General features: G+C 41.0%; 1 protein-coding gene across 1 annotated transcript; it reads right to left on the bottom strand.

The window, feature by feature from the left end:
• Positions 1-80,234: 80,234 nt before the first annotated feature.
• SAMD5 (sterile alpha motif domain containing 5) lies at positions 80,235-138,394 on the bottom strand. The gene is made up of 2 exons (XM_068984831.1): positions 137,930-138,394; positions 80,235-80,297 (listed from the first exon to the last, which is right to left on the bottom strand). Exons 1-2 carry the CDS (start codon positions 138,392-138,394, stop codon positions 80,235-80,237), a joined length of 528 nt encoding a protein of 175 aa, XP_068840932.1.
• Positions 138,395-144,179: the final 5,785 nt, after the last annotated feature.

The following is a 144,179-nucleotide window of genomic DNA, read 5'->3' as shown; positions in this document are numbered from 1 at the left end:
CTAAACTGAACTGAGGGTATACCTCCTATTTTATAGATAAGGAAGCTGAGGTCCAGAGAGCTGACATTTCTACCAACAAGGATATTATTTAGGGCTTTTTTCATAGCCTGTGATACATGAAATTAAATGCACCAACAACAACAATGAATAAAAATGAGAAAAGCTGGAAGCTGAAAACTTTTATCAAATCTTTAAAGCAAGAAAGTTTAAAAGAAAATGGATTCTTTAAACTAAGAAATAATTACAAGTGCCACATACATTTATGCAGTAAGCTACAATCTAGCTTGTTATTTTCCTACAAAGAAAAAGAAAACACATTGTGTGATGTGTGTATAATAACCTTGTTCTTCACTTTACAGGAAACAAAAGAGAAAGTTTTAACAAAAGGTGTAATTCATTATTTCCAGACTGTAGGAATTAAAATAGAACAATCAAACAGGACAACAAATCAAATATCTTTATGTTCTACTGTCATTGCTATAACAAAAAAAACAAGTATTCCAAGAATATGATTTTTCTTCTAAGCATCTTATAACTGAATTAAGAGGCATTTACTTTAGTAAATACATCATGAATCCAAACTCCAGTGAAACAAGCAAGAATTTTACTGCAAAACTCTAAAAGCTAAATTATCTCGTTTATAGGTAAAATGAATAGATTCTATACTGCTTGCCTCTCATCAAACACTATAAATGTAACCACACAAGTCTTGCAGTGGCATGTAGGGCAGAATACCAAAGAAAGCTTACAGCAGAGTCTGAGGCAGCTGAATGTTAATCACGTACAAAGCTCTTAAAAATTTAGGATCTGGCTCATTTAAAAACACACATTCTTTATAGACATTTTGAAATTTTATGATGAGAGTCTCGTCATCCAATCATTAAATTTTTGAGCCAAAAATTTCAAAAAGACAGAGGAAGAGAGTCAGAGTAGCATAAGGTGATAACCAAGTTGGAGAGACCAGCCCGACCTGCAGAAGCTCTGAAAGGCACCCTTCCTTCTGCCTCTTTCCTGAACACTGCCCTTTGTACTTGGTCACTTCAGTCGTGTCCAACTCTTCGCGATCCTATGGACTGTAGCTCATCAGGCTCCTCCGTCCATGGGATTCTCCAGGCAAAAATATTAGAGTGGGTTGCCAATTTTGCCCTTTACCATGTTTAAAAGGTCCATCTTCCCAACGGGGTTGATTTGCTCCATCAAACCCACTGTGAAGAGAGCTTCACAGTGGGTAGCCAACTTTGACTTCACTGTAGCCAACGAGTCGGCTCGCATCTCAGTAGAATCTCCCCCAGCAAACGGGCAGAGGACTGACTGCATCACGTGCTGCTGATGCCTGTTTTAATGGAAGGACATGGGAAAAGAAGTTCTTGAAGGAAATCTTCCAATCTTGGATCTCCAACTTTGAATCAAATATCTCCATTGCAATGTGGATGGACCTAAAGATTGTGATGCTAATTGAAGTAAGGGAGACAGAGAAGGAGAAATATCATATGACATCCCTTATATGCAGAATCTAAAAAGAAATGAGACAAATAAACTTATTTACAAAATAGAAACAGACTTAAAGAAACAACTTATGGTTGCCAGGGGGAATGTTAGGGGAAAGGATAGTTAAGGAGTTTGCGACTGACATGTACACATTGCTAGATTTAAAATAGATAACCAACAAGGAACTGGGGGCTTTTCTGGTGGCTCAGACAATAAAGAATCTGCCTGCAATGCAGGAGACCTGGGTTTGATCCCTGAGTCGGGAAGATCATCTGGAGAAGGGAATGGTAACCCATTCTTGCCTGGTGAATTCCATGGACCGAGAAGCTTGGCGGGCTACAGTCCATGGGGTAGCAAAGAGTCAGACATGACTAAGTGACTAACACTTTCACTTTCAACAAGGATCTACTGCAAAGCACAGGGAACTCTGCCCAATGTTATGTGGCAGCCTGGATGCGAGGGGAGTTTTGGGGGAGAATGGATACATATATATATGTATGGTTGAGTCCCTCTGCTGCCCACCTGAAACTATCCCAACATTTTTAATCAGCTATACTCCAATATAAAGTTAAAAGTTTTTAAAACAACAACAACAAATATTTCAGCTGCAAGAGCTGAGTGCTGAAGGGGTTATTATAGGTAGAAGGTTAAAAATCTGGATTTCTCAGATCCTGTATCCCACCCCAGTCTCAAAGCAATTCCCATCTATCATTGTCCAACTATTAGTAATGTCTCTCAGATGTTAAAGCAGGTTTACAGAGGATTAAGGAGCCTAAAGTTACTATTATGCAATTTTAAAATTTCTACAAGAGTTCAATGAATCTTCAAAGGGATATTTGAGTTGAGGAGGCAGAACAAGGGAAGCTAACATTAAATTAAAAAATGCTTAACTGCTTAGCAACGAGATAAGCATCTGAGTGATCTTCTTGAAGAAAGTCCTCAGGTCTAACTAACTTTGGAGGTCATGGCTTTGAAGCAAAAATCTGACAAAGCCAGTGACCATTTGACTTGGCACCTTTTCTAGATGCTTTTCCATTTTGCCATTAAGGAAAAGGCCTCATAACATCCTACTTCTTTTAATAAGGAAACTCCACATGGAACCTGTTTTAAATGGGATGAACAAAGCAATCCTGGTTTACTGGGCAACTATGAAGTTTGAAAATGTACCTTTCTTCGAGTCGTGAGAACATTTTAGAATTTTAACCATTTTTTAGGATTCCTCCTTGGAACTTGGCTAGGTTTTGCAGAGCTCTGCTGAATTTTACATTTATCCTCTCTTACCTCTAATCCGTTTAACTGCAATGTGTACAGTCTTAGCCTCAAATAGTAATTATTCTTCTCCCCCATCTTGACCCTCATAAAAAACTCTGAAATATCCTTGCCCTTTACAATTGGCAGCAGCAACCTTTCCTAGTAAAAATCAATCCATCAATAACTTCCTTGATTAAAAGTTGTCCTTGTTTCCATACGGTTATCAGAAATTATCTATGCTGAAGTTTTTAGGGAATGGGCAGCCAATTAAAACAGAGTGTATGTTCACATTGATGAATCTGAGTAACTATTATCTCCTGATTTTCTAAGAGTGAACATGAAAATCCTTCCAAAAAAGAAGCAAAGGAAACACGTATAAGCATGTTTTTCAATCCTTCTTAGTTAGAAAGGCAGCACCTATGAGGGAATGGAAACCTATTCTCTTCTCTCTATTCCTCCAGGCCTTCTTGCTAACAAAAGACAACTTTGTTGGCAGGGGGCTGTAGCACCCACACTTCGGTAATGGAGCCCGCTGAGATGATGAGCCATCACTCCTCAGGGGGAGCCCAGAACAGCAGCTCCATCCTTCCTGAGCAGGCTGAGCAGAGGTCTGAGCTATGCATGAAGCTTAGCAACATCTCATATTGAAAATGTCATTCCTTAATTTAAAAAAAAGAAAATGTCGTTCACACTCATAAATATATACATTAGCTACACAGAATAAAACCTGAATATCCTTACCTTGAGTATACCTTGAATATATATATATTTTCACAGATCAAATACTAGATAATGTTCAGCATTTTTAATATTACAAATCTCATTAATTGTGCTTTTGTATTTTGCTACTAATTCATATAACTAGAGTATTATACTTAGATCAGAACTGAAACCACATCAAAGTTAGAAACTCTGGCATACTGGCATGGATGCCAAGACTAAAAATTTCACAAAAGGTTAGAAACTGAATAACTTTCACTTGCCAAGTTTTTGAAATTTTCATCTTAAATAATTGACTTTATCCTGTACATTTTTAAAACCAGAATACACAGCACAATGCCTGTGCACAACATACCCAGGTCAAAGGATGTCTAGCTCTGTGCCCTAACTATTCTTTCTTACTGGGAAAAATCAGCCAGTATTTGGTCTGAAACAAATTAATCAACATATATGAAAACACAAGTCTACCAAATCATTAGCTAGTAAATGAATAGATTAATTAAATTTGAATCAAGATACATATACAGGTGACACAAATACACTTAACAGCATTGTCCCTGACTTAGAGCAGGTTACCATCTAAAATAGAAAATTTTGAACTTGACAGACTCATGAAGAATAAATTCTGCATTTAATTTATTCCAAATTAAGCCATAAAAGTACTGGCATCAAGGTTTGAGGAGCCCCACACTAGTTACCCACATGCGTTGGCCGTGGCACAGGCACGGTTACTCAGGCCACAGTTCTCAAAATGATGTCATCCACCGCAGGGCAGGCCCTGCTGGACAGAGCTGCATTTCAAACCTGGCTCAGGAGACTGATGAACATCAATACATTCTAGTCAGTCACATCTTACATTCCTAATCAGGCTTTTCAAAGGAATTCCCAAGGTAGCTGTGATTCACAGAATGGACAGAGAAAATGTAATTACGCTACTTTAAAACAAAATCAAAATGTCAAAGTATATATCTTGGCAGAAAAAAAATCTTTATGTAATTCCTTTGAAGCCTTTGGTGAGCAAAAGAAAAATTTTCAGTCGTGTAGATAAATGGACTAATATTCCTAACTGACAAATAACAAGTAGGTTACATGTGCTATAACCATCCTGTTTCTTATCAAGAGCAAAGCATTTTCAGAAATAAATGTATTTTAAAATAACATCCAAATTGGCTTTTCCTTTGCTTAATGCTATATTTTTTCTAAATATTTGGTTGAAAGACAGAGAGAGAGATTGAGAGACAGCACAGGAGCAAGCCGGTATCAATGGTAATGCTTTTCTCTGTAGTCCCACTACCATTACTAAATGTAATTGAATGTATTAGCAGGTCTCTGTAGGGATGTGATATGCTAACACACTCTAATTTTCATTAGTTTCTCAAAACTGTCAGGTGAGGAATTTAAAATATGTACATGATAGAAATTAATAATGGCTGGTACTGAACAAAAGTATTAAACTGGTTTAAATGAATTAAAAAAAGCAGAAATTGCCTATGAAAAGGAAGATGGTTAAATCACACACAGGAATGCACTCAGATGACAGTCCCCTATCCATTTTCCTGAAACAGCTGCTGTGCCAAAGAGTAAGAATGAACACATAAGTCCTCATGTCCCCATCATGGTGAACAGCCTTGGATCCCACAGTGGGGTGCTTAGAGAAGCTAAAACTGTTGATGAGATGGAGGGTTCCTTTTTCTTTTTCTAAAATGAAAAGCCATACAAGTGTCAGCTAAGACTTTTCAGTTAAACTGCACATTTTCAAGAGAACACTGCTGATTGAAAAAATAAAAAAGCCAGCTGAGATGTTCATACCTGGACATATCTGGGGAGGTATCAACAATGGCAAAAGAGCTTTCAAGTGCATGCTTTACATTCAATAGGCACATGAGGGTTTCAGTTCAGTTCAGTTCAGTTCAGTCGCTCAGTAGTGTCCAACTCTTTGTGACCCCATGAATCGCAGCATGCCAGGCCTCCCTGTCCATCACCAACTCCTGGAGTTCACCAAAACTCACGTCCATCGAGTCTGTGATGCCATCCAGCCATCTCATCCTCAGTCGTCCCCTTCTCCTCCTGCCCCTAATCCCTCCCAGCATCAGAGTCTTTTCCAATGAGTCAACTCTTCGCATGAGGTGGCCAAAGTACTGGAGTTTCAGCTTTAGCATCATTCCTTCCAAAGAATATCCAGGGCTGATCTCCTTTAGAATGGACTGGTTGGATCTCTTTGCAGTCCAAGGGACTCTCAGGAGTCTTCTCCAACTCCACAGTTCAAAAGCATCAATTCTTCGGTGCTTAGCTTTCTTCACATTCCAACTCTCACATCCATACATGACCACTGGAAAAACCATAGCCTTGACTAGACAGACCTTTGTTGGCAAAGTAATGTCTCTGCTTTTGAATATGCTCTCTAGGTTGGTCATAGTTTTTCTTCCAAGGAGTAAGAGTCTTTTAATTTCATGGCTTGCAGTCACCATCTGCAGTGATTTTGGAGCCCAAAAAAATAAAAGTCTGACACTGCTTCCCCATCTATTTCCCATGAAGTGATGGGACCGGATGCCATGATCTTTGTTTTCTGAATGTTGAGCTTTAAGCTAACTTTGTCACTCTCCATTTTCACTTTCATCAAGAGGCTTTTGAGTTCCTCTTCACTTTCTGCCATAAGGGTGGTGTCATCTGTGTATCTGAGGTGACTGATATTTCTCCCAGCAATCTTGATTCCAGCTTGTGCTTCTTCCAGCCCAGCATTTCTCATGATATACTCTGCATAGAAGTTACATATGCACGGTAACAACATACAGCCTTGACATACTCCTTTTCCTATTTGGAACCAGTCTGTTGTTCCATATCCAGTTCTAACTGTTGCTTCCTGACCTGCATATAGGTTTCTCAAGAGGCAGGTCAAGTGGTCTGGTATTCCCATCTCTTGAAGAATTTTCCAGTTTATTGTGATCCACACAGTCAAAGGCTTTGGCATAGTCAATAAAGCAGAAATAGATGTTCTTCTGGAACTCTCTTGCTTTTTCCATGATCCAGCGGATGTTGGCAATTTCATCTGTGGTTTCTCTGCCTTTTCTAAAACCAGCTTGAACATCTGGAAGTTCACGGTTCATGTATTGCTGAAGCCTGGCTTAGAGAATTTTGAACATTACTTTAGTAGTGTGTGAGATGAGTACAACTGTGCAGTAGTTTGAGCATTCTTTGGCATTGCCTTTCTTTGGGATTGGAATGAAAACTGACCTTTTCCAGTCCTGTGGCCACTGCTGAGTTTTCCAAATTTGCTGGCAACTTGAGTGCAGCACTTTCACAGCATCATCTTTCAGGATTTAAAATAGCTCCACTGGAATTCCATCACCTCCACTAGCTTTGTTCATAGTGATGTTTTCTGAGGCCCACTTGACTTCACATTCCAGGATGTCTGGCTCTACGTGAGTGATCACACCATCGTGATTATTTTGGTCATGAAGATCTTTTTTGTACAGTTCTTCTGTGTTTTCTTGCCACCTCTTCTTAATATCTACTGCTTCTGTTAGGTCCAGACCATTTCTGTCCTTTATCGAGCCCATCTTTGCATGAAATGTTCCCTTGGTGTCTCTAATATTCTTGAAGAGATCTCTAGTCTTCCCCATTCTGTTGTTTTCCTCTATTTCTTTGCATTGATCTCTGAGGAAGGCTTTCTTATCTCTTCTTGCTATTATTTGGAACTCTGCATTCAGATGCTTATATCTTTCCTTTTCTCTTTTGCTTTTCGCTTCTCTTCTTTTCACAGCTATTTGTAAGGCCTCCCCAGACAGCCATTTTGGTTTTTTGCATTTCTTTTCCATGGGGATGGTCTTGATCCCTGTCTCCTGTACAATGTCACAAACCTCAGTCCATAGCTCATCACATGAGGGTTTCAGTTCAAGTCCATCTAAATGCAGTATTTCATTCCAACCTTGAAATAACCCAAAGGACAATAGGTAGGTAATATTTTCTCCATTTTTCAGAGAGGAAGAGCTGTGGTTCAGAAGACATACATTCACCAGGGATCTGGAGCTGAAATGAGTTTACTCCTTCAATGCAAGGTTGACGGAGACCCTTAGGTGCTGAGCTGACTATGGGAGGCACTCTTCATCCAACTTAGACTCCCCCTGTTGTGGTGGAATCTCCTCTCTCTTAATATAATGAGGGCTTAGATGAAGTCGTGCTGCCTGGAGTATCTCAGCAGGTCCCAGAGAATGAAGGCTGGCCACTGTCTGGGCTTGTCTGTGCCAGGTGAGCGGTCCTCCGTGGGCTTTCCAACACCCAGATTTCAGCCTACTCCTGGCTGCTGCCACTTCTCTCTCTGCGGTCCTCACGTGGCTGGGGGATCACTTCCTGGGATGAGTGATTCTCACACACATTCTTCTATTCACCCAAGTCAACATCTTTTCTAAAAAAAATTTCCCTAAATCTTTTTTTTGCATCTGAATTAAATATAGATTTAAAATTTGTCTGTTGAGCATGTCAGAACATTAAGCAGCAGCAGGGGACTCGTGTCTTGGGAGCTGTTCATCAAGGGTTTACATCATACTGTGAATAACAGTATTTAACATCTGGTAATTTTCTGCCACATGACTGACCCTTTATGAAGATTACTTGGTGCAGAAAGGCTGGACCTTCACCCAGGTTTATCTGACTCCAGCGTCTAAATGCTTAACCACTGGGCAACATCATGCCAGGCAATGGCCACAGGAAAAAAAACTGGCAAGAAGTGACAGATGTAGGAATCCAATGACAGGTATCTTCTTTTTTATGATCCAGGCCAAGTGACATAAAAAGAACAGAATGAGATTTCATATTTCATCCCTACGGTTTCACGCAAGTACCTCAATCATATGTTGATACAAATGAACACTTGGGAGATATCTCAATTTCTCAATTCTTACTGATAGCTTTCTAATTTCTAGAATTTTGGTGAGCATGTCATCTCTGTTTACTAAAAACATGACAGTCAAACCTCACGAATTCTCTTAGTTCTTACATACATTACTTTGTATTCTCATAGTCCCCCAGCCTTTCTGGATTATTCCAATCAGTCATAATATCCTCTTCTTGGAAATTCTAGAGCATAGACTTAGCTACTTGCTTGGGCACTGACAGGCACTTTATCCTGTCTTCTAATAACGTTATGGACACATCATCTTTCCTGACTTTCCAAAGACAAGACAATAAAGACTTTACTGGATGCATCTTTATAAGCCAAACACATGCTACCCTGACTGACACAAGGTAGACAAACAAATCCGCCTTCGTTAAATCAATTACTAACTGATGAAACAAATGATTACTGTTATAATACTCAATACTGCCACAGTAAGTCAGTGTACCTAGCCGTCTCACCCTGGTTGTTTGCAACGTCAAGCGTTTAGTCTCTGGCTCTTAGATTTGCATAGTTAAGCTGATCCGGGTGGGTTTCAGGTTGAGGGTTAGCTGGAGGTGATGCCAGACAGGTCTGCTCAGGTCTGCTCCATACATATTCATTTTCGGCCCTAGTCTTGAAGGGTCAGAGGCTATTTGGGCATTCTCTTTTTGTGGTGGATGTACGGTGCATGAAAGTTCAAAGAGTGCAAGCACATTTAACGCCTCTGCTTAGGTCATGTCCCTTAACGTTCCATTGGCTGAAGCCAGTCACATGAGCCCCAATTAATGGAATGAGAAGCGCATGCCACCTGCAGGGAGAGCAGGAGGGATGTGAACATTTACTGACAAGTACCCATAACTATGAAATTATTAGTTATTATACCATAACTATGAAATCATCACCAAGTCAAAAAGGGACTGAAACAGAAATTAGACTAAAAGGTTAGGAGCTGCAACTAGAAATTACTTTAAAATAGGCATGGATATCAGAGTCCCTCAAATCTAGTTAAAAATCCTACCTCACTTTTCTCATATGTATTAATAAAACTGAGGATATTAATAGGTCCTACCTCATAGAACTGTTAAGAAGACTAATAAAATGATCCATGTAAAATATTTTAGCCTAGCATCCTAAACACCAAGCAATGGTCATTTTCAATATATTTAAATATGCATTCGATAAGCATGATACTGCAGCTGAAGGTGGTGGTGGTAACAGGGGTGACATGAGGGCAATGTCAATGATGGCAGCGGTGATGACAGTGACAAGTCACAAAAAATTTCAATTATTCATGAATGAACTAATTGCAATTTCAACAACTTCATGATATCTACAAAACTAAACAAACAAAGCAAAGCAAAATTTTGGCAGTTGTCCCTGCCCGTAAGCTGTGACGAACATTCTAAAATTTTGGCTCAACTCAAACTGCTCCTATGTGTCTACATGTGTCTCTAATTGGCTACTCCCACTCTTTGAGTCCTCTTTCCAAATCCCTCTGTGCCCCTCTAAGGAGTTTTGCCCCTCTTCTTTATATTATTATAATTTTTTTAAATTTCTTACTCATTCAATCTACAATATCAAATAATTTCTCTCATGGTCCCTTTTATATCTTTCCTTCACAACCTTTACTTTGTCAAAACTAAAAGAACAAACTCATTTCTTCCACATCTACTTCTATAGCATCAATTCAACACTACTGAATTTGCACTGTGTTCACAACCAAGATAATCACGATGGTGTGATCATTCACCTAGAGCCAGACATCCTGGAATGTGAAGTCAAGTGGGCCTTAGAAAGCATCATTACGAACAAAGCTAGTGGAGGTGATGGAATCCCAGTGGAGCTATTTCAAATCCTAAAAGATGATGCTGTGAAAGTGCTGCACTCAATATGCCAGCAAATTTGGAAAACTCAGCAGTGGCCACAGGACTGGAAAAGGTCAGTTTTCATTCCAATCCCAAAGAAAGGAAATGCCAAAGAATGCTCAAAGTACCGCATAATTGCACACATCTCACATGCTACTAAAGCAATGTTCAAAATTCTCCAAGCCAGGCTTCAGCAATACATGAACCGTGACCTTCCAGATGTTCAAGCTGGATTTAGAAAAGGCAGAGGAATCAGAGATCAAATTGCCAATATCCGCTGGATCATGGAAAAAGCAAGAGAGTTCCAGAAGAACATCTATTTCTGCTTTATTGGCTATGCCAAAGCCTTTGACTGTGTGGATCACAATAAACTGGAAAATTCTTCAAGAGATGGGAATACCAGACCACTTGACCTGCCTCTTGAGAAACCTATATGCAGGTCAGGAAGCAACAGTTAGAACTGGATATGGAACAACAGACTGGTTCCAAATAGGAAAAGGAGTACGTCAAGGCTGTATGTTGTTACCCTGCATATGTAACTTCTATGCAGAGTATATCATGAGAAATGCTGGGCTGGAAGAAGCACAAGCTGGAATCAAGATATCCGGGAGAAATATCAATCACCTCAGATATGGAGGTGACACGACCTTTATGGCAGAAAGTGAAGAGGAGAGTGACAAAGTTGGCTTAAAGCTCAACATTCAGAAAACGAAGATCATGGGCATCTGGTCCCATCACTTCAAGGGAAATAGATGGATGGGGAAACAGTGGAAACAGTGTCAGACTTTATTTTTTTGGGCTCCAAGATCACTGCAGATGGTGACTGCAGCCATGAAATTAAAAGACGCTTACTTCTTGGAAGGAACATTATGACCAACCTAGAGAGCATATTCAAAAGCAGAGACATTACTTTGCCAACAAAGGTCCATCTAGTCAAGGCTATGGTTTTGCCAGTGGTCACGTATGGATGTGAAAGTTGAACTGTGAAGAAAGCTGAGTGCCGAAGAATTGATGCTTTTGAACTGTGGTGTTGGGAGAAGACTCTGGAGAGTCCCTTGGACTGCAAGGAGATCCAACCAGTCCATTCTAAAGGATATCAGTCCTGGGTGTTCTTTGGAAGGACTGATGCTAAAGCTGAAACTCCAGTACTTTGGCCACCTCATGAGAAGAGCTGATTCACTGGAAAAGACTCTGATGTTGGGAGAGATTGAGGGCAAGTGAAGAAGGGGAAGACAGAGGATGAGATGGCTGGATGGCATCACTGACTCGATGGACGTGAGTTTTGGTGAACTCCAGGAGTTGGTGATGGACAGGGAGGCCTGGCGTGCTGCGATTCATGGGGTCGCAAAGAGTCGGACACGACTGAGCGACTAAACTGAACTGAACTGGCAGGTGTTCTATTGTATGCTGGAGAACACATAAGCCTCATAGGAGAAGAATCTGTCCTCTTAAAGTACTTGTAATCTAATTAACTGACTCAATGGACGCAAGTCTCAGTGAACTCTGGGAGTTGGTGATGGACAGGGAGGCCTGGCGTGCTGTGATTCACGGGGTTGCAAAGAGTCAGACGCGACTGAGTGACTGAACTGAACTGAAGTGAACTGAATCTAATAAAACGAGCCCAATCTTCGGTGTCTCAAGAAGATGAGAGAATGGGAAAAGGGTAAGCTCTATGCAGTGGAATATCAGTCAGCCATTAAAAAGGAATGGAGCACTGACACATGCTTCAGTGTGAATGGACCTTGTAAACATCATTTTGAATAAAGATGCCCATTATAAAAGACCATCTATTAGACCATCTAAAAGACCAGATCAATGACTCCATTTATATTAAATTTCTAGAACAGAAAAATCTCTAGAGAGAAAAAGCAGATTAACAGCTGCTGAGGGGTGGTGGTAGATGGGAGCTGAGGATAAATAAGGTGTGACTACCAACACATACAGGATTAATTTTTTAGGTGGTAAAAGTATTCTAAAATTGGCTGAGTTGTGGTTACAAAATTCTGTGAATATACCAAAAAGCATTGGATTGTATACTTTAAAGGAGTGAATGGTATGTGGATTGTATAGTATGTGGGTGACATCTCAATGATACTATTTTTAAATAAAGGGGGGAAACACAGTTCACACCAATTATTTTAAACTTCTCAAAATGAAGCAAAGGAAAGGGAAAAGAACAAGAAGAAGGAGAAGCAGCAGTACCATAACTTTTTGGAATGCTGTCAAAAAATTATCTGGAATGTTCAAATTATATGCAAATTACCAGATCAAGTTAAATGCTTTGCATAAAAGCTGTTGTGCATTGGCCTCTAGAGAAAACGATTTCCATACAGATATCAGAACTTCAGTTGGGAAAGTAGCAGTTGTCAGCTCATGGGGGTCTCCACAAAAGGCTAGACTCGTGAAAGCAGATGATGTCTCCCGTCACTCCCTACCCACTCAGCAACCGGCAAAGCTAATGCTGTCATTGGCCACTTCCCCCCGGTGACAGAAGGGATAAGAAATTGCGGCCTGAGGGTCAGGAAACCTCATAAAGAGAAGTCAGAGCAGGAGGTGCCAGCTGGAAATTTCCATATTCTCAAAGGAAAAAGAGTATAACCCTGATGAGAGTTTATCTGCAATAATTACTACAGTTTTAAAATAAAGAACTAGGCACTTTGCCCCCAAAATGCTGTATTTGGTGCATTTTGGAAGAAACGTCATTGAGCCTTAGGCATGGAGTAAGATGGTCTCTTTCAAGAAAATAACCAAAAACTAAAACTGCCTTCTATCTGTCATTTCATTCAACTGTCTGCTGCGTCGATGGGTTACACCTGAGCACTGACTCACTGACCACGCTTTGTCCTTTTTGTTTTCTAGAACCTGTGGCATAGAAATGCTTAATATGTGTTGAAAGAAGGAAGGAGGTTAAGACAGTGGCAAGGGAAGAGTGTGAAAAAGAGAAAGGAAGAATTAATATAAATGAAAGATTTTAATTAGTATAGCCTGTTAAAAATTTAAGTTATGAGGTGTAAATAGTAGAACTGATCTAATGTCCTCCATAGCCTGAACTAGGAAAGAGTATTATTTTTAAGGCTTATTATGTTTAAATGAGCATTAGCCATTGACAAATGCTTTCAAATTTTATGACTCAGGGCTGGATTAGAAGTGAGCAGTCAAGAGCAGTCTGTTGTCACAGGACCCATATCAAGCCTATTGTCTGAGTCATCCCTGATCCTTTGATGTCTTCTTCTTTAGAACAGGGGGAAACTACGCCAACTTTGTCTTAAGAAAATCAAAGGATCAGGACTCACTGAAAACTCTTCAGTGGACGGGAGTAGGTCTTGGATCTTTCAGGGCAACCACTGCTGGTGACTAGGATGGCACCCAGGATATCCCCTCCATACCCGCTCTGGGCTGTGAGAAGAGGGGACAGGGCATTCCCGATGCACCCACACAAGAACAATTCATAGGGTCAGAAAGCCAGGGATAACAGTCCACGTGAAGTAAAAGCAAGTCTGACACAGAGCAAGCATTTAACAACCATTATGACCACACTGAACCCCACAATTCAGATTGGTTCTGACAATCAGTATGGGATCACTGTGCTGTCCATTTTTAGACATTATTATTTTACTACTTTTGACTAGTAGTCATTTTAAAATGGACTGAAACCCCCAAACCTCTTCACACTTCACTGCTAAATTACATCCTGTGTCTTGTAGGCATGTGACTGGCGTTAATAACCTAAATGCGGGGCTTTTCATCTATTCCACTGAATTTCATCCTATTGGACTGCCTGTCACTCTACACCTTGAGAGCTGTTTAGACTCTGATTTTGTCATCCAATATATTAATATTTTCCCTAGCATCATATTCAGGGATTTTATCATCACAAATACCTTTATCCACCCAAGAAAATTAGAAAATGGGGAGCATGAGAAACAGACGATGAATCTCTGTGATGTTCCACTAAAGGACGTATTCCAGAATGTCCTCAAGATAGCAATGGACACTACTTGGATATGGTCATTCAACCAATTAGAACCCAACCAGAGATGTTATTCTGTAGGCCAGTGGTTTCCCATCTACCCTCTGTAGAGTATTAGGAGTTCCAGGGACTGCAGGAGAGGAGGGAGCAAAGGGTGGGAACTCTCTCATCTTCCTAAGCCAACCCTTTTTATTTTCTTTCTTTTGACAAATATCTTTTGAAATTCAGATAGCCTGTTCTGACCTCCCCTCACCAGCACTCCCTAATCCTACCATCAAAGCAAATCATCTTCCCAAGTTCAGTTGGTTCTTTTTCTCTTTTTAATCCCCCAAATATGTTTGTTTAAGGAACCCTCTTACTGGAATGACCATTAAGTTTATTATTTTTAAAATTTGGGGACACACTTGCCAAGCCATAGAATTTTAGAAATTATTAATACTATTTCAAATACTATACAATACTATTTCAATACTATACAATACTATACTATTTCAATACTATACAAATTCTTAAAAATGGTCAGTAATGGTGTAAAAATGCAATTTTCAAGTTATTTCAGTATGTTAGATTGCAAATCATTCCTACCAAAGGGTGAAAGTCATTTAAAGGAGTCAGGAGCTCTCGTATAATCTCCTTGTATTTGGAGCCTCATTCCTCTACCTAAGACTTGTAATGAGATTAAAGAAACTTCATCAACATTCAGGAATCAAACAACAAGCACATCTATCAGCATTATCAAATGGCCTACAATAATAATAATTTAATTCATGAGGAATTATACATCTTCATAGACTAAAAATATTTACTAGGCTTTCCTTCAATATTCAATAACTATTCTGAACAAATCCCAGGCACTGGGCTAAGGAGGCTGACATTATCAACCTTTCTGCACATATCAAAAATGTAGAACAATACTCGAGTGATAGGGAATATCTGTACAAAAAAAAAAGGAAATAAAACATCAGTGAAATGTGAACAGTGTCTTTAAAACTCTGGTAAAATTTCATTTTTTGCCAATGAAAATGGCAAAATAGCTTACAAGAAATAGGTTGGTTTCTTTTGAGCCAAATTTCATGTAAGTATAAGACTGGCAATACTTTCGGCTGCCATCCAAATACAAAGAAATGTTCACTACAGATTCACTAGATAGCACTGCAAAATCTAGACTGGGCATCATAAAGAACACAGGAAAAAGGAAGGATAATTATGTAAAGCCAACATTTGAATGCATTGTGTGTGGCTGGCAGACTTCTCCTGACTCACATTAATATTCACATCGGGCACTGTTTAATGATGCCATTCAGAATGGGGATATGAGCAGGAAGAGGTATAGAGGCAATCAAAAAATAATTTATTGCAAGAGAAATATTCCTCCCTTTGAAGCATCATTTTAAAAAGAGGCACTTTTTTTACCCCCTGTACCTAATTTTACTAAATAGATTCTCTTCCCTGTCAAAACCCCAAGGGTACTTTATGAGAAATATAAATTGGTATGATAAAAAAAAATCCTACACAAAATGTATATCACTCAGGTGACACACCACATGGATCCTTTAAAAAAAATCAAACTGTGTTAAACATAAGCAGGGGCCTTCGGTTAGCAATAAGGTGCTTTTGTAAATTTTTCCAGTTTACCCAGATAACTTTCAAAACCTGAAAGAAATGCTTCCGTTGCTGTCATTATACTCCAAATCTGTCCAGTATCAAAAACCCAAATTCAAATTACATCAGGAATGAGAAACCATCAGGCTTTTTCCAACACTGAATTTAAAGGTTCAAGTTTCTCCTCCTTATGTAAGTACTTCCTAAGTAGTTCTAAAGCCATTTGTACTATTAGTGAAGTGGTACAGTTCTATATTTAACTTAAAATGTTTATTTTTTGTGGAAGACCTAGAGAAAGAAAGAGGAGGAAGAGGAAGAGAAACAGAAGAATTATAACAATAAAACAACAGCAACAATACACACATATTTGAGCAGTAAATATGTGCCAGAGTAAAGTCAAGTCGCTCAGTCGTGTCCAACTCTTTGCAACCCCATGGACTGTATGTAGCCTATCAGACTCCTCCGTCCATGGGATTTTCTAGGCAAGCGTGCTGGAGTGGCTTGCCATTTCCTTCTCCAGGAGATCTTCCTGACCCAGGAATCGAACCCAGTTCTCCCGCATTGCAGGCAGACGCTTTACCGTCTGAGCCACCAGGGAAGCCCTAATTATGTGCCAGATACTTTGCTAAATGTTTTATATGTATTAATTTTTTAAGCCCCAAAGGACCTTATACTGTAGGTACTATTATTTTTCCCATTTTAGAAATCTGGAAACTGAAAGGATAAGTAATTTTCCAAGGTTGTGGAGTTTATTTAAAATGCATAAGTTAATACAAATTACAAAGGCTAAACCTGTATCTTGGGTTTCCCTGTGGCTCAGCAGGTATAGAATCTGTTTGCAATGAGGGAGACCTGGGTTCGATCCCTGAGTTTGGAAGATCCCCTGGAGAAGGGAAAGGCTACCCACTCCAGTATTCTGGCCTGGAGAATTACATGGACTGTATGGTCCATGGGGTCACTAGGAGTCGGACATGACTGAGCAACTTTCACGTCAGTTTTGCCAGGACGAGATGGCTGAGTGGTTAAGGCGATGGACTGCTGCTAATCCATTGTGCTCTGCATACGTGGCTTTGTATCCCATCCTTGTCGGCTTGCAGCTTCCACTTCCTGCCTTCAGCTTGGGCTTCCCACGTGGTGCTGGTGGTTTTTAAGAAAAAACAAAAAACAAAAAAACCAAAAAACCCAAAAACCTTCTCTTGCCAATGCAGGAGACACGGGTTCCATCAGGAAGATCCCCTGAAGGAGGGTATGGCGACCTACTCTAGTATTCTCGCCTGGAGAATTAATTTCCCTCAGCAAAGGCAACTACTTTTGGGCTTCCCCCATAGCTCAGTTGTTAAAACATCTGTCTGCAATGCAGGAGACACTGGTTCGATTCCTGGGTCTGGAAGATCCCCTGGAGAAGGGATAGGCTACCCACTCCAGTATTCTTGGGCTTTCCTGTTGGTTCAGATACTAAAGAATCTACCTGCTAATGCAGGAGACTTAAGAGACTCAGGTTGGATGCCTGCATTGGGAAGATCCCCTGGAGGAGGGCATGGAAACCTATTCCAGTATTCTTGCCTGAAGAATCCCATGGACAGAGGAGGCTGGCAGGTCAGTCCATGGGGTCACAAAGAGTCAGACAGGACTGGGTGACTAAGCACACAGCAGAGAGAGGAGCCAAAGATGACCTTGCATGGGGCAGAGCTGGGACATGAACTCTGCAGTCTGGTTCTGAGCCTGTGCTCTTAACCACTAGACCATCATGTCAACAGAGGAGTTGACATGGAGAACTGCCTGGAGAAGTAATTTCCCTCAGCAAAGGCAACTACTTTTGGGCTTCCCCCGTAGTTCAGCTGTTAAAGCATCTGCCTGCAATGCAAGAGACACTGGTTCGATCCTTGGGTTGGGAAGATCTCCTGGAGAAGGGAAAGGATACCCACTCCAGTATACTGGCCTGGAGAATTCCATGGACCTTATCATCCATGGGGTCACAAAAAGTTGGACATGACTGAGTGACTTTCACTTCAACTTCAAACCTGTATCAGTGTTAAGTAATAAGGAAGTCGGGCAATCATGGATAAAAACAGAGGCTAAGAAAAGTCCAATAACTCTTGATTGACCAGAAACCATTTCCTTTGGGGAAAAAAAAAAACTGGAAACAATTGAAATTTTTGGATAGTGCCCTTATCAGTAGGAAGATATGTGATAACAGATAAAACAATTTCAGTGCCTTAAGTAAACATAGATTTAATTTCCTTACACATAGCAAGATATCTTGAGATAGGTGGTTGCTGCTCTTAGTTTTATAATGTTAAGGCCAATGACCCTGCAAACCTTGCGGCCATTTCCTCACTGTAACAAGAGAGCTGCTGCAACACCAGCCATCATATCACATTCAAAGACGTGAACCAGGTGTTGTCAAATGAATACACCAGAAAAGCAAAAGCTTTCCCCAAATGACTCCCAGTCCCCCAAGCCAAAGATTTCCACTTAGAGCTCAAAAGACAGAACTAAGTTACACGTGTATTTTTAACAACAAACCAGGCTGAGAAATATGAACAGAATTATCATGACTGACTGGATGATTTGTGACAAGTTGTCTGGAGCTGCACACCCTGCTGCCTGGAATTAAAGTGGGGTTTTGTTAGCAAGGCTGAGATTGGATCTGGAGTTACACAGTTGGACATCTGCCTTCAGGGTCTTTATTCATATAAAGAAACTGAGAGTAAATATTTCAGACTTTGAGGGCCACATATGATCTTTGACATATATTCCTCTTTGTTTTTGTTTTCATGATCCCTACACAACTCAGCAACTAAACAAAAACAAACAAAATATTCTTAGTTCCTGAGCTATCTAAAGATCAGGTATAAGTGGGACTGTACTTTGCCTGAGGTTTCAGATAAGGATCCAGATATAAAATACAGCATTGAAGAAATTCAATTAAGTTAAGACTGTTTAGAAGCATTAACATATCCCTATATCTAAACTTTTATTTTCTCAAAGGGAATAAGACTGTAAGTTAGGAAAACCAAATTCCTAGCCTAATAAATTTATTAATAAATTAACTAATAACTGAGTGACTTAATAGCTAAATTATTTCAGTAACTCACCTAATAATTTTAACTCTTTCAACCAGACCATATTCTGCAGAGTAAGAGACCAAAAAAGCCACAAGTCCCTGCCAGCTCCAATCCTGAGTGATTCTAACCCTATGAAAGCATAAAAGATAAAAGCAGCAGCATTTATCATGATGACTAAAAGCCCAAACTGTGGGACCATACATCCATATTAACCAGAAAATATTATCAGATTGATTCTACAATCCTTGGGAGACCCTGAGCCTTTCACGGACATGGAATATTCGTATGGATATTCCCTGGTATTCACACAGACTCTCCACACATGCTCCCTCCCCCATAAAATCCACACCAATGGAATATTTGGTCTGAAATAATTTACCCATTTCTTTCAGTCTCCTAACTTGAATCTCATTCCAACTCTCCACTTCCCTACAACTCCCAGCACCACAATGTCCAACCAAGGGAGGGGTGCCCTAAACAGACAATTTTAATTTTAAAAAAGTTTAATTAAAAAAAAAACAACACAAAAATCAAGAGCTTCTTGTATTCACTCTATAATGTATCCCTGTTTTCTTTTTTTAATTTTTTAATTCAAGAGAAATGGCTTTACAGAATTTTGTTGGTTTCTACCCAAGATCAACATGAATCAGCCATAGGTATACATATGTCCCCTCTCTCTTGAACCACCCTCCCCATCCCATCCTTCTAGGTTGTTACAGAGGCCCTGTTTGAGTTCCCTGAGTCATACTACAATTTCCCCTTGGCTATCTATTTTACACATAACGTATCCCTTTAACATAAAAATGTTTTTCATGACTTCATATTAAGTAAAACCAGTGCCCCAGGCAGATAAGCCCTGGTTCCCAAGAACCCACCAAAGGACCCTGTTATTAGCATCTCCGGATCCTCAAGGACGAGGCGGAGGATGCATGCACCAAGCTAGGATCCACGTTCAGGTTCCTTGTAAGCCTAATCGGGGGTTTTTAGATTCTTCCCTCTCCTTTGATTTCAGTACTACAAAAATTCAGAAAATAAATTTAGCCAGGAAATAAACACAATAAAAAACAAATGTACATGCCCTCTGTTAAACTTCAGTCTAATTGAAATTGGCAGCTACCATTTACCAATCCTTCATTTCTCTAATGTGAGCAATCTTACTTAAGTTTAATGGCCCTTTGAGATCATGAGTCTTCAGATACACTAGGCATAATGCGGTCAGAGTTATGACGAGCAAATGCTTATTTTTCCACAACGTACACTGTTTTTAGGAAGAACTGTTACAAGGATCTGCTGAGTTATATTGTTTTTTTTTTTTTTCCGATGAAAATGTTCTCACAGGAAAACAAATCATGGAAACAGCAAAGATAATATCACATTACTCCGTCTACCCTATCCCTTCCTGTATTATCTTCAGAGGGAAAGGAGCCAGTCACCGCTTACAATGCTAATGTACTATTCTTACAGCTCAAAAGCATAGCATATATCCTAAAATATGGGCATACCATTTTTATGTCCAAGTCCTCTGGAATCAGAACAATGATTTTAACATTAAAATGGTTTGCCATAGGCGGCAAAGCTTCACCATTAAGAATCCTATTGTGTGTGAGGGGTTATTGAAAACGAATAACCAAGTAAACAGTAAGCATATAAAAACAGTACACCTATTCTGGGAGTATGGGCAGCTCACAAGGACCCCTCCTGCTTGCCCCCGGCCCCCTCTCCCCAATATCCACACACACATACAGCTGCCCTCCTTGTAAACTGTGGTCTTACCGTCCTGGGCAGTGAATTACACCAAGCCAGACCGTCTGCCCAAGAATGCAAGATTGCAGTCAAGTAACTATATTCCTTTGGGTTGGTCTCTGGAGAAGAGAGACAGGAAAAGTTTCCCGGTGCCTTTGACAATGAAGGATTCAGCTCAGTCGCTCAGTCGCATCTGACTCTTTGCCACCCCATGGACTGCAGCACACCAGGCTTCTCTGTCCATCACCAACTCCCAGAGCTTACTCAAACTCATGTCCATTGAGTCGGTGATGAGATCCAACCATCTCATCCTTTGTTGTCCCCTTCTCCTCCTGCCTTCAATCTTTCTCAGCATCAGGGTCTTTTCAAATGAGTCAGTTCTTCGCATCAGGTGGCCCAAGTATTGGAGTTTCAGCTTCAGCATCAGTTCCTTCAATGAACACTCAGGACTGATCTTTAGGATGGACTGGTTGGATCTCCTTGCAGTCCAAGGGACTCTCAAGCATCTTCTCCAACACCACAGTTCAAAAGCATCAATTCTTCAGCACTCAGCCTTCTTTATAGTCCAACTCTCACATCCATATATGACTACTGGAAAAGCCATAGCTTTGACTAGATGGACCTTTGTTATCAAAGTCATGACTCTGCTTTTAAATATGTTGTTTAGGTTGGTCATAGCTTTTCTTCCAAGGAGCAAGCATCTTTTAATTTCATGGCTGCGGCCACCATCTGCAATGACTTTGGAGCCCCCCAAAATAAAGTCTGTCACTGTTTCTATTATTTCCCCACCTGTTTGCCATGAAATGATGGGACCAGATGCCATGATCTTAGTTTTCTGAATGTAAGTTTTAAGCCAGCTTTTTCACTCTCCTCTTTCACTTTCATCAAGAGGCTCTTAAGTTCTTCTTTGCCTTCTGCATAAGGGTAGTGTCATCTGCGTATCTGAGGTTATTGATAGTTCTCCCAGCAATCTTAATTCCAGCTTGTGCTTCATTCAGCCCAGCATCCTGCAGGATGTACTCTGCATATAAGTTAAATAAGCAGGGTGACAGCAGAAAGCTTTGTTGTACTCCTTTCCCAATTTGGAACCAGTCTATTGTTCCATGTCCATTTCTAACTGTTGCTTCTTCTTTTTTTTTTTTTTTTACTTTTTTTTTTAAATTTTAAAATCTTTAATTCTTACATGTGTTCCCAAACATGCATATAGGTTTCTCAGGGGCATGTCAGGTGGTCCGGTATTCCCATCTCCACGAATTTCCCATAATTTGTTGTGATCCACAATGTCAAAGGCTTTGGCGTAGTCAATAAAGCAGAAGTAGATGTTTTTCTGGAACTCTGGTTCTTTTTCAGTGATCCAGCTGACGTTGGCAATTCAACCCTACCTTATTCCTTATATACAAAACTTCAAAACCTCCCCCAAGGACTTCTCCAGCCCATCTTCCTTTCTACCCCAAGAAACACATAAGTATCTAAGAAGCTTCGCTCTGATTATCACTCTCCACAGGCATAAACTTCACCAACAACCCGGACTTCAAAGTAAAAGTCAAGCTCAGGACCCTGGAGTGTAAGAAAGCCCTGCATGATGGCACACTGATCCATCTTTTTAGCCTCATTGGCTATTGCTACGCACACAAAAACCCAGCCATATCCACAAAGATAAAAACACAGACGAGTCTCTACTGCCTCCCTCCAACCTCGCCTCCCTTGGAACTCTCCCTCAGACCCACAATCCCGACGTCCAAATCTAACTCCTCTAAAAAAATAAAAATACAAAGTTCCTACCATTTTCCCATCAGGATACACGCAGGAAAATATAACTCTGTACAGTCCACAGAGGAAAACTGGTCTATCTCCAGGCGTTCTAGTGGGCTGAGCACAAGAGATGAGCTCACCTGTATCCTACTTGCAGCAACCAGGGGAAGAATGCTCTCTGCTTTAGGAACACGGTTTCCTTCAGGAAGTTTCTCTGGGTCGTTCTGCAAGTGTATCGCCTTCTGTAATGTACACGCACTTGGGGCATGCGATTTACACGCTCTTGCGGCCTCGAACCCACATTAGTTATTCCTGTATGTTATCTCCCCCATGGTGAACGCCCACCAGGCTCTGCCCACGATGCCTGCTCAGGTTACAGGAATGAACGTGCAAAGCAAGCACTGTGCTCTGTGGTCTTGGTTCTGAGAGCAGAGCTGAGTAGAAATTGGGCAAAATCTGTGGTCGAGGGGTCCGCCAGGAGGAAGGCTAAGGCTGGAATCTGTGAGGAGAAGAAGAGGAGGGAGTCCTGAGAAGAAAAGGGGCAGGTTAGCCACGCAGGCTGAGCTCCAAGTTGAAGGGGAGCAGACAGCAGGCTGGATAGAGGCAGGGCAGTTAGTGAAAAGGAAGGGATGAGACACACAGGGTGGCCTGGGGCCAAGGAAGAGCACGGTGCCTTGGCTCTTTCCCGCAAGGAGTACATGTGGCTTAAAGGAGGAAACACCAACACTCAATTGATTTGATGAAATAACATTATACTTCCTACAGAATCCACAACAACTGAAACAGTGATCACGTATCACCTGTCCATTAACCAGCAAAGAACTGCAGTGGAAGCTTCCCTAGTCCACTAGGACTCCACCAGACCTCTCCAGGGGGCATAAGCCTGCAGGGGCTCCTGGAACCCTAATGCCGGGGTGTCAGTCTTTTGGGTAATCACCACAAGAGGGCGCCCTCCTTTGCTAGGCAGCTTAGCTGAGACGCGAGTGGCCTCTAGACTGAGGATAGCGGTGACTATGGTCCAAACACGCCTGCAGCCAACCGCACTTAAACAGATGTCTCTAGTCACTGATACTGAGAACAGCTCCCCTGTCTGCTCTGTTCCTCAAGAATTTCTAAAGGAGGCTATTCTCCCTCATTCTTAGAAAACACAATGAAACACAACTGGTCCGATTTCCCCTCCAATTCATTTATTTAGAGACAAAAACCAGGCATCTCGTCTTGTATTAATTTGTGACTTTAGGAGTAACAAGGAGTATCTTTTCTTGAAAGTATCCTCAAGAGTAGCATACCCGCCATGCTTGTAGAGAAAATGCTTACAGAGAACTCAGGAAAGTTTCTCTCCAGATCAGGGGTTATGCTTCTTTTCTGTCAGGTTATAGGAGCTAAAGGATCCAGAGCATTTGCCTTTATACTTTGGCTTCTAGAAAGTTCAGTGATAAATGCAATGTTCAATTAAGTATTTAATTCATTTCAAGCACATGATGACTTTCTATTATTTTTAATTTTCCAATCTCATATATTTCTCTCAAATAAGAATGGGGAAGATGTTATTTTTGAATGGTTTGAAAGCATAGCTCCCATTTAACTATGTTTTTGCAAAGAATTCCAGTTTTCTAGTTAGAGGCACAATCTCCTTAAAAGATGAAGTAACTTAAGAAACATTGTCGAGCCAGGGGAATGTACCAAAGGAATACAATACTTGAAAGAGACGAATCCTATAGGCAGACTTATGTTGCTCAAATGGCTTAAACTGAAAAATGAGAAGCTCAGAAGAACAAGCTTGGACATCCAGGTACCCTGAGGGACACATCCCACATTGGCAAAGTAAGTCATTGGTTCTAAGCTTCCTCAGAAACCGAAGCTCTCCAGGCTCCCTAGAAAATGGCTTCCCCATTAAGGTCTAGGCAGAGGGTCCTCTCTGTCTCCTCATATATGGCTTTGGGAGTGGACAGTCCCCCCGAGTTTCTGACCTTACCTTGCTCTGTCTGTTCAGTTCTTGATAAAATGTAAAGCTCACTTTATTTTGACTTCTGATAGTTTAACCACTGGCTTCAAAGCCCAGCTGCCTAGTGTATGCTCCAGGCTCCCTTTAGTCCAAGCTTTCTCCCAAGCCCTTGGAACTCCCCTTCCCCATCGTTTGGTCCAAAATGCTTCCAGGTGTCCCTCCATGGAGCTCCTCGAGGACCAAGCCAGTTCTCCATCTTCAGGCCCATCAGTTTTCCTACTCTTGTTTTCCCCACAACTAGGCTTTAATGTTCTCATACTTCAGGCTGTATCTTATTGACCTGTGTGTTCCTACCACCCAGCACAGTGCAAGCACTCAAAAAACGCTGCTTTTATTTATATTTAAAGCACTTTTTAAAGTGCTTTAGATTTAAAGCACTCAACAAATGCTGATCAAATCATTTCACCTCTGTGCCTCAGCTATATCAGTTTTCTCACTTATAAAACAGAGATTATAGGGCTATTGTGAGGATTAAGTGAGCTAAAACATAAAAAAGATGTTTTAGCATATTCTAAGTATTCAATAAAAGTTAACCATTTTTATTAAGCACTCAATAAATAACCAAATTCTTAGGCATTTGATAAAGGTTTATTGAATAAATGACTGTGAATATAATGACAAAGGAATATAATGAATATAATGTCATTATCGTCCCTGGGATTGGAAGATCCCCTGGAGATGGGAAAGGCTACCCATTCCAGTATTCTGACCTGGAGAATTCCACGAACTGTATAGTCCATGGGGTCTCAGAGAGTCAGACAATGACTGAGTGACTTTCACTTTCACTTTATAGTGACAAAATCAATATTAAGAAGTACAAGACACACATGCCCAGTAGGCTTTGCCTTTTATACAATCTGTGTCAACAAATCTGTGTGGCAATCATGGGAAGTGCATGCATGCATGCTAAGTCGCTTCAGTCATGTCTGACTCTTTGCAATCCCTTGGACTATAACCTGCCAGGTTCCTCTGTCCATGGAATTCTCCAGGCAAGAATACTGGAGTGGGGAGCCATTCTCTTCTCCAAGGGATCTTCCCGACCTAGGAATCGAACCTGGGTCTCCTGCATTGCAGGCACATTCTTTACCATCTGAGCCATCAGGGAAGCCCCATGATGAGAAGTAGGTATTATTATTGTATGAGGCATGAGGCTGGAATGCCACCAGAAGTATGCACTGTATGGAAGGCAGAAGCCAAATTCCCTTTTTCCAAGGCCTGTGTGCTTTCCTAGAATCCAGGCCAGTTTGACAAGTTTTACATGTGACAGTGGAGAAAGTGACCCCCATAAGCTAATGTATCCCAGCATTTGTTTCCAGCATCTGCCGGAGCAATTTCAATTAGCTTCCAGAATAGACACTACCATGTGGCTGACACAGCAATTTCCACTGAAAGCACTATGGAGCAATTTCATTTCATAAAGCAGTCCCCACAGCTTAGATTTGAGAGCATGCCGCATTTGCGAAGATGGAAATGACATAATTATGTTCTAAGTTGAGTTTATAAGTCACAAACCAATTCCAAAGGCCAATGAATCTGAAAAGTTGCTTTTCCCAGGTATCTTTTTCAGTCCTGTGGGGCCTTGTGGCATGGCGGCCAGTGCTGTGCACACAGCCTACACAGGAGATGTTGCTTCAACTGAGATTCCTGTGTTTCTCGCTTCCTTTTCAAGACATACTATTAATTTTTCTTAATATGTTTCTGGGTCACCATAGCCTATGCAAATCTACTCTACAGGGAACAGCATCTTTACACCAGGTAAGAGTCGCTCAGAAAAAGACTGTCCACAGTATCCCTCAGATGATGAAGAGAGAAAGCCACATGACCCCAGTTATTCAAATTTACAGATGAGAAACTTGAATCCCATAGCTTCAACTTGCTAGGTCCCTCCCACTTGAATGTATTTATTAACACTGAAAACAAGGGAGAAAACCCATCTGAACCAAAGATCACTCACTCTCTTCTTATAATATATATTCTGGAATTACCATATGGCACTTGAACAGAACTGTTAAAAGCTACTGTAGTAGTAGAGTTAGTCACTGAGTCGTGTCCGACTCTTTGTGATCCTGTGGACTGTAGTCTGCCAGGCTCCTCTGTCCATGGGACTCTCTAGGCAAGAATACTGGAGTGGGTAGCCAGTAGCTGTTCCCTTCTCCAGGGGATCTTCCTGACCTGGGGATCAAACCCAGGTCTCCCGGATTGCAGGCAGATTCTTTACCATCTGAGCTACAGGGAAGCCCCCAAAGCTACTGTACGTATAGCTAATAGAGGGATCACAGTGGCCGTGGAATTCCTGGAAAAGCAGGAAAGGAGGAGTGGAGAGAAGCATTCACTGAGCACCTATCATATGCCAGACCCTGTGTTTATAGCTTGTCATGCATTCGCATCTCACGAGGCTACACATGGAGGCAGGTACTAGGAGCTGGGATTCCATTTCTCCGTAAGTCATTTAAGCAACACGTGTCTACCCAGGGATTCATCTCTTCAAATACGAATCCTTATTTTTCCATGGTACATTTCCATGGCTCAACAATGAGGTTTTCTTTTCTTTTTTTCAGCCACAAGGCATGTGAGATCTTAGCTCCCCAACCAGGGAGTGAACCCAGGGCCCCTGCCCTGGAAGCACAGAATCTTAACCACTGTACAGTAGGGAAGTCCCTCGCCAATGTTTTTTTAAATTACTTCATCCTTCAAGGACATGGGGGCTTCCCTGATGGCACAGCAAGTAAGGAACCCATCCACCAATGCAGAAGACATAAGAGATGCAGGCTCGATCCCTGGATTGGGAAGATCCCCTGGAGGAGGGCATGGCAACCCATTCCAGTATTCTTGCTGGGAAAATCCCATGGACAGAGGTGTCTGGTGGGCTACAGTCTATAAGGGTCGCGAAGAGTCAGACAAGAATGAAGCAACAAGCACACAAGGGACGTTGCAACTTTTCATAAAAACACAGTTAAATGGGAGATGTGCTTTCAAATCATTCACAAGTAACTTCTTCCTCATTCGTATTTAAAAGAAATATACAAAATTGGGAATCTAAAATGAAAAAAATAAATAGAAACTCACCATATACTTGGAATGAATTACGTACTTAAGTGAACATGCATTTATATCTGAACTTCCTAATAGCCAAGGGAAAGGGGGAAATGCATTGGGTTATTTAGTCCCCTGGGACCTTTGCAGCATTTTCTCTTACCAACATAGAAGTCAAGATTAAAGTCATGACCTCGGTCTAGAGCCGCAGAATTCCAGTGAAGAAACTGTTTATGTCTTTGGTATATTTCAAACTGTGCCTACTATAATTTATTTATTAAAAAAATACTTATGTATACACTTTCAGTTCACAAAAAATATGAAACTTTCCAGCCAATATTTTCACATCACTATGTTAAGGAAAGTATGTTTATACTGACACACACCCTAGGCATATTTCAAAGAACTAAACATTTATTAATATTTGGATTTTGCTAGTAGAGCATGCACAGCAAATTCCTCAACTATTTCTGCAGGGCGTTTATGAAAACAAGTTCACAGTCATGAATGAAATAATGGATACTTTGCTCCTCAAATAAATAAAAATAACAATTTTTTTCAATTTTACTAGTTGTTGATATAAATAAAAATGAGTACTTTTCCCCAAGTCGTAAAAAACAGGTGCCCAAATGGCATGAGACAAACATTACCAGTGATCTATTTTTAAGTTGATAAATATTTAAAGGTACTCGTTTATTAAATCTAACCTTCAAATCAGAACTATAATGTATTTGCATGGCACTAATGCAGCTTAATTTTAAATTTCAACAAGCTTCAAAAAACCAGAAATATACATTTTAAAATCAGGGTTAGTTGTCTAATAGACTTTTTGTTGGTATTTTAAATGTACAATTCTACATGTAAACTTTCTTCTACTTAGTATTTTTTAATTGCAGTATATTTCAGTTATAATGAAAAGCAAAAACCTTACATGTGCAGAATGATGAATTTTTACATACGTATGTTCCCATTTCCTCACTATCCAAATCAACACATAGCAAATTTACAACATCACAGAAAGTTTTTTAGTACTCCTTGTCCCATGGAATATTACCCTCAATTCCAGGTAATCCCTTTACAGCTTCTAAAATCAGAGATTAGTTTTGCCTGTTCTTCACCTTTATAAAGGGCTTTCCAGGTGGCCCAGTGGGTAAAAAATCCCCCTTCAATGCGTGAGACACAGAAGACACCTGGGTTGGGAAGATTCCCTGGAGGAGGGCATGGCAATCCACTCCAGTATTCTTGCCTGGAGAATCCCATGGACAGAGGAGTCTGGCAGGCTACATACAGTCCATACGGTCACCAAGAGTCAGACATAACTAAAGCGACCGAGCAGGCATGCATCCGTATAAAATGGGGTCATAAGAATGTCTCTTTTGTGTCTGGCTTTGACTCAAACAGTGTTTCCGAGATTCTGAGACCATGGGGTTGAATGTAACAGTAGTTCCTGCATTTGTATCAGCTCATCTATTTGCCCAGTAGTAAAGAATTTACCTGCCAATGCAGGAGTGCAAGAGATGGGGGTTTGATCTCTGGGTCAGGGAGATTCCTCTGGAGTCATTAATGGCAACCTACCCCAGTAGTTCTTGCCTGGAACATTCCATGGTCACAAAGAGTTGGACATGACTAAGCACACACAAACACACACACACATCTTTTTGCAGGCTGGACTCAACTCAGATGCCTCCGTTTTTGCCTAAAGCACCCTGCTGATCTTGCTGGGCTCACCCAGGGTCATCTCCTTCATCGAGCACTTCTCCATCTCCGCAGACATTAGCAGCTCTTTTTCTGATCATGTCTTTTTAAAACATATTTTAATCTGCTTCTGGGGCTTGATGCTCCCATTCTGTAGAGCAATTGCCAGGAGAAGTAAAGGAGGGAAGACCAGGTGGATAGTCACTTAGTGGATAAATATGAGCGGGCGGTACAGCTGTGGAGCGCTGATTGAGAAAAATGTGTAATTTAGGCAAAGAACTAGTCTCACATTTTCCTTCTCTCCTGCCTCTTCTGCCACCTTCCTTTCCTCTGGCCTCTCCTCCTCTTCCTCTTCTCTACTCTTTTCCTGCCCTTCTTCCTTACCCCTTCCATCTCCCCGTGTCTCTTAATTTTCTTTACTTTCTTTGCATTCAATTTTTTTTTCTTTTCTTGTGTTAGTTAATTCACTTGAAAAACATTTAATGGAGTATCAGGCTACTGAGCCCAGACAATAGGTCACATGACTAGTGGTCACTGAACAGGGTATCACGAGGAGAAAATGAGTTACTCAAGTATGCCCATGGAAGAGGAGAGCTGTTAGGAGTACAGAATAATCCCTGCGTGCGTAACCAGGGAAGCGCCCAAATATCTAACTGGCCAGGAAGGTGTTAGACCGTGACTGTGGGTTAGACTGGTCTCCCAGCGCATGGGGCTCAAAGAAGGCATTTAATAAGAGGCTCAGGGCACTCAACAGGGAAGAAAAGCTACAGGTTCACAGGGCTCCCCTGCACCGCACAGCCACTAGAGGGAGTGCAGGAGTGAGGGGGCAGGTTACAGAGCAAGTGACTCTATAAGATATCATCACAATGAACTTTCAACAAAAGCTGAGATTTCAAATGCAGTGACATCAGAAAATAAAAAGAGAGATCAGACTGAGTTCAGGCACTGGTTCAGCCCTCCACGGGATATAAGAGGAAGAAAGAAACTTAGATAACATGATGTACTTTAGTATATTTTGTAAATGAGACAATGGCCCAGAGATGACTAGTAACTTATCCAATATCACACAGCAGTTTCCTCTGTTCTCCAGTATTGTTGCTTTTTTTTTTTTTTTAAAGAGGCCAATTCTAGCATTGTGCCTACCACATTTCTTTAAAAAAGAGGCTCAGGAGTACAATTATTAGGGAAATAAATTTTACAGCAATTCAAGATATGAGGGAAGGTCAGAATAGAATAGTTATGGAAGGGGAGGTGAGGAAAGTAGTCTGAGGTCAGATTACTAAGAATTTGCACTCCAAGTAAGAAAGTGCACACTTGATCCTTGGGAAACAGTAATGAAAATAAGGATTTTTTAATGAGAGGAGATTCAAATAAAAACAATGTTTGGGGAATGCATTAGTCCAGCACTGATGCACACTGTGACAGATGGTGCTGCTTCTGTTTGGGTGGCTGGGTCACAGGATGGTACAACCTACAGCCCCTGTCACAAGCACCACACAGGTGACCACCCCATTACAGCCAGAGATGGGTCCTTGACCCAAGATCAGCCCACTTTTGTGCTGGACAGCAACTAGGTGATAGTCAAGCCAACTAAACCAACACCACCCTTGCTTTGTGGGAGTATGAACTTGAGACCTATGATGATAGATCAGTAATTGGTGGGGGCAATGGAAGCCATGACAGATAAAGGAAAACAGAATCAGAGAGAGACTTGAACTGCATCAATGGCGCCCCATTTGTTTTTTCATTATTTTCAGTTCAGTTCAGTCACTCAGTTGTGTCCAACTCTTTGCAACCCCAGGAACTGTGGCACACCAGGCTTCCCTGCCCATCACCAAATCCCAGAACCTGCTCAAACTCCTGCCCATTGACTTGGTAATGATATCCAACCATCTTATCCTCTGTCGTCCCCTTCTCCTGTCTTCAGTCTTTACAGGGTCTTTTCCAGTGAGTCAATTCTTCGATGAGGTGGCCAAAGTATTGGAGTTTCAGCTTCAGCATCAGTCCTTCCAATGAATATTCAAGACTGATTTCCTTGAGGATAGACAGGTTGGATCTCCTTGCAGTCCAAGGGACTCTCAAAAGTCTTCTCCAGCACCACAGTTCAAAAGCATCAATTCTTCTGCACTCAGCTTTCCTTACACTACAACTCTCACATCCCTACATGATTACTGGCAAAACCATATCTTTGACTAGATGGACCTTTGTTGGCAAAGTAATGTTTCTGCTTTTTAATATGCTTTACATGTTGATCATAGCTTTTCTTACAAGGAGCAAGCGTCTTTTAATTTCATGGCTGCAGTCACTATCTGCAGTGATTTTAGAGCCCCCCAAAATAAAGACACTCACTGTTTCCTTTGTTTTCCCATCTATTTGCAAGAAGTGATGGGACTGGATGCCATGATCTTCATTTTCTGAATGTTGAGTCTTAAGCCAACTTTTTCACTCTCCTCTTCGACCTTCATCAAGAAGCTCTTTAGTTCTTCTTTGCCTTCTGCCATAAGGGTGGTGTCATCTGCATATCTGAGGTTATTGATATTTCTCCTGGCAATCTTGATTCCAGCTGGTGCTTCCTCCAGCCCAGGATCTCACATGATATACTCGGCATATAAGTTAAATAAGCAGGGTGACAGGAGACAGCCCTGTTGTATTCCTTTCTCAACTTGGAACTGGTCTGTTGTTCCATGTCCAGTTCTAACTGTTGCTTCTTGACCTGCATACAGATTTCTCAGGAGGCAGGTAAGGTGGTCTGGTATTCCCATCTCTTGAAGAATTTTCCACAGTTTGTGGTGATCTACACAGTCATCTGGTCCCACATTGTCATGGGAAATAGATGGGGAAACAGTAGAAACAGTGGCAGACTTTATTTTGGGGGGCTCCAAAATCACTGCAGATGGTGACTGCAGCCATGAAATTAAAAGACACTTACTCCTTGGAAGATAAGTTATGGTGAACCTAGACAACAAATTCAAAAGCAGAGACATTACTTTGCTGACTAAGCTCCGTCTAGTCAAGGTTATGGTTTTTCCAGTGGTCATGTATGGATGTGAGAGTTGGACTGTGAAGAAAGCTGAGCACCAAAGAATTGAGGCTTTTGACCTGTGGTATTGGAGAAGACTCTTGAGAGTCCCTTGGACTGCAAGGAGATCCAACCAATCCATCCTAAAGGAGATCAGCCCTGTGTGTTCTTTGGAAGGAATGAGGCTAAAGCTGAAACTCCAATACTTTGGCCACCTCATGCGAAGAGCTGACTCATTGGAAAAGACTCTGATGCTGGGAGGGATTGGAGGCAGGAGGAGAAGGGGACAACAGAGGATGAGATGGCTGGATGGCATCACGGACTCGATGGACATGAGTCTGAGTGAACTCCAGGAGATGGTGATGGACAGGGAGGCCTGGCGTGCTGCAATTCATGGGGTCACAAAGAGCTGGACACGACTGAGTGACTGAACTGAACTGAACTGACACAGTCAAAGGCTTTGGCATAATCAATAAAGCAGAAGTAGATATTTTTCTGGAACTCTCTTGCTTTTTCAATGATCCAGCGGATGTTGGCAATTTGATCTCTGGATCCTCTGCCTTTTCTAAACCCAGCTTGAATATCTGGAAATTCACAGTTCACGAATTGTTGAAGCCTGGCTTGGAGAATTTTGAGCATTACTTTGCTAGCATGTAAGACGAGTGCAATTGTGTGGTAGTTTGAACATTCTTTAGCATTGCCTTTCTTTGGGATTGGAATGACAACTGACCTTTTCCAGTCCTGTGACACTGCTGAGGTTTCCAAATTTGCTGGCATATTGAGTGCAGCACTTTCACAGCATCATCTTTTAGGATTTGAAATAACTCAACTGGAATTCCATCACCTCCACTAACTTTGTTCATAGTGATGCTTCCTAAGGCCCAGTTGACTTTGCATTCCAGGATTTATTAAATAAGAAAGCTTACTTATTCAATAAGAACTTGAACAGGAGAGAAAATAGACATTTATTTAAAGTCTGGTGGGCTGGGGAGGCAGGAAAAGAATCAGAAATCCCAGCTGCCTTAGAGCCCTGATGACAACCATCCTTTTCCCAAACGACATTTGTATGACTGTTCCCAGAGCTCTAGGCAACTGAAGTGAGATTCCTGTCCCAGAGCCTTATAATGAGACTGTACTGCTCCAGGTGACTTCAGGGAGTCTCTGTTCCTCCTAAACAAATAATTTAAGCAGCAGAAAAGCTGAGGACTGCCTGGCTCCATTCTAGTCTTCAGAGAAGTCCATTCCTATCGTGGAACACCTCACTGAGGTCAGGGTGATTGCCCCCTCACTCACTCTGGGTGGATTTCCCTGGTGGTTCAGTGGTGAAGAATCCCCCTGCCAAGCAGGAGGCACGGGTTTGATCCTGGGTTGGGAAGATCCCCTGGAGGCAGAAATACCAACCCACTCCAGTATTCTTCCCTGGGAAATTCCATGGACAGAGGAGCCTGGCGAGCTACAGTCCATGCGGTCACAAAGAGTCGGGCATGCCCGCTGCCTGGGTACGTCTAACCAGCTTCCACTTAATCAGTCCTCAATCTCTTCTCTCACCTTCCTCACTTGCACTTTCCATCTGAGAATATCTGGTCACTCCAGAGCCAGGTCTAATTTCCTATGAAGACCTCTGACTTTTACAGACCCCCCCTGGTTCTTTCTTCCTTGTCTCCCCTCAGTAGAACACCCATCCTAGGTCATGTCCCTGGGCCCAGCCCCAAATCCTGATCAAATCTTTGTGGCATGGAGGAAAATGAAGGTCAGACCCTCCCCCAAATGACTGGTTCAGGGACCTCAGGCCATATCATAAGACTGCGACTCCAGGACAGTGTGCAAAGGTCTGATTTAAAGGACTAGTAGATGATCTGAATTTCAAAGATCATCTGGTGTTACTTTGACATGTCCAGCAAGTGTCTCACTCATGGTAAAATACTGGTAATAAGACAAATTTCAGTTCCATGCTTGAATACGATTTTGTGGGCAATTCATTGCACAACAGATGGTGGCGGGGGTTGGGGGGACTGCTGGAGAATCACATCCCCCGGGCACTGCTTACACACAACATCGCCCGGCTTGACAACTGCTCCCAGGAGTGCAGTCACAGCACGAGACCCAGCCATGTCCTGAATAAAGTCTCTGCTGAAAAGGGACATTTTTCTCCTATTTTTACTCTGATGGGGCAGATCAGCTAGGAATAATAAAAGTTGCAAAGGACTAAATGCTTCAGGTAAATTACTTCCTTCCCTCCACTGTGTGTTTATCAGCCAACCCAAATACTGTTCACATATAAACGTAAATGGAAACCTGAACACGGACAGTGTCAGATGTGTGACAAGAGGTGTGTGCCCGGCATGGAAAGTATCTCATAAGTGCGAAAATTATGTGCCTCGTTTACAGAACACAGCACAGAGTGTAATGTGGGATCTTCACGCTTTGCTGGTGGCTCTTTTCCCAACTGTTTAATGAAAGCGACAAAAGTCGCAACGAGTTGTGTTAACGTAAACGGGACTGTGAGAAAATTTAAAGCCAGGTGTATCTGAGGAAAATAAATATTTCATATGAAGCAACTGTTTTCTCTTATCTACCAAATATGTTCTCCTGTTAGGGACCTGGTAGGGATGTAAAGTAATGTCTTTTAGGGAGTGCACTACTTTGCTAGCACAAGTAGCTAGCCAAGTAGCACAAACTCAGTGGCTTAAACAACAGAGATGTAGTGTCTGATGATTCTGGAGGCTACAAGTCCAAGACCAAGGTGTTCACAGGATGGATTCTTTCTGTGGCCAGTGAGGAAAGGACCCATTCCAGCTTTTTCTCCTTGGCATGTAAATGTCCGTCTCCACGTTCACCTGGTGTCCTCCCTGTACATGTGTCTCTATCTGGATTTCTCTTTTCATAAGGGCTCCAGTCATTTTGGATCAGCGCCCACCATAACGAGCTCCTGCCAGTGCCAGAGCCACAAGAGACGTGGGTTTGATCCCTGGGTTGGGGAGATCCCCTGGAAGAGGAAATGGCAACCCACTCCAGTACTCTTGCCTGGAGAATCCCATGGACAGAGGAGTCTAGCAGGCTCCAGTCCAAGGGGTCGCAAAGAGTCAGACACTGAGCACGCACTGTTGTATTGTATTTGTATCTAATGAGCTCATTTTAACTTGATTACCTCTATAAAGACCATATCTCAAGGAAGACCACATTTAGAGGTATGAGGAGTTAAGACTTCATCAAATGAACTTTAGGGGAGACACAGTCAAACCCATATCAGGGGATTTAAAAATAACAGCTTTTCAAGGTGGTTCTTACCTACCTAATAGAGGAAAGTAAGCAGCTTTTAAAATGTAATTGGAACTTTAAACTCCACCTGAGTTTATAAAAACAATTCTAAACACTAAAATGGAGTAGAAACATGAGCTCCTCTTGCCACACATGCAACGTATAGGATAGGGGTCCCCAACCTCCAGGATCTACTGCCTGATCATCTGAGGTGGAGCTGATGGAGTAATAACAGAAATATGGTGCACAATAAATGTAACATGCTTGAATCATTCCAAAACCATCCCCCTCTGACCCCCCCTCACCCCGGCTCATGGAAAAACCGTCTTCTACAAAACCAGACCCTGGCGCCGAAAATGCTGGGGACTGCTGGAGAGAAGATCCAGTGAAGGCCACCCAGGCCTGCCTCATCTCACGCATGGCTTTTTCATTTTGTTTTGTTCTGTTTCAATAAATCCAAAGGCACTGGTATAAAACCTCAACATTTGCCAAAACAGAATGAGGAAATTGAGTAGGAAGCCAAGAAAAACAAACAAACACAGAAGATCACTTTACAGCATGTCAGAATCAAAAGAAAAAAGAAAAAGCCAGCAAACTCCCCTGACCCCATCTTCCGTGCACTTCTTGAATCCTCTCCATGGCAACCACAGCAAAGGGCCGTGCAGATTGTACTACTCAGCAAACTCACCCAGAGGATGCTGGTCCCTCTTTATACAGTTGGAAGTTCTCCCTTTTATTGAGTAGACAGGATCCTAACTCTATCTATGGAACAAACCTATCTAATTCCTTTCACATGACAGTCCCCAAGCATTATGAAGACAGGTTTTCACGCGTTCAACAAATATTTGCTGTGTACGTACTATATGGCAACACATTTCTACTCCAACTAGAGTCTAGTCTATGGTAAACAGTCTTGTGCTTCAAACATCCTTCATGGGAAATAGTTCTTTTCCCTTTACCATTCCAGCTTTTCTGCTTGAAAGAGGAATTTTTCTCCTTGTAAAGTATATTGCCCATAACCAGATAGAATCTTTATGGTTAATTTATCTTTCAGTCCTAACAGTTAATTTATTTATCATTTTGGTTCAGCTCATCACTCCATCTTGAATTACTGCATGGTAAACTTGCAAAATGTTGTGATCTAATTAGTGTAAATTCTGTTGAAGAAAACATAACGAAGTAAACGATTGCTTTTTATGGAATTTCAATAATTTTTTTTAATGCGTTAATCTGCTTTAGAAATATCCCTTCTATCCTTCACATTTTTTGTAGGTTATTTTGTTTTAAAAAAACTGGAAAAATATTTAAATTTATTTCAAATATCCTACATAATTCTTTGGTTTCCAGAATAAGACTAAAGCCACAGAGATTACTCAATTCTTCACCATCCATTCCTACCAACACATTTTATAAAATCAAAAATTAAACACAGCAACATGAGCACATTGACCTGGCACTGAATGTGACACACAGATAGCGTCAGAGAAACCCTGGATGCGAAAACGCAACCAGACCATATTTTAGTGGTCAGAGCTCTGATTGTCCACCACAAGATACAAATCAGTGGCCACAGTTCCGAGCTTCAGAAGTTCTCACAGTAAAAATTTTTGTTCTCCACTTTTAAAAATAATGATCTTACTCTCTTCACTCCAGTTATCCAATGAGGCACAGCCTAGCGTTTTCCTAACAACAGCATGTGTGGAAAGAAAGTGTTGTAGAAGACGTACTTGGGAAGCTGTCGGTAAGGCAATTACACCCGACGTGAATTCATTTGGTAAATTTGCCAGCCTTGGTTCACAAATTCCATGATGCTGAAGCTTCATTAAGTCAACGTGTCAGAGGATCAAAAGAATTCTTCCCACCAAGCTGAGCAAAGGATTCATGGTACTTGAAGGAAAGATAAGCCAATGCTAGTTCCCTCCTCAAAACCTAGAATTGAAACTGAACTCCCATCTAACACTGCTGGCACATGCTTATGTGTTTCAAAACTCCCCAAACTTGACAACTGACCTCACCCCCCTACCTTGAAAATGACATTGCAATTACATAGCACTTAATCTGACAAGGAATCTATCTCCTGGCTCCAATCTACCTGGTTGGAGGGAAAAGGATATAATTTCCTCACAATCTCATATCAACTGCAGAACACATGTGCTGTCTTTTCAAACTATATCCATCAAGAACTTCCAGGTCTTTATAGTAGGAAAAATTAAGAGTAGTATTAAAAATGAGATTTTTACCTATTACTGATCCATGTTGACCTATGGTAGAAACCAACACAATATTGTAACTATCCTTAAATTTAAACTAAATAAATTTATTAAAAATGAGATTTTTTTCACAATCTTGTCATAGCTCACTTTTGATGGTTTCATTAAATCTAAAATTCTCCAGCTGTTGGTCTTCATGTTAGAAATGAAACATTGCTTTCTACTAATATTAAGTCTATATCCTAAATTTAAAAAATATATTAAATTTAAAATTGTGTATTTTTAATCTAGCCTCTGTGGAAAATTAAGGCCGAAAACTATACACACGGCCTCATAAACTAACACAAAATTTCTTTTAGAAAAATTCCTAGAGGATATTTCCAATGAAAGTTAGATGCACACAGGAACTAAGTCTGTCATGACCAGTTTTCAATTACTGCATAAATACGGAAAAATCTAAAAAAACCCTCTATCTCCCAGAAAAGGTAGTTTTTTGTGTGTATCAAATGACTTTGCTCCATTCACAGATCTGCTAAAATGTTAATGTACCTGAAATCTTTGTGTAACAACTTAATGGAAAACTAATGGTCAGGAAATTGGGAAACCACTATTCCAGACCTGACTCCACAGAGAACTAGCTCTGTAACATAGCAAGTCACCCTCCCTCAATGGACACTGAAAAAGCTAAAGAGCTGACATCAGTGAACACGCAGGTCCTGGGGTTCTGAGAGAGGGTACCAAACGCTTATCACTCCCCTAACTCAGTCTACTTATTATTGTCAGTTTCTAACTGGAGCAAATCTGAAATACTGATTCTCTAAACTTTTTCCTTTTTTCTTTGGAGTCAGAATATTTAACATGAGACCTACCCTTTCAACAATTCTTTTAAGAGCACAGTGAAGTATTAACTCTAGTTACAATGCTGTACAGCAGTCTCTAGAATTCATGCATCCTGCATAACTGAAATTTTCTATCCCTTGATCAGCAACTGCCATTTCCCCCTCCCTCCAGCTCCAGAGTCAGCATCACGGACTCAATGGACATGAGTCTGAGCAAACTCCAGGAGATGGTAGAGGACAGGGAAGCTTGGCATGCTGCAGTCCATGGGGTCACAAAGAGTTGGGCACAACTTAGTGACTGAACAACACCAGCCCCAGAACCACCATTCTACTCGCTGCTTCTATGAGCCGGACTATTGTAGATACTTCCTGTAAGTGAAATCATGCAGTGTTTGTCTCTCTGTGGCTGGCTTATCTCATTTAGCTTCATATCCTCCAAGTTCATCTAAGTCATCACATTTTATAGGAGGTCTTTCTTCCTTAAGGTTGAACAATATTCCGTTGCAAATATAAACCTTATTTTTGTTTATCCATTCAACTGCCAATGGACATTTAAGTTGCTTCCACATCCTGGCTATTATAAATAATGCTGCAATGAGTAGGGGAGTGCAAATATTGCTTTGAGATCTTGACTTTGATTCCTGTAAACAGTATCTCTCCTTTTGTCAACATAAACCCACATTAATATCTACATAGGCCTCCACACACAAAATTATTGCACAAAGCACTAAAAACATCACACTTGCCTGGGTAATATTATATCAGTTGGCCTAAAATTATGCTGACAACAGAGTCTGTTTTATTAATACTTGGGATCTTTTCCTCCCTAATATTCAATTTAATTTCTGCTGTAATCACCTATAAATAACTTCAGTTAACATACCTTATGCAATTCCTTAGGAAGAAACATAAAATCAGTTTCTTTTTAAAAGTATGTGAATCTTGAACTTAAAGCCTTATCTTTTCATCTTTATCTTCACATGGCTTTAAAATTACAGCATGTTAATCTGCTTCATACATAGACAATGTATTTCCATTACATCCATTCTAGTAGGGGCTCATCAATTTCAAATAATGTAGCTGTTTTGACATGAGTTCTAGTGAACTGTGGGCTTTCAGGGTCCCCATATTTCCCATCCTACACCCTTTTGCTTCAGTATTCTTGACCCAATATTTTCCTATGCTATTTTTAATTACCTAACAATTTTCCTTATTCTGGAACTATACTTGTACTACTGGGGTGAGAAACTTTTGTGACTATGTTTCCACAATGATCCCTTCAGAGTAAAGACACATTCTGAAATACAATCTAATATACTACCACCATATGTAATTTTTAAAATAGATTAGTAAAGAAAAAAACTGCAGAATTTATGACATTGATTCAGCCCCACCATTCTTTTTAATCCAGAAGTTCTGTTCTGAATTCAAAATGTTATGTTGAAAATGATGAACTTTCACCACCCAAAAAAAAAAGAAAAAAAGAATGTGAGGTTTTCAGCCTGTCCAACCTCAAAGGGGAATGAAAGATGATTCATAAGTGAGAGATTTTACCAATTTTCAGGCTGTTACAGAGCTCTCAGTCTGTGCTAAGACATTTCAAAAGTGTAAAATACATTTGTTTCTTTTACAAACTATGACAGCACAAATGAAACGAGTTGCTGCAATTCGGTGTGAGCAAATTCAGGCAGCTGCTGCTGTGCTAAGGAGATTGGGGGTTATCTTCCCAGCTCTGCTGAGCCTTCAGCCCCTTCCTTAAGGATAATTGAGTGCTAATTCAAGGGAAGGAGGCAATGGACCAAGATAGTTTTCATAAAATATGAACACTCCCCAGCACACATTCCTTCTGGCAGCTGCTTCTTCATGAAAATTCTGAAATGCATAATCACATTCACAGTGAATGTGGTTAGCTCTATCAGTTCTATAGGTCAGCCAGCATACCATGATTAATCTTTTTGTACCATATGAGATGAGAATCACAGTAATATAAGACAAAAATAATGCTTTAACTGAACTATTTTTTATATCTTTGTAAGTTTTCTGACATGACTAGGATTTGGGATTGTAAGCTAAGGTCCATTTATGTTCACACAATGTGAATATGTGTTCATTCTGTGAAGGTTTGTGAAGAAAATGTCCTCAAGAGGTACCGAGGTTTTAAGTCTCTAAAACAATATTAAGCAGACACATGTACAGTGGTATTTTTTAAAAATAATAAATCACAAGTTATAGTTAAATACAAGTCTTGAACTAAAATAAACTCTTACATGAATTAGAGAAGTTGTTCCGGATATAAAAGTAACCTGATTAAACATCTGAATGAAATAGTTGCATGCAGATCAGCAGAAAAGATCTAACTGGTGGTGTTCGGTGTGTATACAATATTATTAACTCATAATCTATAAATTTTTGTGGCAGAATCCTGATGGATTTCATGATTTGCTTATTTTTGTATACTCGTTTCCTAATGAACCACTGCCAACTTGCCTGGTATGCTGCACTGATTCAGAGTAAGAAGTAGACCTCATACAAGAAGTCCCACTGGAGAAGCAAATAAACTCGGTGTCTCTCAGAGTCAGCTTGTGAGTTCCACATGAAATCTATGGAATATGAATCAATCTGATAGTCTTTCATATTATGTATGTAACACAATCATCACAGTCCAGTCCCGAACACTACAAGAAAAATCTACACCTATTTTTGAAGAGTCTGTTCAGGTGGTTAGGTCATTCTAAGCTTTAGCAGTCATCCCCATTGCTTGATGAACTAGTCACACAGTCAGGAACAGAACTGCTCTCGAGCTGTTTGATTACCTTAAGGAATTCTGATTTGGCATCTCCTCACCTCACCTCTGCCCTCATCCACAAGAATCCATAATCTGTTCTCACACTTCCCACTTTCTCCAAGTCTCCTGAAGGTGTCCTATTACCATCAGACAGAACATAGAGACCCCGTGATCGAGTCTTGACAAGCTTCATCTCGTTAGTGCCTTTTTTAATCATCCAGGGTGACAACCCATGATAAATTATGTCAAAACACAGGGCTCTAAATGAGGAGAGGGAAAGTGAGGGAAAGGAACGTACTCCAAGAATAGATGTGTTTATTCATCTAATTTTGAAATTGAAGAGAAAGAAAGATAAACCCGAGAGGGCCAGGGAGCACTTTGAGCTAGACTGGGGTTGGGGGCTGGGAGGAGAAGTGAGGAAGAATTGCAAATGAAACGCCCCAAAAGGGAAAAGATAGGGAAGCTAGCCATTTCTCAGTTCTGTTTAGTGACCTCTTTTACCTATCAAGGGATAAAGAATGTATCTGAATCCAAGAAGGAAGGAAACAAAGAAGGGAAGGAGGAGGGAAGGAAGCAAGAAAGGAAGGAAAGCAGGGAGGGAAGAAAGAAAAAAAAGTTTGGCATCTCAAACTGAGACGCTTGGTTAGTTCGTTTGCAGGAATACATTGACTCCTCTGTGAATTCCCTGAAGCAGCGCTGGAGTGAAAGCAGACGTAGCCAGAAGAGGCAGGACCAGGGAGAATCACTCCAAGAATCATTACCATCCCCTGCTACACAGGGCATCAAAAAGGGGTCCTTCCCCTACGCTCTCCTGCTCTAAAGGAGCTTCTCAAGGACCCAGAGGCTGAATAAGCAGCAGTTCTGACCACACTGCAGAGAGAGTCCTTGTCACTTTCCTTCCTCTCTCTGTTAATAGTGTGACTCTCCCTCCTAAAAATAAGAATCCAGGGGAAGACAGAAAGGGGAGGGAAAATGGGGAGAACCCTGAGCCCAGCAAAACTTTTGAGTTTAGCAGCTATTGCTCACAGGTCAGCTGCTAAACTGACCTGGGCTTTTTTGCTGGGCTCAGGGTGACCTGACCTCACAAGTCAGGCTCATCCAATAAAAATCTATGTAATGACTGAAAGAAAGGGCCCAGGATCAGTTTGATACAGCAGGATCTTTAGTTTAACCAAGCAGTCAGGCAAAGATGTTCTCTTTTCTACAAATCTCCTATGACAAGGAACTGACTGAAATATGACCTGACAAGGGGTCTGGTTCTCATTGCTTCTAATTCCAACTCAGGAAGGAAACATCTGAGCTGAACACTGACGCGTCAAAGATGTTCATGGGAAACTGTTTAGATTGGGTCTTTTTCCCCCAAAGTATTTCACGAGTCAAAATATCAGGTTTAATCTGGAAAAACTGAACAAAAAATTTAAAGTAAACGGATTTCCCCTCCAACTCTGACAAATACAATAAATGTGTTAGGTTAGAATTTATACCTTACTTCAATCATTAAAATGGAGGTGACAGATTAATTTCCATTTTCGTAATTATAGAAACCTTAGTTCATTGCAAATTTTACACTTATTTGGCAAGAAAAACTGTCTGGAACATATCACAACATGCTCAGTCTCCTTCATTGAAAAAACAAACCTGTCTTAACTCTCCTTGACTCTTTTATTGCCTTCTTTCCTACAAAGCCATGCTTCTTTCAAGAAATTTATATTTCCACCTTTGTATCCACCTCCAAACTATGACAGTTTGGCATCCGTTGCCATGACTCCATCAAGGCCACCAATGTCTTGGTCTTGCCTAATCCAAGAGACACTGAGAATTCAAAATGTGTCCCACTGCCCACTGGCTCCTTGGAACTCTCTCCTTGTCCTCTGTGACACCACCCGCTAAAGCTTTCATCCCCCTTCCTGGCTCTCCTCCCACGCCACTGATCATACCTCCTCAGTTTTCATTATTGACCCTTCTTCTGCTCTCCTTGTAAATGTCTCCATTCCCCAAAGGTCAATCAACAGTCTTTTTTTTTTTTTTTAATTTCCACACATTCCTGCTGGTGAGTTCAAATGTCCACAACCTCAACTACTTCCCATGGCATATTCTTCCCTCTGGTCCTCTTCTACACGCTCTGCACCTGGGACACATCTTCAAGACATAACTCAACACAGTGTTGGACGCAGTGGATGCACACTAAGTACCCACTGAAGAATGAATGAATGAATGCATGCGCTTGATTTACAGAACATTCTTAACTCTGCTAGGGAAACCAACAGCTGAATTTCCAAAGAGGAGCCTGGATCACATTCAATCTCGCAATAGCTCAAAGCTACCCTTGTAAAGTCACCATCATCATCACTACCCTCTGTTTAATGTATGTAGACAATGGATATTCATTGGAAGCATTGATGCTGAAGCTGAAGCTTTAATGCTCTGGCCACCTGATGTGAAGAGCTGACTCATTATTGGAAAAGACCCTGATGCTGGGAAAGACTGAAGGCAGGAGGAGAAGGGGGAGACAGAGGATGAAATGGTTGGAAGGCATCACCGACTCAATGGCTATGAGTTTGAGCAGGCTCCAGGGACTAATGAAGGACAGGAAAGCCTGGCGTGCTGCAGTCCATGGGGTCTCAGAGTTGGACACGCCTGAGTGACTAAACAACTAGACCACAGATGGATGAATGCCCAAATCCAAGTCTTTCTGGTTCTAAAACTCATGTTATTTTTTGCTAGTTTAGATGTTCCCACAAAAAGAGGGGAGAACCATCTTTCCCACCTTAAAAAGAATACTCAGACGCTTTGTCACCTCGCAGACTCCACTGCACCAGTGGATTAGGAAGGCTGCGCTAGAGAGACTGGCGTCACCCAGCCAAAGTAATATAACTCCAGGAAGGAGACAGCTACGCAGCAGGACTGGCCAAGCAGAGCTGAGGTGCTGGGCGGCCTGCAGGGGAGAGAGGTGGCCCTATTTTAGCAGCAGACAAGGAAACAGAGGCCACAGTAATTCAGCCATGCCCAGAGGAGGAAGTCATTCCTTTACGTACTAGACAGTGACTCTCTGGGGAGTCCCAGGTATTGCCCCAGAAAGGCTATTCTAGGAACCTGGAGTCAGTCATGGGTTTGGAGTTAAGACTCAGGGAAACACAGTTTGCCATGAAAAGTTTTACCTTGGAAAACAGTAGCTCTCAAAGAAGTCATGAAATTTATATGACTAGAAATATCGGTATAATTTTCTTGCTTTATTGAAATAAATAAATCATGTTTTAGAATGTGATGACTCTTCTCTTTTCAGCAGGAATGTTTAATTTTGTAAGTACACTTTCCCGTGAGGTGAGAGGAAATATATCTGAAAAGCTATTAAGATTTTATCAAACGTTATCAATTCATGACACCAAAGTATGTCTCATATGAGAGTGAGAAGGATATCCTGAAATAATTACAAATAGATTTTTGCTCACAGCAAACCCACAACAAGCTCTGTTATAAATAGTCGCCTTTTACCGTAAAGTTGAGTAAGTGAAAGGGATTAATTCATGGTCTGAACACACATCCCAGCAGTGCTCAGGGGACAGTATCTCAACAGACATCTGGACAAGCCACTGATTAATTAATAGATTAATTAATCAGACAGCTGTACTCTTAGGAGAGAATTTAATTGTTTGGATTAATAACCCCACTAATTAATCCTAAAAATCAACAACCTTACAGTTGAGAAACTGCTGATTGTCTAAAGTCCCATCTGTGTGATAAATATCCTTCTCAAGCACTTACTGGCTAACTGGACAATAGCTACCAGGATGCTCAGTGCCATGAAGGCTATTTTTCAGCTGGGTCAACATTCTTCCTCCCTCACCTCCACCATCATAACCCCACAAGTCTTTATGGCATGAAGGGGAAGTTCTCAGATGGTGCTTATTTGAAACTTGAAGCGTGTGACACCAAAATAAGGCATGCGTTTCCTAGAAAGAAGGCTCTGAATAAATTTAAAGAAAGATTGCCACGAGCTAGTATGATTGGTCTATATGACATTTTTCAAGATGAAATAGAAACAGACAGAACCTTATTCCATATCACCTATCTAACAGATAAAGCAGGCATGTACAAATGTTAATAAATGGGCATATTTGTCAACTTAGGAGGAAAAATGGTTTTGGATAGCAGCTTATTAATAACTGGGGACAGAGAAACACTTGAGCGTTTGATAACTCATTATTCAAATAGAATTTTTTTCAAGTGACATTCTTAGAGCAAAAGATAACTTCATTTCGCTGGAAAATGTATGTTTAGAGAATAGACGTTAGTCTCCAATTTTCAAGTACACATACACAGAATCAAAAATTTTGCCAAAGTAGCATTTATGGCCACAATGAAACACCAGTAGTTTAATAAACAGGCAGTCAGAAACATACTTTTAATCAATTTTTGCAAATCATATTAAGTTTCACAACTTGAGAATACTGTATAAGAAAGTTCATGGTAATGACTGTGCTGAGATAAAGACAGTCATGGACATCATGATATATTCTTTGACACAAGTAGAGGAGGTATTAAAAAAAAAACCAACGGAGAAAAAAAGACAAGTACATATCCTGGCAAAGAAGAAAACATTAATGAAGATAAAAGAAATACTGAAATAATGTGATTTTCTAGAGAAATTTTAGTTACTTTTACATAGCCTTAAGTACCTTACCTAACTGGGAACCTGGCAAACACAGCAGGGGTTCCAGCTAAATACATCATGTAAACAGGATGTATTCCAAATATATCTTCCTTAGATACCCATGCCAGCAAAATCTATGCTGCATAAGTCTATATCACATTCATCTGTGTCATAAAGATAAAATAATAATACTGAGTTTTATAAAGGACTCCTGTTATCATTATTCGGAGAAGGCAATGACACCCCACTCCAGTACTCTTGCCTGGAAAATCCCATGGATGGAGGAGCCTGGTAGGCTGCAGTCCATGGGGTCGCTAAGAGTTGGGCACGACTGAGAGACTTCACTTTCACTTTTCACTTTCATGCATTGGAGAAGGAAATGGCAACCCACTCCAGTGTTCTTGCCTGGAGAATCTCAGGGATGGAGAGCCTGGTGGGCTACCGTCTATGGGGCGACACAGAGTCGGACACAACTGAAGCGACTTAGCAGTAGCAGTAGCAGTTATTATTATTTTCCAGATAAGAACTCAGAGGCATGAAGGGTATGGATGAAATGCCTACAAATTAAAATTTAGATAAATGTTGAAAAGGGTGTGGAGAAAAAGGTTCCTTCTTACACTGTTGGTGGGAATGTAAACTGGTGCAGCCACTTTGGAGAACAGTATGGAGATTTCTCCAAAAACTAAAAATAGAGTTACCATATGATCCAAGGATCCCACTCCTGGGCATACATCAAGAGAAACACATATAACTTGAAAAGATACATGCACCCCAATACTCATTGGCTATTTACAATAGACAAGACATGGAAGCAACCTAAACGTCCATCAATAGATGAATGAATAAAGAAGATTAGTATATATACAGAATGGAATATTACTCAGCCATAAAAAAGAATGAAATAATGCCATTTTCAGCAACAAGGGTGGACCTAGAGATTATCACACTAAGTGAAGTAAGTCAGACAAAGTAAAATATCATATGCTATCACTTACATGTGAAATCTAAAAAAAGGATACAAATAAACTTATTCAAGACAGAAATAGATTTACAGACTGAGAAAATAAACTTATGGCTACCAAAGGGAAAAGAAAGGAAAGGGATTAATTACACAGGAGTTTGGGATTAAAATATATACATTATATAAAATACATAACCAAAAAGGACCCACTGTACAATACAGGGTACTACTACACACATATATATATTATTTCTTAGATTCTTCTACATATACATTATTACAAGATACTCAGTACGGTTCCCTGTGATCCATCTACGTGACCACTTACCTAGAGCCAGACATCCTGGAATGTGAAGTCAAGTGGGCCTTAGAAAGCATCACTATGAACAAAGCTAGTGGAGGTGATGGAATTCCAGTTGAGCTATTTCAAATCCTAAAAGCTGATGCTGTGAAAGTGCTGCCCTCAATATGCCAGCAAATTTGGAAAACTCAGCAGTGGCCACAGGACTGGAAAAGGTCAGTTTTCATTCTAATCCCAAAGAAAGTCAATGCCAAAGAATGTCCAAACTACCACACAATTGCACTCATCTCACACGCTAGCAAAGTAATGCTCAAAATTCTGCAAGTCAGGCTTCAACAGTATGTGAATCATGAACTTCCAGATGTTCAAGCTGGATTTAGAAAAGGCAGAGGAACCAGAGATCAAATTGCCAACATCTGAGGGGTCATTGAAAAAGCAAGAGAGTCCAGAAAAACATCTACTTCTGCTTTATTGACTACACTAAAGCCTTTGACTGTGTGGATCACCACAAACTGTGGAAAATTCTTCAAGAGATGGGAATGCCAGACCACCTTTCCTGCCTCATGAGAAATCTGTATGCAGGTCAAGAAGCAACAGTTAGAGCTGGACATGGAACAACAGACTGGTTCCAAACTGGGAAAGGAGTACATCAAGGCTGTATATTGTCACCCTGCTTATTTAACTTATATGCAGAGTACGTCATGAGAGATGCCGGGCTGGGTGAGGCACAAGCAGGAATCAAGATTGCCAGGATAAAAACCAGATGACACCACCCTTATGGCAGAAAGTGAAGAGAGGAACTAAAAAGCCTCTTGATGAAAGCGAAAGAGGAGGGTGAAAAAGCTGGCTTAAAGCTCAACATTCAGAAAACGAAGATCATGGCATTTGGTCCCATCACTTCATGGCAAATAGATGGGGAAACAATGGAAACAGTGACAGACTATTTTCTTGGGCTCCAAAATCACTGCAGATGCTGACTGCAGCCATGAAATTAAAAGATACTTGCTCCTTGAAAGAAAAGCTATTGTCAACCTAAACAGCATACTAAAAAGCAGAGATATTACTTTGCCAACAAAGGTCCGTCTAGTCAAAGCTATGGTTTTTCCAGTGGTCATGTATGGATGTGAGAGTTGGACTATAAAGAAAGTTGAGTGCCAAAGAATTGATGCTTTTGAACTGTGGTGTTGGAGAAGATGCTTGAGAGTCTCTTGGACTGCAAGGAGATCCAACCAGCCCATCCTAAAAGAAATCAGTCCTGAATATTCACTGGAAGGACTGATGTTGAAGCTGAAACTCCAATACTTTGGCCACCTGAAGTGAAGAACTAACTCATTTGAAAAGACCCTGATGCTGGGAAAGATTGAAGGTGGGAGGAGAAGGGGATGACAGAGGATGAGATGGTTGGATGGCATCACCAACTTCATGGACATGAGTTTGAGTAAGCTCCGGTGTTTGGTGATGGACAGGGAAGCCTGGCGTGCTGCAGTCCATGGCGTCGCATAGAGTTGGACACAACTGAACGACTGAACTGAACTGAAAATTAACACAACATTGTAAATCAGTACTTAAAAAACCAATAACTTTTTTTTTAAAGCAATAAAAAGCAAGAATTTTTTTTTTTTTTTAATTCAGTATTGCAATCACTGTGAGATGGGGTGGGAAGTTGGGGGGCAAGTAGCCCAGAACATCTTCACGACCAGCGAGGACAAAAAACAAGGGCATAAGGGCTGCGCTAGAGACCTGAGTTAGAATCTGAACTCTACCGACTAGCTCTTGGGAAAGTTATTCTAAGCTGCAGTACTAATTGGGAAAAATAATAGCCTCGATCTCAGAAAGCTGATGTGAGCATTAAGTTATTGATTGTGTATAAAGCTTTTTGCACCATGTTAAAACAGTAATACTTATTGTCTTCAGTATGAAAAAAAAAAAGATTTCACGGTCTGTGTAAGCACTCCTCACATAATGGGGAGTTTTGAGGGGGCTGCTCAAGGTGCAGTGGGTCTCAGAGCAGGGTCAGTTTTCAGAGTGGCATACTATGTGGTGGTAACAGGTTGAGGAAGTTCTAAGGCAGCTGATGAAAATTTTTCTACCATATAAAATGAAATTAATAGCTTTACCAAGGTTTTCTTTGTAGCTTTAGAGAAGCTACATTCTGTCCTCCATTTGCGCCTGAAGGAGGGACGTTCAACTGAGTAAATATAACAGAACTGTCACATTTTAAGGTACACACATCGACTTCTAAGGAAAGCGCGAAAGTGTCAGTCCCTCAATCATGACCCACTCTTTGTGACCCTGTGGACTGTAGCCCACCAGGCTCCTCTGTTCATGGAATTCTCCTGGCAAGAATACTGGAGTGGGGTGGGTTGTCATTTCTTCTTCAGAGGAAAACATACACACATATTACACACACATTTTAAAATCACATCGAAGTTACTTCAATTTTTCTGGAAGTCTTTGAAGATGCTTCAAGCTCTTGAATTACCCAAGGACCAATCAGGTTGAACCTCAATTTTCCTCTAATGGCCAGAATTCACAGACATGCAAGTTGGTGACAATTTCTGATTAACCGACTATTAGTAAAGACTGATCAGTTTCCTTTCCAGTAATATGTCTCAAGTGTGGATGAGCTCTGAACGCCCACCTCCTTGCTCCATACTCCTGCCTAGTATCTTTCTCCTTTCACTACTGAAAAGGATCAGCCATCATAATAACTCTCTGAAATCCATTTAATTATATACCTTAAAGTGGAAACAGCTATTTACCAATACCCATCTTTGTCACATAATGGATTAGATGAAAACTTGTAAAAATCCACTCAGTTTCAATTACCTCTGCTGCTCAGAACTTGGTATAATTAAAGTCAGTGGCATTATCTGTAAACTTCATTATAATCTCATTTTACCTTCAATCTTCCCTGCCACCAAAACCTTTTACAAGAGCTGTTAATAAAAAGGAGAAGAGACTATTACATTCTTCTCTTTCTGCTCTTACCTAACCTCTGATCAAGTCTTAACAAGCGAAGAAACGAGAGAAAGAAGAACAAGGGAGGGGCGCAAAGAAGATCAAAGTGCTCAGATAATACCAAAGGACTAATTAAGGCTGTGAAATGGAAGTGCTCATGCTTGTACTTTTCTCTTTGGCTTCTGGTGCTTTGTATTTTACCTTCACAGGAAAGAGTTTGCAGAAAGACTAAGTCGACCTCCTACAATGGATGTGTCTGCTAAGCCTCAGGACATAGAGGCGGAAAGTAAGTACAAGAGATGATCTGGGAGAAGAAAGCACAATGGAGTCTGACGTCAATGAATGAATTACTGAATCAATGCAGTTTTAATTCTTCTGAAGTTCATGCTCAAGTCATGCCAGTATCTAGGACAACCTTCTGAAAAGCACTGCATTCAGCCAACTGCGGAGAAGGAAATGGCAACCCACTACAGTATTCTTGCCTGGAGAATCCCAGGGACAGAGGAGCCTGGGGGGCTGCCGTCTGTGGGGTCGCACAGAGTCCGACACAACTGAAGCAACTTAGCATGCATGCATGCATGCATTGGAGAAGGAAATGGCAACCCTCTCCAGTATTCTTGCCCGGAGAATCCCAGGGACAGAGGAGCCTGGGGGGCTGCCATCTATGGGGTCACACAGAGTCGGACACGACTGACGCGACTTAGCAGCAGCAGCAGCCAACTGCAAATGCCTGGTACCCAACGCCAATATACAAAGCTTGGGCATTAGCTACAATTCCAAACACATTAACTATAAGGAATCCACCAGAAGTACTAACCAATCATTCTGTAGTACTAATAACAGGTCTATTAAATTGGCAACTTTTTGTACGGAAGGCCTTTCTTGTTTCCTCGGTCTAAAGGAGGTCACCTACCCCTTCTCCTAATCTCCTGTACTTTGGTTTTAGTACACTGATCATATATTTATTTGAATATTTATTCATATCAGTATGTTGTCTGCCTCTCCCCTAGACGGTAAGCTCTGTTAGGACAGGGAACCAAGTCTATTTTGTTTGCCATTATAAATTCATATATTTTCCAGGGTGACAGAGGAGGCTGTCAATATTCAATAAAATGAATGAAAGAATGAATGAATGAGTGGGCAAATACATAAGTGCTAGAATTCAGCCCTGGCCACGAACTTTTGATGTGACCTAGTGAAGTCACTCCCCTTCACCATAATTTCTCTTCCCTCTGTTGTTGTCACTAAGTTGTGTCTGACTCTTTTGTGACCTCATGGACTAGCCCACCAGGCTCCTCTGTCTGTGGGATTTCCCAGGCAAGAATACTGGAGTAGGTTGCCATCTCCTTTTCCAGGGATCAAACCCACATCTCCTGCATTGGCAGGCAGATTCATTACCGCTGAGCCACCTGGGAAGCCCTCTTCCCTCTACACAGAATGTGTATGTTAATTACTTCTGCAATATCCCAGGACATGACTTCATAATTAAAAAAAAAAAATCATCATAAGCTGATCACAAAGAAAAGTTCAAAACTTTTCATTTAAATGTCACTCAGTGAGGTCAAGCCAACTTCTAACTACCGAAGTTTGTTCCTGGTAAACAGGAAATGGGAAGGGAAAAAAAAAAAAGACCATGAAATCAAGTAGTGGCTGTCCCCCTCATGTGGGGTGTGACCCCCTTGCCTTCAGCAAATGCTCACTAGTTTCTGATATGTACAGGACCCATGCCAGGCACGTGAGGGATACAGAATACTTCATTCACTGTAGGAACTTGTATTCCATAGGAGTTACACCTTCTTTGAAGAAGTCTAAAGAAAAATAATTTCTCCCGGTTCCTATGTGAAAATAGCTATGGGCCATTTAAGAGATAAATACAATCTTTCTCTCCGGGAAAAACCCAAAGAAATATCTGGGAGCATTAAACCATCACAATTCTGGCTCTGACTTCAAATAAACAGGACCAATAAACCCTCCCTTCTCTGCATTTCTAATTTAGCAAGGCCTTTATACACCCTCTAAGAGCAAGTGAATTTCATATTTGCATCTTATTCAAAATGTGTTGGCATTTTGCTAGATTTTTTAACTGTAGTTGGCAGCACTGAACCATCTATTTGGGAATACAGAGCAATATCTGCTTAGAGCTCTTATTCTGGGCCCATATACACACATACACGTGAATGCACATATTTAGAATATCTATGATGAATATTTTTTTGATGGAATTAGGGAGGGAGAAAAACCAAAGACACATCAGGTTAGTGTCCAGTAATACCACTAGATCTCATTTACTGAGTGCTGACTATGTGTTAGGCACTTGCATTTATATCATATTTAATTCTCTCAGAGCACTAAAACAATTATTATCACATACCTAGTACTGGTGCTCAGGCAGTAAAGACACCACTTGCAATGCAGGAGACCCGGGTTCAATCCCTGGGTCGGGAAGATCCCCTGGAGAAGGAAATGGCAACCTATTCCAGTATTCTTGCCTGGAGAATTCCATGGACAGAGGAGCCTCACAGGCTACATTTCATGGAGTCGCAAAGAGTCAGACACAACTGAGCAATTAACACGTTTCCTGTTCCATGAGCCAGGTTCTATTTTAAGAGCCTGTAAATATGTCATCTTATTTAAGGCTCTCGTAGTCTGATGTTATGGGAGAGCGCTCAGGCAGTTGGGCCTGTAACCATCTCTCCATGAAATGCTGCTATAATCCCACGTGCAAATGAAGGCTGCAGCTTGGCAGGCTGGCTGGCCCGAGGTCACATACCCTGCAAATGGCCAAGCTGGGCTCTCAAACTAAGTCATCTGTCTCCAGCTCCCAGTCCTTTATGTCCTAGTGGTATGATGGCCACGCTAGATTTGTCTCTGTGGCATATATGAGGAAGAAAAGCTTGATGTTTGAGAAGCAGAGTTAGAGAAAAGAGGGACATGTTTAAAGTATGAAGAAATTGTTCTAAAATTATAGACTGACTAACCACAAAAGTTACTGTCCAAACTTTTGAAAGTGAAATGGGTGCTGTTAATAATAATACCTGGACAACAGGCATAAACCAAGAGGTGTGATCTCCCAAAAGAAGTCTGATGCAATTCACCTTATTAGTTGAAGTGAGTAAAAAGATGCATAGTAAAAATAACCCACATACCACTTTTTCTAGGCTAGGTGATCCTTATAAGCAACAAAAGTATAAATCATGTTGACAAACAGATGATTTTTTTTTTTAGTAGTCCTCTAAAATGTATTTCAAAATCATATCACAGGGTAAGAAAATGAATTTTATTCAGGGAACTGAAATAATTGCCTGAAACCGGGTAATATCATTCACATGATATATTTGTCTAAAATACTTGAAAACAAATTAGATGTTTCAGACTCCTAGGAAAACTTGTTAATTAGCATAAAAATGATTCTCAAGAATAAATGAGATAAATTGAAAGCAACTTTACCCTGGTCTTTGCTTCTCATCTTCCTATTGACTCACTTTATTGCTTGTTTCACCTTAATTTCTTGGCTTCCATTTTTAAAATCCTATAGTAGCATTATCTCCCACTGTAAGAAATCAATAGAATTTTAAAAGTGGAAACAGGTCTTCATTCATTTTGAAAAACGCAAAGCTTCAAACATTGAAAGTTTCCAGGTTGTAGACTATCTTTCCGGCAAATGAGTCCTCACAGTCCAACTTTATTTGTTATTATAAACTCAGAAATGGAACAGGGGAGAGGAGCTAAGGTCTAGGAGACTAAGCAACAAAAATAAGTCATTGCTCTGGCAGGCTGAGAGGGGCAAAGCATGTTAGACAGTGGAAGGGAAGACACAGAAGCGGAGAAGTCCCATCAAGTCTGGAAAAAGCTGCAATAGAAAAAATAATCACACAGTCAATTCCAGGGCCTACAGGTGCATCCCTGCTGGTGTATTAGTAAATTCACTATGACATGAGTGGAGAATGTCTCTTAACCATCTATATTCATTTATTTTACAAGATTTTAGATTTATTATACTTGATGATACTTTTACAGAACAGCATGTCTTCAAGAGTCATTAAAAAATATACCTTTAGCAAGAATTATAGTTGTTGAAGGAATGATGCTGAGGCTGAATCTCCAGTACTTTGGCCACCTGATGAGAAGAGCTGACTCATTAGAAAGGACCCTGATGCTGGGAAAGATTGAAGGCAAAAGGAAGAGAGGGTGGCAGAGGATGAGATGGTTAAATGGCACCTCCAACTCAATGGACATGAACTTACGCAAACTTTGGGAGATAGTGAGGGACAGGGAGACCTGGCGTGCTCCAGTCCAGGGGGTCACAAAGAGTTGGGCATGACTTTGAGACTGAACAATAACAACATAGTTGTTGCAGGTGACAGGACTAGAATGGTGAAAAAGTTACAGGCCTTATCTCTAAAAGCTTACAATCTAGCAGAGAAGACAAGAATTAAACAAGTGCACACACAAATACTGTCAAACTCCCTAACTAAATCTAACAGGAAAATAACATGCATTTTATTGGCATTCATGTTACAATCAGCGTCACAGGAAAACAGCTATTTTCTTCAAAGCTTAAAATAACATATAAATCCATAGACGAGGTCCAGCGGAATACAGCATTTATGTGCTAATAACTGTTTATGATTTCTCACAATTTTTTTTCTTTCAACCTATTAGAGAAAGACAGGTGAGGAGCAAAAAAAAAAAAAAAGGAAGAATGCTAAATTTTTTTTCATTTTGACTTTTATTAATTGGCCTTTATTTTATTTTTGCTGTCAAGGCCCTTTTCCATTCTTTCTGTGTCTTTATATTTATCTTTATATCACTTACATCTTTATATTATTGCAATATGAATTATAATGGCTAATACTTTAACCCCTGATATTTTCACAGAGTATGGAGGAAATGATAAAAAGAAAAATCTAGGCAGTGTGGACTTATTTAGAGAAAGACCATGGTATTACTGATTAGTTTAAATGTGGGGGGATATTCAGGCAGAAATATTCTAGACTCTCCACTCAGCAATCTCTCTGTAAACACCAAAAGAGCTATTAACATCAATATTAATACAGATATCTCTCCTTTAGTTTGTTTCCCTTGTGAAAGGCAGAAGCATTTTTATTAAATATTTATATGAGTGAAATTTCAGAAGATTGGGTGTTTTCAAATATATGTACACAAGGATTTTTCCCCACCCTTTAAAAAATAAGTCAAATACTTCTGTTTCCAAAGCTTTCCAAATACACACAGCCTAACAAATTGGTGTGTGATAATATGAAACTAGGCAGTTTGCCCATAATTGAAGACATTTTGCCAACAAGTCCCAGGCTGCCAAGAGAAGCGGTGACAACACTCTGAATATGAGTGTATGATCCCTATGTAAATATCTAGGCATCCTGCCCTTATGAAGCCATGATACAGGCCCATATGACTGGCAGATTCCCTAATTAATCATGGCGCCCTGTGATGGCCATCCTTAAGGATGACTGCTACCTCAGCTCCAAGCTAATATTCACTTCCCACCCCATTCTCTGATCTGACCCATTTCTTTTTGTCATGACCACATTGTTCAGAAATGAGGCACCAAGAAACTTTCACTTAAACTACAACTCTTATCTTTGTGTGGTCCTTACCACTAAAAGAACTTTGATTTTCTTAACACGTAATTTTCACTTTTCACTAGCTGTTTTCTGCAATCATGGTGTGAATATATGTATATATTTCCTCTCTCAAACTGAGATGGTATTAGGACTTAAGAAAATCAGTTCTTTACAAATCCATAATTTAAGACCAAAAATAAGAATCCTTTAAATGACACCAAAAAATGGCAGGTTCTTCATACTGTATATAGGGCTTGTTCCTCCTGAAAAGAAGGAAGTAAATCGCTACTCCATTGGAACACTTTTTCAAGCTGTGAAGGAGTAATTTCTTATGCTAGAGTAGTAATTTATTAAATGAATTCCTAGTGACCTGAAGACTTCATGCACCTACTAACAGAAGCACGTTGCTGCCTTCTCATTAACAGTTCTTGCCCATTACATAAAGTTCATAAGAGGCAGGAGCAAGCCCATCGCTGCTCTTAAGAGCAACATCTTACTCTCTTTGGTGAGATTAATTATTGACTTTGGGGGCATGTTTTCTTACTTAACAATCACTGAGGAAAGGGTTCATGCTATAACTCCATCCAGCCTCATCCTTTCCCTTTGATAATATTTACAGCAGCGTTTGGAGTTATCTCTGTAGCTTTTGTCAATGTTTAAAAATCCTCCACAGGCCTCCTGTGCTTAGTCACTCAGTTGTGTCTGACTCTTTTCAACCCCATGGACTGTAGCCCACCAGGCTTCTCTGTCTTTGGGGATTCTCCAGGCAAGAATACTAGAGTAGGTTGCCATGCCCTCCTCCAGGGGATTTTCCCAACCCAGGGATCGAACCCAGGTCTCCCATAATGCAGGCGGATTCTTTACCATCTGAGCCACCAGGAAACCACTGGTCTCCATCCCTCTCCATAATAGATCCTCATCTAGTTGCCATGACATTCTCCAGATTCTTGTATCACTATCAATGGTTCTCAACCTTTTGTCTGCACCATATACACCTCCTATAAATAAGAGACACTCATTCAAGGGCTGGGGCATTGGTGGTTGGGAATAAAACTTAAAGAGTCAGTGTGTTGGTAATGCGGGTTGCTCAGTCATATCTGACTCCTTGAGACCCCATGGACTATAGCCCATCAGGCTCCTCTGTCCACGGGATTCTCCAGGCAACAATACTGGAGTGGGTAGCCATTCCCTTCCCCAGGAGATCTTCCTGACCCAGGGATTGAACCTGGGTCTCCTGTACTGCAGGCATCTGAGCCACCAGGAGTCAATGTGGATGGGTGCAATTTTTAGAACCCTGCCCCCAAATACGGTTAACATAGCTATACATTTATATATCCTTGATAATATTAAGAAACATTTGTTTGTTATAGCTATTTCTACCAGCAAGCTACTTTTGAAAACTCAACGATTTTCTCTCATGCTCTTTTCTTCCTGTCACATTTCCTATTAAGGGTTTTATAGTTGATAGCGCATTTGCCAAAGATAACACACAAGTTACATTCTGCCAGGCACTCACAGAGCTAATCTAATTAGTGGCTTGAAACCCTTTAACGATAAGTATGTGTCCTCATTTACTTATTCTAAGAAGGTATATTACACTAACAAAATAAGTATATAATTGGAATTTATATAATAATTCATCAGTGGTAAGACATTGTGTAGAATCAGGGAAGCAAATGTCACCCAAAGCCATGTTCCCACGCTGCCTGGCATGGTCGCTGGGCTTCATTATCCAGTAATAAGCAGAGGGGTGTGGGCCAGGAATTGGCCAGCACAGCAGCTGTGAGTACAGAGCAACACTGGCTGGGCTAGAAAAGCAAGTGGAAGGCGTAGGCTCTGGGCAGCTTCAGGCTCTGGTATCTTAGGATAAGGAATATGAGTGGCAAAGAGTTAAAGAAGCAGTGGATCACACTATAGAGATTAAAGAATTCCTTTATAAATATAATGTAATGAAAAGACAAATGACAGTTCTTTGAAAAACAAAAGAAAGTCCTTAGTCAAGAGCATCTGTATGGTCTCCATGAACTGTCCATAAAAATGTATGAAACGGGTTGGTTTGTTTGCTTTTGATGGGCTGTCTTTTAGTAATCATGGAAGCAGTACATGCTCTGAGCTAATATTCATTAATAAAGGAAAAATCATAACAATGCCTATAAATCCAACCAATCAAAGATAAAAATTGTTACATACTGCCTGGTATTTTTCCTACATGGCTAGGCTGTATAAATTTTTACTGAAATCCTATATGCTCTGAAGTAGGTTAAAGTATTTTAAACTTGGTAATATAACTGAACATTTTATGTATATACATCTTAGAAGAATATTCCAGAGATGTAGCTTTATTTGAAAAAGAAAATGAACTAGTTTTTTTTTTTTTTCTAACAAGTTTCTTCCAGGTAAATTGCCAATTTTTGCAGACTTTTTTTAATTCCACATAATTATCAGGTAACTCATTCCAGAGCAACGGAATCTTTCCATAAACTTCCCTTGCTCTTCATTTTACCACTCTTTGAGCAGAATGGCAAGAGGTTATGGACTACTTTATGAGCAGTTTTTCATTTCAGTATAAGGCTGATGGTTCCTGCATAAAAATTACCTGTAACCTTCTGGATCTTTCAAGTAGTTATGCATATGATTTAATATGCTGGCCCAGGCAGACTAGAGTCAGCTAAATATATGGATTGTATGTGTCAGCTCTTTCTCATAAATAATAATGTTGTACTTTCTCTCTCAAAACAATTGGCTGCCACAATAACTGATTGTAGGAAAAACAAAGAGGGTTTCTTGTGATGGATCCTTAATAGGTTTTAAATAATAAAAATTAGAACATGATAAGCTCAAAAGCATAGCGATTACATTTCCCTTGTTTAGAATGTAATCCAAATTCTTGCATTAATTCCGTGTTGTGTGTTTATATTTCGGTTCACTGAGGCTTACTGATTAGACCAGATACATCTTGTAGCATTTCTTTCAATATCCAGCTCACTGTGGTATTGGATTGAGCAACTATTCCCTCCAGAGCGCTGATCTGGCATCTGGAGAAACAGCTGCTCTGTTTCATATTGGAAAAATATTCACATAATGAAATGTTTATGCTTAAAACTGGATATGGATTTTATACATCCTGTTTTTATGTAATGAAAGGGGTATGTTATTTTAAGAAATCATTAAGTATTCTAATGTTTAGTCAGATTTTCATTTCGTGTAACAAGATTTTCCCAGAAGCTGATGCCACACAGACCCCAACCCACCCCATCCGCCTAAAGCAACTGTGTTTTCTAGCACCTGCAAAACAATGAAGGTTTCAGCTGTGCACCATGGCAAGCAGGCAGGCAGGCACCACGGAACCCCAGCTCACACAAGCAGGTGCAGCTAACACCAGGCCTCTGGATGCAGTACTGGTACAATTCAAAGTCTTGCTCACAGCTTTCGGGGGTCTGCACCTTAGAGACTCAAACTTGGGTTTCCCCGGTGGCTCAGTGGTAAAGAATCCACCTGAAACTGCAGGAGACTCAGGAGACCTGGGTTTGATCCCTGGGTAAGGAAGATCCCCTGGAGGAGGAAATGGCAACCCACTCCAGTATTCTTGCCTGAAAAATTCCATGGAGAAAGGAGCCTGGTGGGATATAGTCCACAGGGTCACAAAAAGTCAGGCATGACTGAGCACACGTGCATACTATGGTATGGTACAACTTAGAACTCAGGGGTGTGTTTTCACAGGGTTTTTAAAATTAAAACCACACATTTGCAATACAAAGTGCAGAGAAGAAAAGCCAAAACAGTTACTATGCTCATTTTCTGCTTTTAACATACTCAAGGGGGATACCTAGAGCTCCCCTTGATTTTAGAGCCTGCATACTGCCTGCTGCCAAGAAGTCCTTCTGCAGAGGACAGCAGGCCAGGCCCTTTCCTAAAGCCCTGAACCAACTTCGGGAGCACAGCTTATTCCGATGGGGACTCTTTTGATGAGCATATTACTATTTCTATTAGGTCAAATATAAAGGTCACTTTAGGGATACAGAGAATCTTAGACATAAAACAAGCTTTGGCAAAACCAGCACTCAGGATTTTCTCACTACCTACTAGCCTATTAACTTACCACACTGGTCCTTTCTATCTTAGATGGAAAGACACCCTCCTCCCCCTGCCTAAGGTTGCTGTCTCCCCCTCTACCTGTTTCTGCACCCTTCTTAGGAGCCCCTCTCTGGATGATCTGCTCACTCTATTCCCATATCTCACCTTTAACCCCTCTATACAGACCCCTCAACCATTGCTAACCTGCCTGTAGAACTAAACAAAACCAAATCCAAACACCTCTCCAGCCATCTCCCTTCCCCCAGCTCCCGCCCCTTCACAGCCACACTTATTCTCAGTGGACCCCTCTTGCCGTCCTTGTTGTCTCACCTTCCATCCATCTGTCAAAGCCATGTCACCCTTTTTCACTGGAGTCTCTACCTTCCATGTCATGGGACCTCATCTACTGGCTACTTTTCTGTCCTTCCTCACCTAGACCTTTCACAACACATGACATTGTCAGAAGTTCTTTCTCTTGGAATTGTCTCTCTTTTTGTCTTTGGTGACTGTCTTCTCTTGGCTGTTTCCTCCTACCTTGGTCAAAGCTCCTATGCTTCACGGGTTCATGTGAATACTGATGCTTAGGGCTATGTGCTGTCTCTGGGCCTTTCCTTCTCTCACTCTCCACACTATGCCTGGGCCACCCTATCTTTCCTGTGGTTTTAATTAGCATATGCCAATGACCCCCAGACATTTATCTCCAGCACAGATCACTCTCCAGAGATGCAGACATACATTCTCCATCCAACTGCACATCTCACCCCAAAGACCTCAAACTCAACGCATCCAAAACGGAGTTCACCACATCCCTAGCCCTGCTAACAGACTCCTTATCTTGTGCATCCTTCACAAATGAATGACATCATTCATGGAGATACCTGTCAGGTCACATATGACCCCTCCCTCTCCTTCACCTCCCATCCCTCAACCACCAGGAGCCAGTAAAGAGGAATCATATCACTTTTCAGAGTACCTTTTTGTCTCAACAGTACTATCTCTTCTCTCTTGCAACTCTTACCTTGAGGAAGCCTGTTTAAAAGGAGAGGAAGAAAAAAATACTGTTCTTTTCCTTGGTGAGAGACTGGCAAGAGGTAGATTAAAATAAAAAGCCACAACAAAGCTGTACCCCCAACATGGCATCTTTTTCCTGCCTGCTGCTGTGGCTGGAAGGCCATGTGTAGACAAACAGTAAGAGGTAATGTCACTTTCCTGCTCCTAGATCTAGGTGAGAATTTTCATTAAAAAAAAAATATCAGAGATTGGCTGCAAAAAAGGAATTCCAGATATGTGAAAACTAGAAAAATCAAATGTAAGAATTTTCCAGAAATATGATTGTCAACCAAACAGAATGTGGACTTGGATAGTTTTTATGAACATCTACGTCTATACTGTCTAACATGTTACTGCTAGCCACCTAAGACTATTTAAATGTGAGTTAGTTAAATTTAAAAAATTAAATTAAATATTAAAATGTTTCATCCTCAGCAGTATGAGCCACACTCCAAACACTCAGCAGTCATGTATGGCTAGTGGCTATTGTATTGAACGAGGCAGAATAAAATATGCCTATCATTGCACAGAGTGCTACCTGACAGGGCTGGTCCAGACAATATAATTAATGAGAATGGGAAATAAAATAAAGAGAGCTAAGACTGAATGAGAGGAAAAGGCCAGTGGTAGATTGGCACTGACAAGAGCTGTGCCTTTGGCCTTTATGGTATAAAGGTGGTGAAGACCAAATAAGAAGGAGGAAGTCTCAGGGGAAAACCAGGGAAAGGCTGTCATGAATTCTCAGAATAATGGTGCTCACAGGAAGACTAGCATTTTTTTTTTCTTGGCCACACAGCACAGCATGCAAGATCTTAGTTCCTAGACCAGGAATCAAATCTGTGTGCCCTGCAGTGGAGGCACAGAGGCTTAACCCCTGGGCCACCAGGGAAATCAAGACTAGCCTTAATATTAGCATCCTCTGGTTTCTTCTCAGATGACATCACTTCCCTCCTCAAAGACCTGAGAAGCAGTTGTCAGTGCTGGGAGCCAGACACTCGGAAGAGCTGGTGTGGATTTTCAGTGTATCAGTAATCTGCTGACAAGAATATTTAAAGCGGCAGTTTGTGCATAATTGGTGATTTTATGCACTAGGCTCTTCCTATCATAACCAGATTATCATGGATTTGCATTCTAATACAGCACTAAATGACCCACACCTATATTTCTTCAGAAGATCACTCTCCATGATGGCAGGATTATGTCTCATTTTCCCTAGCACTTAAAACAGTGCCCGGCATGAGTAAGGAATCAATACACATTTGTCATATGTGAAAACATGTTGGGCATGTGAATGCCGACAGCCATACACCTTGAGAAACAAGAGTTTGAAAATATCCAGCCTACAAAATAAAGTAAGTCCTCTCAGTATATTAATAATATATAGAAATCAGAGACCACTTTCCAAGCCAACACACATATCTTCCCTTTATTCACCTATTTGTCCTATGTGCCTAGGCTCCAGAGCCACTGGCCAACATCCCTTCTTCCACAAACACCACACACTTTCATCGCTTTAGGGCTCTGCTCAAGCAGCTCCGCTATTGGAGAATCCCTCCCCCCTCACTCCTCTTTCACCCTCCCAAAAATCAAAATCCTACCCAGCTTTTAAGACTGTTCATCTAAATCAGACACATCCTGCAACAGGAATTTACTTGGCACAGCAAGATCAAGCCAGTCCATCCTAAAGGAAATCAGTCCCGAACATTCATTGGAAGGACTGATGCTGAAGCTGAAACTCCAGTACTCTGGCCACCTGATGCGAAGAACTGACTCACTGGAAAAGATCCTGATGCTGGGAAAGAATTGAGGGTAGGTGGAGAAGAGGACGACAGAGGATGAGATGGTTGGATGGCATCATCAACTCAATGGACATGAAGTCTGAGGAAATTCCGGGAGATAGTAATGGACAGGAAAGCCTGGTGGGCTGAAGTCTATGGGGTTGCAAAGAGTCAGATAGGACTCAGCGACTGAACAACAAGCAGTGCCATTTTGTTTTGATGGAGTTTGAATCCTCTGTACAGCCACCTCCTTCCTTACACAGTAAATACTTTATTCATTCCTCCCTGTGGTCCCTCCAGAGCCCACTGTGGTACCTGCAGATATACTGCTTAATAAACTCTCCTTATAGCAACATTTAGAAATTGGGCCTTCGTTCATCACACAATCTTAACAGTAAAGTTGTCGAATGTGAAAATGAATTCTGATGGCAAGTGCTAACATTTCTTGGGCACTTACTATATGCACCAGTTCAGTTCAGTCACTCAGTCGTGTCCGACTCTTTGCGACCCCATGAATCGCAGCACGCCAGGCCTCCCTGTCCATCACCAACACCCAGAGTTCACCCAAACTCATGTTGATTGAGTCAGTGATGCCATCCAGCCCTCTCATCCTCTGTCGTCCCCTTCTCCTCCTGCTCCCAATCCCTCCCAGCATCAGAGTCTTTTCCAATGAGTCAGCTCTTCGCATGAGGTGGCCAAAGTACTGGAGTTTCAGCTTTAACATCAGTCCTTCCAAAGAACACCCAGGACTGATCTCCTTTAGGATGGACTGGTTGGATCTCCTTGCAGTCCAGGGGACTCTCAAGAGTCTTCTCCAACACCACAGTTCAAAAGCCTCAATTCTTTGGCGCTCAGCTTTCTTCACAGTCCAACTCTCATATCCATACATGACCACTGGAAAAACCATAGCCTTGACTAGATGGACCTTTGTTGGCAAAGTAATGTCACTGCTTTTGAATAGGCTATCTAGGTTGGTCATAACTTTCCTTCCAAGGAGTAAGTGTCTTTCAATTTCATGGCTGCAATCACCATCTGCAGTGATTTTTGAGCCCCCAAAAATAAAGTCTGACACTGTTTCCACTGTTTCCCCATCTATTTCCCAGGACATGATAGGACCAGATGCCATGATCTTAGTTTTCTGAATGTTGAGCTTTAAGCCAACTTTTTCACTCTCTTCTTTCACTTTCATCAAGAGGCTTTTTAGTTCTTCTTCACTTTCTGCCATAAGGGTGGTATCATCTGCATATCTGAGCACAGAACTACATAAACAGTTCATATAATCCTGACATAGGTGAGATAACTCACCCAAGGCCACATGGATTTAGGTGGCAGAAAGGAAGTCAAATCCATGTGGAACTCTTTTCTTTCCACTGACATTTGAGTTTTCTTTTCTTTGCACTGTGTTTTAAGATCTGTAATAAATGTGGATCAGCTTAATTTTTTCACTTTGAATATATGACTCTATAAAATATGAATGATTGTTACCCACAGACAACTCTCAACCTCTGCTGTATGTTTTTCCTGTGGATGTTAATTCCAAAATGTTTGAAAGCATTTTTGACTACAGGATATGGATTATAACCTATTAATATTTATCATGCTCTATGTCTACTATAACCAAGTTTACCATCAAGGGGGAAATTATGCTTAATTTTTTTCTATAACTAGATAATGCCTTAGAATTGTTTTTGAATCATGCAAAAAATAAACTAATCCTTTATTGTGAAGACATACTTATACTCATGCAATTTTTCAATAATTAGAAGCTCCCTTGAGATCCCCAAAGTGAGCAGAGAAGTGTACTGGGTAGTGCAAATTACCCTCCTAACTGGAAGTCACTCTTCTTTAGGGAGGTGGGAATGAAAATGGGCATACCATTTTATTTGCTCAAGATTATTTACTATTTGTGAAACAAGGTTAATTTATGCATAAGTTAACATAATTTATAACTTTATACATAAGTTAACATAATGTATAAATAAGTTAATTTATACATAAGTTAAACATGGGGCTTCCCAGGTGGCGCTAGAGGTAAAGAACCCACCTGCCAATGCAGGAGGCATAAGAGACTGGAGTTCAATCCCTAGGTCACGAAGATCCTCTGGAGGAGGGCGTGGCAATCCACTCCAGTATTCCTGCCTGGAGAATTCCATGGATAGAGGAGCCTTGTGGGCTACAGTCCATAGGGCTGCAAAGAGTTGAACACAACTGAAGCGACTCAGCAGGCACACAGACCCCAAACATTCTACTAACACCACAGCTAAGCAGTACAGTATCAAAATGACTAAACCTTAAGCAACTATTAATTAGAGTAAAAAAAATCTAAAGGCAAGATTCAAAAAACTTATAAAGCAGAAGGGCAATAAACTTCTGATGGCAGTAAGCTTAATTTACAGCACTTTCTTGTCTTTATTCTGTCAGCTGTATGTAACTCCGTGAAGTAGGCTCTGTAAATGTGTTCCAACTTCTCCCCATTGAATGATACAGTCAGAGGCCTTGCCTTATTCCTATTATTGCATTTAGCAGACCTATTATTTTGATATATAGGACTTTTAAAATAGTACACTCGATGTTAGAATATCACCTTCATCAGTTTATTCTTTTCAATTATTGGTTGAGATTTATACTATGGTTTGTGTTTTTAAAACACTAAACACTAGATTTATGTAAACCGTCTGTCTACAATGCAGGAGACCAGGGTTCAATCCCTGGGTTGGGAAGATCTCCTGGAGAAGGAAATGGCAGCCCACTCCAGTATTCTTGCCTGGAAAATCCCATGGACGGCGGAGCCTGGTAGGCTACCATCCATGGGGTCGCAAAGAGTCGGACACGACTGAGCGACTTCACTTCACTTAGTTGCTACATGCTTTTTAAAAAACTAATTTCTCTAAATCACATACAACTGGCTGTTTTCCATACTAGAAACACTATTTTGGTTTATATCAATGATGTCTGGAGATTTTAAATCTAAGTAGAGATTTAATTTTTCATTCAAAAGTCACTTCTTTGCCAACCCTTTCCTCACACCTCTAAAATCTAGGAAATGTGCCAAGATTTTCATAAAACATATTTACTTATTCTTTGAATGTTCTTGGAGGGAGATTAAAGCATAGAAAAATAAAAGCAGATGAATAGGACTTGTGGGCTAAAAGAGATATATTTGATTCATTTTGTTGTCAGTTACAAGAAGGAAAGAGAGAAAAAGAAAGAAGGAAAGAAGACAGGCTCAAAAATTTGAGGCAATGAATGCAATGTTTCCTAAAACTATGCTTTAGTCAATTACATCTAACTAACTCTTCAATGAACTCCTTTGTCTTAGCATGTACATAAATATTACCCTGTTTTGTATTTCACGGGGGGCAATAAAGTAATTTTCTGAAAATAATATTTCTGATGCTAATATTGGGATTTTATCAAGATGAGATCTATTGGAAGTTATAGTTTGTTATATGTCTAACTGAATGATCATTGGTTCATTCAAAGTACAGAAGGTACTACGTTCTCTCCCCAAAGGCCCAATTAAAAAAAATATTTGGTCACCAAATTTCTTCAGTTCAGGCATCATGGAGAATATTCACAGACATTTGGAAATGTTTGGATCTTGGTACAAAGCTGCCCACTGGGTTATATAAGTAAAAAAAAAAAAAATTGACATGTACACACTGCTATTCTGAAAATGTATAACCAACAAGGGCCTACTATATAGCACAGGGAACTCTGCCAAATATTATGAAAAACCTAAATGCAAAGAGAGTTTGAAAAAAGAATATATACATGTATATGTAGAACTGAATCACTCTGCTATACAATTGAAACTAACACAATGTTGTTAATCAATTATAATCCAATATAAAAAAAAAGGTTTAAAAAGGTTATCAATTAATTAAGACAAAATGAGAAGAATCAATATGTGTAAGAGAAAATGATTTGGGGGAGGGTCAAAAATTCCAAAATGTTTATTTTCCTCTCAGAATGTATAAAGTGATTTCAAATGGCAAATTATTATACCTTAGGGGGCACACATGGAGGAGGAAAAAGTAATTAAAAACCGGTGTAATAAAATTAGTTTCCATTTCAAGCACCTGATTTATACAGTGTGTTTTCAGGATATGGCTAGTACTCACAAGCATACCTTTTATAAATCTAAGGACACCTAAAATGAAAGAGGTGAAATTAATTTCCTAAGATACTTCAAAAGTCTCTGTGTCTTAGTTTCCTTACCTATAAAATGGAGCAGCTACAGCAACTACTTTATTGGTTATTATAGGATTAAATGGAATTTGTATACCTTGCTCTGACCAGTGAAAGCACTGGGTATTTCTTTACCAAGGCCACTCAGTAGGGAGCTGGGGTTCCTTTCTCCCAATGCCCCAGCCTCTTTCTCTGAGCATAAGGAATGGAAGCCCAATAGCTCCTGAGGACATTTAGAAACTTCAAATATTTTAACAGGGTCCTAATATTTAAAGGTCAAATAGTAAATTATGAGCTGCCACTTGGAATTCTAATTATAATATAGAGTATTTCTTGCCCTGAAGCATTAGTGAGAACAAACTCCTGCTTTCAGCAGTGGCTGGGGACACTGGTTCTATGATGGTTTACTCTATAAAAAGGCATCATCATTAAAGGACTCGGGCTTCCCTGATAGCCCAGTTGGTAAAGAATCCATCTGCAATGCAGGAGACCCTGGTTCGGTTCCTGGGTCGGGACGATCCCCTGGAGAAGGGATAGACTACCCACTAGTATTCTTGGGCTTCCTTGGTGGCTCAGCTGGTAAAGAATCTGCCTGCAATGAGGGAGACCTGTGTTTGATCCCTGGGTTGGGAAGATACCGTGGTGAAGGGAAAGGCTACCCACTCCAGTAATCTGGCCTGGAGAATTCCATGGACTGTATGGTCCATATGGTTGCAAAGAGCTGGACACGACTGAATGACTTTCATACACCATTAAAGGACTCAAGAGAAAAATTATCATTCCATAGCAGAAGGTGCTAAATTTTATAAAATATAATATTTAAATCATCGTTTAAAGACACTCCATGAACCAGAGATCCCCATGAAATACAGAATACGGTAAACCAAACTTACCAGTATGTATTGTGTGTGTATGTATGTGTGTGTTAGTTGCTCAGTCCTATCTGACTCTTTGCAGTCCTATGGACTGTAGCCCACCAAGCTTCTCTGTCCATGGGATTCTCCAGGCAAGAACACTGGAGTGGGTAGCCATTCTCTTCTCCAGGTTATCTTCCAAACCCAGGGATCAAATCTGGATGTGTCTCCTGCATTACAGGCAGATTCCTTACCACCTGAGCCAACAGGGAAGCTCATGTATGCCATGACTGCAGGGTAAATCAGATCAGAAGACCACAGAATAATATTAACACAGACTCAACTACAAAAAAGGTCAAAAGAAATTCTTACGGAGTCTAAGGTAGTTACAGACAAAATTACTAATAAAGAATTATCAAAACTTACTAATATACATAGAGGAACAGAAAGTAAAATTTTCTGGGTGGTCTAATTTTCCTCATAATTTTACAGACAAGTGTATTTTGTGGATTTGAAAGCACACTTTGTCCCGTTTTGATGACATCAGGACAGAGAACAATGGAAGGGAAGCTACAGCTGAGGTCACAGGGCTAGTGACACAATTGCTATGAGGTGAGCATATGCAAACTCGGATGCCATTCCTGGTAGGACAATTGCAGAGACTCTAGCCTACATTTCAGCTAACAAACCATTTAATCACCATTTGAAGAAAGAATGAGACACTGTCTGGAAACCTTCTGCAGACAAGTAAGATCAAGATAGTACCACCATCTAAACTCACATTAATAGAAGAGCTTGGATGAAATCCAGAGATGACAGAGGCTCTCAGACAGGCTCTGTCAGCCATCCTCCTGCCGACCAGGACACTGTGAAGACAGACCTGAGTCCAAACGTGACTCAGAAGAGTTCGCCTAGAAAAACACTGAAGGATGACCTCATGCTTCCTTTGCTTTACTTTTACAGCTGTGTGTGTCTGAGTGATAAAGCATAAATATCTATGCATAAAGAAGTCTAAGATAGCTCTGCCGATAAGCTAAAAAGAAAAATCTTAATGAAAAAGCTGTGTGGTGTGCTAGTTGAACATTTCTTCTCTTTCAGTGGCACTTACTAGTGGCCTTACCCTCTGCAGCACCTTAGACTTGCAGTATATCTCACCCCTTCTTCACCTTGTCTCCTGACCCCTCTAACACGCCGTCTTTTAAGATAAACTTTCTCTCATCCATCTGCCCTCTCCTGCTTCTTAATGTAAGGCCCTTATAACAGAGGAGCCTGGCAGGCTACAGTCTATGGGGTCGCAAGAATCAGACACAACTGAACGGCTAAGCACACGTTTGGTCTCATAATAATTTAAGCCTATACAACGTAAATAAAGGTTAAGGAGCTCAGTCATGCCTGACTCTCTGAGGCTCCATGGACCACAGCCTGCTGGGCTCTGTGTCCATGGAATTTTTCAGGCAAGAATACTGGAGTGAGTATTACTCACTCCGTTTCCTCTTCCAGGGGATCGTCTCAACCCAGGGATGGAACCTGTGCCTCTTGCATCTCCTGCACTGGCAGGCAGGTTCTTAACCACTATGCCACCTGGGAAGCCCCACTGTTTGTGTAGGATCTACACTGTTTGTGTAAATCTTTGCATCTTCTCTAGTAACACAGCATACACGAGCATTCACGTGACAAGTACATTCATCAGTTTGATTAACTTTAATTGCAAGAATAGATTTATATTTTATTAACTTTAATTGCAGGAATAGGTGATATTCTCACAATCCATGTTAGGAAAATATAACCAAAGGAAAATCATAATTTCAACAGTGTGGCAATTTGGTACTTTCAGATGCCTTCACAAATTATATTTGATATATTTCTGCAGAAGAAAACTTAAATGAGCATGTACATTTTTATTTTATAAAATATTTGCATTTATAGTTTTATACAAAAGGAAACAGGAAACTCAGAGGACTTGAACAATAAACCCCCAGCTCAAGGTGAACTTCTGATAAGGAGAAATTTAGTTTCTTGGATCCTGGAGTGAAAGGCATGTATGCGTGCAACTGCTCAGTCGTGTCCGACTCTCTGTGACCCCATGGACTATAGCTCTCAAGACTCCTCTGCCCATGGGATTCTCCAAGCAAGAATACTGGAGTGGGTAGCCATTTCCTTCTCCAGGGGATCTTTCTGACTCAGGGACTGAACCTGGGTCTCCTGATACAATCTGTGCTACTAGGGAAACCCCAGTGAAAGGCATGCTCTTCTTCAAACACAAAGGCCATCAAGTTCCTGCAAGTTCCCTGAGACCAGAAATGGCCTGGTAGAACCAACTGACACAACTTGAGTTCAGTTTCCTTATGCCTGTGAGCAAGTTCACTTGGCTCTTCATTCATTCAACAATATTACTGAACACCTACAATGTACTAGAAATGCACCAGAACTACATAAGGATCAGTCATAAGCAGGGAACAACTCTAGTCGGGGGAACCAGATGTGCTCACAGCCTTGGGAAGGTCACAGTCAAAAAACAGACCACGCCACTCGGTGACTCTCTTCTAAAGGACATGATGTTATTCACAGATACCATCTGTTTCCCAGACCTTTCACAGGGTGTGTTTAGGCAACGCTGTCCAGTGGACATGTTTGGAGACCTGAGAGCAGCAAACGGGTGAAAGGAAGTGGTTAGACAGCTACTCACCAGAAAAACCAAGACTAGACTGCAATCAGGGCTTCTGATTTACAGGTCAGGATTTAGAAAAAAGACTAAACGTATATTCTTCACTCAAAAAGGCTATTTTTACAAATGCTAGTATGTAGATTCATTAATTTCCAAAATGAAGTTGAAGTTGAATTGATGGAGCTCGGTGGATATACAAGAATGCACACTGAATATATACAGTCCATGATTGGTGTTCATTACTCAACCAAAAGACAGATGAGATTCCACAGATATCCTGTTAATGGTACGTGGATGTAATAAAGTGGAGAAAGTGGGCCAAAGAAGTGTCCATAATTATATGAAGGCACTCTGTCAGAGTAACTCTAGGGTCAGGGAGGGAGGGAAGTAAGCTTTTCACTAAAATTGTTCAAGATTCCTCTTTTAAATTAGGAAATACTCAATGGGACAGCATATGACCTGCAATGAAACTAAAAGGTATTCATTTTCCGGATTCAGTTGACAGACTTTAAAGGCTGCCTTAGGCGAAGTGATTTTACTAATAACATAAACCATCTTATTTTCTATTAAATCCTCCTTACTTGGGATCACTACTGCATGCTCGTAGGGGAAACATTTTTTTAAAAATACATTTTGCAGCTGCTCACCAACATTATTGACTTTTCTAAATAATGCTCAACAGATCAAAGAAGATTTGAAGCATGAGATTTTAAAGCTGAAAGATTAGGTTTTCATACCATAATGCTGGCCCCTGCAGAACCCAGGGGCTGGTTGGAGCTTTAGTTTATGAACAAAAGCATGTCTTGAAAACCTTTGAAACTAAGTTGAAATTAAAGCCAGTCTACAAAGATAGATCTTTTTTTTTTAAGATGCCACAGATCCCTGTAGGTATCTTTCTAGGACCTGACATCAGACAAAAAGCCAGGATTAGAGGATCTGGGAAAACCTCAACTGTCTATCGCCAGTCCAGTGTCATGGTGGGCTTTTCACACACTCCAGGCTCCAGTGTGTCTTAACTACACAATTTCTGAATCTGTTTAGGTCTTCCTCAGGTCCTTTTTCATTTTTAAAAATCAGAAATCTGCATATTTATTCCACATCTTCCCGGTTTTAAATTTACTTTCCTCTCATCTTGTATTCAGTGTGAATAAAAACATCTATTCATTATCATCAAAACATACCACATGATACCATATATAGAGAACCCAAAATACTATTTTAAAACTTCTTTGAATTAATGTTGGGGGCTGCTTATCATGTGCTAATTAGTGTGCTAAGCATTTACAATAATTATTCCATTTGTTCAAAGGTCCTGAAGGCAGAAAGTGGTAAGGCTGGAATTTAAATGTTTAGGTCTCATGACCCCCAAGATGCTGATTATTTATAGTTGAATCACATCAACCTGTGCGTGATGGAGTTTCAGGGACTCTGGAAGCCACAGCAGGATCCGTGGGAGGAACTCCACAAATGACACCCCACGGACCCCCTAATATATCCCAGCACTCTCCCTCCCACTCTGGGGGCCACAATAACTGGAAAAGAATTGCATGCTATTTATCACCCTCAAAAGTACTTTTTTAATCAGAAGAGAGGTGGGGAGAGAAGGGAGAAGCCACAACACACATATACATAACCATCACACAAAAGCATCCAAGCAAACATCATTAAGGATTTATTTGAATTTTGCATGCAGTGTGGGGAGCCAGGCTTTCTCCTTTCTTCTGTGTTAGCACTCTGATTTCCCATGCTAACCATAATGCTCCAGTATCGTAAACATTTATATATCATCCATTTAAATAACGCACATACTAGGTCCCATTCATTGAAATGTAAATGATCACAAAAGAGCCAAGGCGGGAATCGCAGTGAAAGCTGTAACATTTATTGAACAGAGGACATATGTTTGCAGATCACAGCGTTGCATGAGCATACATTCCAGGATTCATAGCATGGTTCCAATTCAGCTTTCTCACACAGTCCCTTTTTCAAACGGTAACTGAAAGGAAAAAGGTGTCAACTGCAATTACATACACAAAACCACAGGGCAACTTTCATTTAGAATGCATCTCTGCTCTACTACCTAGATGGACACAAGGTGCTTTTTCAGGCCCGTGCACACATTTTTGTATGATTAGAACTTTTCAAAGAACAATGCTTTCATAACCCACAGGGTATCCGAGAATACTGTCCACCTTATCAAGCTGAGCAACAACTTCAATGAACAGCAGAATTTCTAACATTTGTCTTAATCAATATCCCACTTTGCCCTCAAGATACTCAATACAGCATCTCAGTTTTTGGAATAACAAAGGAAAATTCATCTGACAAAGGGCATGGTACAGAATATATCTATAAAAGGTATTTCTCATCAACATTAAACAGCCAACTTCTTTCCTTTTGTTCTAGTGGAAGAAATTCTGGCCAAATTGTAAAAAAAAAAAAAAACCCACCAAGCTCTTGAAGTAGTCTTTAACCTGAATAACCTGCAATTTTCCTCTAAACATTATCTTTAAATAATAACAATAAAAAATAAAGTTTAATTTCTAGGAATTTAAACAATTTAAAAGAAAATCTCTATTTTGATCAGTTAAAAAAAGATTGTTCATTTTTCTGAACTACTGTTCTTTTTTCTTTCCTTTTATGGAAATATCTAAAATAGTGATCATGAAATAGAAAATGATTATATTTTATCTCCTTAAGAGATTAATAACAGAAAGCTGAAGAGGATTTTTGAATCAAAGAATCTGATAGTGTAAAACATCTGATATAGGAATGCTTCATTGATTACCACTCAGACTATTAATAAGAATAAAATTAGGAAATCTAAAAGAGAAAGCCTAGCTGATTCACTTTGCTCTGAACAACTAATTTTGTTTAATTTAATACAGCATCTATGATCTATGATGGCTTTCTTCTAAGCACAAGTTGTCAGCTGATCTAAGAATTCCCTATTACTCCATCCTTGGTCTGAATGGAGATATGGCCATTTTTAAGGTGAAGCTCTTGCTTATGTCTTGCATATGTCTCTGGATATAATCTTCTTTATTTTGAAATTCAGAAATCCTCTGCCTGTCTGAACATGATATTTTAACACATAATTAAATATTACATGTAAATATTAATCATTTTGTCCAAGAACTAAATTTTCTTTGACCTTCTTTTTGTTACTGCTCAGTGCTCATGCAAAGACCTTTTTATAACACCCAGACTCTTCACTGAGAACAAATCAGACAGGCTCATCTGTTTGCTGGCAGGTGCATCCCAGGCATACCACATCTGGTTTCTCTTCATCTAGAAAAGAGTTTGCTGATCCACCATCATCTGCTTCGTGTCTTGGCTGGATTCATCTCAGAAAAGGCTATGGGGGAATGCCCACGTGCACTCCTAATTTGTAAATCACAGTCATAAAATGAGAAGAAAATGCACATTTGCCCTCACTAATTTGCACAGCAAATTTATAAATCTAGAGCTGTTTTAAAAAGAGGTAAATTAAAGAGTTCCTTTATATGTGACTATTTCCCCAGACTTGAAAAACGCTGACCTTAGTCATTGGTTCATTGTTTTTGAAAATCACAGTCTTTTCATTCTATCAATAAACGCTTCTTCAACCCTACTATGAGCAGGTACTGAAACCCTGTTTTATCCTTCCTAAAAGAAAGCAAGGATTTCCAGGTGCCACAGTGGTAAAAAAATCTGCCTGCAATGCAAGAGATGCAAGAGATGTGGGTTAAATCCCTGGGTGGGGAAGACCATCTGGTGAAAGCAATGCCAACCTACTCCAGTATTCTTGGCAGGGAAATCCCATGGACAGAGGAGCCTGGTGGGCTACCAGCCATGGGGCTGCAAAGAGTCAGACAAGACTGAGCAACTAAGCACACACACAAACACACACACAAAAGAAAGCAAAGGGCCTTATTCAGTGGGTTGACAGCCACAAGGATATGTCAATTTATGCTTGAGTGGTCTAGCTAGTTTTAAGGTAATCTCTTCTATATAAGAGGAAAAAAAGAAGGCAAGAGAGTGAGGCACTGTGCACCTACTATATGTCAAACACCATGAACTGTGTGGGTTTGGTGCAGAACTCTTAAGCCTCCTAAGAACTAAGAAAGGGTATTTATTCTTCCTATTTTATGGACAAGGATAAAAAGTCTTTGATGAGTTCAGTAATTGTTCAAGATCATTTCCCATGCTACAGTCTCAGCTTGTCTTTTTAAAAAAAATTTTATTGCACTGTTTGCAGATGACATGATCCTCTACATACAAAACCCTAAAGACTCCATCAGAAAATTACTAGAGCTAATCAATGAATATAGTAAAGTTACAGGATATAAAATCAACACACAGAAATCCCTTGCATTCCTATACACTAATAATGAGAAAATAGAAAAAGAAATTAAGGAAACAATTCCATTCACCATTGCAACGAAAAGAATAAAATACTTAGGAATATATCTGCTTAAAGAAACTAAAGACCCATATATAGAAAACTATAAAGCACTGGTGAAAGAAATCAAAGAGGACACTAACAGACAGAGAAATATACCGTGTTCATGGATTGGAAGAATCAATATAGTGAAAATGAGTATACTACCCAAAGCAATCTACAGATTCAATGCAATCCCTTTCAAGCTACCAGCGGTATTTTTCACACAGCTAGAACAAATAATTTCACAATTTGTATGGAAATACAAAAAACCTCGAATAGCCAAGGCAATCTTGAGAAAGAAGAATGGAACTGGAGGAATCAACTTGCCTGACTTCAGGCTCTACTACAAAGCCACAGTCATCAAGACAGTACGGTACTGGCACAAAGACAGAAATATAGATCAATGAAACAAAATAGAAAGCCCAGAGATAAATCCACACACATATGGACACCTTATCTTTGACAAAGGAGGCAAGAATATACAATGGAGAAAAGACAATCTCTTTAACAAGTGGTGCTGGGAAAACTGGTCAACCACTTGTAAAAGAATGAAACTAGAACACTTTCTAACACCATTCACAAAAATAAACTCAAAATGGATTAAAGATCTAAATGTAAGACCAGAAACTATAAAACTCCTAGAGGAGAACATAGGCAAAACACTCTCCGACATAAATCACAGCAGGATCCTCTATGACCCACCTCCCAGAATACTGGAAATAAAAGCAAAAATAAACAAATGGGACCTAATTAAAATTAAAAGCTTCTGCACAACAAAGGAAACTCTAAGCAAGGTGAAAAGACAGCCTTCGGAATGGGAGAAAATAATAGCAAATGAAGCAACTGACAAAGAATTAATCTCAAAAATATACAAGCAACTTCTGCAGCTCAATTCCAGAAAAATAAACGACCCAATCAAAAAATGGGCCAAAGAACTAAATAGACATTTCTCCAAAGAAGACATACGGATGGCTAACAAACACATGAAAAGATGCTCAACATCACTCATTATCAGAGAAATGCAAATCAAAACCACAATGAGGTACCATTTCACGCCAGTCAGAATGGCTGCCATCCAAAACTCTACAAGCAATAAATGCTGGAGAGGATGTGGAGAAAAGGGAACCCTCTTATACTGTTGGTGGGAATGCAAACTAGTACAGCCACTATGGAGAACAGTGTGGAGATTCCTTAAAAAACTGGAAATAGAACTGCCTTATGACCCAGCAATCCCACTGCTGGGCATACACACTGAGGAAACCAGAAGTGAAAGGGACATGTGTACTCAGTGTTCATTGCAGCACTGTTTATAATAGCCAGGACATGGAAGCAACCTAGATGTCCATCAGCAGATGAATGGATAAGAAAGCTGTGGTACATATACACAATGGAGTATTACTCAGCCATTATAAAGAATACATTTGAATCAGTTCTAATGAGGTGGGTGAAACTGAAGCCTATTATACAGAGTGTAGTAAGCCAGAAAGAAAAACACCAATAAAGAATACTAATGCACATATATGGAATTTAGAAAGATGGTAATGATAACCTTATATGCAAGACAGCAAAAGAGACACAGATGTATAGAACAGTCTTTTGGACTCTGTGGGAGAGGGAGAAGGTGGGATGATTTGGGAGAATGGCACTGAAACATGTATGATATCATATATGATATGAATCGCCAGTCCAGGTTTGATGCATGATACAGGATGCTTGGGGCTGGTGCACTGGGATGACCCAGAGGGATGGTATGGGGAGGGAGGTGGGAGGGCGGTGCAGGATGGGGAACACGTGTACACCCATGGCAGATTCATGTTGATGTATGGCAAAACCAATACAATACTGTAAAGTAATTAGCCTCCAATTAAAATAAATAAATTTATATTAAGAAAATAAAATAAACTAAGATAAAATTTTTATTGAAGTATCATTGATTTACAATGTTGGGTCAGTTTCATGTGTATAGTACAGTGAATCAGTTATACACTTGCATATATCCAGTCTTTTTTCTGGATTCTTTGCCCATATAGGTCATTACAGAGTATTCAATAGAGTTCCCTGTGCTATATAATAAGTAGGTCCTTATTAATTATCTATTTTTATATATAATAGTTAGCTTATGTTCATAACACAATCACTACAGGAAAAAGCTATCAACATGATTCTAGAATTTGAACTCAGATCTGAGGAACTCCAAAACAAAAACTCAGTGCTTATTGTTTCTGTTATTAATTTCACCCATCAAGATGGTATAAATTTCTCTAGACAGAAAAAAATGCCTGAATAACAGCTATTCTAAATTGATATAAATTACTTTGTGAGGAAAGAACTCTTAAAATTATGCATTCACTCTGCCAAGAATATGTGAGTTAAATCTCCATCTCAAAAATTTTAGATCAAATAAAGAAAATTTTGCTATAATCCTCCCAATTCCTCAATATTATGAAGTGTGTAATTAACCTCTCTCTATGGTCTAGGAAATACAAATAAAGATAATCCTCTAGTTTTGATAAGATATTTATTTATCCCTCCATTATTTCCTTCTCCTTAAAAAATTAAGGATACCATGAATGTTAGTTAAAAGAGAAAAACACTGTGAAAAATTACTCTTCTTAAGCATTATTATCTTCAGATACAGTTCATGGTAAGATTATTTCCTTTCTCATATCTATAGTCTAGCTCTTAACTCATCTTCATTTAATGCAAAGGAATTAATGGGCTTCCTTCAATACTTTTCTGCTTATTTTAAAGCTTTCTTCCTCTACTTTCAGGTAAGAAATCTTTAAACTCCACAAGCTATTTCACTGTTCTAGATTGTGCCTCTTAATTTAGATTGCTGTTGTTGTTCAGTTGCTAAGTCATGTAATTCTGCCACTTTGTTGACTGCAGAACACCACAGCTCCTCTGTCCTCCATTCTCTCTGAGTTTGCTCAGATTCATGTCTATTGAGTAGATGATGTTATCTAACCATCTTACCCTCTGCTGTCCCCTTCTTCTCTCGCCTTCAGTCTTTCCCAGCATCAGGATCTTTTCCTATGAGTAGGGTCTTTTCCAGTGAGTCAGCTCTTTGCACAGCTGGCCAAAGTACTGGGGCTTCAGCTTCAGCATCAGTCCTTTCAATGAATTGTCAGGACTGATTTCCTTTAGGATTGACTGGTTTGATCTCCTTACAGTCCAAGGGACCCTCAAGAGTCTTCTCCAACACCACAGTTCAAAAGCATCAATTCTTAAGGCACTCAGTCCTCTTTATGGTCCAACTCTCACGTCCATACATGACTGCTGGGAAAAAACCATAGCTTTGACTATATGGACCTTTGTCGGTAAAGTGATGCCTCTGCTTTTTAATAGGCTGTCTAGGTTTAGCATAGTTTTTCTTCCAAGAAGCAAGCGTCTTTTAATTTCATGGCTGCACTCACCATCTGCAGTGATTTTGGAGTCCAAGAAAATAGTCTGTCACTGTTTCCATTGTTTCCCCATCTATTTGCCATGAAGTTATGGGACTGAAGGCCATGATCTTCGTTTTTTGAATGTTGAGTTTCAGTCCAGCTTTTCACTCTCCTCTTTCACCCTCATCAAGAGTCTTTTTAGTTCCTTTTCACATTCTGCCATTTTGCCAGAGTGGTATCATCTGCATACCTGAGGTTGTTGATATTTCTCTTGGCAATGTAGGTAGAGGATAATCATTTTCAAATTTCAAGAGCAAACCCAAAGAGAAGATTTAAACTTGGCAAAATAATTGAAGTTACACATTATACAAATAGAAAATCAAACGTGAAATGACTGAAGAATTTTCTAGTTCCTGTAGATTGCATCATAATGCCCAGGATGAAAATAATAGATTTTTCAGAAATCGGGTCCTCTCCAGCAACAATTCAACAAATGCATGAAAATGCACATCTGTGAAATAAATCTGCCACAGATGCTGCACCTGGAAATGAGGTCTAAAACAGGAAGCCATTTATTATCACAATAAATCATATCTATAATCTATAGAGATCCCTACTCCATGAACAAAAAAAAAAAAAACCTAGTTTGGAAATTTTAAAGACTCTAGTTCACTTAAAAAAAATAATGATGAAAGATTGATTGGAATATAACTCTTACAGAGCTGCAAGCTACAGCATGTTGTTTAAAAGACATGGTATACATACTTTCGGAGCTTAATTTCCTTGCATTTGTACTTAAGAATGAGACTGAATTTACCTAGTCTAAATTAATCTTTCGAAGTGACCAAACTATGTAAACCTGATATTTTTAAAGTGATTAAAATGGCCCTTGGAGACCTTAACTGCCTACCCATTCCAGTATGCACCAGGAAAAAATGAAGGTAGATTTCTTTTTTTTCCTGAGAGTTTCCTACTCTTGAGTATTGTGTGATGTAAACTTTTATCTCTTACATACATCTAAGCAGTGCAGAGAAGATTTTGGAATACAGTACTGCCTAGCTGCTCTTAGAAGCTGTTTGACAATGGGGCTGGCTGTGTTTCTAGATCTTTCTGATGGTCTCCTTTCAACTAAGTTTTTGGTCTTCTCAACATGGTTGCATTTTCTAAGCAGAAAAGAAAACTGCCAACATCCAAAGGCAAGAACATCAGGAAGCAGAAAAAATTCAAAATTCATCTTCATTTCCTCCTCTCACCTCCTTCTACTCTCCTTTTAGGCTCTGGTTATAAAGGGCTCTTAATATCCACTCCCACTGCTCACCCCCCGCCAAAGGCCTGAAATCAGAGTCTGGGGAGGCAATCTGGGGCATAGCAGCGTCCAGAGCTGAGGAAAACCAGCCATCAAACCACATAGCTGGACCTTGCTCAACGTATGTCAGAGTAAGACACTCTTACAGTTCCCAACACTCAAGTTCAGTCAGATGAAATTTAAAAACAGAAGTTAGAAAAAAGTTTCTTCCTTTGCTTTTCTTTCCTTACAAGTAGATCTTGTAAGGAACATAAATCTGTCACTTTTATCATTCTACCTATATCTGAAATAACCATATAAAGCACCTTAAAAAGGGAGCTCCTTCACCAAACTATTCTATATAGAATTATGTAAAATATCTCAAACTATGAAAACACAATATTATATGAAGTGGAAAAAAATGTTTAAATACAAAATTAAAATGACTATTCTCAAGTTAAAGGCTAATTTAGAAGTGATATAATGTCTAGCTATTGCCAGAAACTTTTTTGTCTTGTATTACACACTTAAAGTTAGTCAGATTAACCAAAAGTTTTAGCCAGTCTCATTTGTTTTCATCAAGCATGTATAGTATGGAGGGCAGAACCCCCAAACACGCAGAAGACCATTTCTAACAATGGTATGTTTTTAAAAAAATGAATTCAGTACTTCCTTATGTGTGATATTTCACTGCCTTTTGTCTAGCTATTATGAATGTGTTACCCAGTATACTAAGTTGATAATTCCAGAATTTTTCCAAGCAAAAAGTTAGGCTGATGAGTATTTCCAGGGTCATCATCCATTTCCCTTTTTGAAAGAAGGTTCTAAATATGCCCTTTTCCAGTCTTCAGGCACCTTATCAGTCCTCCGCGAGTTTTCAAAAATGATATCTAGCGGTTCTGTGATGACTTCGGCCAATTCATTAAGAACTCTAGGATGCCAGCCATTGGGACCTGTGGATTTGAACATATCGGGGTTATTGAAGTTCTCCTTTACCCATTCTTCCCCTAGTCCATCACGGATTTCTGCTCCATTTTTTAAGTCATACTTGTCCCTTTCTGGTTACCATATGGACTTTTGAAAACTAACTTTAAGACTGTCATTTATCAATTTTCTCTTTGAAGCTAATAATAAGAAAATGTACTTTATTCTTCTCAAGTCTATATTTGTTTTTTTAAAAAGGTCTACTTCTCTTTCCTTTAATGTTTCTTATGAGAACAGGAAAGTAAAAAAAATTAAATAAAAATATATCTTGTAATAAGTTTGCCTTCCTAAATCATATCGCTCAATTCTACACTTTGGTAGCCTTAGTCATAGAATATCAGTCAACATACTGCAAAATATTTCAAATGCTACCTAGCTCATGCTCAGGAGGTATGTATCTATCCAGCTTGTCTGTGTAAAGGCTAATTCAAAATGCACCTTCCTAAATAAAAGATTCACAATCATCTTTAATCATAATCATTTGTGTGCACAAATAGTAACTTTTCCACACAGGCATTTAAAAGCATATTTGTGCATAAGCTGGAAAGAGATGAATCAGGATTTCTTACAAAGAAGTAACCTAGCAGAATTCATCTGCTATTGTGTGGTGATCTGCACCAGCGTTCTGGGGTTGATATTACACTAATTATCTCCAAGCTCTGATTGGTGTTGACAGTTTTAACCCCTTCACAGTCACCATGATTCCTCCACAAATGAAAGGCAGCAACAGATTACAGTTTCCTGCCCATCTGTCACCGTTGTGCCCTGGGCCAAGAGTCCCTTGACAGATCAGAATGGACAAAGGAGAAGGAAAAAAAAAGAAGAGTGCAAAGGAAGAATGAGGATGCCTGGGTCTCTCCCATGATTTTTGATACGAGAGGCAGACGGTGCTGCTTGGATTCAACCATTTACGTGTTTTTTGGTGTGTTTGTTTTTATTGTTGTTTAACTGAAAAAGCTTTTCGAAAAGGTTGAATCACTTTTGCTCTCTTTCATTTTTGTTTTTCTAGTCTACAACTTTTCAGTGTTACCTCTAGTTTTGTCTCTTACAAAAAAAAATTGTATTGCAGGCATTATTGAAAGACTTTAAAAAATTATTCTGCACATTTCTCTAGGGTACAATAATTTGTTTTAGCACATGCTATGTTCACCCCTGCTCAAACAGCCACCTGCTGATAGCAATATGTTAACTAATATGTCACTATTAATTACTTTGGGTAAAATCATCCAACAATTGCATCTAAATGGATAGAAAGTATTACTAGCCATGCTCAGAAAGTTTCTTTCCCCAGAGAATCAGGCTGTTTTGAGATCTTTTTGTCCCTGTAATACCAAGTAATAATATCTTAGTACTCACTAATATATTCAAATAGTCACTCAGATAAACCCATCTCCAAGCCGATCCATTCTTCTACAAAAATCAAGCTCCTATTATAAACTATGTAAAAGTAATGTCTGATCTAACTTGACAAGCCAAGTTTTTTGGGTTTTTGTTTTCTTTTTTTGAGGGGAGGAGTGAGGGAAATTTAGCTTAACATGAAGGCAAAACTGTTTCATTTTTAATGCTCTAATAAATGAATAAATAAAAAAGTGCTGCAACAAAAACGTATTTGCTTTAGAGTGTAAGTTAACTTGCTGTTTCTACCTGAAAAACCAGAAGGAATCTCTGGTTACAGCATTAGGGCAACTAAGAGCCGACTCATTAGAAAAGACTCTCATGTTGGGAAAGACTGAAGGCAGGAGAAGGGGATGACAGAGGATGAGATGGTTGGATGGCATCACCAACTCAAAGGACATGAGTCTGAGCAAGCTCCGGGAGATAGTGAAGGACAGGGAAGCCTAGAGTGCTGCGGTCCATGGGGTGGCAAAGAGTCGGACACGACTGAGCAACTGAACAACTGAACAACAAAAGACCTCAGGAAGACTACAGCTGAATTTTGACAAAGTCACCAAGGAAGGAGATACCATCCTGAGAAGACTTGTTAAAACAAAAGATTCTCAGATGTTGCACCATGCCTGATACAGCTCTGCCTGAAGTCAGCAAGATACCCCCGCCAACCATTAAAGGTCACTGTGTTAAAGATCATTGTCTTCCAGGAACCTATGGAAATAAAGAAAATGCCCTGGACAGGCTATCATCTAGTAAATGCAGGTACCCTCGACATTAAACTCAGCTAAAGATGTACACCACGAAGTCATTCACAAATATAGTATCAAGCTAACAGCCCCAACTAAAACCTCTTGCGTCTTAGGTTCAGCAAAAACCAATTGCATTGATTAAACAAGCCCAGCCTTGCCATTTGCTAGTTTTCATTCTTTGGGGGAAAGGGTGGGAGGCAGACAAACAGGATTTCCGCAGTTGGGTCATGGAGAGTTTCAAGATGTGAAAGCAGTCTCAGAGAACAGTAATTAGCGGAGCACATGTTGCTTCATGATCAGAGGAGACATTAGTAATTTCCCTGCTAGGAAGGCTCCTTGGCGCTCTGGCACCTGGCATGCACTGTGACATTCTGGATCCTGCTCCTTATAGATCCCACTCTTCAAGCAGAAGAGAAATGAACAGATGTTTACAACTCTGATCAGCATTAAGGAGATAACTGCTAAAAAGATGTCTTATGGGCAAACAGGCGATGTCAGTCCAGTCTCACTTCACAGAGCTGCTCCTATCAGCTAACATTTTTTCCATTTTATTTTCTCCCTAAATTGTCCAGCATATTCCTACAGAGAGAGAGAGAAAAAAAAAAAGCCCTTTCTTCATTCCTTCAAGGAAAATAAAAATCTGTTTTATATAAGTTTGGGCTTTCCAGGTGACACTAATGGTAAAGAATCCGCCTGCCAATGCAGGAGACACAAGAGACGCGTATTCAGTCCCTAGGTCAGGAAGATCCCCTGGAAGAGGAAATGGCAACCCTCTCTAATATTCTTGTCTGGGAAATCCCATGGACAGAGAAGCCTGCCAGGTTATAGTCCAGGGGGTCACAAAGGGTCATACATGACTGAGAACACACACATACACACACCTTATAAGCATTTACAGCCTTCTTTGAATATAGGACTAGGTTGACTTAAAAAAAAAATAATGAAAAAAATTGCCTCAAATCTGGTCCTTTCTCAAAACGCGCAAAAATCCATCTCTGGACCAATAAATGAGTGAGTGAGTGAGTGAAAAGAGCTCAGTCGTGTCCAGCTCTTTGCAACCCCATTGACTATACAGTCCATGGAATTCTCCAGGCCAGAATACTGGAGTGGGTAGCCTTTCCCTTCTCCAGGGGATCTTCCCGACCCAGGAATCGAACCTGTCTCCTGCACTGCAGGCGGATTCTTTACTAACTGAGCTATCAGGGAAATCACAGGACCAATAAATGGTAAATTATATTTTTGGTTTTACTAATGTTCTTGAAGCTTTACTGTTTTTAAAGACAGAGTTTATAAAATTGAATGCCAGCAGTCTGTAATGTGCCAAATTATTATCTATTTCTAAGGAGATATTACTAAAATGTTTATAATCCTAGCTGGCCTAATTATTCCCCGACCTGCTTTGAGACACTCAGAGTTCTTACCTTGGGGCCATACAAACCTAATTCCTGGGCTGAACTGTGGCTTTCTCAGTCTTACTTGTTCTAGGCTATTAAGAAGGGTGAGAGAAGAAGAGAGGAAGTTTTTCATTTGCCACATATCTGGCAATTCTAATCTGTTAGAGTTCCAATCAGAGAAACGAAGGGGGTGTACGGAGGCACAGAAAAAGTTATTGAAAGAATTAAAAAAACTATTATCCTGTGGCTAAATATTAAGTTTTATGAGATAATGTGTGTTTTTTTCTTAGCTGATTATTCTGATTTTTAATTGACTACAGGTCTGCTACTCTTTTTAGCTTCTAATTTCCCCTTAATTAAAAGGCAATCAGTGTCAGGTTCAGGATAAGCCATTTAGTAGTTATTTTGCTATTGTGATATTATTTAAAAGGATGTAGCCCCACTGCAGATGTAGAACCAATAAATTCTCCACTTATGGTAGCTTAGATTTAAAAAACAAACAAACAAAAAAAAACTGGTGACTGTACAATAATAGTCCATGCAATTTCCTTACAATTGGGGGTGGGTCAACTGCCTCTCGGAGAAGGGAATGGCACCCCACTCCAGTACTCTTGCCTGGAAAATCCCATGGGCCGAGGAGCCTGGTGGGCTGTAGTCCATGGCGTCGCTAAGAGTCAGACTGAGTGACTTCACTTTCTCTTTTCACTTTCATGCATTGGAGAAGGAAATGGCAACCCACTCCAGTGTTCTTGCTTGAAGAATCCCAGGGACAGGGCTGCCTGATGGGCTGCCGTCTATGGGTCGCACAGGGTCGCACACGACTGAAGCAACTTAGCAGCAGTAGCAGCAGCAACTGTCTCTTAGGAAAAAATTAATAAAAAATAATGGTACAAATGTTGCCTGGATGGCACACATGCACTAATCTGGTGATATACAAGATTTTTTTTATCACATGACTTTCTCAACATTTAGCCATGTCACACTACCTATCATTATGGACCCAAGGAAGATTGGTAATACTCTAACAGACTGGGGAGGTGGCAGGTGTGTATAAATACAGCCTCATTTTAGCTTCAAATTTCTCCAAAGGCATAACCACATTTTAGACTTCTTTATATCCACTGCAGCCATGAAATTAGAAGACGACTGCTTCTAGGAAGGAGAGCTATGACAAACCTAGAGAGTGTATTAAAAAGCAAAGGCATCACTTTGCAGAGGTCCATATAGTCAAGGCTATGGTCTTTCCAGTGGTCATGTATGGATGTGAGAGTTGGACCATAAAGAAGGCAGAGTGCCAAAAAATTGATGTTTTTGAACTGTGCTGCTGGAGAAGACTCTTGAGAGTCACTTGTCCAGCAAGAGATGAAACCAGTCAATCCTAAAGGAAATCAACCCTGAATATTCATTGGAAGGACTGATGTTGCAGATGAAGCTCCAGTCCTTGGCGACCTGATGCTAAGAGCCAACCCAGTGGAAAAGACCCTGATGCAGGGAAAGACTGAAGGTAGACGGAGAAGAGGGCAACAGAGGATGAGACGGTTGGATGGTATCGCCGATTCAATGGACATGAACTTGGGCAAACTCTGGGAGATGGTGAGGGACTAGGAGGCCTGCCTTGCTGCAGAACATGGGGTCGCAAAGAGTCGGACAGCACTTGGCCTCCAAAGAACAACAGCAATATCCACCCTGGGAATATTATACAGCATGTCATGTACTACTACTGCTGGCTGATTCAACTGTCCACAGTAAAATTTTTCCATCCAATTTCTCAGTAAACTAAGTTGCTATCAAGAAAATTTAAGTCTAGCAAGTCAGACAGGAGTATAGATACCTTTGCCTACATGGCAGAGAAAAAATATCAATATCAATATGTTGACTAATCCCATCGGAATCTTCATGGTCACCTTTCAGTTCCTCCAAATGCCTCTAAGGGGCGCCTCTGAGCTGCTGGGAAAGTTGAGGCTGCCTCCCAGAACAACAATCTGAAGGAGCCGATGTCATGTTACACAATGAGCTGGCATGGATATCCTTCCTGCTACAGGTGTTCCACAGGGTAGGTTTCTTAGGGATTCTATAGACTAGAAAAACATTTGCCCATTCCAGAATGACCTGTGTATACTTTCTTTTTTTGACTGTAAACACAAATACCCAAATGAATTATAAACCGTTCTTTATAACTATCCTGTCTTCATGTATGGTGTGTCCTTGCTAAGTATTGATTTACTAGCTAGTTTCTGGACAAAAATAAATAGGTTATAACAAACTGCACTGCTACTCACCACTTTCTCTGGACTCACAAGAGTTCTAGGCTTCACTCAGGATTAAATTTGCAGGTTTTCAGCAAATTGAAAGTATACTGGAGAGGATGGAAATTTTCCTACCCCTTCTTATTCAGCAAACCCTCAGGAAAAGACTCCAAGGTTAAAAGACAAAAGCGTCTTGGTTTATTCTCTCCTCCAGGCATTAACTGGCTTTATAATTTTTCCAACTGAATAGCTATGTAAATTCCTGATTTCTTAAAAGCACTTTGTTGTAGTCATCGCATATTCCAAATATGCTAAAATTCCCCCACATGGAGAGCAGCCCACAGGACTGTGCCCTGCAAGCTGCAGAAAACTCCAGGAGACAAGAGGCCTAGGACCTCCCTCTCTCCCCAGAATTGGTCCTGTCTTATCTCTCCCAGGAAGAAATGATCAGGAATTGAACTGTTAGGAATTCTGAATTGTTCTTTCAGCAATTTTATAATAATTAACAGCTGGTCACAACATGAAGCTGGGGCTAGGTCACCACACTTCCAAGAAGTATAATAGCACAGTTAAGGAGGCAAAATAGTAGCTGGAGGGGACAGTGGTTTTAAGAACAAGGAAGGATCTGGGCACGTTTACAGGAGTGGAAGGGTTCCATGGAGAGAGACCAAATGCAAGAAAACAAAGGGATAATTATGGGCCATAATTATGACTAGGGCCAAGAGTAGATACCCAGAGGACGGATTAGTCTTAGAGGGGAGAGGGTAATTTTTCACCAGAAACAGAGGGAACAAAGAACAGATGGGCAAAGATGCCAACATACTTTGAGATGAAGGAGGGGCGAGGGAGCTCTTGTGCAACAGACTTGATGTTCTAGGTAATGACGTAGCCAAGGCCATAGGCAGAAGGGGAGGTGAGGGGGCAAGGGTAGTTTTAAAGCACCTGAAGGTGGCATGGGGGGTCTGAAACAGTCACCAAGAGAATTGTGACATGAAATCAGTTTGACAGTTCCAAGAGGGCAGATTAGGCTGGGCTGGGCAGGACTGTCATGGAATGACAATGAAAGGGCTTTTAGAGGCTTTCTATACTATGCTTCAAAGTCTCCAAATGCTACCCAAAATAGTGATCAAGACACAGGCCTAGAAATGCTCAATAGAAGTCCAGAACAGAAACAGTGATAAATGCTACAGGATGCTGAATACTAGGGCTTCCCAGGTGGCTCAGTGGTAAAAATGCTCCTGCAATGCAGGAGATGCAGGAGACGTGAATTCTCACGTCCATTGAGTCAGTGATGCCATCCAACCCTCTCAACCTCTGTCGTCCCCTTCTCCTTCCTCCTTCAATCTTTTCCAGCATCAGGGTCTTTTCCAATGAGTCAGTTCTTCCCATCAGGTGGCCAAAGTATTGGAGTATCAGCCTCAGCATCAGTGCTTCCAACGAACACTCAGGACTGATTTCCTTTAGGATGGACTGGTTGGATCTCCTTGCAGTCCAAGGGACTCTCAAGAGTCTTCTCCAACACCACAGTTCAAAAGCATCAATTCTTCAGCACTCAGCTTTCTTTACAGTCCAACTCTCACATCCATACATGACTACTGGAAAAACCATAGCTTTGTTGGCAAAGAGATGTCTTTGCTTTTTAATACCCTATCTAGGTTTGTCCTTACAAGGAGCAAGTGCCTTTTAATACTGTGGCTGCAGTCTCTGTCCACAGTGATTTTGGAGCCCAAGAAAATAAAATCTGTCACTGTTTCTACTTCTTCCCCATCTGATTGCCATGAAATGATGGGACCAGAAGCCATGATCTTGGGTTTTTAAATGTTGAGTTTTAAGCCAGCTTTTTCACTCTCCTCTTTCATCCTCATCAAGAGGCTCTTTAGTTTCTTTAGTTCTTTATGTTTATAGTACATACTATGATTATAACCAGTCTACCTCAGTAACAGTCAACAGCTACTAACAGTAACTGAATAAACTTCTTCTGTGCCAGGCACTGTGCTGAGGACACAGCATACTTAAGCATAATCTCCTTGACTTCTTACCATAAGCCCACATGATGGCTCTCCTGGACTCAGTTTTACAAAGAATCTGAGGCTTTCAAGTGTAGATATCCTGAGAGTGTCAAGTTAGTGGCAGAGCAGTTCTATCCAACAGTGAAGCCCACCCTTGTAAAAGTATGCCTGCACTCCCCATCATTTTTGTTTTATTTTATTTATATATGTATTTACTTATTTATTTTGGTTGCATAGCATGCAGGACTCACCCAATCAGGGACTGAAACCATGCTCCCTGAAAAGGAAGTAAGGAGTCTTAACTACTGGGCCGCCAGGGAATTCCCCTCACCATTTTTGATTGGGAATGTACAATAGTTGAATAACATCCCCTCAGACTCACAGCCACCTGAAATTCCAGAATGTGAACTTGGAAATACAACCTTTGCAGATGATGTAAGCTCTGCAGATGCCATCACTGGTGTCCTTTCAAGAGGAGAGGAGACACAGACAAAGAAGGCCATATGAAGACGGGCACGCAGAATGCAGTGATGCAGCTATTCATACAAGCCCAGTAATGGCAGGAGCCACCTGACGCTGGGAGAGAGGCAAGGAAGAATTCTCCCTTCAAGGCTTTGGAAGGGAGTGTGGCCTCACCAAAACCGTGTTTTCATACTTCTGGACTCCCAAACTGCTAGAGAGTAAATGTATGTTGCTTTAAGCCACTCAGTTTGTGGTACAGCCCTCAGAAACTAATATGCAACCCTTTCATAGAAATATATAATTTCTCAAATGAGCTTAGGAGTATTTTTAATCACTTCATTTTCGGCAGTACATGCAAATGTGATTTTAAGCAAAAAGTATTTCATTTTTATTCAGGGTAAGAAATGTGCATAATACTTACTTAGATATTACATTTAATGTCATTCATAATATATAAGAAAATTTTAACTTCATCCTATTAAATAAATGATGCCAACTATTTAATTATGTAGGAAAAATATGATTTATAAAAAATACATTAAAAACTAAATACTGTGTTTCTGCATGGCCTCCATGTATATTAAGATGCAGACTGAGATTTAACTATTTCCTACAAAATCAAAAATATAAAATAGTCAGCAGTTGGGGTGAATGTTTTTATTTTGCTTGATGTCTACTAGTTTATGTACCTGAATATTTATGATTTGCTTTAAATTGCAAGATAAGAAAAAAGGTTTCAGTGACTAGTTGTAAGTATTTCTCTACAAATCACATACTACATACATGGACATTTTTATTTCCAATAGTTAAAAATGAATGTAAATGCCAGTATTTTTCTATTCTGCTATCAGTTATTGAAGAATTAAAGAATGAGAGTTTAACGTGCAATGTAAGCATATTTGAGATCTAAGAGGTTTTCATTTCACAGAGGAAAATATTTAAATAATTTCCATTGTATGCTTAAAGATATGTAATGAAAGAGTTACTATTCCCAACCTGGAGAACTTTTTTGACTCCTTTAACAGTTCAGAAACCTCCAGCTAGTCAACATGGCAATTTCTATATTAGCAGTTCTCAAACATCTGGTTCCAGGAACAATATGTAGTTTTAAAAACCACTGAGGATTTCAAAGAGCTTTTGTTCATGAATTGTAACTCATATATATATATATGCATATAAATAAAGTAACTTGATATTTACCATATTTGAAACTGCAAATGAGAAATATTTAAAATATTTAATTCACTTAAAAATTAAAATAGTACATTCATCAGGTTAACATAAATAACATTTTTATGGAAGATATTTACCCCCAAATTAATAATAAACATTGCATTGTTTTTCATTTTTACATATCTCTTTAATGGCTAGTTTAATAGGCTACCGAGTACTTACATCTTCCACACTTGAACTGTGATAATATGCTGTTTTAGTTGAAATGTATGAAGAAAATCTGTCATTAGAAAGAGGAAAATATTTTAATAGCTTTTCTAGGTAGACAATTGTAGACATTCTTTTGATACCATGCCAAAATTGAAAACGTATAGTTTCTTAAGTCAGTTCCAATGTGAAATCTGAAACCATAGCAATAAACTTTTTGTACTCCATTAACGATATGAAAATCTGTCTGTCTTCTACTATTAACAGATCCTTTCTCATATATGACTTGGTAATATCATGCATTAATCATTTGGAAAGTACTGGGTTCCTGAGTTATGCAAATCTTCTAAATGTTAACACTTCATCATCATTCAATGTCAAAAAAGAAACATATGCTACTATCACCACCTACCTCATCAAAAAAGGCTTCAAGTCTTGGGAAACTATCAGTTTTACTGTGGCATACACGTTTTTAATGTAAGTTTTCCTTAAATATTCAAATTTTGTTATTAACAAATATTGTCCATTCTTTTTCTTAAAATATTACCAGTCGCTCAGTAGCCTATGATTCTTTGTGACCCCATGGACTGTGGTCCACCAGGCTCCCAGGATTTTCCAGGCAAGAATACTGGATTGGGTTGCCATTTCCTTCTCCAGGGGATCTTCCTAACCCAGGAATCAAATCTGAGTCTCCCACATTGCACTCAGACTCTTTACTATCGGAGCCACCAGGGAAAGGTTCACTTTATTCACTTTCAAGAAATTTAGCTGCCAAATATCCAGTAGGTAACCATAGTTTGTTCCATAGTGTTCTTCTAAGTGAAAATGATATTCCATGACTAAAGCAGCTAGTTGAGCTAGTAACTTAGACAACAATAGAAGGGGTTGGTAAGAGACGAGGTTCACATTCACTTCCATTTGCAACAGAAATCTTTGTGAGTGGTTATCAAAAAACATGTCCTCAAAAGTTGAGACTTAATAAGTTTACTAATTTCTACTGCTTCATCAAGGCCATTTTAAGGAAAATGGTCATTTTTTTTGGCATGTGTTCAAGAATGCCACAAGCACTAACATAGTTTAGTGTCTCTGCCTTAATTGGCATTAATGTGATAGCATTTTTACACCTAGTGGCTTTTGTGCTACTAATGCAAATGTCCACAAAGTAAAAAAGGCAAATAATGTCAAAGAGTATTGTTATGAAATAATTACCTTGCAAACTGAGTCTTGGGGACCCCCAGGGAATCTGTGGACCACACATTGAGAACCACAGTCTAAACCACTTCTAGACACCAGAGTCGAGATACAGGCCACACACACACACACATAAATCACCAGTGGATCACAGACCAATGCATCACTCTGGAATATAATTCTGCCCTTTGCAATAACTCCTTCCTTCCAATCACTCTGCATTTATCTTCCTGGCTCCCTACCTGCCTCAACCTCATGAAACTAGGACGTCTGAATATAGTCTTTCTGCCTTGAAGGTGAGTTGACTTTCCTCCTCTGGGGAGAGGGTTTGCAAAGATAGCTAGGCTGGCTTGGGCAGAAGGGGTGGGCAGGGGAAACACTTCTCAAAGGGACTGTGCTTGCCAGCCTTTACAAAAGCAAGAGCTTTTGAAGTGACTTAGGCAATTCTGATCAAAAATAACCCTTTGTCTCTTGGCGTCCAGTCCCAGCTCCCGGAACACTGAAGCGTGGCCTCCACTGGGCTTTAACCTCACCTGCCAAATTGGAATGGGCAAGGAAGCAAGACAACTGTCATAATCCTCTTTAGCAATTCCTTGGAAAGCACATTTGCATGTTCAGTGGCAGCCACAGTGAAGCACTACTCAGGGGATCTCTGCTGTTTTCCATCACTCCACTTCTCTGCTTTTTGCAGGGGAAAGAAGGACACTTTCAAATGTCTCAAGAAAGCCACAAGCTCTGATGGCCTCATTCTGGGTCTTAAGAACCATCAGTTAACTGTTTTAAAAAACAACAACAACAACAACAACAGTACTTATGAAGTCTTCTGAATAATCCTCAAAATGCTGGCCTTGTCCAAATGAACTCAGGACATGTAAATGGGTTACCTGAAGCAGCAAAACATGTAAACAGGACTGAGTTCCATCACACACTGAAGGTCTTTTGCACACATACACTTGCTGTTATGAAGTGATACTCCGAGAAGGTTTGGGTGCAAAACACAAATCAGAGGGCTTCAAACAGTTACAATTCAAGGTAGCCTAATGTCACGTGTCCAGAGTAAGCCCAGGGTGGCTCTGTGTGTGTGTGAGAGAGATGTCGAGGCGGGGAGGGTAGGGGAGAATGGAGGAAGCATGGGTCTACTTCCCCAAACCAAACCACCTGTCCTCCAGGTTTTCCTCGGCAGTCATCACATCCCTTCCTGCCAGGACAGAAGTGAAATCCTGGGGGAAGCAGCGCAGGGTTAGAGATCCGTGCTCAGACTCTGGAAGGAAACTCCAGGCTGACGACTTCCTGGATGGGTAGCCATGGACACATAGCTGCTCTGTGCTTCTTTCCCATCTGAAATGGGAACCACAGTGCTGCCTACATTTCAGAGAGTTATTATTAGAATTAAAAGAGAAAATATTTGCAAGACGGTTTAGAACAGTATCTGGCACAGTGTAAGCGGATATAAGTGTCTGAATGTTTTTTCTAATACATGCCCCATAACAGGCATGGAATTCTATTTCTTCATTCAATCACAGAGTGATATAAAAACCCACCCCTAAGGAGGCATAGATACTTAGACACATCTTCAGAACAAAATCATAATGGATGTGCGGCAACATTATTAAGTTAGTCATCCACAAATGTTATTAGAATAAATCATGAATAATGTGTGTGCTTTAAGCACTGTCTAGCCATTAACTTTTAAAAATTTCATTTAGCTTTGTGAAGCATGCCCTATAGAACATAACTCCCACAGCAGTTGTTCTCAGCTTATTCAAGCATAAAAACCTCTTTTTAATTGTTTTAAACCATAAGACCCCCCACTTTTGCCATAGGGCATGTGTATGCACACACCCCCACCCTCACTATACACTCAGAAAAGAGAGTAACTTCATATTATACTCTTCTTACTTTCTTCCCACTCTTTGAGAAAAATTGTTGCTTTAAAAGTGACCAAGAGGGAATTCCCTGGTGGTCCAATGGTTAGGACTCTGAACTTTAGCTGCTGAGAAGATCTGGGTCAATCCCTAATCAGGTAACTAAGATCCCACAAGCCCCATGATGCAGTCAAAACTAAAGAAAAAGAAAATAAAATGTACATTGTTGTATAAAAAAGTGACCAAGAGTTCAAGAACTCCTTCAAATAAATTTATATGAAACATAGTATTTATGTACAAATCCACTGAGAATAGTTGGTACCCAAGTAGGTTCCAAGGCCCTTGGATTAATTCCTCAAGAGTCTGGGTTTCTCATGTTAGAAGATGCTTTCACCGAAGAAAGGGAATCATCAGAAACTAAGATCATGTTCTTGAAGAAATTCAAATACATTAAAATAAAAGATTAACCAAGTGAAAGTCAAATGCCAGAATCGCAACTTCTTTAATACTGTGTGGTCGCTCCAGTCATGCATGGGTGAGTATGCCAGTCAAGAAGTATTTCAGTACATCTGAATACAGCAGTATTTCAATAAGCTAAAGGCCAACATTTTTTATGACTTAAATCAGAATAGTTTGCTTTTATCTTCACACAATCTTCCACAGTTGAGCCTGACAATTTTTCATTGTTTACTCCTTTAGGAATCTGACCCACTGTAACAAAGAAGTCAAAAAACAGAGAAATAGATAATCCCATGTAGTTTCTGCAAGAATCATGTCTGGTTCCAGAGATAATAGAAAGGACCGAAATTTCCTGGAACTAATACAGATCCATGGAAACATCCCCAAGCAAAAACAGAGAAGTTCAGTGGACTGCACATCTTTCAGACAATTCAAAACTAGGATAACAAGAGATTTCAGAAACCCCCTATTGTTGATAGGAGTTTCCCTTGTATGACATGGAACACAATCCCAAGAGCTGACTTTTTGTCCCTCAGATAAAACTGTATTTAAAATATGTATAAACATATGCTGAAATCACATTTAGGAACCAGTTCTTCAACTATTTTCTTCTGTGTTTCTCATTTCCTTTGGGATCTAATGTAAAATCACCTCTCACAGAACTGCATTCTGCCATCACTTTGAAGGCAGAGTTGTTTTTATTTTAGGATATCATGTGCAAAATCATGCTATTTGACTCTACATTATATTCACAGATGATGCAAGTTAAATAAAGACACCTTGCTGATTTCTTAATATAGACTCAGCTAAGATTAGTTATGCATCTGCCACCTTAACATTCAGATTGGGGGGAAAAAAAGCCTTAGTTAAAAATCACACTTGCATCGGAAGCACTTAGAATTTCATGGTTCATTTAAGAGCATCACAATCAAGAATTTAATTATGTCAGAAAATAATGGTAGCTTCTTAACAACCAAAATGGCACCCCCTCCATTTCTCTCGCTTCCACCGCCAAAGTGGGTCATTTTCCTTAACCTTTACAGGCCTGTCCTCTGATCTATGGAACACGGAGTTTGATGAGATGATTTTCAGATATCCTCTAGTCTTACCATGCTGTGATTTTAAGACTTCTGGAGAACAGACTGACAAGGAGGTGAAGGGGAAACAGAGCCAAGACACTATGGGAACTTGGCCAATTCAGTTCCTAAACAAGGCAGTATTTCCCATGATGCAGACACACATTCCACTTGCCTCTATCAGTAGACTGGCCACTCGGAGCTCCCGAAAACAACAGTTTCACCAAAACCACAATTCTGTATTAACATTTAAACATCTGCCTACTTTATTCAATCCATCCTATTGTTCATGCAAGGAACTCTGTGACACCTGTTATAAAACAAAATTCAACCGAGGAAAGGTGAAGATCTAATTGGCTTTTAAAATAAATAAGTAAAACTTAAACAAATAAACACTCGCCTAGTAGCAGTAGTGTAGTGCTAGTCGCTCAGTCACGTCCGGCTCGTTGCAACCCCATGGACTGTAGCCCACCAGGCTCCTCTGTCCATGGGATTTTCCAGGCAAGAATACTAGAGTGGGTAGCCATGCCCTCCTCCAGGGGATCTTCCCATCCCAGTGACAGGACCTGGGTCTCCTGCACTGCAGGCAGATTCTTTACCATCTGAGCCACCAGGGAACCCCAACAGTATGTTAGTCAATAAATCACTGAACCTCAAAAAAAATGATGCTTCCCAAATAAAGTCTTTGTTACAGCATCAGAATGGACTGAGAACTAAGGACAGGAAATTAATCTCTGTGAGGTGGAGGGGAATGTCATATTTTGGAATCAGCAAATCTAGCAATAACTTCCAGGCTGAGTAACAAAGTGCTTATGCTTGCTTCACAAGCTTCTACAAATGTAGTAAAATCCTTTACAGTGTCAAGTTAAAGTTTACACCACTGAATTACTTAAAGAATTCACTCTGGTGGTAGATAATGTTCTAATCGGAAGAATTGATGCTTTTGAACTGGGGAGTTGGAGAAGACTCTTGAGAGTCCCTTGGACTGCAAGGACATCCAACCAGTCCATTCTGAAGGAGATCAGCCCTGGGATTTCTTTGGAAAGAATGATGCTAAAGCTGAAACTCCAGTACTTTGGCCACCTCATGCGAAGAGTTGACTCACTGGAAAAGACCCTGATGCTGGGAGGGATTGGGGGCAGGAGGAGAAGGGGACAACCCAGGATGAGATGGCTGCATGGCATCACTGACTCAATGGACATGAGTCTGAGTGAACTCCGGGAGCTGATGGACAGGGAGGCCTGGCGTGCTGTGATTCATGGGGTCACAAAGAGTCGGACATGACTGAGCGACTGAACTGAACTGAAGAAAATGTCTGACTGGTTCCTCCACCAAACAGAAACTGAGACAAAAGCTTTAGGTACAGGTCATTTATTTGAGAATGTGACCCCAGAGAGCAGAAACAGTGGCCAGGGAGAGTGAAATAAACACAAGGATGCAACTGGCCACTCTGTGATGTGCTGTTCGATTCTCTAAAATGGTCAGAGGAACCTCAGGAAATGCATTTCAAAACCGTGCATGCGAGAGAAGAAAGAAACATTTAGCCCTCATCTTCAATTACCCACTTGTCAAGCTTTGCTTCGAGGGTGGCCACTTTTCTGCACTCCATGCTTACACACGTTGAATGCCCAGTCAGCTCTCATAGGAGCTAGTAACAGAGTCAAAGGAGCTCCTGGCTGTAAAACAAGAAGCACAGGCTTGAGCCAATGAGCTGTCAGGCTACATCTCAGAGCTACCTGTTGAAGCTTGTGCAGAACTGTTCACCCAGCAGTGGGTGGAATAAGAAGTAAGGCCAAGATGATTTGAACTGATGCACACAAGCATCAGGCATGTGTGAGTGAAGATGGGCCATTTATGCTGCAGTAACAAATGATCCCATGATTTCAATGAATTACAACTACAAAGGTTTCTTTTTACTCATGATGCAATTCCAAGGTGGGTATGCTAGGATTCTGGGACATTTTTTTCACTCTAGGACCAAAGCTGACAAATCAGTCTCCATCAAAAACATAGCCAATCATTGCTGTTTGAGGGAAAATATTAAATTTGTGAACTCTGCACAGTTTTATAAAGCTTCTGCCTGGAAGAGGTCCGTATCACTTCTACTCACCTTTCATTGACTAAAACATGCCATCTGCCTAAATTTAATTGAAGGGCTGGAATATATAATCCTCCGGCACAAAGGGGTATAATGTAGCAAGGAGATTGAGAGGACCAGTAACACAGTCTATTACTCTGTACTTTCATTTTCACAGGAGAAAAGCCAAGGGTAAGAGGAGCAATTCACTTTAAGGAACCCTGTGAAAATTCTTTCATGGTACCATCTTTTCTTTGAGCACATGGCAATCAATATTTAAGAATATTAAGTCTCAATCAAAGAAACTAAATCTTTTTCCAATGAGGACGAAAAAGGCATGAGGGATACCTCATGGGGAAGGATAAAAAACCATCACACGTCCTATGTTGTGAATTTCTTCATCTTATGGATGTTGAAATGATTCTCAGAAATCACAAATAATGTTGACTTCTAAGGACGTTAATGACAGACCTGGGCCGAGGCTTCAATTCTCTGTATTCCCATTCCAGGACAAAGTTAGGGAACATTCATCAACATTTTATATTCAAGTTACCTGAAAAGTATAAACACTTTACAGAAAATCTCTTTTTTTTAAATTTAACAACTTAATGTAACAATGAAACAGTTTAAATAGCAAGGCAAGCATTCCCTGACAAGACAAAATTCAATTTAATAATAAATACCACTGCAAGTAAGCATGTTGCAGTTAGAACATTTGATTTATCAGCCTGCTGAGCAGAAACATCGAGGTCTTTGTATTAATACAAACTTAAGTATCATCAGAATTCTATTAGATGAAACAACCAAGTGGGAAGAGGGAAGAGGTTAGAAGAGCCTCATTGAAATAAAGGGAGTCCCTATTTGGGAGAGAAAACTGTAACCTCCAAGCCTTTATTTAATTTGATCTGCCTCAGGGGCCAATGATGAAAGGGTGGTAGACCATGTCGTTTATTCGTTCCATCTGTATTTACTGAGTGCTCATCCTGTGCACAGCACAGTTCTAGGCACTGGGCTCAATGTCTAGAAGAGCAAGGCAGCTATGCCCCTCCCTTCAAGGAGTGCACACTTTAGGGAGCGGGAGGGGATACAGAGAATAAACAATGAGAGGTACAAATAACCGAGATAACTTCAAATTAGGGCAGGTCTTTAAAGACAGTACTAGCAGTTGAGGGTTTCCTGGTGGCTCAGAGGTTAAAGCGGCTGCCTCCAATGCGCGAGACCCAGGTTTGATCCCTGGAGAAGGAAATGGTAACCCACTCCAGTATTCTTGCCTGGAGAATCCCATGGATGGAGAAGCCTGGTGGGCTACAGTCCACAGGGTCACAAAGAGTCGGACACGACAGAGCGACTTCACTCACTTCACTAGCAGTTTGAAGGGAAGAGGTGGGATGCCAGTCTCTAAGTGGTGATCTCTCTGAACTGGCAACAGGTAAGAAAATTTTGACACTATGTATGTAAAGTGCAACCTGGCTATTAGAAACAGCAACACTATCCTTTAAGGGCTGCTGCTGCTGCTGCTAAGTCACTTCAGTCGTGTCCGACTCTGTGCGACCCCATAGAGGGCAGCCACCAGGCTCCCCCATCCCTGGGATTCTCCAGGCAAGAACACTGGAGTGGGTTGCCATTTCCTTCTCCAATTCATGAAAGTGAAAAGTGAAAGTGAAGTTGCTCAGTCATGCCCGACTCTTAGCGACCCCATGGACTGCAGCCCACCAGGCTCCTCCGTCCATGGGATTTTCCAGGCAAGAGTACTGGAGTGGGGTGCCATTGCCTTAAAGGCTATTGTTACTCTAGTAAGATCTCTGAATGTTTTAGTCTCTGTTCTCTCCCCCCACTTCCCATTCTCCACTAAATCTCTCTTTTAATTGCCTAGTATTATATTTTTTCCTTGCTTTATTTATTAAATGTATTTTTATGATTATAGTCTTAATTTTTTTAAAAATAAGCTATTTTATATCCCCATTATCCAAATTAAGTTGCTTTTTAAGTATTTTGTATACATTATGAATACTTCATAAGAAAATTCATCCTCCCACCTCACTAACCTCAGTTTCCTCCTCGTCCCCTACCTGCATTTAATTCCTGTTGTAGAAAGATTTCTTCCCTTTCAAAGCTGTGTTTGGGGGGAAAAAAAAAGGTTCTGCACAACAAAAACTTCCTTTCTAACCTCTCCTGGGGAGAAACACTAAAGGGAGACAGAATTCGAAGAATGTCGTCACTGACTCTCACCTTTGTCCAAAGCCCCTACCCTCTGAGTAAGGCTGACGCCCATGAGTACATGATGTCACCCCCATGATTAAATCACACTGTATGACAAAACGCAGATTCCTTGGGTTGGCTTAATCTAATTCTAGTCATTTTAAAACACAGTGTTCCTCTGGCTAGAAGACAGAAAGAGAAACTGGAAACAGGAGAAGGACTTGGCTCACCACTTCCAGAGTAAAGTTGGAAGGGCGTACATGAGAAGGCATACAGTCAGCTCCTGGTTGCCCAGCACTGACAGCCAGCAAAAATGTGGAAGCTCGAATCTACAGCTGAACAAATTGGATTCTCCCAACAATTTATGATCTTAAGAGCAGATTCTCCCCCAAATCCTCCAGATAAGAGCCCAAGTTGACTGATACCTTGGCTTTGGCCTTCTAAGACCCTAAGCAGAGAATCCAGCCAACTTGCCCAGACTGTGGACCTACAGAACTGTGAGATAACCAATGAGGGTTATTTTTAACCATTAAGTTGGTGGAAACTTTTCATGCAGCAAGAGAAAACGAATACAACATGTAACCAGATTTATCAACCTAGTCTTCTATTGTTCAGTTCAGTTTCAGTCGCTCAGTCGTGTTCGACTCTTTGAGACTCCATAAACTGCAGCATGCCAGGCTTCCCTATCCATCACCAACTCCCAGAGTTTACCCAAATTCATGTCCATTGAGTCGGTGATGCCATCCAACCATCTCATCCTCTGTCGTCCCCTTCTCCTCCTGCCCTCAATATTTCCCAGCATCAGGGTCTTTTCCAGTGAGTCATTGGGCACCTACCAACCTGGGGGGTTCATCCTTCAGTATCCTATCATTTTGCCTTTTCATACTGTTCATGGGGTTCTCAAGGCAAGAATACTGAAGTGGCTTACCATTCCCTTCTCCAGTGGACCGCATTCTGTCAGACCTCTCCACCATGACCCGTCCGTCTTGGGTGGCCCCACACAGCATGGCTTGGTTTCATTGAGTTAGACGAGGCTGTGGTCCGTGTGATCAGATTGGCTAGTTGTCTGTGACTGTGGTTTCCATCTATCTGTCCTCTGATGGCCTCTCTCAGTACCTACCATCTCACTTGGGTTTCTCTTACCTTGGACGTGGGGTATCTCTTCACGGCTGCTCCAGCAAAGTGCAGCCGCCACCCCTTACCTTAAATGGCTAAATAATGACTCCTTCCCACCTTCAGAATGTGCATCGTTAATTCTAATGAAAGGAGGGGAATTTTCTGGGAACAAAAAGGGAGGAGGATCAGTGATGAAAAGGTGGGAGCCAATGTGGGACAGATTCAGGTCAAACATACTGTATGCTTTACCCTGCCCAGGCGCAGTGTCACAGTTGTGCTGGGCCACCAACTTCTCTAAAGGAAGGAAAGAGAAAAGCTTGGAAAAACCAAAATGTGCCACAGCACAAGTGACAGGACACTAGGTACAACCAGCTGATTTTCTTATCGATTCTTGGCACATGGAGTCGGGGGATGGGGGGGGTGATAAAACTGCTTAAATGATGTCATGCCTTCCTGGCATTTTTCCAATGATAAATTCACATGATGATATGCAGAAGCATTTGCATATCGCAGCAGAGGAAACACTGTATGTTCCCCTGACGCCCCTTCCTTTTCCTTGGCACAAAGGAAGACTACTGTTTCAGGCTCCCCTACAAATATGTTAGGGATACGGTGGGGTTCCGGCAAACAGGACTTAAGTAGAAATAACAGAAGTCATCTCCAGGTCACACTCTTTAAAAATAGCAAGATCCAATCTCAAGCTGTCTTGTCCCTGAAGAGGCCTTGTGCTGAGATGGCAGGCTGCTAGATAGAGGGAGTCTGGATCTCTGAGTCACTGTGTGGAAGAGAGCTTCCACCAAGATCTACTAGACTTTCTTGGGGCCATACATAAGTATCTGTTAAGGTTTTGAAATTGAGTGGGGGGTCATTTTCTTATTATGGCACAGCTTAATAATATTAATTTATCCTAAATAATACATGTGTATTTGCTCACTTGATTTAATTTAACAAGTTTGGACAGAATCTCTTTATCTTAGACTTTTTCTTTAGTGCAACATCTAAGCATTACATGAGGACTTTAACACAGGAACTTGAATATCAGATTTAATTACTGTTATGAGAAACTCACATTCTGACACATCTGGTATTTACACTGGATAATTTCTGTCTTACATAAAACTACAATGAGGAGCACATATACACATGCAAATTTATACACATACATGTAATCATCAACAGTAGGAATAATGACAAACTCCTTCCTGCAGTGCCAATTTTTAAAAGTGTATTGGCCTTAACCACATCTCTGCTCCTCATGGACCGCTCACATCAGAAAATGGGGCTAACCCTATGATCTTCTCAGCCTAATTTAAGCAATGTCAACCTGCAACAAGGACAAGTTGAAAGTAAAAACTAGCAATTGTTTAGCAGGGAGAAGGACTTACAATGAGAAGTCAAATTATTTCCCTGAACATTCATTCAGAAAAGGTGTTTAACCATTTAGAAACCAGGAGAAGAAGTGAATATACCAGGATTTCTAACCTAATCACCCATCTGCCATTTATTTGAATTTCAAAAGACCGAAGAAAAGACAAAGGGATAATACATATTCTTAATGTACAAGATTATAATTAACCTAACGTCTGTTTCAAATTTACTATTATCTATTAAAGAATAAATAATTTCACAGCCCTCTAATACAGCTCTTAAGCTTTAAATCAGTGACCATAACTAATAAGGAGCTTAATAGCAAGAATACCCTAAATAGAGCCACAGACCGCAATTTCACTGAGTGTAAATCATCATCATTTTTAATGCAGAGGCAACAGCAAATCTCTGTAATTACTGGGTGCATTTTGAATCACTTTTATTATTACTGCACTGGCCCCATTAAAAATCCAAAACACTGAACTGCATGGAATATAAAACTGGAATTATGATACCCTACAAACTCTAATTGAAATCCATAAATTTTCTGCCAGTATTCAGAATTATTTTGTTGCCAAAGAATTTCAGCTATTCAGAATTAACTTTGAAAGCATTTGCTTTGTCTCAAGCAATAAGTAAGAGCATTTTACACTGCCAAATTAGGGGAAGTCAATTTTGGAGCAAAACTATGTGGATGGTTTCTTAATCACCAGGATTTTACATTTCTAAGGAAAATCATAATATGAAAAAAGAAAAATAGAACAGAAAAATCAAATAGAATATACCATCCACAAAAGCATATTAAACAGTGCATCCCTCCCCAAACCACATCAAGATCAGGGCATCCCATTACTTCATGGGAAACAGAAGAGGAAAAAGTGGAAGCAGGGACAGATACTTTTTTCTTGGGCTCCAAAATCACTGTGGATGGTGACTGCAGTCACGAAATTAAAAGATGCTTGCTCCTTGGAAGAAAAGCTACCACAAACCTAGACAGCATATTAAAAAGCAGAGACATCACTTTGATGACAAAGGTCTGTATAGTCAAAGCTATGGTTTTTCCAGTAGTCATGTATGGATGTGAGAGTTGGACTATAAAGAAGGCTGAGAGTCAAAGAACTGATGCTTTAGAATTGTGGTGTTGGAGAAGACTCCTGAGAATCCCTTAGACAGAGAGCAAAGAGATCAAACCAGTCAATCCTAAAGGAAACAAACCCTGAGGTCTGTTGCTGAAACTGAAGTTCCAATACTTTGGCTACCTGATGTGAGGAGCTGAACATTGGAAAAGACCCTGATGCTAGGAAAGATTGAGGGCAAGAGGAGAAGGGGGCAGCAGAGGATGAGATGGTTAGACAATATCAGCGACTCTTTACATGAATTTGAGCAGACTCCAGGAGATAGTGGAAGACAGAGGAGCCTGGCATGCTGCAGTCCATGGGGTCGCAAAGAGTCAGACAGGGCTTAGAGACTGACCAACAAGCAAATCACTGCCATAGCCACCCTCACCAATAGGATGCGATGGGGACTGCAACAGTCCCCACAACAGCAGCATCAATCTCCTTACTAAAAATGACCAAAGGATGTCACTCCATTTACAAAAAGTTTATAATGCCAACATTCTTGTCGGTGCACGTTTGAGCAATGAACACAGGATGGGCCACCAAGCCACTGGAAGGGATGGTGATATTATGAACATAACTTTATGTGTAAGTTTAATAGCTAATGATGTAATAACTGCCTCTTAAATATATTCCATAAATACTGGCATTCACATGAATGCACATATCTGTGTAGTTATAGTATTTACTATTTACATCACAAGGTTGAGCATGCAGTGTAACCATCCTATTAAAATTAAATTTCCTATATACTAACTCCTACTAATTTGCCTAATGTCCGCTATAGAGGTTACAGCCCTGCAAAACTAAGAATTTTCTTTTAATGAGGTTGTGCCACCATAGGGAGCCTTTTATAAACTGCATGCATTATAATTTTCCAATCACAATGCACTGGCATCTGAAGGGCCTTAATCTCCTTTGAGTATCTTATTTTTGAATATACTTTGAAAAAAAAAAAAAGCATTTTGCTCTCCCTTGAACATTCCTTTCCCACTGCTTATATGTGTTTGCTTATATTTCACGTTCTCCTGGAAAGCCTCCATTCTTCCTCTCAATTCGTATCTAAACTTGACTCAAATTTCATCCTTTATGTTAGAAATTCCCAGATTACCCCACCCTGAAGGATTCATTCTCCTTAATCTAAACTCAGTTCAACTAGCACCCCCCGCTTTCCCCATCTTTGCTGCCTTAAGCTATCACTGAAGTTACACATGTAATATTTCATAAATTTTTCTTATAACTGTAAGTTCATCAACAGAAATCATGCCCTCAACGTACTGAAGTATTTTTAAAAACTGCCCATAATTCCCAGTACTCAAGAGTTCCATAATTTTAGGTTTAGATGCTCTTCCTCAAGTTATTTAGACCTAAATGTTGTCATAATATCCAGTTCAGCTCCAAGCAAATCAAACCTATAGATATGGCAAAGCAAAGACTCTGATAGTAAATTTTTTAATTAAAATTTTCTCACTTTTATATAAGTTCAAGTAAGTTCTATAATTCTGACTTTGCTATCCAGTAATGACCTATATAGGAAAATAATAAAGAGTGGTTATATGCAGATGTATAATTAATTCAATTCACTTTGCACACACTAGAAACTAACACAACATCTTAAATCCACTATACACAAATAAAGTTTTTTTTCTAAATTTCTGACTTGCTCTCACTAGAACTTTCTCCAGAGGACTGAGCAGAGGAAATTCTCATTTAAAATCATAAAAAAATGTTTCTAGATGTCAAAATGTACACTTGTGTTTAAGCAAATCGGTGCAACCCAGGGCAAATGACACAACTTTCAACAGAGAATTTTCTAGCCAATTTTGCAGCCAGGAGAAATGCGATGTCAAATCTTGATTTTGTCAAAGCCAGGATGGGAAAGAGGGTTAGAAAGACATGAATCGGTGATTCTCAAACCAATGAGTTACCCAACCTGCTGTGCGTATGTTATCTGACTCTTACTCCTTGCCCTAACTGTTCTTTCAGACAAGCTCCTATTAACTCTGCTTGGGGACTCCTTATGAGATTTTTGCTTCATAAAAGGTACTACAAAAAAGTTGAAAACCCAGCCCTTTCACTTCTGACATAGCATGTCTCTACAAATACTGTCATTTTATATGGAAGGAAACTCAGGCTGAAAAGGCTAAAGGATTCACCTCACTCAGGACCCCAAACTAAAGCAGCCAATGGCAAAGCAGAGATGAATCCCCCCAAAATCCACCTGTGTCGTTCTACTGCATGCCAGGTATGGCAGACCGTCACACCGTGGCGGGAGGTGACCTGCCCCCTCCCACCCTTTGTTGTGTCCAAGTTCACACTGGGCTTTGTGATGGTTCATTTTCTGTATCAATGTGGCTTGGCTATGGGGCCCCAAGACAGTCTGGACGTTGCTATGAAGATTTTTTTTTTTTTAATGTGGTTAAAATTTAAATCAACAGACTCAAGCAGTTTTGCCTGAACAACATGGGTAGGTCTCATCCAGTTAGTTTAAAGTCTTAAGAGAAAAAGCGGAAGTCTCCCAAGAATGAAGAAGTTCTGTCTTCAGGCTGACTTTGGACTCAAGACCATAACATCAGCTCTTTCCTGAGTCTCCAGCCTGGCCCAAAGGTTTAGAAACGCCAGCCCCCACAATCATGTGGGCCAATGCCTTAAAATAAATCAGACTCTCACTCCCTCCTTCTTTTTCTCTCCACACATACATGCACAAACACACACACCATGCACACACCCTACTGATTTACTCTGATCCTCTAATATAGACTCCTCACCCTTTTTCAGTAAGTCTCTTCCTGTCTTTTGCCACCACTAAGCTTCCTGGGTATCATGTCTTGCAATCCCTGAGAGCTTTGCCTGATCCCTAAAATGCTCCCTTTACTTGCTCAAAGTCAGGTCTCCCATGAAGGCTTCACTGGTGGCTGAGATAGTAAGGAATCTGCCCTCAATGCAGGAGACCTGGGTTCTGTGCCTGGGTTCGATCCCTGGATCAGGAAGATCCCCTGGAGAAGGAAATGGCAACCCATTCCAGTATTCTTGACTGGAAAGTCTCATGTCACAAAGGAGCCTGGCAGGCTATAATCCATGAGGTCAGAAAGAGTCGGACATGACTGAGTGACTAACACATACACACAGAAGCCTCCGGGCTTCTTACCTGGGCTTTTCCCAGGCCTTTGACCTAATTGTGCATTTTGTTCCTTAAAAGTGGCCCACCCACTCAATTTGACAAACCTTCATCTCCAAAAGACCTGGCTCTATCCCTGGGTTCCACAGATGGGGGGGCCTGGTCCCTCAGTTGGAGTCTGAGCTCCTAACCTGCCCACCCACCTCTGGCAGTGCCACCAGACTCCTCCCCTGCCCAAGGTCTGACCATTCCTGGGACCAGGCTGCATGGCAGGTGTGTAAAATCTCAGCTCAGAAGAACTTAAGTTAACCTTGACTACTTAAAATCCTAAAAGTAACTCACACAATAAGGCCTCCTCAGTGGAGTGCAGTTAATAGTTAATAACTGGCTCTCCAGCAGGCAGGACAAAAAAGGCAGTGCGCAGGTGCCGGCAGGGAAGTGGTAGCTGCAGTTGGAGTGGTGGGGACCCGGGGCGGCGACCATGAGCCAGCAGGGCACGGCGCTGCTGAACCACAACAAGCTGGAAGCGCTTCCGTAGTAGCTCAGCTGGTTAAGAATCCACCTGCAATGCAGGAGACCCTGGTTCGGCCTCTGGGTTGGAAAGATGCCCTGGAGAAAGCAGTGGCTACTCACTCCAGTATTCTGGTCAGGAGAATTCCATGGGCTGTAAAATCCATGGGGTCCCAAAAAGTCAGACACAACTGAGCGACTTTCACTTTCATAGTGGGGAAATGAATGCACACAGATACAGTCATAAACATATTGCACATGTAACTGATATAAATGATGCATAGCACATCACTTACAAAAAGAAAGATATCCAGTATCCTTGCCTGGAAAATCTCATGGACACAGGAGCCTGGTGGGCTGCAGGCCATGGAGTAGCAAAGAGTCGGGCATGACTGAGCGACTAACACTTAACATCCCTTATGGTAAATTCCATAATACCCAAGTGATTCTCACAGTATGCTTTTGTTGCTTTGGGCTGAACGCTTGTGTTGGAAACCAACCCATAATAATAAAGAGCATGGTTCTGACCTGAATGTTGGTTACTCGTTTGTTGAAATTAATGAGCAAGATGAAAATGGAGGCAAGTGTCCTCTTAGCGCACATTCTATTGAATGGGTGCCTGCCAGGCACCAGGCATGGTGTCCTGCCTTGGGGCTGAAGAGGTAAATAAGACAAGGGCCTGCCTTCACATCTTATAGACTGAAAAGACTTAAAAGAGCAACTATCCCGACAGTCATCTTAGATTACAATTAAGTACTGCAATTTCAGGCAGAATATTTCAAGAGTTGTGCCAAATTCACTTCTACAATTTACATAATCATAACTATTGTGACTTGAGTGTAGATTTTATATGTGGGCTGGACTTCATTCACAAAAACAAGTTTAAATTTTTTTCAGAAACATTAGAACAAAAATCAATTGAGAGTTTTAAATCCTAAAGAATCTCTTTGGTCTCCAAAACGGAAAAGAAAAATATATACATTATTTTTAAATCCTTGAAAGTTCAACTGCCCTGGGATAATTGAAATGTATATTCTGGCTTTGTTATAGAGACTTCTCAAGCCAGAAGGAATCTACAGTGGGGAGGAAAAGGCATGTTTCATAAACAGAACACTGTTTAACGTGCCACAGTCAAGACAGTAGTTTACAATTTTAAATAAGGCTAATTCTAAATGAAAGTAGGTCAAGTTCAGAGGTTAACTTGGATTAACTTGGATCTGTGTAATGTGATTTGGTAGTTCTTAGAATAACAAATTAAGACGTCAAAAGGCAGAAATTGCAAAGAAGGCTGGTTATGCAAAATGCCCAGAGCTCAGAACCAAGGACTTTTCTCCCAGTGTTCAGGAAGCACAGCCTGGCCATGCATCTCGCCAATTCCTCAACTCCACCCCAAGCCACTCTACACCCCTGCTTTCTGCCTTTTAGTTGGTGATCCTTAGCATTTACAGCAAAGCCTTTGTAAGGTTTGCTTCTCACTGTTTGTTCTGCTTAATTAATTAATTTCACAACCCTCAACAGTCACCACAAAGATTTAAAAAGCAAAACTACCAGCCAGTTGTGGTTGAGAAGGCAGGGGTGGGGGCTGGATGGCACGTCTTTAGGATGCCAGCAAAAGGAAGGAGTGGGCAGGCCCCAGAGGGTACCGTGGGCTGTTTCACTTTGCACTTCTCTGCAGAAAGGAAATGAGAACTGGCATGCCCTATCACTTATAAACAGCTCTCTGCACCTGCCTCCTGCACACCGCCCACCGGCCCTGCTCCAAGGTAAATGCCAACAAGAAAAATGTGCATGTGTGTATGTGACACACGTGTACAAGACTGTTTTGGTGAGTAACTACTACTAAAACAATTCCTACAGTGATATTAACCTGATTCCTTTCCTAGTCACCTCTACTTATAGTTTAAAAGGTTAATTTTTTTTTTTCATTTTTTATTGGATGGCTCAGCAGCTAAAGAATCTGCCTGGCAAAGCAGGAGGCATGGGTTCGATCCCTGCGTAGGGAAGATACCCCAGAAAAGGAAATGGAAACCCACTCCAGTATTCTTGCCTGAAAAATCCCACGGACAGAAGAGCCTGGTGGGCTACAGTTCATGAGGTCACAAAGAGTCGGACACGACTAGGCACACACACAGCACATAGCTGATTTTCGATGTTGTGTTGCTTTCTGCTGTACAGCAAGGTGAATCAGTTATACACATATCCACTCTTTTTGAGATTCTTTTCCTATATAGGTCATTACAGAATACTAAGTAGAGTTCTCTGTGCTATACAGTAGGTCCTTATTAGTTACCTATTTCGTATGTAACAGTGTGTATAGGTCATTCCCAAGCTATTCCTAACCTGTTTCTCCCAATAGCTATTAGATTGTGTTCTATACCTATAACTCTGTTTCTATTCTGTAAATAAGCTCATTTGTACCATTTTTTTAGATTCCACATATAAGCAGGATCATATGATATTTGTCCTTATGGTAATTATTGCTAAAGAAAAATCCCAACCACAAAGAACAAATATTTCCTTTCCTGTGGCAGAACCTCTGAATATGTTTGCTGGATAGCTCTGTTTGTAGGATTTTTTTAAAGGAGACTATGAATATTAGAAAGTACCTTTTCCATATGTGGTAAAGACTAATCTATCTTAAGGGAAAAAAAAAAGATGCTGAAGAGTCCCAACTATTTATGATATTTTTAAATGTCCTTTCAATCTGTTTCTAAAACTAACAAACTTTTTCTGCTAACTTTATTCATTTAAACATGCAATACAAATTATAAGTATCTCAGTTACCATTTGCATTGTATAAACTGGGCAACTTCTGAAAGAATTATTTTATGATATTATTCAAAATAGCCATATAGCTTTTCCCTTCTGTGGCCATCGCTGAAGCGCCAGTGGCCAAAATGAAGTTCAATCCCTTTGTTAAAAAGAAAAAAAAAATAGCCATATATTAAAAAGTATTTATAAGCGCCCAACTCATTTTTATTGGATGTTTCAAAATATGCTAAAGTGAGTATAGGACGAGCAAAGTGGTATGAAAAACATTAATAATAAATTGCTTTGCTCAAAATGGGAAGAAGTAGGCGGAAAGTACAAAAGATTCAAGAAAATCATTACCAGTAAGTTTATTCAGCATTTTCTGCGAATGCCATCGTTTCTTTATGCAAAGCTTCCTATAACATTATCTGTAACGAAATGGTAATGGTGTCCAATTGTTCTGGGTATCTTAACAATACAAAGAAATAACTTATTTGCATCTATACCACATAAGAAAGACAATTAAATTTATACTGTTAACAGAATCAAATGTTCAATTCTAGAAGATAAATCTACCTAAGTCAATCCTAAAGGAAATCAGTCCTGAATATTCACTGGAAGGACTGTTGCTGAAGCTGAAACTCCAATACTTTGGCCACCCGATATGAAGAAGTGACTCTGATGCTGGGAAAGATTGAAGGCAGGAGGAGAAGGGGACAACAGAGGATGAGATGGTTGGATGGCATCACCAACTCAGTGGACGTGAGTTGAATAAACTCCAGGAGTTGGTGAGGAACAGGGAGGCCTGGCGTGCTGCAGTCCATGGGGTCGCAAAGAGTGGGACATGACTGAGTGACTGGACTGAAATGGAAGTTACATCTAAATTGATATTTCTCAAATTGCTGGATTAAGGCCAAGGAGAGCTATTTTTCAAAAATATTACAGTGTACACAAGAATAAAAAGTACACATTATTTGATAAGGTTACCAGAACCATATTTATAATATTTTTTAAATATATAAGAAAAAGTTTATTTATACAAATATGGCTGGAAAGACAAATATTTGGCTAATAGTTCTACTGTTAACATGCCAGTGAAAAGATTCACCATTTTCATCTCTAACAGCAGCTAAACACTGAACACATATTAGTTAACTTCCTGAGTGCTTACTATGTACCAAGCACTGTGATAAATGCTTGGTATACATTTTTTCCGTTAATCTTCAGAACAATCTTATAAGGTAGGGAACATTATCTTTCATTTATAGATAATACAAGAATGGCAGAGAAAGATTAAGCCATCTGTTGGAGGTCACACAGATTAAAAAATGATGGAGCCCACGGTGTCTGACTTGAGAGCCTGGGATCTCATCAACTATATATGCTATTGAGCACTTGCTTAGTTGGTTGTTCTCTAGTAAATATCACACAATTATGCTATGGACTTACCTTCTTCCTTTTCAAACTTACTTAAAACTATTGTAATAAGGACTGCTTCTGGATTTGGGAGAGACTGAGCTCTTCAGAACGGATCACCTTCACTAAGCAACCACCTAGATCCATCAGCTTCTGAGCAACTAGCTACTTTCAGCCTTAGAGCTAGGCTCAGATCCCAACACATGACTTAAACCCAAACAGCATGACTACCTGTCAGGTGGTAGAATATAGATGCAACCCCCTTACATCAGTGTTATGGGTTGAACTGTGTCCTGCCCAAAATTCACATGTCGAAGTCCTAAGCCCCAGGATTCCAGAATATGACTGTACTGAAGATAGGGCCTTTAGGAGGTAATTACAGGATAATAAGGTCATATGGATGGGCTCTCATCCAATAGGCCTGGTGCCCTTATAAGAGGCGATCAGAAGATTAGGATACAGACAACGCACAGAGAGGAGACCCATCTGCAAGCCAAGAAGAGTCCTCAGAATGGAATGAACCCTGCCCACACCTTGACCTTGGACTTCCAGCCTCCAGAACTGTGAGGAAATAAATTCCTGTTGTTTAAATCACCCACTCTGTGGTATTTTGTTATAGCAGCCCCAGTCAACTAATACAGTTTAGCAATTAAATCCATGTTCAACCCTTGCAGGAATATCCTGAATTATATGCTTTTGACCAACAAAAAGGAAAAGTAGTTGATTATCATTAGAGAAATATGGGAGACAGTTTTTTAAATCAAAGCCCCAAAGTTGGAGGGTAGGGTGGAACCCAATAAACTGGTGCTTGTGGAGAAAGAGAATCAGAATTCCTGAGGAGATAACAGGGAAGAAAACAAAGAAAGGTGAAAGCATGAAGAAGCTTTGTAAAATAAATAGGTTTAGGTAACTGTCCTGGTCAAACATATCTGCCAGGTCCGACGCAATTGAATAAATTCTACACTCCCTAGCACTGTCCCACGCAATGGAATAGATTCTACACTCCCTAGCACTAAAGCAAAGCACCTCAAAAACCCAGCCCAGTTGCATCCTACACTGAATAAGCCCCTGGAAGAGGAAATGTCAACCCACTCTAGTGTTCTTGCCTATATAATCCCATGGACAGAGGAACCTGGCGGGCTACAGTCCACATGGTCGCAAAGAGTCAGACACAACTGAGCAACTGAACTGAAATGAACATCATAAACCATCTAGCTTTCCAGATGGCATACTGGCTGTCTCCGTTGTGCCTTTCTACCTGTAGGTAAGCATATCAACAGACTGATCCTCAAAAAGCAGCAGAATTTGTGAAGCACATTCAGGGACACTGACAATAACCAGCACTTCTCTAACACAGGTTGACAGATGTTTCCCTCTTCATGAGACTCTGTAACACAGGTTTCAGCTGATTTTGCCCACACAAAAACCAACCACCATGGTTCACACCTCAACTTACCATCTTAACTGCTCTCTTTAGGAATTTGAGGGCTGTGGTTGAAGTCTGACCTTTCCATTATGACTAACAGTGATGCCAAGTCACAAATGGGAAAAGGTTTGAATCAGATCCTTTGTAAGCTCTAGCTATGTACATTCTGGATATCAACTGATTTTACTTAAAGACTGAATCCTATTTATACAGACTGAGTTCTGTTTTTTAAGGTTCTATTCTCTCTGTATGGGTGTTCCATGAACTTTTAAAAATGTATTTCCACTCCCAAACAGGCCAACTGATGACTAGCTCGCATCAGGGGTCAACCACATCATCACCTCCTCCATAAGATCTTCCTGCTTTCCAGATCAGATACCCACTCCACTGACTCTCATAACAGGCTCCCACACCTACTCACAGCATTTATCACAGTCAGGGCATTGTAATTCCCTACTGAGTGGTCTGTTCTCATAATAAGTTCTTGAGAGCACAGACTGAGTCTTATTCCTCAAGATAATTCCACCACCTAACAAACAAAGACTATCAGAGAGAGAGAATGCCGAGCCAAAAATTTTCAAATGAATGCAGAAATGAATTTATGCACAGCAGAAGCAAACATCAATTTTGTAGTAAACCAGCATGGACAAAGAATGGCGCCTGCCTTTCAGTAAACAAAGGGTGCTGCAGCCATCAAGTCATCAACCTCTTCAGCCACCCTTGATGGTGTACCTAAGGGGAACACAGGCTGGAGAAAAACAGGACACTGGCCCAGATAGTTAAACTGCATATCAAAGGAGTAATTTGAACAAGCCCAGACTCTTGCATCTTCCCATACAGAGAAAAGTGCTAAACTCATTAACTTGAGGTGTCTGTTTTTTCTTTAATTAGCAGTCATCTTTTGATATTTTGACTACCTGGATTTTTGTTTGGTTTGGTTTTGATTTTTTTTTTTTTGGAAAAATCTCCTATATACCCTGGGCTCCTCACTTACCTCTTCGGACCCTTACCTCCTCTCCAAGTTATCTGAGAGGCTATATCCAGTAAGTCCACTAAATAAAACATAATCCTCAACTTTTAGGTTGCAGTTTTTCAGTGAGCAATAGTAAGATTTATCTAGATTCTTACTTCCGGTCATCAAGAACACATGGAGAGCTAAGTCTTCTGTCCCATATTACATTCAATTGCTAAAGCAACACAGAGATAACAATATTTGAGTCCTTACTGCGTTCTGGGAATTTTCCTAAGTCCTTTGTGTGTATTATTTAAATGCTCACAAAAAATTCATATAAGGTATCAAGGATTGCTATCCCATTTTACAGATAAGGAAAATAAGGCCCCAAGAAGAGCAGTAACTTATCCAACCCTCCTCACATAGCACAGCATTACTGTAAACAGAAAGTATCACATGATCTTAAAATTATATTTTAAATTTTTTCTAAGACCTTACTATGTGTCCTTCTAGAGTATACTAGCATTTGGGGATAGGTCTGTTTAAATATAATTTGCATACAATAGTGTATCCTTTTAATCTATTTGGCTCAATGAGTTTTGACAGACATATACAGTCATGAAACCACAACCACAATAAAATATATAACATTTTCATCATCTCAAAAGTTTTCCACGTGCCCTCTGGCAGTCATTCCCATCCCTCCATCCCAGCCCAAGGCAATCACCGATCTTCTTTTCTGTCACTATACTTTTGTCTTTTCTAGAATATCATACAAATGGAAGAATACACTATGTAGTCTTCTGAATCTGGCTCCCTTCATCTTGCATAAGGCTTCTGAGGTTATTGCCAAGGGGTAGTTATTTGTTCCTTTTTCTTGTTTGGTAGTATCTCACAGTATGGACATATGACAATCTGTTTATACACTCACAAGCAGATGAAGATTTGGGCTGGTTCCAATTTGGGACTATTTTCAGTAAAGCTTCTATGTATACCCATGCACAAAGCTTCTATGTATTTTTGTATGGACATACGTTTAACGTCTCTTGGGCACAGCTATGAATGAGGCTGGTTGGTTGTGTGGTAAGCTTATGAGTACCTTCACAAGAATCTGCCAAACTGTTTTCCAAAGAGGTTGGGCCATTCTGCGTTCTTATCAGAAATGTGCATTCTACTTGCTTTATATTCTTAACAGTGCTTGGTTTTGACAGGCTTTTTCATTTTAGCCATTCTAACAGTATCTCACAGTGGTTTTACTCTGCATTTCTCTAATGACTAATGATGTCGAGCATCTTTTCATGTGCATAATTGCAATCCATAAATCTTTAGTGAAGGTCAAAATGTTTGTCTATTTTCCTGCTGAAATGATTTTCTTCCTATTGGTGAATTGTTAGAGTTCTTTCTATATTCTAGTTGGCTAGTTCATCAGTTCAGTCGCTCAGTTGTTTCCAACTCTGCAATCCCATGGACTACAGCATGCCAGGCCTCCCTGTCTATCACCAACCCCCGCAACTTGCTCAAACTAATTTCCATCCAGTCAGTGATGCCATCCAACCATCCAACCATCTCATCCTCTGTTGTCCCCTTCTCCTCCTGTCTTCAATCTTTCCCAGCATCAAGGTCTTTTCCAATGAGTCAGTTCTTTGCATCAAGTGGCCAAAGTATTGGAGCTTCGGCTTCAGCATCAGTCCTTTAATCTGACAAGCACTTTGCAAATTCTTTCAGTCTCTGGCTTAAACTTTTATTTCCTTAATAATATATTTTAAATACATTCTTTAACAATATAATTTTTAATAAAGTTTATCTTAGAAAAGTTTCAGATTTATAGAAAAATCGAGAAGGTAGTATAAAGAGTTCCCATATAATCCCATATCCATTTTCCCCTATGGTTTTTTTTTTTTATAATTAATAGCCATTTTTTAACTTTCGATCTGATAGTTACAACATCCTGGTCATTCCTAGGTCTGGTTCTGTTGACTGCTTTTTCTCTGCTAAGTCAATTTACTTTTCCATTCCTTTTGCATATCTATGAGTTTTGATTAAATGCAAAACACTATATGTAAAAGAGCAGCTGACACTAAGGTAAATGAATTTACTTCTGGGAGGGGCACCTGTCTTCTGTTATCAGGCTATTATTGTGAGTGGCTGTGTTAATCTGAAGTGGATGAGTGTTTTGTTGTTGCTATAGTAACAAGGTACAGCAAATACTATGAATTTCTCTAGCAGTGGATTCCAGCTACCTTATGTTTAGTGAGAGATCTGGAGTAACAGCAGTGGTTTTTCTTAGTGTTTCAGTCCACACCAATACATGGTAGGGTCAAAAGGAGTTTCCTTTATTCTCCTGTTGCACATGTCTTTGACAGACCTTGTCACCTAAGCTTCAGAGGTGAGGCTTTCTCAGCATCCCTTCCTTCTCTACCCATGAATGACAGCCAGTCTCTACCCTGCATCACTGGAGGATCGTAGGTCCCTGCCTGCTCCTCCCCAGCTATGGCAGACCCCTGGTTAATATCAGTTCAGATCCTGGGCATAAGTGGAATCCCCACTCCTCCCTTGGTTGTTGTTCAGTCACTCGGTCGTGTCCAGCTCTTTGCAACCCACTGGACTGTAGCACACCAGGCTTCACTGTCCTTCACTATCTCTCAGAGTTTGCTCAAACTCATGTCCTTTGAGTCAGTGATGCCATTCAACCATCTCGTCCTCTGTTGTTCCCTTCTCCTCCTGCCTTCAATCTTGTACCTCCCTTGGTACAGATGGGCTTTATCCACCATCAGTGCAGGGCTAGGACGGTTATTTTCTATACCTATCCAACTAATGGGAAAACCACTAGACCATTCAGGTATGACCTAAATCAAATCCCTTATGATTATACGGTGGAAGTGAGAAATAGATTTAGGAGACTAGATCTGATAGATAGAGTGCCTGATGAACTATGGATAGAGGTTCGTGACATTGTACAGGAGACAGGGAGCAAGACCATCCCCATGGAAAAGAAACGCAAAAAAAGCAAAATGGCTGTCTGGGGAGGCCTTACAAATAGCTGAGAAAAGAAGAGAAGTGAAAAGCCAAGGAGAAAAGGAAAGATATAAGCATCTGAATGCAGAGTTCCAAAGACTAGCAAGGAGAGATAAGAAAGACTTCCTCAGCAATCAATGCAAAGAAATAGAGGAGAACAGAATGGGAAAGCCTAGAGATCTCTTCAAGAAAATTAGAGATACCAAGGGAACATTTCATGCAAAGATGGGCTCGATAAAGAATCGAAATGGTATGGACCTAACAGAAGCAGAAGATATTAAGAAGAGGTGGCAAGAATACACAGAAGAACTGTACAAAAAAGATCTTCATGACCAAGATAATCACAATGGTGTCATCACTCACCTAGAGCCAGACATCCTGGAATGTGAAGTCAAGTGGGCCTTGGGAAGCATCACTACGAACAAAGCTAGTAGAGGTGATGGAATTCCACTGGAGCTATTTCAAATCCTGAAAGATGATGCTGTCAAAGTGCTGCACTCAATATGCCAGCAAACTTGGAAAACTCAGCAGTGACCACAGGACTGGAAAAGGTCAGTTTTCATTCCAATCCCAAAGAAAGGCAATGCCAAAGAATGCTCAAGCTACCACACAATTGCACTCATCTCACAGGCTAGTAAAGTAATGCTTAAAATTCTCGAAGCCAGGCTTCAGCAATACATGAACCATGAACTTCCAGTTGTTCAAGCTGGTTTTAGAAAAGGCAGAGGAACCAGAGATCAAATTGCCAACATCCGCTGGATCATGGAAAAAGCAAGAGAGTTCCAGAAAAACATCTATTTCTGCTTTAGTGACTATGCCAAAGCCTTTGACTGTGTGGATCACAAGAAACTGTGGAAAATTCTTCAAGAGATGGGAATACCAGACCACCTGACCTGCCTCTTGAGAAACCTGTATGCAGGTCAGGAAGCAACAGTTCGAACTGGACATGGAACAAGACTGGTTCCAAATAGAAAAAGGAGTACATCAAGGTTGTATATTGTCACCCTGCTTATTTAACTTATGTGCAGATACATCATGAGAAACGCTGGGCTGGTAGAAGCACAAGCTGGAATCAAGATTGCCGGGAGAAATATTAATAACCTCAGGTATGCAGATGACACCACCCTTATGGCAGAAAGTGAAGAGGAACTAAAAAGCCTCTTGATGAAAGTGGAAGAGGAGAGTGAAAAGGTTGACTTAAAGCTCAACATTCAGAAAACTAAGATCATAGCATCTAGTCCCATCACTTCATGGGAAGCAGATGGGGAAACAGTGGAAACAGTGTCAGACTTTATTTTTTTGGCCTCCAAAATCACTGCAGATGGTGACTGTAGCCATGAAATTAAAAGATGCTTACTCCTTGGAAGATAAGTTATGACCAACCTAGATAGCATATTCAAAAGCAGAGACATTACTTTGCCAACAAAGGTCCATCTAGTCAAGGCTATGGTTTTTCCAGTGGTCATGTATGGATGTGAGAGTGTGACTGTGAAGAAAGCTGAGCGCCAGAGAACTGATGCTTTTGAAAGTGGTGTTGGAGAAGACTCTTGAGAGTCCCTTGGACGGCAAGGAGATCAAACCAGTCTATCCTAAAGGAAATCACTCCTAAATATTCAATAGAAGGACTGATGCTAAAGCTGAAACTCCAATACTTTGGCCACCTGATGCGAAGAATTGACTCATTGGAAAAGATTCTGATGCTGGGAAAGACTGAAGGGAGGAGGAGAAGGACGAGGATGAGGTGGCTGGTTCGCATCACCGACTCAATGGACATGAGTTTGAGTAAACTCCTGGAGTTGGTGATGGACAGGGAAGCCTGGCGTGCTGCAGTCCATGGGGTCACAAAGGCTCGGACATGACTGAGTGACTGAACTGAACTAAACTGACCATGATGCGTCTCTTCTCTCCTAGGGATTTAGATCACCAGGTGCCTTTAGAACTCAGATCTCCAATGGGACAAAAAAGAGGCATGATATTGTACATTAGGCATCTTTTTCTCATGGTTAAAGTGGGAGCAGTGTCTTCTTGTGGCTTTCTATACCTTAAATGAAAGCAGAACTATAGAGCTTAATATTATTTAAAACAAGTTATTGATCCTATAGGAAATTACAGTATAACCAACGGCTTTCTCATTATTTTGAAATTTTCCTTCTTTCCAACAAAATTAAGCCTCATATTCAGTATGTGAGTCTTTTTTTCAGACTGAAATGATCTGAGGGTTTCCTGGGCATATTCCAATGAAGACACACATGGTGCTCACAGATGTAATGTGGGCTGAGCTTTACTGGAACTCAACAATATGTCAACTAGCTCTTCAGAGCTATTTCCCCAAGTTTGCAACTGCTACTCAATTTCAAATATCCTTAATTTTATTTCAAAATAAGACCATTAAAATGGATGAACCTGAGCAAAGGGGATACTTATTATAAATGAATAAATATATTTTTTAAATAAACAAATCAAGACACGTGTAACTGAAGAAAAGTATCCTTAAAAGTAATTTTTGTAAATAGTGCTGCAATGAACACTGGTGTGCACTTATACTTTGGGGCTATTTACAATAACGAAGACATGGAAGCAATATAAATGTCCGTTGACAAAAGAATGGATAAAGAAGATGTGGTATACACACACACACACACTGGATTATTACTCAGCTATAAAGAAGAATGAAACAATGCCATCTGCAGCAACATGGATGAGTTATCACTTCAGCAACCTAGAGATTATCATATTAAACGAAGTAAGTTAGAGAAATCTGTATGCAGGCCCGGAAGCAACAGTTAGAACTAGACATGGAACAACAGACTGGTTCCAAATAGGAAAAGGAGTACATCAAGGCTGTATATTGTCACTCTGCTTATTTAACTTCTATGCAGAGTACATCATGAGAAATGCTGGACTGGAAGAAACACAAGCTGGAATCAAGACTGCCAGGAGAAATATCAATCACCTCAGGTATGCAGATGACACCACCCTTATGGCAGAAAGTGAAGAGGAACAAAAAAGCCTCTGGATGAAAGTGAAAGAGGAGAGTGAAAAGGTTGACTTAAAGCTCAACATTCAAAAAACGAAGATCATGGCATCCGGTCCTGTCACTTCATGGGAAATAGATGGAGAAACAGTGGAAACAGTGTCAGACTTTATTTTTTTGGGCTCCAAAATCACTGCTGATGGTGATTGCAGCCATGAAATTAAAAGACGCTTACTCCTTGGAAGACAAGTTATGACCAACCTAGATAGCATATTCAAAAGCAGAGACATTACTTTGCCGACTAAGGTCCGTCTAGTCAAGGCTATGGTTTTTCCCGTAGTCGTGTATGGATGTGAGAGTTGGACTCTGAAGAAGGCTGAGTGCTGAAGAATTGATGCTTTTGAACTGTGGTGTTGGAGAAGACTCTTGAGAGTCCCTTGGACTGCAAGGAGATCCAACCAGTCCATTCTGAAGGAGATCAACCCTGGGATTTCTTTGGAAGGAATGATGCTAAAGCTGAACCTCCAGTACTTTGGCCATCTCATGCGAAGAGTTGACTCATTGGAAAAGACTCTGATGCTGGGAGGGATTGGGGGCAGGAGGAGAAGGGGACGACAGAGGATGAGATGGCTGGATGGCATCACTGACTTGATGGACGTGAATCTGAGTGAACCCCGGGAGTTGGTGATGGACAGGGAGGCCTGGCATGTTGCGATTTTAGAGTTGGACACTACTGAGTGACTGAACTGAACTGAAGTTAGAGAAAGACAAATATTGTATGATATCACTGATATGTGAAATCTAATTTTTTAATGATATAAATTTTATTTGTATCATTTAAAAAAATAGATTGCATGTAAAAATATTTACAAAACAGAAACAGACTCACAGATATCAAAAACAAACACATGGGCTTCCCTGGTGGCTCAGATGGTAATGAATACAGGAGACCTGGCTTCGATCCATGGGTCGGAAGATCCCCTGGAGGAGGAAATGGCAACCACTCCAGTGTTCTTGACTGGAGAATCCCATGGACAGAGAAACCTGGTGGGTTACAGTCCATGGGGTTACAGAGAGTCAGACATAACTGAGCAAATGAGCAGCAGGAGAACTGCTCTCAGTATCAGTGGCTGCTGCTGCTGCTGCTGCTGCTGCTGCTGCTAAGTCGCTTCAGTCGTGTCCGACTCTGTGCAACCCCATAGGCGGCAGCCCACCAGGCTCCCCAGTCCCTGGGATTCTCCAGGCAAGAACACTGGAGTGGGTTGCCATTTCCTTCTCCAATGCATGAAAGTGAAAAGTGAAAGTGAAGTCGCTCAGTTGTGTCCGACTTTTAGTGACGCCATGGATTGCAGCCTACCAGGCTCCTCCGTCCATGGGATTTCCCAGGCAAGAGTTCTGGAGTGGGGTGCCATTGCCTTCTCCAACGTCTGAAACCAACACACTGTAAATCAAACATACTCCAATAAATTAAATTTTTTAATTTAAAAATAAAAATCTTTTAAAAAGTAACTTGGTGGGAGACAATGCTTATTACAACAGTAGCGCTATGTCCATGATCAGAATATTAATAAGTCATTTCTCCCTAGAATGCACATTTCTAAGAAAATCAGCTTCGTCTCGTTACAGTACATTTTTTGTTTGTTTTACTTTTTATTTGATTGTTTGGGATTTGGAACTAAAATAGGGCTATCCACTAACTAAATGGCAACCCACTCGTGTTCTTGCCTGGAAAACTCCATAGACAGAGGAGACTGGCATGCGGTTGCAAAGAGTCTGATACGACTGTGTGACTGAGCACACACTAACTAGTTGACTAGTTTCTAGTTACTAACTAGTTTACTAAAATGACTTGCAATTGATTCAGAACCCCACCTCAAACACCAAAAATGCCATTACAGATGTTCAAAGCCTGTGTTGGAGGCTACAAAAGCAACTCAGACGAAGTATTCCAAGAAAGAAGAGAATCACTTGATTAAACATCTGCTTCCCAAACTATTCTACACTTTTTCTAAATGAAGAAAAGCCCTGGATCTTAAGACCTTATCTTAACCTAAAACTGGGCTTCCCTGGTGGCTCAGCGGTTAAATAAGAATCTGCCTGTCAAAGCAGGAGATATGGGTTGGGTCCCTGATCAGAGAAAATGCCACATACCACTGAACAACTTAAGCCTGTTGGGCCAAAACTACAGAGTCACGTGCCCTACAGCTCTACAAGAGGGGGAGCATGCTCAGTCGTGCCCAACTCTTTGCGACTCCAAGGACAGGCTCTTTTGTCCATGGGATTATCCAGGCAAGAATACTGGAGTGGGTTCCTATTTCCTTCTCCAGGGCATCTTCCCAACCCAGAGATTGAACCCAAGTCTCTTGCATCTCCTGCACTGGCAGGCGGACTCTTTACTTCTGCGCCACTTAGGACATCCCACAACAACAGAAGCCACCGCAATGAGATGCCCCAGCACCACAAAGAAGAGTAGCCCCTGCTCATCACAACTAGAGAAAGTTGGTGAAGCAACGAAGGCCCAGCACAGCCAAACATAATTAAAAAAAAAAAAAAAGAAACTAAATCACAAGTTATATATATAGCAAGACAGTAATACAGTAAAAACTGGGACTTCCCTAGTTGAGACTCTGCTTCCAATGCAGGGGGCCCGGGTTTGATCCCTGATTAGGGAACTAAATCCCACATGCCACAACTAAAGGTCCCATGTGCCACAACCACGATTAAAGAGCTCAGTTGCATGCAACAACTAAGATCTGGCACAGCCAAATAAACAATTTTATTAAAAATACAGTAAAAACCCTTGAAAATCAGGACCAAAAAGAACTAGTATTTGCTGTGCAGAATATGTTCAACAGTAACATACACAGTTAATGATGACTAATTGCTTCATCAGTGGATTAACACTGATGAAGATTAACACTCAAGATTGACAGGGACTTTTGTCACCAAACTGATGTCATTTAATTTCTATATGACTCTCTTTCCAGTCTCCTTTTGCCAATCAGTATCTGTAATGCATGTTGAAAGAATGAAGGCATTCTCTTCGTCTGATCAAACATAAAATATGGATTCATTCTATCATGAGCCGGTGGAATTTACACTAATTAGCATGCTATTAAATTTTTAAAATAAAGTGAAAATCTCTAGGACATATCCACTCCCTACCTCACAATTAGTCCTCCTCTTCCTCACCTATAAAATGGATAGCACAAATAACGTTGCTCTCAGAGACCTGTGATGAGGACAAAATGAAATACTGTGATAAAGCACTCAAATAATATAGACTGTTACCACAATTATTATCCTGCATGGAGGAGGTAGTTCAGTCAAGAAGTCCCCTCCCGATATGAAGAGGAAAATCAGACATATCCATAATTAGTTCATATAAGGTTAAATCAAGAATGCATATATGTTCAGTCTTTAGTTGTATCCGACTCTTTTTTGCAACCCTATGGACTGTAGCCCGCAGGCTTCTCTGTCCATGGGATTTTCCAGGCAAGAATATTGGAGTGGGTTGCAATTTCCTCCTCCAGGGGACCTTCCCGACCCAGGGAGCAAATCCACCTCTCTTGCCTGTGTCCTCTGCCTTGGAAGGTGGATTCTTTACACTTGAGCCACCTGGAAAGCCCTTGAATCAAGAATACGTCTAAATTTCACAATGAGTGAATCGAAGCACAGTGAAAGTGGTCATATTACAGGGTGAGCTCGCTGCTCTAGGAAGCCCCTGCTTTTTCAGTTTGCCTGCCTTCAAAAACACACCTCTCCTACTTTCCCTACAAATCACTTGTAACATAATTCAGCATGTGCATCCCAAAACAGCAATCTTGGGGGTGATAAAGAAGATCATGCTTCCTGTCAGACAGCAGGACTAATATGACAGCAGGTCAAGCGTGTCACTGTCACAATGTTTTAATAAACGATTAGAAGATTCAATTCACCACTATTTTCAAGGTGAGTATATCAATATAAGGAACCATATTAACAGAGATAAACACACGGCCCAAACTGCTCTGCCAAGAAGTGGCAGTAAAAACTCTGATTTAAAATGACATGGCAATAAAACTCAAAGTTAATGTTACCAACCTAACTCCAACTCTCCACCACCTCTCTATAATGAAGTTGGTCTCAAAAGAATAAATTATTTTGCATACCCTCTGGCTCCACTCTAATCTATAATGGATGCAATATGCATATCCTGAATTATTCTTCTACTGCGCAAGCCTAAGCAAGCCAGAGATACAGGGGATTTGTGGGACCCCAGACAGGAACTAATTCCATCTTTTCTTCAGATGCTTTACAAATGATGGTGACTAGAGCACTGACTTTGGATGCAATTAACAACTCATCAAATTTTTTTTTTTCTTTCACATTTAGGTAGAGCCACTTTTCATCTTAACTGGATCCTGTAGTTAGCAAGTCCTAAGAATTACTCAGGGACTTCGCAGGTGGCTCAGCAGTAAAAAATCCATCTGCCAATGCATGAGACACAGGAAACATGGGTTCGATCCCTGGGTTGGGCAGATTTCCCTGGAGGAGGGCATGGCAGACCACTCCCGTATTCTTGCCTGGGAAATCACAAGGACAGTGGAGCCTGGTGGGCTACAGTCCATAGGGTTGCAAAGAGTCAGATACAACTGAGCGGCTAAACACACACACAAATTACTCAACTTTTTTAATGTAAAATATTTCCCTTTCATAAAGACTATCTACCACTTTATTACTTCTGGCCATGAAAATATGGCTAATACTTAAAGCAGTACTACTTTTGTCAATCAGGAGTTTCCCAAGGAGAGCATCCTAATCCAGCAGTGTTTCATCTTGCATTGATACATGGCTACTTTAAAGTGCCTATATCTTTACTACGTGATTGACAGCCAGCTTGGGAAGCGTTAGGTGCATCCATCTCTACAAACTATGCTGAATACAGCAACTGAGGTAGCTGTTTCATCTAGAAACATACCATTCTTTAATATTTGCTTCAGTAGCCTTTTAAAATGAAAGTCATTCTATTTGACCTTTCAACAAATGTTTAATTGTCAATCAAGGATTTGCTCCAATAATCTTTCTTACAGAGTTCTCCAATTTTATCTTTCTTACAAGTGGACTGTTGTTTCTATGCAAAGCCAAACATTCAAATTAAAATGAATGCCACTTCAATTTCCTTTATAAGGGTTTTCTATTTAGCATGGCATCTGGCAAGCAGCCCCATCTGTATTTTCCACTAAAAGGTGTGGGGTGGGGTGGGGGCAGAAAGGGCGAAGACTAATTGATCAGGGAATACAAGGTATGTGAGGGAAGTGGAAGAGTAGGAGGATGGAGGAGAAGAATATAATTCTAGAATCTGGGAGCAATTTCCTGAACTCCACATGGTGGTGGTGGGGGGAGCCCATTTTGGCTGTGAAAACAGTAAAATCAATAAAGATTCACGTTAACCCCTCACCCCCCTCAGAGTCTCTGCCCTCTGGTTCAAAGACAAAATGTCTCCACAAACCAGAAAGCTAAATCATTACTCACAACTCCGTGTCAATTGCCTTTTGAGTAAGAAGAGTGTGGCGCTGGTTCCCCCATCTCCCTGCTGTCACTGCCTCTCCTGCTTGTCTCGACAGAGACGACAACTTCCAAAAGCTACTGGCAGAAGTCAGCTGTAATAATATCATGACAACAACTGTCTCAGTGGTTACCAAACTGAAGGTAAATGTCAAACATCATCTGAAAGGAAAGATACATAGTATAAAAGAATGTGACAATAATCTGGGCGTGAGATCACAAAATTCCTCCTCTCACACTCAGGTTGCTTCAAAAGACATCACTTAAGGATGGTTCATGTCAGGAAATCTGTTCATGCAATACATCACAGCAGTAGGCCCAAGAAGAAAAAGACTCTCAACTATTTTTAAGTTGCAAAAAATGACATTTACTAGAATCAAATGTCCATTCCTAATAAAAAATGCCTACAAAATTACTAAAACCAAGATGCTCTTCAACATCGCGAAGGATACCTTAAGCTGAGAGCCAATGGCAGAATACTAACAAAATCCTTGTAGCATGCCCATTAAAATTTGGAATAAGACAAAAACATCTACTTATCATTATTATTTAGCACTGCCATATAAACTCTAGCCAATGTGATAAGACCAGAACAGACAAATAAAAGCTATAATTCCTGTGAAGTAGCTGATAGAATTTTGTCTATATCAGATTCCATATAACATTAGAACTTTATCTTATATCATGTCCCTAAATAAATTTCAGATGAATTAGAGAGCTTGATGTAAACCTGAAACCAAAAAAATTAATTGGAGATATAGGTAAATATTAACTGATTTTTAATAGAGAAGGAATTTAAGGATAAAATAATCATAAATATTATAAGGATATTATCATAAAATATTAGAAGGATAAAAGTAATCAGGAAAATAGAGATTGATTATATTTCTTCATTTAAAAAAAGAGGAAACCATAAAAAGCAAATGGTAAATTGGGCAAAATATCTTCAACTGTTATACCAGACAAATAAAGTATATATGTTATTGATAGTATAAAAGCTTTTTGAAATTATGAAAAGAACAACAAGCCTTAACAGAATCACAAGGACATAAACTAATAATTTAAGATAAGTCTTCATATTAAGAATCACCTCATAATCATACGGTTTTGTATTATACCACAAACATTACTCAGATGTTTTGAGGAATTACTATCCATCAGTTACTCTCTGAGGTGTTTCTCATATACTATCTCTGTATTCAACACTCTTTAACAAGTGGGTGATAGTTTACCCATTTTATAGATGGAGCAACTCAGTTTAGAAAGATTAAATAATTTGTCCAGGTAAATAGTAAAAAAAAAAAAAAAAAAGAGTTTAAGTTCAATTCTAAGTCTGTATCCGCTATATTCCTTCAGTCTGAAAGAAACGACTGAAATTATTGACAAGGTGAAATACATGAGAGTTCAAAAATTTTGGACATCCAAAAATAAATCATAAAATTCTAAGCTAAACCAACATTCTGAAAAACCTCTGCAACCTTTATACAACAATGATTATTTTCCTTAATATAGAAAGAATTCTTGCAAAGCAATGGTGTAAGACCAAAAAAAAAAAAAAAATAGGCAAACACCATTAAAAGCACTATGTAATTATAAATATAAAAGCTACAAATACAAAACTATGTTGATTGGTAATCTAAGAAATATCATTCAAAGAATGATGAAATACTACTTCTCAAACGTGACATTTTCAAATAATAAAGAAATTAAATAATCAATAATAACATGGGTAAGGCTTCAATCCAATAAGAAAATGACTGAATTAATTATGGTGTTAAACTAAGATGGAATATGTCTTAGTATTGAAATCATCAAATGATATCTGCTAACAGAAGAATAGCCTTACCCTTCTTTTTATCCAATACCAGATTTGTGCATGTGTACAAGACAGAAATTCTAATTCATGGGTAATTTTTAAAGAAATACACTATGAGGGTTAGAAATTGTACAGATCATTTTAAATTTATTCTCAATCTGCTTCAGTGTTTTCCAAATTTCCTCAATTCAGTGTATTCACTTTTCAATCACAAATATTTTAAAAATTGTATTAGAAACATAATGATTTATATACTAGCAATAAGAATACTTTAAATATGTATAGTTCTTTTAGAATTTACAAAGTAACCTTATAAATATAATTCCATTTAATTCATACTACAGTCTTTTGAGATATACACTGGCACCATTTAACAAAATAAATAACTTTTCTTAAACTAAAAAGATTAAATTTCTTTATGTCTTCCAAGGACAGGGCAGAGAGAGGGGCAGGCAAAGAAGGGCCCTTAAAAGAAAATGAAACTCTGAATTATGAGCATGCCCTAAAGAAACGCTAAACAATGTCAGTGATACAACATTTCTCCCTGAAAAAATCTTTTGTTGGCCTAACTTCTAGGCCACAGTTATTGTGGCCTAACTTCTTGTCACAGTTATTGTCAAGTGATAATGGTATTACATTCACTTCAAACTAGCATCTTTTATTACCTGTCGTTTTATAAGCATCGTGTTCTACATGAGAGTTAATTCAGAGAACTCCTGGTTATATAACTGGCACCAACCCACAAACTTGGTTATAAGAATCCTTTTCTAAAACAAGTTGGTAAAAGTGGTCATGTCTCTCCCATGGTACTACATGAATAAGTCAAACAGACTGAAAATAAACAATGATAGCACCATGATTTGTTAAAAAAAAAAAACTTGAATTAGTTCAATTCTATTCTTCTTATGCGACCACTTAAATAGTTTTCATTTGCGTTGAAAAGTCAAAACAGGGAAACAAAGCACAAACTGGTACAAAATGCAAGGGAGTCGTATGTTAGTTTGGTTAAATGCAAATTCTATTTCATAGATGAAATGGTTTTACTAAATTTGAGTTCTTTAAAACTGAAATGCATTCCTTATATTAATTGTTAACTGTTTAAAACAAAAAAAATCAAGAAATGAATACTGTGTATTATTCTCTGATTGTACTTAAAATAATCTTGTCATAGAGGAAGAGTGCTAAAAAAAATACAGGTGTCAAATCAACAGGTTCATCTCTAGTCTCATTATAAAGTTATGCTCTAAGAAAAACACCTTAAAACTGGAATATCTGTTCATTAGGATTTTGGTAAAGAATACACACGAACTGTTTTCCTTGTCTTTTGAGCATGTTCCAAATGTGGTAAATCTTATTTTGTTAGTATTTATAACTTTATGGAAACATAATAGGAAGGTTTTAAGAGCTCATCAGACCATTTATTTCAATTAGAAGCGGTAATGAAATCTGTTTAAACTATTAGATATCACTTAGTCTCTATGTAAGACAGATTGTATACTTAATGCCTTTTGGCATGATCCACAATTTCTTGTACTTAATACTTTCATATTGACTGAAAACAAGGATTCTCTTCCTACTCCACCCAAACCTCCTCAAGCCCAAATCAGCAGTTTGATCTGAAAGAGCATTTTTCATAAACCTTAGAAAATAACTGTTATAAACCTTTAGCTCACGTGCTGGCAGTAGCAATAAGAAGCCTTAGCTATAAGCCAAGGATTCGATGCTGTTTCTAGCTGTACACAGACTACGACCTTGAAAAGTGATAACTATCACGGTCCTGGATGTACCTGCCCTCACCATGGGCAGTGTTCTTCCAAATGCCTTTCCTTTCCGAAAAATGACACACTGGACCACTATACTCATGACATCACGCTGCTTGGACCTTGTGGGCAAGACGTAGCAACTGCTCTAGATGGACTGGTAAGACTTTTGCATGTCAGAAAGTGGGAAATCCATCAAAAATTCAGGGGCTTTCTATCTCAATGCAACTCTCAAGAGTCCAGTGGTGTGGGTTATACCGAGACATCCTATCTAAAGTAAGGATGAGCTGTTACGTCTGGCCGCTCTGACAATCAAAGAAGGGGCACAGTGCCCCTTTGGATTCTGGAGAAAACTTATGCCCCTTCTGGATGTGCTGCTTCAGCCCTTTTACCAAAAGACCCCCCAAATCCATTCGTTTGAGTGGAGCCCAGACCAAGGGATTCCCTGGTAGCTCAAACAGTAAAGAATCCACCTGCAGTGCAGAAGACCTGGGTTTGATACTTGGTCGGGAAGATCCCCTGGAGAAGGGAATGGCTACTCACTCCAGTATTCTTGCCTGAGAAATTCCATGGACAGAGGAGCCTGGTGGGCTACAGTCCACGAGGTCGTAAAGAGTCAGATACAACTGAGCGACTGACACTTGCACTTTCAGAGCAAGGGAAGGCTGGGCACCAGGTCCAGGCTGCCATGCAGACAGCTTGGACAGTGGGCATATGCTCCAGCAGGTCGGCAGTGCCTCTCCTCCCAGCGGCAGGGAGAGATGTGCTGTTTGAAGGTGCTTTGGGAAACCTGTAGGTATATCAGTGCAGACCTTTAGCATCTTGGAGCAAGACTCTACTGAACCTTAGTTTTGAACATCTAGCCTCCAGAACCAGCAGAGAATAAATTCCTGTTGTTTCACACATCCAGTTTGTGGGACTTTATGATCACAGTCCTAAGAAACGGATAGAAATTTTGTTCTAATAAGTTCAAGGGTATTAGCTTATCTAATCATGCAGCCCACCAGGCTCCTCTGTCCATGTGATTATCGCAGCAAGAATACTGGAGTGGGTTGCCATTTCCTCCTCCAGTGGATCATCCTGACCCAGGGTTCGAATCCACAACTCTTAAATTTCCTGCATTGACAGGAAATTTGCCATTAGTGCCACCTGTACAAGGACCAATCACCTTAAGAGTCATGAGTATTATGACTTTTTAGAGAGGGGCTTCTCAGTTAGCTCAGCTGGTAAAGAATCAGCCTGGAATGCAGGAGACACTGGTCCGATTCCTGGGTCTGGAAGATCCCCTGGAGAAGGAACAGGCTACCCACTCCAGTACTCCTGGGCTTTCCTGGTGGCTCAGACATTAAAGAATCTATCTGCTAATGCAGGAGACATTAGAGACTCAGGTTGGATTCCTGCATTGGGAAGATCCCCCGGAGGAGGGCATGGAAACCTATTCCAGTAAACTTGCCTGGAGAATCCCATGGACAGAGGAGCCTGGCAGGTCAGTCCATGGGGTCACAAAAAGTCAGACAGGACTGGGTGACTAAGCACACAGCAGAGAGAGGAGCCAAAGATGACCTTGTATGGGGCAGAGCTGGGACATGAACTCTGCAGTCTGGTTCTGAGCCTGTGCTCTTAACCACTAGACCATCATGTCAACAGAGTAGTAACAGGAACCCACAAGCCTCTCTCACCTGGATGACCTAAGTGGGCTGCCATCACCATAGAAACCATGTCCTCTTAGTTTGGGAGCTCAGCTCTCTAACTAGGCTCTCAGCACCCTGCTGTTGAAGGCAGGTTCTGAGTATCTGAAGGGTAGGTGACTGCCCAGGGTTCGACTTGAAGGCTCCCTGCAATGCCCACAAATATCCGCTATTTCCTGGTAAGGGATTGATTTTGTTAATGGCAGCCTGCCCAGGGTGGCACAGCCCCGAGGGTGATCCCTTTCTTCAATTTTGTACCTTGGCTCCCCCTACCTTACCCTGGTCCTGGCCTTGCTGCCAGTATCTTCTTTTCGAATGACCTGCAAGAATAGCACCTTAAGTCCTAGTTCTTCTTTGATACTACTTAATGAAGAAACACATTTTGACTTTAAACTTCATCACCTGACCGGAGTCTCAACCACAGTTGATCTTTTTTTAACATTTGAAATAAACACAAGCATAAAATTCTCCAATCCTCACTAACTTTTGGAAGTAATATTCAACTTTTACATGGTGCATTCATTCCACGTCAGGCAATGGGCTGGACCCTCAACATCAAGGTCCATTAAAGAGTAAGCAGAAGGATATCTGTCTAGTTCTCTATTATAAAGCCAAGGGCTTGGCACATGGCATTTGCTTAATGTTTATCAAATAGGGTGGGCGGATGGATTGATGGATGCATGGATGGATGGATGGCCGAGGGTCCACGGATGCTGAAACTCCATAGAAACTAAACTATGAGGAGCATGATGAAACGGGCAGCCCTGCCAGCACCCAAGCTCATCTCCTCTCTCTCTCTTTTATCCAGAGTATTCTTTTCAGGGAATACAACCAACCAAACAAAAAAACCTAGAAAGATCATTTCTTGCCCAGATTGAGGATACTTGATGATATTGATTTGATTTGAAAAAACTGAAATTTGCCAACCTCCAGTCTGTCCAAAGTAACTTCATAAGGGCAGAAATTCTTGGGAGAAGGGATATTTATTGTCATTTCAGCTTCTGCCAGGACCCAAGGCACAACTCCAAAGGACACAAGCCTATCTGTGCCAACCTCTCTCTTTCTAAATATTTCTTCTATATCCTTCACCCTGGTGCCAGACACAGGAGCCCTCAAGCTACCTCCAAACACCTTCATCCCAAGCCATCTCTCCCAGACACCTATGAATAACCCTATTACCATGAAACTCTGAGGCGTGAATGAAGTTTAACACTCCTATAGTATTATTAAGTAAGGTTATACTAACTGAAACAGCTCTAGTTGGTAGCGTGTGCCTAGGAGGTATTTTCCAGTGAAACTTATATACCTGCTCCATCCACGAACTACCCTAGAGCTCCCTTCTGCTTCCCCAAGTCTGCTAGAAAATAGGATACTTTTACAGTTCCCTACCATCCACATCTTCATGGCAAATAGATGGGGAGACAATGGAAACAGTGAAAGACTATTTTCTTGGGCTCCAAAATCACTGCAGATGGTGACTGCAGCCATGAAATTAAAAGATGCTCGCTCCTTGAAGGAAAAGCTATGACCAACCTAGACAGCATATTAAAAAGCAGAGACATTACTTTGTCGACAGAAGTCCATCTAGTCAAAGCTGTGGTTTTTTGAGTAGTTATGTATGGATGTGAGAGTTAAGCTGAGCGCCGAAGAATTGATGCTTTTGAACTGTGTTGTTGGAGAAGACTCTTGAGAGTCTCTTGGAGATCCAACCAGTCCATCCTAAAGGAAATCAGTCCTGAATATTCATTGGAAGTACTGATGCTGAAGCTGAAGCTCCAACACTTTGGCCATGTAATGTAAAGAACTGACTCATTGGAAAAGACTCTGATGCTGGGTAAGATTGAAGGCAAGAGAAGGGGACGACAGAGGATGAGATGGTTGGATGGCATCACCAATTTGATGGACATGAGTTTGAGCAAGCTCCAGGAGTTGTTGATTGAAAGAGAAGCCTGCCATGTTGCAATCCATGGGGTGGCAAAAAGTCAGACATGACTGAGCAATTGAACTGAACTGAACCATCCACATCTACCATAACCCCCATGCACAAACATGGCCAAACTTACATAACACAACATCATACATAGCTTATAACCTGCAGCACAAATATATGAATAGTGAGTGTGGTTTCTATTCATGTTTACTTATATAAATCCTTTTAGCATTGTTCAATAATATTTCTATTTAGGCAAAGGTGCTTCCCTTGTGCCTCAGTAGTAAAGAATCTGCCTGCAATGCAGGAGACACAGGTTCAATCCTTGGGTCGGGAAGATCCCCTAGAGGAGAGCATGGCAACCCACTCCAGTTTTCAGAGGAGGCTGGCAGGCTATATATAGTCCATGGGGTCACAAAGAGTTGGACACAACAGAAGCAGCAGCATAAACACCAGATTCAAAATACCTACTATTAATCTATTAACACAATGTTTGCCAAAAATCTCTAATCTCTCCATCTATCCCCTCACTGGAATCATGTGGGCAGAGAGAGAAAGCAAGACTCTTCAATGTCACCCCAACAAAGTTCCCAGTCTGTTCATCCATCCTTCCTCTCCACCCCTCTGTCACAGAGAAAGTACCTCCACCCCCTTTCCTACCAGTTCTCTGGACACAATTCCCTCCACTTCCTTGATCTCATGGGTCATTTCCTTTCTCCCATTATCTTCACAGGCTCCCTCTCCCTGAGAGTCTCCCACCAACACTTAGACATACTATAGCTTCTCTCATTCTCAAGAAAATACAAATTCACAAAACTCCTCGCTTGACCCAAATTCCCCCTTCTTCCAGATGTAGCTTCAGTTCTATCTTCTCAGTCTGACTTCGTTAAAAAGTTGTCTGCAGTACATCCAGACAATGGAATATGACTCAGCACTAAAAAGAAATGAGCTATCAAGCCATGAAAAGACCCAGAGGAATCATAAATGCCTATCGCTAATAAGAGAAAGAAACCAATCTGAAATGGCTACTGAACTCTTAACTATGTGATGTTCTGGAAAAGGCAAAATGATGGAGATAGCAAAAAAAAAAAAAAAGAATCATTTGTTCCCAGGGCTTGGGAAAGAGAGGGATGAATGGGCAGAACACAAAGGATTTTTAGGGCAGTGAATATACTCTGCTTGATACCATAACAATGGCTATATGTCATTCAGTATCCATTTGTCCAAAGTCACAGAATGTATACCATCAACAGTGAGCCCTAATGTAAAATCTGAACTTTAGATGATTACAATGTACTGATCTAAGTTTATCAACCGTAACAAATGTACCACTTCTGGAGGGGGATGCAGATAAGACAGGCAACCATGCTTGTGTAGGGGCAGGGGTATACAGGAAATCTCTGTACCATTCTCTCAGTTTTGCTATGAACTTAAAACTGTGCTTTTAGAGACTTCCAGGATGGTCCAGTGGTTAAGACTTCGCCTTCTAATTCAGGGCATATGAGTTTTATCCCTGATCGGAGAGTTAAGATCCCACATGCCTCATGGCCAAAAAAACCAAAGCATAAAACAGAATCAATATTGCAACCAGTTCAATAAAGACTTTAAAAATGGTCCACATAAAAGAATCTTATTTTAAAATCTTAAAAAAAATAAAACTGCTCTTTTAAAAAATTAAGTCTTTAAAAAGAAAAAGTTTGTGCTCCCCGTTTTTACTTCCTCTCGGCCCATCACTTTAACCTGCTATTTCAAACATCCCCGCTGGCATGGCTGCTCCTTCCCATGGATACACTTAGTTCTTATCCTGCTTGGTCACACTCTGACCTCCTGACCAGTCCCTCCTCCTTGAAGCAACACTGCTTCCAATGACTCACCCTTTCTCCTCCCTCCGAGGTTTTTCATCCTCTGCCCGTCTCCCAAATCCTGGTTTTCCCCAGGGTTCTGTCTGGGTCCCTTCTCTCTTCTCCCTCTACAGTTCAGTCATATTTGTGGGTCCAACATGGGGACAACTCCCAAATCTGTATCTTTTGCAATAGCATCTTTTCTCTGCTCCATCGCCATATTTCTAACTGTTAACTAGATAAATTGATGCTTTTGAACTGTGGTGTTGGAGAAGACTCTTGAAAGTCCCTTGGACTGCAAGGAGATCCAACCGGTCCATTCTAAAGGAGATCAGCCCTGGGTGTTCTTTGGAAGGAATGATGCTAAAGCTGAAACTCCAGTACTTTGGCCACCTCATACGAAGAGTTGACTCCCTGGAAAAGACTCTGATGCTGGGAGGGATTGGGGGCAGGAGGAAAAGGGGACGACACAGGATGAGATGGCTGGATGGCATCACTGACTCGATGGACGTGGGTCTGAGTGAACTCCGGGAGTTGGTGATGGACAAGGAGGCCTGGCGTGCTGAGATTCATGGGGTCGCAAAGGGTAGGACACAACTGAGTGACCGAACTGAACTGAACTAGATAAATATGTACAAATATGCCTCCAGCATTGGAAACTCAGTGCGTTTAAACCCGAAGGCACTATCTTTGTTTCTAAACTTGCTTTTCTCCTGGGTTCCCTACTCAAGAGAGGGCATCACAACCCTAGACTGGAACTCTCTGCTTGTCATCTCAACCTCCCTCCTCTCTCACCCTTGTCATTCAAATAGTCATCCAATCCTGGCTCACTTACTTCCATGGCACCTCCCGCTGTCACCAAGCAGTCCAGGCTGCAGCACGTGGCTCCTGACACTGCAACCTCATCCTAATCATTTACTCCATCTCTGGTCAGGATCCATCAATAGGTCCCCTCTTGGGGTACAGTCCAAGTGCATTCAGGACCAGCCCCGGCCTGTCTCCACCTCCTGCCACTTCCTCCAAGCACTCCAGCCAGACCGAATCCCTCTACATCCCCTCTGCCCTGCTGGATGGTGCCATCCCTCACTTTCTGGCCCTTGCACACACTATTCTCTCTGCCTAGAACACTTGTTCCCTTTAGGTCCCTCCTCTCCTTCAGGCTAACCCCTGCATCGTTCAGTTCCCAGGCTAAAGACCGGTTCTAGAAAGCCTGTCATGATCCCGCCTCCCCAGACTAGATTGGAGGCACCTGTCCATGGCTCATGTGCCTCCCATGAAAGCAATCAGCATACCTTCTCATTGTTGTTCATTCTATTCCGTCTTCCCCACCAGATCACAAGTTCCTTGAGGGCAGGGCTGGTGCATTCTGCCTATCTCAGTAACCTGGAGCCTGGCAGAGCCTCCACAGAGAGAAGCTTGGTAAAGTATTGAGAAGGGGCTTCCCTGGTGGCTCAGATGGTAAAGTGTCTGCCCGCAATGAGGGAGACCTGGGTTCAATCCCTGGGTTGGGAAGATCCCCTGAAGAAGGAAATGGCAACCCACTCCAGTATTCTTGCCTGGAGAATCCCATGGTCAGAGGGCCCTGGTAGGCTACAGTCCATGCGGTCACAAAGAGTGGGACATGACTGAGCAACTTCACTTCCTTTCTTTCTTATACAAAGCTTTACCTAATCCTTACTTTGTGAAAACATGTCCTCATTTCATGAAGGTAGAAAATCACCACAGTCAGAGAAGCTAAGAACAGGGCAAAGGAGGGAGTCATTCAACGTTTTTAGATTTTAAGCAGTGCTCTTGCCAAAGCTATACTGCCTTTGGGAAACAAAGAGAAACTTATTTTTCTTACACTTTAACTGACCTAAAAGAGGAAATTAACAACTGTTGATAAGATGTAATGAACACAGCACTGTGGCAGAGTTCCTGGCAACATTAACTGTTCTTGAGGCAAATAACCACAATCCTACAGTTCTTTCAAGTAATTTTCGGGGAAATTCTGCAACTTACTTTCTTCTGTAAGGGCTCACTATTCCTGCCTTGATCATCCTTGGTAAAATCTGCTTTCAAACCATCTAATAATCTCACCACAGTACAAAAAATTTACAAGGATCAGCCATGCAGAGACTATAAAGGAGAGGCGAGGCCTCTCTAATAAGCAGAATTCCAAATGCACATAATAAATATTATATTTTCTGATCATAACAGAGCCAAGGAATCTCAAGAAATTAAAAACTGGATCACATTTTAAAGAGGAGTCCTAAACCGGTCTGTAAAGAAACAAGCTGCATCCAAAAACATCTTAAATAAACTAAAATCCAAAACTGACAGAGATAATGGACACATAAGCAACAAATTCAGAATGACCAACATAATCTGGCACTATACATGTGCATGCTGAGTCACTAATTATATTCTGGTTTCTAAGTATAATTATTTATAATTTAGTGTGTTTTTCTTTCAAAAAATATATAAAGTAACAGAATTTTTTTACAATTAAATTTGTCAGCCACATTTTTCTGGTCCCCAGTTGGGAGCATCAATGGAAGAGGTACAAAAATATTCTGGCCCCATTTTATTCTTCAGTTTGAGAAAGAGAATTACATATGCATAGAAAGTGAAAGAGGGTACATTTTTATTATCAAACGTTATTGTTATGGGATTTACATATAGAAGTTGACCAAAATTATTATTTACATGGAAAGTAAATCGTACTACAATGTAAGCTGAAATTTTCTTCAATAAATTGCGCTTACTCAAATATACACCATATCATACACTGATTTAGGCAGGAATGCACAGTCCAAAGCTGATGGCCGGACACTCATGGGCTTAGAATCCTCCTCCACTGATCGTTTTTAGATTCTAAGTCTGATATCTAGTCTGTCTTTTTAAGCATCAGAATCAAAATGTGTTACTTCCTGCACGTCAACCTCGCCTACAGCCCATCCTCTCCTCTGTCCTCCCAGCCCAGCACCCAGCGCTCCTCCTGAAGCATAAGCAATACCAAGTGATATGAACTTGTTCTTGGCATCCCTTTCTGGCCAGGACTTGACCCGTGCGCTCACCATGCACCCAGGTGCTCACACTCTCTCAGCCCAAGCCCACCTTACTTCCTGGGCTGTTATCACAGAAGTCTGAGCGGCCTGAACTCCTCTGACCTCCTGTCTCCAAGAATGACTTTGACTGAGAGTCAAAGTCCCTATATATACACATGTCCCTATATATACAGATATATATGTGTGTGTGGATCTCTAACTCTGTATGCCTAACTACATTCTCCTCTTCATTGTACTATTTGGCGCACACATCAGAAACAGAGTGGGTAACAGGAATACATGTTTAATTTGAGGCAAACTGTCCTCCAGACTTGCCCTCTTTATCCTCTTTAAAGACTTCTTATAAAACAAAAGTGTTCTCTTAAGCAGATTATCTGAACTGCCTATCTGTCTTACAAGACAACATACGGATAATATTAAACCTTCTATTCCCCTCTACCCTACATACTGTTGTCTACATTTTACAGTTTTCTTTGGAACTTCCTTGAATCCAGACATTATGGTCTTCAGACGTGTGGATTATCCGCCTGGCCCTGTTCGCACGCGGTGTTCACTCCTCGCCAGCAAGAGCAGCACCACCAAAAACAAACAAACAAAAGAGCAGCCCCACCGTCCTTTCCCCCTGGGCCTCTTCTCGGTCCTGACTTTCCCGCAGAGGCGCTCCTTTGCCTGCAGTAACCCCAGGCAGGCTTGAGGATTCCCTGTACTGTCTACTGCCTCCTTTCAAGTTAGGACCCCTCTACCCGGATGACTGCAGAAGCCTAAGCTCAACAGTCTCAGCTGGAGGCCGAGCTCTGGAAAGAAAGAAGACTTTCTGCGGTTAATCATTAAACGCCCCAATCCACAGTTCAGCCTTCCTCACACACAGGCTGCCACAACTTCCCTGCTTCTTTCCAGGCTCCTTCCCTAGGGAATTCCTCACTGGTGACAGAAAACCTCACTTCCTTGGGTTGTGCCCTCCTTTCCCACATTCGAACCCACTGAGAAGTCCGTTGCACCTGCTTCATCTCATCTGAATTAATAATCAACCAAACTGATGACCCAGCACAGAACGGAGCAGCGCACCTTCCGTGGCCCCAGGACCTCCAGCGTCCTGAGCACCCACCACCTCCCTCTACCTGAGTCGAAGGAACTTATCCCAAGTGGACCGGCTTGGCTTTCTGTTAACTTTTCCCCTACACTGTTCAGGTCAGTCATTCCCGTTCCAATTGTGCAGCAGTGCTGGGATTCGACGGAATGGAATTGAGAGCAACAGGGCATCAATTCTCACTCTTTGATGAAGAGTTGGCCAGTTTCCCTTAGCAGCTTCTCGAAAAGGCAAGGAAAAGAAGGAGAAAAAAGAAAGGTCGAGATCCATGTGGGGTTTAACCATTCTTCTGGTACCCCTAGACCCAAAACTACATGGAGGCTATCAAGAACTGCCCGGGGCCCCCCTGGGGGAGCACCGAGCGTCCAGTTGCTGACTGAGACTACGCGGGGGACTTGGTCCTAGTGGAGAATTAGTAACACCTGGGTGAGAGGTCCTGTCTTAACACCAGGGAGGAGGGAATAAAAGAGCGAAGACAGAAAGAACACAGAAGAGGGTCCCAAACACCCGAAGCATCCTCGTCTCGCGTCGTCTCCCGGAATGGGCTGCCCCACGCTGGAGCCGACGGGCTGGGCGGTCCCTCAGCCGCGCGCCCCGCGCCGTCCGGGCGGCGCCTCCTTACCTTGCGGGAGTACGGGGGCTTGCTCAGGTGGATGCCGTCGCGGACGAGCTTATCCCGGATCATGATTTTCAGCTTCAGTTTCGGGTAGCTCACCAGCTCCCTGCCGCGAGGGGCGGTCGTCTGGCCGCGGGGGTCCCCGCGGGGGCCCTGGCTCGGACCGCCGCACGACTCCCCCAGGCGGCGGGTGGGGACGGCGAGCGGGGACGGCCCGGGTGGCGCGGGCGGCGGCTGCGGCTCCAGCGTGAAATAGAGGCCGGCGGCGGCGGCGTCCTGCTCGCGCAGCCGGCGCACGGCCTCCAGGATGCGGCGGCGGTGCGCGGGCGCCCGCACCCCGATGGCGTCCAGGTCCGGGTCCCCGATCTGCTTGCACACCTCCAGGTCATCGTAGCCGTTATCCACGAAGGACTCGGCGTACTGCGCGAGCTGCAGCGCTTTCAGCCACTCGTAAACTATGTTGGTGCACATGGTGGCCCCGGAACCCCGCCGGCAAACAGCGTCCAGGCGCCCGAGCGGCACCAGTTCTGAGAACTTTTAATCCTCTTCCTCCAAAGGGGAAAATGAAATCTCGGTAAAGTTTTCCTTTTAAAGAGGACAGCGCCGGAGACAGAAAGCCATCAGAAGCCTGAGGAGGGAGTAGCGGCAAAGCAGCCAAGTGAATTCCCCAAGCAACCCGGAGCTTGCAGGCACTGGCGGTTAGGCGAGCCGCTCCGCGCAGCCCCTGGGTTCGCCGCCGCCGCCGCCGCCGCCGCGGGGAGGAGCGCACGGCGGGCGCGCGAGGGGGCGGAGGCGGGCGGGGCCCGGGCACACCCCTCGGACCCGCGCGAGGTCAGCGGTGCCCGGCTCCGCCCCGGACCTTCCTCAGCCGGGACAGTCCCCCGGCTGCGCGCCGCATCTCAGTCCCTGGCCGCCGCCTTGGGCGTCTGAATGCGCGCCTCGCGTTGGAGAGGCACCCCCTCCGCGCAGACCTGCGGCCGCCCAAGAGCGCCTGATCTCCGCGAGTGCGAGTCACGGTTGTCCTCCTAGCGGGAAGGGGGTGGTCTTCCAAACTGCCAGGCTCCAGCGGCAGCCTTGGATGGATTTTCACGTGTCTTTTAAAATCCGTTTTCTCTAGCCCGTGGAAATCTCTGCGCTCACTTCTTCCCGAGCCTCTCTGACTCCAGCCTGCGCGCTCGCGGGCCGCCCAAGGGCACTTACCCAGGCTGGGCGAGGCTGTGAGGTCAAGTTTCCCCTCTCGTTTCCCGATCCCTGTTGGATTCCCCCTTTCGTCCGAGCCCGCGCGCAGGCCGGAGCCCGGCGGTCCGGCTTCTCAGGAGGACCACCGCTCAGCGCCGGGAGCAGCGGCGCTTTGGCTCGGCGAGTGGGCGCGACGCGGGGACCGCCCGTTTCCAGCCGGCGCTGCGCTCGGCCCCTCCTCGCTACAGCTGGGCGCACCGGGCGGTGGGAGAGGCTGGTGCTTCTGCCTGGCTCGCGCTTCCTAGACCCCGGGGTCCGGGAAAGTTTGTGCTTTCCCTCCGCTGGCGCATCCCTTGCGGTCCCCCACCGGGTCCTCTCACCCTCGTGTCCACTACGCTTTCCTTCCGGTCCCACCGCCACCACCCAGCATCCTGCCCGACCTCCCCAAGTGGCTCTGTCCTCCAGGGACGGCACTTCTAGGTGTTCAGTACCGGAGCCTGGAGAGCAGAGCGCACGCCTCCCGCCCCGGGATCGCGTGGACATCGATACACCACCACCCAGCTCGCGTTAGAGGAGACGCTCTTGGGAAGAACGAAACCTACTGAGTTGTCTCTATCGTGCTCAACACCTGAACAGGCCCCTGGGGTCGGGGACCCGAGGAGCAGGTTGAACAGCCCGAGTACCTCGCCCGAGTTTTCTTGAGTGTCTTGACCTCTTCTTGGGCTCGGGAAATTTGGGTTTTAGGTACTCGGTAGGCAGGGTCACTGTCTCCTCTCTTTTCGGGGAAAGGCGATTCAGCTTCGCCCCTGAGCCATTTCAGGACCTGAACCGGACATTTCTCCTGGAGTCTCCATGGGGGCGTGCCAGCCACTAGCCCCGACCCTGGAGGTGGACCACGATAATTTCAGTGTCGTTTCCAGACCTGCACATTTGGTCTTTAGAGCGAGGAGAGGGTCCGCTTTACCTAAATCAGAAGAGTTTAACCCCTTTGGGGAAATAGACCCCTTAAAGAATCAAATAGCTTTTGCCCTTTGAGGCGGGAAACTAACGCACCTAATTGCACCCAAAATATTCCCTATAGTTGGGGGCGGAGGGAAGAGGATGACCCGGGTTCCCAAGCCTCGGGACTAGCAGATTAAGAACAGTTGCCAGGAAGGATCTGCCTGGAAAGAACCTGGTGGGAGGTGGGAAATCGAGCGCGGAGAGCCGTGGGGCTGCAAGTAGCCTTTCCCCATCCCCTCTGAGTCACCCGGGTCACCCCTTCCGGAGCTCGAGCTGGAGTCGTCGGTTCTGTTAGGATGCTCGTCTTCTGCGCGCTTCGGCGCTGGAAGCACTAAGCCCTTTCCGCCCCTCGCGGCTCACCTCCTCTCTCGCGCCAAGGCGGACTCACAGTGCCCCCTAGCGATTGCGTGACTGAATTTTAAGGTGTTCTGCTGCTGCTGCTAAGTCGCTTCAGTCGTGTCTGACTCCGTGCGACCCCATAGACGGCAGCCCACCAGGCTCCCCCATCCCTGGGATTCTCCAGGCAAGAACACTGGAGTGGATTGCCATTTGCTTCTCCAATGCATGAAAGTGAAAAGTGAAAGTCAAGTTGCTCAGTCGTGTCCAACCCTCAGCGACCCCATCAACTGCAGCCCACCAGGCTCCTCCACCCATGGGATTTTCCAGGCAAGAGTACTGGAGTGGGGTGCCAAAAGGTGTTCAAGTTGCCACAAACTTGATTTAGTTCAGTGAAAGAAGTATCTTCAAGGTTTTATACTAGTTCCTGGCCCCCTTTTAAAATACGAATGTTTATCTTTTGCATCAGATTCACCCTCGTACCCAGACACTGTTTCATAAGGACCTTTGACTTGTAGGAGGCAAATATTCCAGCACTGTGAATAATGCTGCTGAGAAAAGAAGATATCGCAGATATTTATTTGGAACTTCCTATATGCCAGGAACCTACACATTTCTCTGTATATATGGCAAGTATCATATTATTATACAGTATGGGCTTCCCTGGTTGCTCAGTGGTAAAGAATCTTCCAGGAGACAGTGGTTGATCCCTGAGATGGGAAGAGCCTCTGGAGAAGGAAATGGCAACCCACTCCAGTATTCTTGTGGGAGAAAATCCTGTGGGCAGAGGAGCCTAGCGGGCCCTAGTACACCCGGGTCACAAAAGAGCAAGACATGACTTAGTGACTAAACAACAACATCCTACAGAAGTAAGGGAGGCACCTAAACGAATCCCTGTTCCTCCCACCCAAGATGTCACCACTGTTCACAGGAGAGCGAGGGTTAGAACTCCGGAGGCATTGATTCAGTGCTTGTGTTCAGCCAGGAAGCTTCTGGAGAACATGCAGAAAACATCTGACTGGTTGTATTAGGGGAATGCATTTTGTTTTTAGAGTGGGAAAGTGAAAGGTCCAGGCTGTATTGCTATTATTTTTTTTTTTCCTTTCCCCAGTTGTATGAAAAATCCAACAGTGTTACCAAGGGCTTCTTTGCTTGCTTATCTACAGCCCTTTCCCCTCTGTGAGCTGAGAGATGCTCACCTTGCTCATTAATCCTTAGAGACGGGCAGCAAGTGTTTTTATTTCCATTTTATAATTAGGGAAACTGGTTTGGGGAAAGATAAATGACTTGCCTAAGGTCATACAGTAAATCAGGGCAGAGACAAGAACAAACCTGCCATGTCAAAGTGTCTCCCCTGCCGGCAGCAGTGATTCTCCCTTTATTTATGTGCAAGTCAGTACCCAATTAGGAAATAAAGCATCCTGGTACACTCTTTGGAAGGGAAGCCTTTTCTAAATTAATCACTTGCTAATCAGTCATAAATAAAACTTACTATTACCTCTAGAGAAAGCCTGCTATGTGGAGTCTTCACTAGTCCGAACAACAGAAACACTTTCCAGATACTTCTACTAACCTCTCTCCTTTCCTGCACTTGCTCAAGCCTTTTACGTGTGAGCCCTCAAAGCTCTTTCTTCTGCTTGCCTTAGCATATTGAACCTCTCTAAATAGATTTAGTTCCAGAGGCAACTACGTGTAATCTCAAATACAAAAGTTTTGTAGGTTTAACAGGAGGGAGAGACACAAGGCTAAAATCCAAAGTAAAACAGGCAGTTTTAAAGATTTAGAACTGTAGCTTTTTGGAGCTAGAAGGCCTTTCAAGGTCATCTCAAGCATCCATGTTTACATGAAGGAAGTTGAGGCTATGAAAGTCAAGTCACTTACCTAAGGTCACACCACTGGTTGGTGACAGATATAGGACAGGAACCCAGATCTGTTTCCTCACGTGTTCTTCACAATGCCCTGCATTACCTCATTTTGCTGTAAGCGCCTGGCTACTGTCAAAATCATTCATTTACTCATCAAATGTTTATTAAGTAGGCACTTCAGTGCCAGGCACTGAAGCAAAAAGAGAAGGGTTTTTTTTTCATTAATTGGAACTGGAGAGATTTCAGCATTCTAAATATGTAGAGAATAAACCCATAGTTTTTTGTTTTTTGTATGTGGGTTCATGACTTAAGATTACTAAGGTGATATTTTCTTCTATCTTTAATTAATTATTCAAATTCCATGAATCATTACATTAGCCAAAATTTGTAATTAAACTATTCTACATCCAGACAAAAATGTACTTTAAAAAATACAAGTGGCTATTATGCTCCTAGGCACAGTCTTAGAACACCAAATTAATTTACTCAACACACACTGTCAAGTACCTATAATATTACAAGTATTCTCAAGTGGTATTGCTTTATTAGAATTTCTTTCCTTTTAAAAAAATGTCCAAAACATTTATGATGTTGATTATTATTTAATGTTTGGGGCCAGATTTTTTTTTACAGAGAGGACCCCTCGCCTGATGAAAATCAATGAAAATATAGGTTTTCTTTTTTAACCTATCTTAGACAAAGTTTCTAAATGTTTCTTTTTAGGCATTCATTTGAACTATTTTGTAATGGTAATAACTGGCAAAATGCCTATTGATACTCAGTGTAATAAATTAATGATAATTATATTCAAGTTTTAAATTCTAAATCTCAGAAGACAGCTTTTCTACTTTGCTCAGACTCTATAACTTGATTTAAGGATATAAAATGAAAAATAATTTGTTGTGAAATTTTCTTGGTGCCACATAACGTTTCATGAGGTTTCACACCATTTTTTTTTTTTTGAAGATAAATGTTCACACATAGGGTGTGTAAAAATTAAATTCCATTAACATCTATTAAATGTCAGTCCCCAGGGTGTCTAGGCTTGTAAAAGTCAAGGATATATAATATTAATCTTAAAATGCAGAATATGTCTTGCCTCTGTTTAAACTATGAGCTGGAAAGCACCTAGGAGGAGCATATGCCATAGGGAGAAAAAAGAATAATGGACTTGAGTGATGTAACAGGCAATCTGTTCTCCAGTGGCTGGGAGTCAGGCATTGGGCTGGCAACTTAATTGGGGGCATGGTGGGCGGGGATGTCTGTTAATATGTCTGAGCCGTATACATTATACTTGTGTGTGACAACACATATATGAAAGAAAGAGAGACATGGAGCAGTAGGGAGCAGCAGCAGGATTCCATTAGATAATTCATTACTATTATAACAGGCCTTTCTTTCTTTAAGGAAGGAACAAAGGGTAAAAAAAAGAAAAAAAGTTCAAAAACTCAGAGACCTGGAGATCACTAACAGAAAGAGCCCAGCAAGAGATTAATAGAGATAGAAAATAAAATGAGATCTATTCTTTAACAATCTTATACTCTTATCCCTGGTCCACTCTCCTGCTGTTCAGTTGCTCAGTTATGTCTGACTCTCTGTAACCCCATGGACTGTAGCCTACCAGGCTCCTCTGTCCATGGGATTCTCCAGGCAACAATACTGGAGTGGATTGCCATGCTCTCCTCCAAGGGATCTTCCTGACGCAAGGATCAAACTCACGTCTTCTGCATTGAAGGCTAATTCTTTACACTCTGGTAAGCCCCCCCCCCCCCAATTTCTATATTTTCAAATGCTCTCAGGAAGCAGAGGAAAGAATTAGTTTGGTGTTTCCTAAGGTGGAGAAGGCAATTGCACCCCACTCCAGTACTCTTGCC

Source organism: Capricornis sumatraensis, chromosome 13, assembly GCF_032405125.1.
Source record: "Capricornis sumatraensis isolate serow.1 chromosome 13, serow.2, whole genome shotgun sequence".
Lineage (NCBI taxonomy): Eukaryota > Metazoa > Chordata > Mammalia > Artiodactyla > Bovidae > Capricornis > Capricornis sumatraensis.
The sequence above is the reverse complement of the archived record's forward strand: the minus strand, read 5'-3'. Positions and strand labels throughout refer to the sequence as shown.

Coding starts and splice junctions, on each gene's coding strand:
- SAMD5 (XM_068984831.1), bottom strand. CDS start 138,394: ATGTGCACCAACATAGTTTACGAGTGGCTGAAAGCGCTGCAGCTCGCG. Junction 80,298..137,929: donor AGCCCCCGTACTCCCGCAAG/GTAAGGAGGCGC, acceptor TCAAATCCACAG/GTCCCAATGGCTGGCATCCT.